Source organism: Calliphora vicina, chromosome 4 (assembly GCF_958450345.1).
Source record: "Calliphora vicina chromosome 4, idCalVici1.1, whole genome shotgun sequence".
Lineage (NCBI taxonomy): Eukaryota > Metazoa > Arthropoda > Insecta > Diptera > Calliphoridae > Calliphora > Calliphora vicina.
In genome coordinates this window covers 22,712,035-22,856,213 of record NC_088783.1, presented here as the reverse complement: position 1 = coordinate 22,856,213, position 144,179 = coordinate 22,712,035, and the positions used below count along the sequence as shown (strand labels likewise).

General features: G+C 30.1%; 1 protein-coding gene across 2 annotated transcripts; it reads right to left on the bottom strand.

Moving 5' to 3' along the window:
- Nucleotides 1-26,679: 26,679 nt before the first annotated feature.
- centrocortin (cerebellar degeneration-related protein 2-like) lies at nucleotides 26,680-139,846 on the bottom strand. 2 transcript variants are annotated; one of them, XM_065508118.1, is made up of 7 exons: nucleotides 139,690-139,846; nucleotides 33,404-33,516; nucleotides 32,526-32,674; nucleotides 31,975-32,438; nucleotides 31,799-31,898; nucleotides 31,515-31,710; nucleotides 26,680-29,302 (listed from the first exon to the last, which is right to left on the bottom strand). In XM_065508118.1, the coding sequence occupies exons 1-7, from the start codon at nucleotides 139,754-139,756 to the stop codon at nucleotides 27,890-27,892; spliced, it is 2,502 nt and encodes an 833-aa protein (XP_065364190.1). In that variant the 5' UTR covers nucleotides 139,757-139,846; the 3' UTR covers nucleotides 26,680-27,889. The 2 variants fall into 2 exon arrangements, with proteins under 2 accessions (XP_065364190.1, XP_065364189.1); XM_065508117.1 differs by lacking the exon at nucleotides 139,690-139,846 and adding an exon at nucleotides 108,102-108,980.
- Nucleotides 139,847-144,179: the final 4,333 nt, after the last annotated feature.

Below are 144,179 nucleotides of genomic sequence, written 5' to 3'. Positions count from 1 at the left end.
GGATAGCGTTTCAACATTTCAAAAAATTTAATTTTAAGGGACACTCTAATACAGGCCTGTCACAGAATTCCATTCCGATGGAAAGTGGAATTAATTCCTCTTTTTGCTTCTTCAGAAAAGTAAATCGAAAATTTCTTTCGGAATGAAACCAGTTTCAGTTTTCAAAGTGGAATGATATTTCTTTGTATTTATTTTATGTTTTTCTAAAAATTTTAGTCAATTTTTTTACCAAAAACTTCACATTTGTTTAAATATTAAAAACGTTGTCAAATTAAAATTATAAATATAGAATTATTAAATATATTTTGAATTAACAAGTTACACGGAATCTGAAGAACCGAACGAAATCGATCGGTATAAAAACTACGGAACTGAAACCATTCCGAACAAAATGTGTGACAGGCCTGATAGTCATATGAATATTTTATTATGGGAACCCACCACGATATAGAAATTTATTTGAATAAAAATTTTACCACCACAATGGGGATATAAAACGTACATAAAAGGGTGTAAAAACGAGAAAATTAATTTTAATTAAAATTATTAAGCCAATTTTAATAATTTTTTTAAACATTGGTTCCTGTAGCTCGTTTCTGTATTTCTCGCATCGGAAAACTTCTCACATGAAGTGTGAAACAAAAAATTCTATCGTTTCTCGATGTGCGAGAAAAAAGTGTTTCTGTATTTGAATGCGAAAACAGACAACACAGATTCTGTTCTTACTGGAATATTTCCAGTAATTAAGTGTCAAATGCAAGACAAATGCCAACGAAAGTAAGAAATTATAATAAAACCAAAATAGTGAAAGGCTAAACAAATTTAAAATACCAAAATATAACAATTGTGTTTTATTGATTGTCATCATTTAAATATAAAACAAAAAGTAAATTGTGGCGCTTATAACTGCTGAATTTCAAAAATAATTTAGAAACACATTTTTGTGTACTTACATGTGTATATGTAATTATTTTATTCAGACTCTGTGCTACTTACATTTTCGGCTGATTTGGGTTCCATATTTATACATACGAATTAAAAAATAACTATATTTTTTAAAATTTAGTTTTTCTCACACCAATTTCAAATGTGACTTGTTCTGACAGTTCTTGTGAGAAACTTTTCGCAAAATATTGTTACAGAAACACTTTTTCTCACATCCTTCCAATAATTGCTGGAAAATTATTTAAATGAGAGATAATTCTCGCAAACTCAAGATACAAAAACACTTGTGCGAGAAAAAACATATTTTGTTTCGATTCGAGAAATACAGAAACGTGCTACTGGATTCATGCTAAAATTATTTAACAGGGTGCTATTTGCAACATGAGTATATATTGGGAAAAATCCGGGTAAAAAGTTTGGTACTTTTTTCAAACATATTTTTTCTTGGGCACATTAATACAGATTTTAATCGTTTGAAACACATCATGAGGGGTGTTCAAAGAGGAATCGGGAACTTGGTACTTTTCTCCTAAGGGGACTTTTTTAATATTATAAATTATTTCACTTATCGACATTAAAATTAGCGTATATGTATCTGAGTGAAGTTAGAATTAGGAATAGGGGATACTATTTAGGTACCTAAATGAGAGAACTAAACTAAATGCACTTGTTTGTTCTTCAAATGGTACTTTTTGAATTTTCTTTAATAATGGACCTAGAATTATGAAATTAAGCATTTATGGTCCTAAGTGAGTGAAAATTCAATGCAGATACTTTATCGCAGTTTTTCTTTATTAGAATAGTACTTTATTCGTTCTGTTCACTAATGATACTAGAAATAGAAATAAAGCTTATATGGATCCGATTGTGTTGAAATCCACAAGTGGGGATCTAATGGTCCTTTTTCTTTATTCTAATGGTACTTTTTGAATTTTCTATAATAATGGACATAGATACATGAAATTAAGCTTATATGGTCCTAAGTGAGTGAGAATTCTAGAGTGAGGCTTTTTTGTACTTTTTATTTATTCGAATGGTACATTTTATAATTTTAGGAGACAGGTCTAATGTTTGTATATTTATGTATTATGTATTGTGTCGTATAGCTAAAGATTCCTTGTCGCCCTGATTATTCCTTCAAGTTAATGGTGTTTTTGTTTCCTTTTATTATTATTTTTCACCCAGCGTCTATAGACGTCGATTATAATCATATAACGAGATGACAAAAATGACAACAAGAAGAACCTTTTGCGCACATCATTATCATTATTATTTTTTGTTTTTGTTTCCTCATTCAGTTGGCAAACAAACATTTACTATATTAGAAAACTTAAGTTTGGCACATTTGAACCTCAAAAATAATAAAATGTGTAAATGAAGTTGGGAGTAGAAATGAAAACTAAAACAAACTTAATGAAGCCAAATGATATTCGATAATAAGAGCGAATGTTGGCTGCTGTCATTGTCACTGATGATTTAGTGAGTTTAGATAACGCCCCTCATTAAGTGCCAACAAGAATAAGTTCCTAAAAACCCAATAGTGGCAAAATAAAACAAAGACTTGTGATTTAACAAACATTTTCGGGGCGAGAACAAACGCATTAAAACCAACAATCATTGACAATACAGAAAAGTGTTAATCTACTATGTATATACGAATACATAAAGGAGTGTGTTATACTCCTTTTTCTGAGATTTACAACTTTTTAAATAAGTTTTCTGATCCCTTTTTAGTTCATCATTTGTGGGAAAATTAAGTTTGAAGGAAGGAATATTTGTTTAAACTTTAGTTAAAAACTAAGTTAATAAAGCACATAAATTTATGGGTGTAATAAGCTCTTGTTTTAAATTCTACTAAAATTAAAACATGTTTAATAATTAAAATACTATTTAATTCTATTATTTGCTTAAGTTACTGTTGAACATATCTTAGTAAACATAGATATTTGCTGTAATATATTAATCTGTATTAGTTTTCCTTTTACATACTTCAATAATTCTTGATTTATTTTATCTTCTTTCAGTTTGTTCTAATACACAATAAATGTAAATGTTTATTTGCTATTGAGAAGTCAATGAAGTGAGAGATGATTATGTTGAACATAGAAAACCATTTAAATTATACTTCAACGAAGAATTTGAATAGTAAGTACTCATTTTCTAAAACTTTTTAATCAATTACTTACACCTCATTAGGAACGAGTAAATTTATTACACAAATTTTCTATATCTTAAGTATTGTGACCATTACATTATATGAATTAGCTGATAAACGGTTGAGAAATGCACTTGTTAAAAGTAGCTTAAAGACGAGCTTAACAAACTTGGGGATTTGTCCCAAAAGTTGGTGGCTTTTAAAAGTTTTTAGACACATAACATTTCATTAGGCGACACGATAATTTCTTAATCCTATTTTTAAATATTTTGGGAATTTTATATGATGTACAGTGGGAGAGAATCGAAATTATATTTGCTGTTTAACACATCGCATCGACTATGTGGGGAGACTATGTTATGTTAAGTGTAAATTGTAAAAATTCTCCCATAATTCTCAAACAAATTTAAATTGTAACGCCCAAACATATTAGTGTAACACCCTCCATAAAGTATACCGATCTCACAATTAGTTTCTGAGTCGATTTAACGATGTAATATATTTCCATACACATGAATTTTTTGTAAGCACGTTGAAAATGGTTCAAATTGGTCCTTTATTTCACATAGACCCTATACAAATGTCCACTCGAAATATGACATTTTTGCCATAAATATCTGATTTATATACATATTTGGTGAATGACTTCAAAATACTGAATTTGCAATAGATGGCGTATCTTTTGAGAGTTGATTTTGTTTTTAATAACTTATATGTCTTTTAGAAGGGTTTTTTTGCTTCGAAAATGTCGATTTTTTTACTAACAAATCGTCATATGGGAAGTTTGCCTTTACTACCTTAATTCGAAAAAAAGTGCCGCTGAAGCACACCGATTGCTCGCCAAAGCTCATTGTGAATGTGTTCCATCGATTTCAACGTGCGAGAGCTGGTATTTGCGGTTCAGAAGTGGTGATTTTGAAATGTAAGACAAATATCGCCCAGACCAGCCAAAAATGTTCGAAGACCAAAAATTTGAGGCATTACTCCATGAAAATTGTTGTCAAACTCAACAAAAGCTTGCAAAATCATTGAGAGCTACTCAAGCAGCAATTTCAAAACGTTTACTATCAGCATGATTCATCGAAAAGCAGGGAAATTGGTACCATACGAATTGAAGCTGAGAGACCTTGAAAGACAATATTGCATGTCCGAAATGATGCTTGAACGGTGTGAAAAAAAATTACACCGATTACTTGCGATGAAAGATTTATCCATTAAGATAAGCCGAAGTGTAAGAGATCGACCGGCCAAAAAGCCGAATCGACACCAAAGCCAAACATCCATGGCGTTAATGTAATTCTCTTTATTTGGTGGGAGCAAATGGGTCCTATCTATTATCAGCTGCTGAAATCTGACCAGACCATCACAGGAAACCTGCTCCGAATGCAACTGATTTTGTAGTCCAGACCGTGCCTCGTCCGGCTACTATTTTTTTTTTATCGATGCAGACCGCTCTCTCTGGGATACACTGCTCTTTGGAACAGAGTATCCGAAATTGGCTTGATATGTTCTTGACCTAAAAAGATGAGCAGTTCTCTTGGTTTGGAATCCATATGTTGCCAGAAAGATGGGTAGAGGTCATAGCTAACAATGGCCAATAAATAAAAGCAAAATATTTGAAAAAAATCCGAATTTTTAAGTTATACACCCAATAAAATTTTTACAGTTGTGACTACAATATTTTAGATGGGGTAACAAAAGTTTGGTTGTTTCAACCGTAATTCTTCTTTATCAACTAACTTTCTGTTGATATAACCGAAAAATTCTATGCGAGCAACCGAATCATTCCATTGGCAACTAATCTGTTTTCTCTGTGTATTTATGAAAAATCGACTTTTTGAATATTGATACCATTTTAATATAAAAAATATATCGCACTGGTTCCTCTAAAGAGAGTCAAGAAAATTTAAAAATGTTCAGTAAAAACGTATAAAAAATTATGCATGTTTGAGTTGCCCTACTTTAAGACCCACAATGCCACACTTAGAAGGTTTGTAGGGTCAATACTTAAAACTATACTTGAATAGTCCTCTAATAGTCTTAGTGATTTTTATGTTAATCGATACAGCCAGTTAGAAATGGCTGATTTATTTCCAAAATATTTTTATTCTGCCCACTGTATGATTTGTAAACTTTAACAAAAAATCCCAAAAATTTTATGAAATTCATAAGAATTTGTATTAAATAGTTTATTTACAATTTTACCAAAGCAATGCCGATGTTTAGCTTTTACCAGATAATTTATAACTAGCATAACCCGGTGCCCTTCACTACCCCTACCCTAGTAAAATTAAAAAAAAATATGAATGGAAATACGAAAATAACACATACAAAATTTGAGAATCTTCTAATTACAGTTCACTTGATATTCGAAAATAACTAACTAATTTTGTATGGGAGATACCACTCCACTGCTCTGATCGGACCCATTTTTAAACCTTTTATGTAAATATCAAGCTTTACTTTAACTTTCCTTTATAAGGGAGGGGTCATTCCTACTAAGCCGATCATGCTTAGCTAAACTTGGAACAGGGAACAGGAATAAATTCCTTTTTAGCTAACCTCCGTAGAATGGTAATAAAGTGACTGATACCGAGTTTAAATTCTTTTAGTTCTACAGATATTCAAAATTAATTATTTACTTTGTGCCACAACCACTAATGCAATCCCGACCATTTGAAGCCAATCTGTGTAAAATGGTAAGAGAGCTATGTGGGCAAAGTTTGAAGAACCTTGCAATTATTACTTTGTATGGGAGGTGACTCACCTACTTTTCCGACCCTCCCATTTTGGGTTTCTTACTACATCTGTATCTTATATTTAGAAATAACTATTTACTTTGTATGGGAGGCGACTCAACATTTTTTCCGACCCGTCCTATTTTTGATTAAAATTCATGCAATGATAAGTAATTGATTCGTATGAAGTTTGAAAACCGTCAAAATTATAGTTCTGCACATATTATAAAATAACTATTTACTTATGTATAATTACATATTTACCCCCCATATGCATAAACATTTTTTTAAATTTGTCAAAGGTTTATAAAACAAAAGGGGTCTAAAGTAATCGACTTGCCTATTAATATTATTATCATAATTTATTTAATACTTTAATATTTTATAAACTGCATATTTAAATACCCTACGCAATATAATACCAATATCTCAAATATCTTTGAATACTATACAACTTTTTAAATAAAACTTAAAAGTATTTCCAACATGACAAAAATACATATTTATTCTTCCCCAAAGCTCTGATGACCTATTAAACTTTCGAAAGTTGCTCAAAAATACTTTAATGATTGACTGTCAATATGAAAATAAACAATTTTACCCACATCATCATTATTATAATTTTTCAATCAAAAGACATATTTATTATTCTTTTAACTGGGGCTACAGAAAAGTGCAAACAAAATAAACAAAAAGGAAGTACGACAGCAGCTTTTCATGCCAATGTCTGGATTTTATTTTGTTGTCATCAAGGACGGCTGATGGGAGTATTGCGTAACACCCCTACTTTAATGAGTTTGCCGTGAAGGAAAAAAAAAGTTTATTTAACTACAATCTTAACCATCAACATCAACACTCGGTAAACAATTGTTAGACTTACTTAATATCCGAGTAGATACTGTTTTTACTGCAGGGTTTATCAAATACATATGTATGTACATGTGTATGTTTCAGTAAATATCCTGCTTAGCTACTTACATATTTTTCAATTTGAAACAAGTTTGCTTTAGTTTAACAACTATGGCTAAACAAAAGTTAAACTTGCTGGAAATGAAGATGGCGGTGATGGTCATTATGACATGATAATGTTTCCTCTTAATCCACAGAATATTGAAGAAACTTTAACTAATATTTTTTTGTTGTCCATTCATAACTCTGAGAAAGTTTTTTATCTCTTCCTGCATTTTATTAGAAGGAAATGTTTACTTGTGACTTAAAAAATTTAATAATTTTTAAATTAAAAAATATTTCACGTTCCAAAATTTCAAAAATGTTTCGAACATTAACAAATATGTATTTAGTAACCTAAAGCTATATTGGCCATTAAAAGTCAAATTTAAACGCATGAATACACAATGCGGGAATACTCTGAAAATTCATTTAAATATTTTATTGAATAGAATACAAAGTGGGAACATATGTCGTATGCATTTAACCATTTTGCTAGATTAGTTCTGGTGGGTGAAGTAAATACTTTCTAAACAACAGCACAAGTTAAGAGTCTAAAGTAACTTTACCCCAGATTACTTGAAGAAACTAATGTGACGATTGACTTCACGGTAGATTACAAGGGGTGTATAAAATAGTTAAATAACGCTTTTCACTACAAAGAGTACATACTTACCAAATGAACCAAAAATATATTAAAATGGAGTCAGCCAAATAATCAGAGATTATTATGGGGTATTTGAATCTATAAATATTCTACTTAACAGTAACAGACTGACTATAATATCTTTAAATAGCCTTACTTTGAAGGAGCTTTTCATCCTAGCCTACAATACTTTATCTACAGTAATATTCTTCTCTATATCCTTTATACCCAAATGACCGCACTCATTCACATACCCTAATAAGCACCAAATCCCCAAAAATTCAAGCACTTGAACATTTTGTTTGGAATTTGATTTGAATGCAAATGTAATTATGTTTTAAACTTCAAAAATATTTGAAAAAATTAAATATTTTTAAAACATAAAACATATAGCTTGAATTTATGTTTCCTTTTTACTGGAGAATGCTATTGACATAAAGTGTAATACAACTTTTTTTTAAACAAACACTATCCGCGAAGCGCTTTGCTTGTCTGCAGAAACAAACAGAGTCTCTGGCAGAAATCGAACCCGCAACCCTTGGATTGATAGTCAAGCATACTATCGTCTAGTCTATCGGGGCACTGTGATTCAATTGCTTGACTTTAATTCAAGGCTTGAATTGCACTTCCTTTGAATTACAATTGCTTGACTATAATTCAAGGCTTGAATTACACTTGCTTCCAACTTGAATTCCAGCAAAAATGCTTATTGGGACAGTTCTGAAAATCTCTGTACTTATGTACATACATATGTATGTGTGTTTGTAAATTTATTTGTGTCAATATCAATACAGTTGTTGTATTTGCAGAGTTTTAGCAAATAAAAAAGAAAATCAACAAACACAAAAAAGGCAATGAAAATCATATTTTAAATCGGTTAGGGTCAATTTGTGGTAAATAATCTCAATGCCATCCATCCTTGGCATTATTTTCATCAACATCATCACAACAATACTCCTACATTTCTGCTGCATATTGTTGTTGATACTTAAGTTGTTGCTGTCCGTTATTATACATACATACATATTGCTATTGGTTCTACGATGTTGTTGCTCGTTATTAAAATTCCATTGAATGAATTAATTTGCATAAATTTCCTGTTTGTTGAAAAATCTCAGTTTTGAAAGTATTAATGCCTTATTTCTTACTTTCTTTTCCAAACACTTTATGAATATGAAATGAAGTTTGTGGCAAAAGTGAAAGAAAAAATACAAAAATGTATAATTTAACAAAAATGGTCAGTTAAAAACAATTTAATATTAAATTATGAATGAATAGCAAATGCTTAATGTGACAGACAATTCGACAAGGATTTAACTTCATAGAAACTGAATAACATTTGAAATGTGATTTTGATTAAATGTTTGCAAAGAGAGGGTAATTTCTCAAAAAGTTTTTGGCATGATTTTGCGATATAAGAAGGTCAATTGTTAATACAACATATTTCTTTAAAATATATAGCCCAGATTACATACATAGATATGAATCAGCTGGTTCAGTAATATGGCAATAGAAAACAAACAGAAGAAAATGTCGAAATGATTCTGGTTTGGAAAGAGGGAGAAATATATATCAATCTCTTTGCCTATTGAAAATTGTATTTTTTGTCTCGTTCTGCAAACCACAACCATTGAACTCTAAAATGTACCATACGGTATAGAACGTCAAAATAATCATATGGTTCGATAATAGGTACTTTTTTGAGAACTGTCATTTGTTTTTTAAACCATAGATTTTTTCGATACCTTTTGGAATGAGGAAAAAAAGATCCACTACGACATATCAAAAAAATCATTTTCTTAATTCTTATTTTCAAGGATTTTTTTTGTAGGTAATGAAAAAAATCGGCTGATATTTTTTGTTAATATTACATTTCCTAATTGCCAAAAAATAGCTTTCTTGAGGTTTTGGACGAGTTTTTGGCGAATTATTTTTATGCGTATTTGTAAGGTTTTATTAAAAGGTATGTTAAAAAAATTCGCCTTTTTTTCGCTTAAAACTATGGCGATATAATTTTTTTGAAAAAAAATTTGTTTGTGTTACTAGTTGAGTTTTTATCAAAAAACTGTTTTTTTGTATTATTTTTTAATCTTTTTTGTTATTTTTAAGGCTAAAAACCAATTTTTATGTATTATCTCCCGTATCAAAAGCTCATTTCAAAAGAAATTCGCCGTAAAAGGCGAAAAAAAAATTTAACGGTTTTTGGTCGAAATGATACCGTTTTAAGCATACAATTTTACCTTGGATAGGATAAATGTATTTAAAAAAAAGTTAACATAGCTACTAAAAAACCTTAAAAATTAACGAGTATAAAAAATATCGACAAAAACCAAATTGTCCAATTTGAGACGATACCAATCAACATGAGACCAAAGAACATTAGCATTGACTTTGCTCATATTTGAACCCGTGCTTTCAAACACTCATCCAGAGCTATGGTAGTATTAACAAAATGGTTTGTATGTATGACATCGACAACGCTTGATGGAATATCAAACCTTTTTGATTTTTAGCACTCTTGATACCACATTATGATGAGTGTATGCTGATTTCTCATCAAGCACATAATCATTTACAACAAGTTAAAAAGTATGGTCAATTTTTATGTATTTTCTCCCGTATCAAAAGCTCATTTCAAAAGAAATTCGCCGTAAAAGGCGAAAATTAAAAAGAGATTAAAAAATTACTCACTCACACATACGGGTGATACAAAAACAAAATACATGCAATACATTCTTATGAATTAGGTTTTTGACAACAGACTTAGTTTTTTCGCTCTCAGTCACTTATCTAGTTGTTGTCTATGGTCCATGGCATACGGAAAAAGTCATTGTTTGGTGTGAATGTCCGCTGGCTAAATTTTAAGATAGGAAGATCCTTGAAATACCATTTACATATCGTTAAATTACCTTGTTTATATAATTTGTGTTGTGCTCCTAACTTTCCGGAAGTTCTAAGCTCTATTCTTTGTTAAGAAAAGTTATTTTTAAGCTAATTTAAAATTTTGGGTTATAGAAATATATGTATGTCAAAAATGTTTGGTGCACTTTTTTGCTGTTAGACTATTGATTTGTCAGTTGCTTTTTGTAAGTTATTTTAATAAAAATTAGCATTGACTTTGCTCATATTTGAACCATAGTTGGGGGTAGTGCTCTAAATGTTGATTAAAATCAGCATTGCACTATCACTCACTAAAATTGCAAAAAATTTAGTTTGCACTATTTTTTTATCAGCTTTAGTGATAATGCATATTTCTTAACTAGCATTAAAAAAAATACTGATAGTGATAATTTTTTAACTATCACTAAATGAAGATTTAGTGCAAAAATCTGCAAAATTTAACCTGCAATCAAAAAAAGGCTGCATAATATCACTAAATTTTCAAAAATGAGTAGTCATGAAATTGTTGAATCCAAATTCGAAAAATAAAAATTTTAAATATTTTTTGTTATTTTTAATGAAATATTGGTCTTAAGTTTTAAATTAATGTACAGGAATAAACTTAAACCATTTTGAACTTAAAAATTTAGTGCACAATTTGAAGTTGCACTCAAATTAGTGCATACAAAAAAGATGCAATAAACTGATGATTGCATTTTTTTAAATCAACTAATTTAATTTTGAGTGCTAAATTTTTTAACTCACTATCAGTAATGTTTAGTGAGGTTGCTAATTTTCAACTCAGCACTAAATATGAACAAAATGATTGCACTAATTTTGCACTATCACTAAGTATTAGTGCAAACTGCAAAATTAGTGCACTACCCCCATCTATGATTTGAACCCGTTTGATGTACATCAAACTGTATGGTGCATTAATTGTCATATTCAACAAATAGTATTGCAAAGTGTATATCATGTGGGGAATTTCATGATAACATTTCAGCTAAACCTTTATTCGTCTGTCACGATTCATAGTGATGGAATACATATTTGAAACGATTATAAACAAGTTGATAGCATCATGTTGTATGATAAATGTGTGTTACTTAGGTAAATTAATATTAAGTATACGTAAATGCGGACTGGTATTAATATTTCTAAAGAAAATGTGTCAAAAATATAATTTATGTTTACTTTCTTCGATATTTATAGACTTCATCTTCATGACTGGTAATGTATGTAGTTATTGTTCGTTTTTAATTGCATTTTTTATGCGGATAAAACACTTTTTCTAGAGCATATTTGTGGTTGCCTTGAAAACGTATGGAATTTTTGGTTTTGTACTTCAACTGTAATTTAGTAAATTTAATTGGAATATTATTAAATTAGTTAAAGTGTAATAATATTCATAATTACTATTAATAAAATGTATCCGTGCATTTGAATACATTTAAATAAGTGCCTTTGTAATTAATTTATTTGCAAGTACAAATATTACAGACTTAATATAAACTAAATAGACAAATTTACATATTAATTAATGTTTGTTGTAATTATGTATAATTATAATGTTATAAAGGTGTCTTTTATTTGTTATTTAAAACGAAAAACTTCAATTACACGGTGCTACAGCATTTAATTGAATCGAAATATTGAACTGCATATGAGGAAAATCTAAATTTTTGGAGAATTTGACAAAAATAATATTCTCTTTTACCCCAATACTTAAGAATGCAAAAAGTCATATCGCACTGGTTCCTCTAAAGAGCGTCAATCGATGTGCAGTGTTCATATTTACCCACTGTAAAAATCTTCTATCATTTTCTCTACACTTTCTCCAAAAGATACAGTTGTATCCGTACAGTTGTTTCAGTACTGAACATTTTAAAATTTTGAGTTGACGCTCTTTAGAAGAACCAGTGCGATATGTTTTTTTTTAATTTCAGGTAATATTAGACGTAAATATCAATGTTGGCTAAAAAGTTACAATTGTACAAGATTTCCTATTCATTATAATTTTCCATCATTTCACACAGTTTAAGTTTAAGTTATTAAAAAAATAATGTTTTCGCATCAACAAATTGTCCATCAAGAATGTTTCCTTTATCTTTGCTGCACAGTGTTAAATGACATTAAATGAACACTTATCATAAGTTTTATTTATTGTCATATTTAAAGAGCTTTTGTATTACTTATGCAGATTTTATGAAATCTTTTGCATACTATTATTCTAATATGGTTTCCTAAAATACGAGTTTTATAATTAAATTTATTGTAGGAAGTTCTATAAAATCCAATTAACATGAATTAAAAGCAATCAATATCTTTAGTAATTTACAAATAATATTCTACACACAGACACACACACATAAACACTTATACAACTTTATATGAATCCCTACATGCACACAATCTCAATTACACAGAGCTACTAACGGAAATGCAAAGTAAAATTTTATCTCACCTTTGACTGGCTACACACATCCATACGAATAATATAATTACAATACAACTACTTACTACATACATAGTTATATTTTAGGGATGTCATTCGAATAAAATTTGTTCGAATAATCGAGAAAAAAATATATTTTTTATTCGAATGAATAACTTTTTCGCAATTTAGGATGTGCACGAAATTTACACTTTTTCCTGTCAAGAGGGCACCCAGTGGCTTAAACTAATTCGAGTACGCTGAATTCTGTGGTGCTAACCGTTTTTTATACCCTACACCACCATAGTGGGGAGGGTATTATGCGTTTGTGCAGATGTTTGTAACGCCCAAAAATATTAGTCTAACACCCACCTTAAAGTATACCGATCGACTTAGAATCACTTTCTGAGTCGATTAAACGATGTCCGTCAGGTTGGCTGACTGGCTGTCCATGTAAAATTTGTGTGTAGAGTACAGGTCGCAATTTTGAAGTTATTTCGATCAAATTTGGTACATATTATTTTTTCGGCCCAAGGACCAAGCCTATTGAAACTAGCTGAAATCGGTCCATTATTTCACCTAGCCCCCATACAAATGTCCTTCCGAAATTGGACTTTATCGGTCATAAATGTTTAATTTATACATGTATCTCCACAAATTGCGCTCCAAATAATTTTTATATATACAAAATTCATGTCACCAAATTTTGTTACGATCGGTCCATAATTAGTCATAGTTCCCATATAGACCCGCTTCCGAAAATCACTTTAACGTGCATAAATCGCTTAAAAATGTTGGTATACTCACAAAATTCAACATAATCACACGGCCTAATTTCATGGTGATCGGTCCATAATTGGTCATATACCCCATATAAGGCCCACTTCCGAAAATCACTCAAAAATATAAATTATTGAAATTTTAAAAGAAAAATGTTTTTGCTCTTTTACTTAGTGTAGGGTATTATATGGTCTTGTTTATGTTAGCTCATATTTTCGAGATATACCGTTATTTCGAAAATGGGGGAGGTTGCACAACATATATTCGCGTACTTCAAAAACCGTTTAGTTTCTTGAATAAACTGAAAAAACCGAAATTCCGCAATAAAATTACATTTAAGAAAGCCTTAACATGTTTTTAATCTTCGCTTTACAAATATAAATTTTTTTTAGCAAAAAAAATATAATTTTTTAGAAAAATTCCGAAATTTTTGGTTTTTAAAACGGCATTAAAAATTGGAAAATGCATATACGCTCTTAATTTTTTTTACATATATAGAAAACGAAGTTCCAAATAGAACAAGCCTTAAATGATTAAAATCTATTTACAACTTTTAATTTTATTCACAAAAGATAAGATACATAACTCGTAGTAATTAGCTACAACGTGCAGTGTTCTTCTATGTTCAGTACTGCAATAGTACGGCAATGCAGTGCTGTTTTAAAAAAACAGCAAGATTCGGTAAATTTTTTGTTTGTTGTTGACTTTGAATTCATAAATTTGACTAGTGGAAAAGATAAGATAGATATATGTATTATATATCTACGTATAGGAAATTGTGTCTTCTTTTCAAAAATGTATAAAATTTTTAAGAATTAAAAAAATCATAAAAGACTTTTTGGATAAATGTGGGAAAAAATTTTAAAATGTTATTAGGGGATATTTGCTTTATCTTTTGTTTATCAAAAGTTGTGGACAGATTTTAATCATTTAGAGCTTGTTTAGTTTGGAACTATGTTTTCTATATGTTTAGAAAAAATCAACAGTTTAGCTTAATTTTCCAATTTTTTATGCCGTTTTAAAAAAAAAATTCGAAATTTTGAGAAAAAATTATTTTATATTTCTAAAATGACTACGAAGATTAAGAATATGTTAAGCCTTTCATAAAGGTAATTTTATTATGGAATTTCGGTTTTTTAGTTTATTCAATAAACTCGTTCAACCTCCTCCATTTTCGGAAAACGAGATCTAAAAACGGTTAGCACCACTGTATTCAGCATACCCGAATTTGTTTAACCCGCCGAATGCCCCGCATGACAGAAAAAAATTTAAAATTCGAGCACTGTGTTATAACTCAATATTCCCGCATAATAAACATATCTATGACTGCTCTAACAGTATTCAGGTGGTACATTTGTTTCGATTAAAATAAAACTCGAATAATTGACAACCTTAATCTATACACATCTCTTAGCTACACACTCATACAGATGCATACAAAATGTATGCAGTTGACAAGCTGTATATATCTGAACTGTAATGAATAAAACTTTTCAGTTTCTAGAATTAATTTTTAACCCTAAAGGAATTTCACAAAGATCTTAATTAACAAAACAGCAACTATTTTATGTTCTAAATTAAATTTATAATATAATTAAAAACAAAGCAAAAACTACATCGACAACGACAACTTGTATGTGTGTACAAGAATTACGAGCTCAGCAACTTAGAAAACAATTTCAAAAGAATTTTGTTGCACAAATTGAACCAGAATATAATAAATAAATAATAAATTTTAATGAATTTGTGCATTTAAACAACTTTACCTCTTAAATACGAGAGAATGTATGTATGTAAGAGTGTATTGTATCTATGGTTAGTTCAAGTTATTTTGTGCATTTCATTTAACTTTAAGTAACTACCAATAATTTGCATAAAATTGCATTTGCTGCTTTTGTATCTTAATAAACATTATCACTGCAATAAAACATGATTTAGTGTTACATTGGCACAAAAACGACAGACAATTTTAAAAAAATATATTGTATATATAAATGGGGAGGTAAATTGCCATACACTTAAAAGAATAGACACAATTTAACTTATAACTGCTGGCAATAGTCATATTAAATAAGAAAGAAAGTAATTTCTTGAAAAAATAGGAACTGCCAAGAACTTTCGTGAAATTAGAAAACCTGGGATTGAAACGAATTTAGTTTTTGTCTTTACTTGTACACTATTTTGTAATTCAAACCATTTTCTTTATATCTATCGATTTCAATTCCTCTCTATATTACTATTATTCAGAACCTAGCATATGTAGTTCGTAAAATGTTTCCAATTTATATAAATTTAACATTTGTATGCCCTGTGCCAATAATGTCTCTACGTCAGTATATTAAAGTGCTGCAAAATTATATATGGCCGAAAAAAATGTAAAATATAAACCGAAAGTTTTACTAAAATTGCCATTGAAAATGTAATAAATTAAATAAATAAAAACGTCAAAACACGCAATATTTTGATAGAATGCAGCCATTAATTACAACTTTTCTATACTCATTCACTCAGAACTATATATTGTTAGGTTTTAACCTTTTCAAAACGTTGGTTTATTTCCTTTAAATAAACCGGATACTTTTGATTGCAAATAAAAGCCGTTTAGTAGTTTAAAAATTGTAACAACTCTTTATTTATTTAAAACTAGCTAATGTTAGTTCTTCAAGTTTCTTCAACCCACTCACACCAGCCTGTTCTTATTTATTTGCAAATAAAATATCTAAATTTGTACTGCATACTTTAGGGAGCTTTTTTATTACAGTTGACTGGACTCACAAAAAAAGAATATCCGAGTTTTACCCGGAATTTTTAAATTTTTTTTCTTTACAAACCATCTCCTGAAAATTTCGAATCGAATAAAAAAAAATCAGCCAAATCGCTCCAGCCGTTCTCACGTGATGCCATTACATACATGGACCATTTCATTTTTATATATATAGAAGATAGATGGATATATACATAGATGTACAACCACATAATTAAATAGTCACTCAATGTTTTTTGATAAATTCGCAGAAATACAGACACACTTCATAATGTATACGAATTCACTTGAAAATAGAGCACACTTTAAGGCACTCAGTTGATGTTTATTCGAATAGCGTCTCTGATAAACTAACTCATGACTGCAACCTCTGGAACTATTTATAACACTGCCATCTGCACTCCAGATTGTTCTTTAACTGTCCAAGCTCGTATATTCTAGAGCTTTCAAACACACACGCCATCTCTGGTAAACTTTCTACAATGTTCTTTAACTGTCAAAGCTCTTATATTCGAATTCGAATATACGAGTCGCGTTGCCATACCTACGATCAATGATCAACTCAAAGCTTTTATTCAATGTTAATAATGCCAACAGATATGTTACAGTTTGCGAGGCACAGCCGTTAAAATCGTTATATTTGAATTCAAGTAGAATTTCGTAACAATATTCTCTATTTCATGTTATATGTAAGAAATGATAAAAAATTCTAAAGGTACCATTAGAAGAACGAAAAATTTCCATTAGTTCTCCCTATGTTTGCATCTAACTTCACTATAGTGCACATCAGCCAACATTTATGTCGAAAAATTTAATAATTTAAAATATTAAAAAGTACCATTAGGATAAAAAGTAACAATTTCCCTTTTCACTCTTGAACACCCGTCAAGTTTGAATTTTCAAAATACATTTTTTGTGATACAGATATGTATGTCTCAAACCATTCAAATCTGTTTATCAGGATTTGTCTACAATATATTTCAGTTTTTTATATTAAAAAGATATTTAAGTTATTTGAGCTTTTTATAGTAAAACCAGATTATTAGTATGAAATGTGAGTGATCACACTTTGAGCTTGTTTTCTCTAAAATCGCCTTATTTACGAAGTTATTGAGGATTTAAGCCTTAAATTTTAAGGTACATATTTGAATTTTTTATACTAAAAACTGATTTTTAGTATGAAATATAGGTTATCACATATTGAGCTTATTTTCTCAATATTTGCTATATTTACGAAATTAATAATGATTTATGATATTTAAGTTTTTTATATTAAAAATCTATTTATGGTATAAAATATGAGTGATCACAGATTGATTTGGATCGGATTTATCTATACCTTCACACCCGAGTTCCAAACAGCATCCTGTTGACTTGATAATTTTAAATAAAATGTGTTTTCCCGTTTTTAGCCCCTTTTTGTCACCATTAAAATGATAAAAATTTTGTAGAAATGGACTTCAGTTCAATTGAAAAACGTTAATTTATAAAAACGGATCAAAAAAATAAAAAAAATAGTAATTAATAGAGGCAGAGAACATTAATTTGAGAAAAACGTTTTAAATTCATAAAGCCATTCAAATAACTTTATTAATTAGATATGTTATATGTTATTTTGTAATAAGTAAGGAATATGATTTGAAATTCATTTCTTTGTTTATAGGTTTAAAATATATATGGGGTATCAGAAAGGGACTAAAGTACAATTATTGCCATAAAAGTATAAAATACCTATCTGCTAATTTTTAAAGTAGATAAAGATGTATTTTAAATTTTGTTTGTATTACCGTTTTCCCCCTAAACATTTTGGCGTTTGGGATGGGTCAGTGACTCAGTAACTTTACTCTTTAATATACAATATATAGAAATTTTTTTTATAAAATAATAATAACAGCGATAAAAATTTAAATTAACCCATAAATGTTATTGGGGCCAAAATCAACCCACTGTAAAAAATAGCTATTTAATTTTTTTGGTGCACTCTAATGTTTATAAAAATGGATACGTTTTCACTACTTGCTTAAGAATTTAGAAAAAATTGTATACTTTTATGTAAATGTTCATACACATACAAGATGCAAATAAATTTTCCATGTAAATGTCTCTTTACAAACTAAACCTTCATTCTCGAACACTTTTCTGCCGTTGTGTTTTAATACTATTCTGGCCGTTATTGCAAAGTACTCATATGGACGAGTATTAGTAGGTTACCCCAAAACTCAAAGATTGATTTTTATGATTTTTAAGTTTGAATGAACTTTCCGTATAATCAGCCCAATTATGAATAAAAATTCCGCGGGAGTTTTTGCCCTTTTCTCATTTTTCCTATTCAATTTCAATGAGAAAAAACTCCCGGGTAACAAACTCCCGCGGAATTTCTTATTCATAATTGGGCTGAATGTGTTTGATTCACTTACCGGTCGCAAATAAATAAGGTAATCTGAAAGCGAAGGTTTTGTGTAAAAATATCCCTAATATCAGAAATTATATATTTGTAGTATCTATAGATACTCTTCACTCCATGAAAAGGAGGCTATCCTAATGTACAATGCATACAAACATAAATGCTAACATGTATCTATGTAGCAAATGTACGAATATTTACAATGGACACTGATTTTATGTTGCCATGTTCTTAACTGACCATACATTAGCATTTTCGTTGTTGTTTTTATTTGTATCTACGCAAAAGGATGTTAAGGATGCCAAGTTGTTGCTGTTTGTATATGTATCTAACTAATATACATAAGTGTGTCTGTGAGCGAATGTGCTTGAGTATGTAGCTGGAAGTGTAAGTATGTAGTACAAAGCCAAACGTTATGAAAACTTTAAACACCACAATATTGTAACCATTAATACAAAATATCACCTACTACAACTCCTCCCAACACATTCGGTAAGTGTGATGCGGTTTGGTGCGTGCATGTGTTTGCACGTTCTATATTTATTGACATTAACGCAAATTACATGCAGGAGCCATTTGTAAATAAACTGTCTCCTACAAAGTCTGTACGCCAAGTCAAAAGTATTACGCTATAAAAGACAAATTTGTTTAATGGTCAATATGCTACAGTTGATTTATAATATAATTTATCATGTGGTGTCAATATAATCTAAGATAGCAGTAAAATTCATAAATTCTTATTTTGAAAACTGTTTACCAACTACTTAGAATATTATTTATAAAACAACTTTGTTGTGTTATGTACATTACAAACCTAAACCCGCTAACAACAAATATAAAATTTAAATACTACATAATGTAGAATATTATTTTAATTTTCGTAACAAAAATATTTTAAATATTTCCTATGGTACGGAAAAAATAATAGTTTTGTTTTAAAATAATGTAGACAACTAACAAACAACTAATGTATTTAATTTAATAACTGGCTGCAATTTTATTTTACTACTAAATTTGTAGTGCTATCTAGCATACCTTCCCCTAAAGTGTGTATGTAATTTTCATGAACATTAAACTTATTGTTACCATATCAAATTTGTGTATGTACTAAAAACTGGCAATGCTGCCAACAGTTGTTATGATAATATTAAGAGTTGCCATTCGAAACACAATAGACTGTGAATACAGCATTGCCAGAATTAATAATAATTAAAATGAAAGAAAACTCTTAAAAAACGTTATTTTTAAGGCCCTAATTTTGTAAATCACTTCACAAAGTGATATTTATATGGAAAGCAAAAACAAAATTTCAAAATTTTTAAAAATTTGTTTTTGTTTTATATACAAATTCTTAACAGAACAAACGCACCAAAATTCAAACGTTGATTTGCCTTTCATAATTTGAAAATTTTGTATATAAAACAAAAACAATTTTTGAAAATTTTTGAAATTTTGTTTTTGCTTTTCATATAAATATCACTTTGGTGACGTGATTTACAAAATTAGGGCCTAAATAAAAAAAAAAATCGTAGAAAATACTTATTAACATGTCAGAATGAAACAAATTAGATAAAAGACAAGGAAAATAAACACAAAAAAATATAATTTGAATTCTTTAAATGGGATTTATTTCAATCGGATCTACAAACTTACTATACTTATAAACATCTATAGATTTTAAAGTGGTTTTACATAGGTTTAATTGTAATTGTAATAATTTTGTTTTCCAATTTTCAATAATACAATTTTATTTGTTTTTATACTGCTATGCGGAAAATGAAGAACCTTTAAGACATAATGCCCTAATAATGATACTTACCTACATTTAAACACTGCAAAAATACATTATTTGCTTATAATTTATCTCAATAATTAATGCCATCTGCATTACATAGAAGTAGTAGTTTCGTAATGTCAGCCATAAAAAAATTATTAAACACCAGTAAATTATTTGATTTTTTTTAAGATGATGAAAATCAAAAAATCCATTTATTTTAAAGTTTCGCTTTGTTGCAGATTAGGCCGGACATTAGGTTCGGTTTAGATTAGCATTAATGTTATTCGTTATTTTAAACAAGTAAGAAAGTATGGTCGGTCAAGCCCGACCATATAATACCCTACACTAAGTAAAAGAGCAAAAAAATTTTTCTTTTAAAATTTCAATAATTTATATTTTTGAGTGATTTTCGGAAGTGGGGTTATATGGGGGCTATGACCAATTATGGACCGATCACCATGAAATTAGGTCGTGTGATTTATGTCTATATTAAAGTTAACTATGTTGAATTTTGTGTGTTTACCAACATTTTTAAGCGATTTATGCACGTTAAAGTGATTTTCGGAAGCGAGTCTATATGGGAGCTATGACTAATTATGGACCGATCGTAACAAAATTTGGTGACATGAATTTTGTGTATATAAAACTTATTTGGAGTGGAATTTGTGGAGATACATGTATAAATTAAACATTTATGACCGATAAAGTCAAATTTCGGGAGGACATTTGTATGGGGGCTAGGTGAAATAATGGACCGATTTCAGCCAGTTTCAATAGGCTTGGTCCTTGGCCCGAAGAAATAATATGTACCAAATTTCATTGAAATATCTTCAAAATTGCGACCTGTACTCTGCGCACAAGGTTTACATGGACAGCCAGCCAGCCAGCCAGCCAACCAGACGGACGGACGGACGGACGGACGGACATCGCTTAATCGACTCAGAAAGTGATTCTAAGTCGATCGGTATACTTTAAGGTGGGTGTTAGGCTAATATTTTTGGGCGTTACAAACATCTGCACAAACGCATTATACCCTCCCCACTATGGTGGTGTAGGGTATAAAAACAACACAATTCATCGGTGTTTACTCACTTTTGACGTCCATAGTATAATGTAAAATATAAGAACTCTTTTAAGAAACTTATAATTAATTCATTATAAAATTTATTCAACCTTTGAATGACTACATTTTTGTTATCTCAAATCTAATGAAATTGATTTGAAATATTTGGTTTTTCATTTAATTTGTTTGTTTTTAAGGATTGTTCATAATCAATTCATAAAGTTATTGAATGTATTATTAACCTTTTATAAAATTAAAAATTGATTATGAATAAGGACGTTAGGAAATAAATGAAGAATAATTGTATAAAAAAAAATTTTACTTTAATAATAATAACTTATTTAAGTGCCTATTTGTAGTAATCTTATTTAAGTCCGTATTTGTAAACGAACGCAATAATGACTTATTTAATTTCCTATTTGTAAGCGTTTTTAAGGTTCAGCTGATGTCAACTGTTAGTTATTTTCCACCACAGGCAAAGAGTAGAGTTCACATGAATCGGTGCCAATATATTTAAAATCGCTTTAGCCATTCAGAAGTTATATATATGGGGGATTTCATGTCAAGTGAACCAACTTTTGAAATCGATGTCTTCCGATCGGGATGAAATTTGCACCAAGGTTAGCTCTATTGGATAGTAACTCAGACACAATTTTTCAACAACATCGGTCGAGAACTCTCTGAGTTATAGGGGGTAAAATTTTGACAATTTGGTCAAACAGGGGTTTTTTCTTATCCATGTAACTTATTACCTATTGTTCTTAGCAAAATGTGTCCCAAATAGTATAGATAGCTATTTCTTCGATCTTTCGAAAAAAAATATTTAAAAAAAAAAATAAAAAATTTTTAATATTTTTTTTCCGAAATCAAAAACTTTTTTGACTTTTTTTTAAAATACGCCCCTTTTTTTTTTTTTTTTTTTTTCTTAAAATAAAGTTTAGATATTTTCCTTGAACACCTACTTGGTCGCTTAGTGGGATGCGAGTGGGATATCTATCAAAATAAATATTTTGTAACTCAAAACATAAAATTTTTGACTTTTTTTGCAAAATCAAAAACTTTGTTGACTTTTTTTTTCAAAATGGACCCTTTTTTAATCTTTTTTTTTAGGTCAAACAAAAGCTTAGATATTATCCTTGAAGACCCTTTTGGTCGCTTAGTGGGATGCGAGTGGGATATCTATCAAAATAAATATTTTTTAACTCAAGACTTACAATTTTTGACTTTTTTTTTGCAAATACGATTTTTTTTCCAAATGGGCCCTTTTTTTAAAATTTTTTTTGTAGTCAAAAGAAAGCTTAGGTCCATTCCTTTAAGATATTTTTAGTCCCTTAGTGGGATGCGAGTAGGATATCTATCAAAATAAATATTTTGTAACGCAAGACATACAATTTTTTAATTTTTTTTTGCAAAATCAAAATTTTTTTCCAATATGGGCCCTTTTTTATTTTTTTTTTTTGCTCAAAAGAAAGCCTAGGTCCATTCCTTTAAGATATTTTTAGTCCCTTAGTGGGATGCGAGTGGGATATCTATCAAAATAAATATTTTGTAACAATTTTTTAATTTTTTTTTCCAAAATCGAAATTTTTTTCCAATATGGGACTTTTTTTTAAAAATTTTTTTTTGCTCAAAAGAAAGCTTAGGTCTTTTCCTTTAAGACCTATTTTGTCACTTAGGAAGATGTGAGTAGGATATCTATTAAAATAAAAATGTTGTAACTCAAGACATTCAATTATTGACTTTTTTTTTGCAAATTCGAATTTTTTTTCAAAATGGGCCCTTTTTAAAAAATTTTTTTTTAGTCAAAAGAAAGCTTAGGTCCATTCCTTTAAGATATTTTAGGTCCCTTAGTGGGATACGAGTGGGATATCTATCAAAATAAATATTTTGTAACTCAAGATATACAATTTTTGATTTTTTGGCAAAATCAAAAACTTTTTTGACTTTTTTTTAAAATGGGCCCTTATTGTAATTTTTTTTTTTGCTATAAAGAAAGCTTAGGCCTATTCCTTTAAGATGGTTTTGATCGCTTAGTGGGATGCGAGTGGGATATATATCAAAATAAATGTTTTGTAACTCAAGACATACAATTTTTGTGTTAAAACATTTATTTTGATAGATATCCCACTCGCATCCCACTAAGGGACTAAAAATATCTTAAAGGAATGGACCTAGGCTTTCTTTTGAGCAAAAAAAAAAAATTAAAAAAAGGCCCATATTGGAAAAAAATTTTGATTTTGCAAAAAAAAATTAAAAAATTGTATGTCTTGCGTTACAAAATATTTATTTTGATAGATATCCTACTCGCATCCCACTAAGGGACTAAAAATATCTTAAAGGAATGGACCTAAGCTTTCTTTTGACTACAAAAAAAATTTTAAAAAAAGGGCCCATTTGGAAAAAAAATCGTATTTGCAAAAAAAAAAGTCAAAAATTGTAAGTCTTGAGTTAAAAAATATTTATTTTGATAGATATCCCACTCGCATCCCACTAAGCGACCAAAAGGGTCTTCAAGGATAATATCTAAGCTTTTGTTTGACCTAAAAAAAAAGATTAAAAAAGGGTCCATTTTGAAAAAAAAAGTCAACAAAGTTTTTGATTTTGCAAAAAAAGTCAAAAATTTTATGTTTTGAGTTACAAAATATTTATTTTGATAGATATCCCACTCGCATCCCACTAAGCGACCAAGTAGGTGTTCAAGGAAAATATCTAAACTTTATTTTAAGAAAAAAAAAAAAAAAAAAAAAGGGGCGTATTTTAAAAAAAAGTCAAAAAAGTTTTTGATTTCGGAAAAAAAATATTAAAAATTTTTTATTTTTTTTTTTAAATATTTTTTTTCGAAAGATCGAAGAAATAGCTATCTATACTATTTGGGACACATTTTGCTAAGAACAATAGGTAATAAGTTACATGGATAAGAAAAAACCCCTGTTTGACCAAATTGTCAAAATTTTACCCCCTATAACTCAGAGAGTTCTCGACCGATGTTGTTGAAAAATTGTGTCTGAGTTACTATCCAATAGAGCTAACCTTGGTGCAAATTTCATCCCGATCGGAAGACATCGATTTCAAAAGTTGGTTCACTTGACATGAAATCCCCCATATGCACTTCAACATTTTTCTTATTCAATTCAATTATGTTATTTTACCCGAGACAAGCTCCACTATCTATTTTTAAAATCCTTATATTCAATTGGCTTAACTCATGTTTATAATATTGGTAGGGTATGGAAGTCAGATTTCTGCTAAGTAATATTGGTATATATCGTGTAGCTTTACAATTACTGCAAAATTTTCAGTATTCACGATTATGATAACCATATTGATAAATGTTGGAAAATTGTCTACTTTTGCAAAGAGAAAACAGATTCGTAGCCAATGAAATGATGTAGCTTTCATGGATAGCAATATTTGCTTCAGCCATTCTGATGTTTGAAACGTACATAATATCAAGTAATATTTAGCGAAGACAAACACCTACAACCTAACTTTTTCGTGGTGGAACGAAACGTTTGGAATATTGGGTTTAAAACTTGAATTTTTTTCATATAATTTTATTTTACGTTTGTCGTTTCGTTTTATAAAATAAGGGCCTGTAAGGTTAAAATGATCATAACTCATAGTTGGCTTAACGGATTTCCATAATGTGGATAATCATTCGAACCGCAAAGAACTCAGCTATCTGAAGAACTAAGGGCCTCATTTTGTAAAATGAAGCGTTCAGAAACGTAAGCAATTTGTATGAGGAATACAGGGAAATTGGTTTGAAACTTGAATATTTTCTATAGAATTTTATTTTAACGTTTGTCGTTTCTTTTTATAAAATGAGGCCCTAAGTTACATTGGAATAAATCTTATAGTTTTATAATTACGAATATCTTTAAGTGGTAAAAACTCATTATTGGCCTAACGTATGCCCATAATGACAGTCAGCTATCCTCTAAGCTAAGTAATATTGGCATTCATCTTGAAGCTTTGTAATTACAGCTGAGTTTTCAGTATTTCAAGCTAAAGCTGAAATGTAAATGTTGGAACATATTCTACCATTTTAACAAGTAGAGTTCATAAGCTATTCATGGATATCAATATTTTTAATTTTTAGCGGAGACAAAAACCACAATCCTACTATGAGCTTGAAATGACCATAATTAATGTTTGACTTGGCGGATATACATAATTTGGGTTCAACATTCAATTTTGCTTATGTCCTTCTTGAGCATCAACTCGTGGTAAATGCTGGAATTGTTTCAAACATGTGCAAACAGTCGAGTTCTTAAGCTTTTTTTGGATGTCAATATGTTCAAAATCGCTGCAACGGTTAAGGAGTTATGATAGTTTCAAAATTTTTCTGATCTAATTTCAAAGTTCTGTTCGATTCAGTTCTCCTTGTATAATGAAATTTTTCGCTATAAATTTCAAATAATTTTTAGCGGAGACAAGCTCCATCTATTTTTTCTACTTGCTTAAAGGAAAAATGTCTTTCAGTACAAGCTTCCTATATTTAAAGTTATATTAAACAAAGTGTGTGAGAGATATCATCGATTTTGGAAGGCCATTACGTATGACATATAACACGCATCCAAAATGTCCAATTCTCCATGACTCTGGCGCATAAATCAGGCTGAATTTGGCTGATAACATGGGTTAAGTTGGCTGTGTATTGTGGCTTATTCGTATAGACCCGCGACTTAAGAAAACCTTGCAAGAAAAAGTCTAACGTGGTCAAATCTCATGATATCGATTGTCAGTTCACTTCACCTCCACATGAGAAGACCATGCCCTCAAATCACTATAGCAGAATGTCCAATGTGGCATGTCTTGTTGAAAACACATATCGTTAGTGTCCATTTTATCCAATTCAGGCCAAAAGAGGTTGGGAATCATCGACCTATAGCGCTCCTCGTTGACGGTGATTTGCACGTCCATGATGATTGGCAAAACAACTCAATAAATGACAGCCATTTCGGCAGACAAAAACAATATGGCCGCTATCAACTGTCAAAGTTTGGAAGGCGCTTTATGTCTTATAGTATTGTAAGTACATATTTATAATTTTCAAATAATTATGTGTTATTTTGAGAATAGTTTAAATTTAATTTTTAGATACTTACCAAAAGAGATGTTCAATAAAAATTCAATGTGTTTTTTTTTTCAATAATTCAATGTTTTTGTTTTATTTTGAGTACATACTATACTGTTCATTATGTGTATTTGTTTGTTTTGTTGTTTTGTATTATTTTTTAGTTAGTTAATTGTATCTTAATTCAAATCAAGTAAAAATTCTGTGTTTCACAAGATAAAATGTTTGTGAAAACACTTTATCTAACATACGTTTCAGCCAAAGTTGTTTAAATATAATAATTAATAAGTTGGTTAAAATTTAAATAAACATTTTTAAAAGTTATTGGTTGTTTTTATTATTAGATATTTTTTCAAGTCGACTATAAGTATTTTGTTGTTGTTTAAATTACTTTGCAAGATTTTTAGTTAAATTTTGTTTTAAATTAAATGGGAGATAATGAAGAGGGATTATTTACTCATACACAATACAAAAAACAGAATTCGTTGATTTAAGACTTAAAGAAATTTGGTTTTAAACTCATACTATTTACAAAATAAAAAATTATAATTAAAAAAAATTAAAGCAAATACAAATAAAATATACTAAAAAAATTAACTTTTTTTGTTTGTAAACTTTAAAAAAGAAATAATGCGGATTGTGCGCTAAGCCCACAATTATCAAAAATAAAACTCTTTGCGATACATATGCACTTAAAATTAAATGTTTGATTTGTTAAAGTTTTCAAAGTAAAAAGGACATTTTTTTAAAAAATATAATTTTTTGAAAAAAAAAAAACTAAATTTAAACGTAGCTACGCTTTTTTTCTAAAAAAAGAAACAATTTAAAATTGTAAATAAAATTTGATGGAAATCATAATAATAATAATTACATAATCAGGAGGAGGGAGTTAAATGAATAAAAAAAAATTAGGTAAAAGGATAAATAAAGTTTTTAAGAAGAGGGGAAGGGAGAATATGAAACAACTGAGAGATTCAGCTTCAATGGCAGATGAATAATTCTTAATATTATGTACTTGGTTTCTCTTGATCGGGCTGGTTTTTTGTTTTGTTGTTTTGCTTTTTGGGGGCAGTTACATCTAAATTTTAAATTATACAAATTTGAATATTATAAACAATCAAATGAGAGAGTGGGTGTCTTTAGTGATCATTAAGAGTGGGTGGGGGGAGAGCCGTCAAAGACACGTACTTAAATTTATGAAGACTACTTATGTTTTCTTGATTACACTGGGGGGGGTTTTGTTTTAAGATTTCTTTGTTGTTGTTCGTTAATTTAGTGACGATGATTCCTTCGTCTTTGTTGCTGCTGTTGAGAATGATGATGTTGTTTGCAGGCGTCAGCACGTCTTAAGACTTCCGCATATGACAAGTCAAGTTTCTTTAGTTTGTGCAAATCTTGGGATACAGTACTGGGCCGATAGGGTATGTTCGATACATCAACTTCACCCGTGGCGCTACGTCCTCGGGCAGAACGATTATAAATGATCATGGAATTACCATTCCATTCATATTTGGGAGCACCTCGAGAGCCACCACGCGATGAACCGGGCGTGTTGTAGGGATCTGGGGTGGCAGCCATAGGTGACTCTACATAGGGACGCACCTCTTTGCGTTTCTTGCCGCTGGCCACAAAGATGCGCGGTGGTGTTGGCAAAGCCAAAGGAGACTCAGAGCGATCACTGGAGAAGTTGCGATTCTTGCGACGATTCTTCTTCTTAATACCTACACCAACGGCCAAATAGTCCAAAGGTTCCCGCTTTAAGGGTGTCAATATGCGACCATTCTCTACAATTTGCTTGCCACTAGGCGACGACAGTTGAGCAACGGAGGCGGCCATGGGAGGCTTGTTTTCCTGATTCTTCTCAATGATGTGTTTTTTGGCTGTTTTGCGTTCTAATTTGGTAATGCACTCAGACATGGCAAAGGACTGTTCCGAAACGGCCGAGGATATAACACTTTGAGCATCATCGGCAAAATCAACCGGCAATTCTTCATTGGCAGGAGTTACAGGTGGCACTTTTTGAGCTGTTACGCCATTGGGATGAGTATCATCCAGCAAAGGTAACTTGTCGCCCTCTTCTTTGTTTTCGGCAGCCTTCTTGAGTACGGCAAAGATTTCCTTAAACAATTCCCGGTACTCAGGACGGTTGCGGAAGCGTGAATCAATTGGGCTGACATCATCATAAATGCTAATAGTACAGTCTTCACCATCACCAATGGAACATAGGAAATAGCCGGGTCTTTCATCAGTTTGGGTGCCCTTGTTGCTGGTCTCATCCGAGAAGCCTGAAGAGGAGGTTTCCGCTTCAGAGAATTCCGTTGGAGTGCGACCACGATTTTTATCATTTTTGGTATTTGAATTGTTGGAGTCATTGTTCATGCTGCCATTGCAACTGCTGGCAGCATCGCCATTGTTGGAGGCATTACAATTACCGCTATTTTCACCATGTGCCGCCTGGAACATGAGCTTTTGAGTTTGAGCAAACTCACCGGATGACTGGAATTCTTCGGCCAAAGACATGCCAACACCACCACCATTACCACCCATAGCAATGTGATTATTTTTGCGAGCAATCGATGAACGTTGCACCTCCAATAAGGCTTCATATTTTTCCACCAAATCACGATAGGGATTGGGACTACCTGGTATATTCAAATCCAAAGAATCGGGATGTTGTGGCGTAACCTGGAAATTATGGGCATAATTGGTTTTGAGTTTTAGAGATGATTTTTTTTTTGTTTTGTTTTTTTCAAATAAAGAGAGAGAGAGCGGCAAATATGGCATGAGGTGTAATAAAAAAAATTTAAATAATTAAATTAACAATGTTCATTTGCTAACTTTGCTTGATTTGTTTTTGGTGGAGGAGTATTGTATACTTAGAGATTGTTGTATAAATGAGAGAGAGTTCAAAGAGAGTCAGAGATAGTGTGTTGAATAGAGATATATATAATAGAGAGTTAAAGAGCTTTAAAATAATGCATAAATAATAATTTATAACAAAAATTATAATTAAATACAAACTTTAAAATCATGCCTTTTTGTTCAGCGAACAAAAATTAAAATCATTCACTCAAATTCAAAGAAAATTTATTAAACTTATAAACAAAAACTTAAATATCACACAAAAAACCCTCATTATTAATTTTTTTTTTAAACAAGATTTGTTAAACAAATTAAATACAACAATATTAACAAACAAAAAAAAAATTGTAAGAAAAACAATTAAGACTAGAGAGAGAGGACAAGGAATGGGAAAAGGGATTTGGAGGATTTCTATTTAATAGAAAATTTAATGAGATTTTGTTAAAAAATTTGAAATAACAAAATACAAAATGAAATGAGCGGAGCAGTGAGATCAGTTAGAGAACAGTAATGGGAATAATTTCCAGTTTTAGTAAAATGGAGAAAAATACCGATATGGTAAAGGTAAATTAATACTTCTAATATTAAATGATATATCGAAACGATAGTTAGAGTGGGTAGAGTAGTTGGTATGGAATTTAGTAAGGTCAGTTACTTTTAAAAACAGTGTGTGTGGTTAGTAATGAAAATAATGGAAAGAGGATGAGATTTATGATGAAATTGGCAAGATCAAACTGTTTTTTTTTAAGGATTTTGGAAGATTGTCTTAATGTTTTTCCATGATTTTACTTACTTAACTAAGACAATATAAATAATATTTTGTTGTTTTTTTAACACTATTTAATAATATAATAAATTATCCACACAAACACACTGTTATAAAACTATAAAAATTAGTCTAATATTTATGTATAAATATAAAAAAAAAGTCTTGGCACATTTAAAATGTCAAAAAGAAAGATTATTAATTAAAACGTTTAAAACGTTATTTTGTCTTTTTTGTAAGTTCTTTAAGATTTGTGACCCTAAATAAAAGCATTCTTTGACATGGAATGTTAATACAAGTTAAATTCAGCAGATTAAACAAATAACAAACAAACAAAAAAAATCTGGGTAAGTACAACAAAAAGTTAAACTAAAAATGCACTCAAAAAAAATTAACACTTTCGTTTGTTTTATGTTTTAGTTTGTCATGTCAGAATAGTAATGAAAAGTCTTCATCGTCGGGTATGGAACTGATCATACGACTTATAACTATGGCCGGCCATTGCAGCATTTTCGCCACCCATGTCATTAGACTGAAACGTTTAACGGTTTTCTGCCAAAGATCTAACAAAACCGTATCTAGAGTTATGGGTATTTGTTCATGCAGGTACTTTGTGTTGATATTTGAACAAATCGGACAAGTAGCTGTAGCAGTTACTTGCTTTTTAGCCTAATAAAATTATAAATATAAGAAAAAATAAGAAAATAAAAAAGGTAGAGAAAAAAATCATGGTGTTGGGTTGTTGTTTTGAGTTTGATTTGCAAAAGGAAACATTAAAGTAGTGGAAACGGAAACGGTGTGTGGATAAATTAACAGCAACAGTTAGAAGACATTATTAGAGTTAGTTTCTCTTTCCAGACAAAAACACACACAGATTTAACATAAACTACAAACACATTAAAAGTTATCAAGGCTGGAGTTATTTTCCTTACAAATAAAGCCAAATAGACCACCAAAAAATGATTTTTTGTTTGTTTTGTTTTTCATGGAATTAGCCACAATATGAAACTGAAATGCTATTTAATAATACTTAATACTTGTGGTTTTAGATGTAAAGTGAGTGAGTAGACGTTTAAATTACAAATATTTTAGAGAATGTACACATTAAATTCACAGTAAATACAAAAAATTAGGAACTATGAGTGAGTGCTCGATAATGAAATGAGTTTTGGTATGGCAGTAGTTGAATGGAAATGAAACATTATTATTATTCAATCAGCCTCGTAATAAGCCAAACAGCAGTGTTTTAAAATAGAAACAATTTCTCACCTTAATGGACATGCTGCTGCGGTAGGCTGCCTGTGAATGTTCACTGGCATTATCATCACGATTGCCTTCCAAGTCCAGCAAACTGCGCTCTTCATCTTCCTCACATTCCTCGGTGGGTGCCAACGAGGATTGTTCATCATTAATCATGAGGCGATCATCCATAGAGCGCAAACAACGACTGCACATTTGACCTTGCCTAAAGAGAAAGAAGAAAGAGGGAGAGAAAAATTCAATAAATTAGTTTAAATTGTTTTTAATCATGTTAAATATAATTTAAAACTTACCGCACTTCATCTAATATAGATAATTCATCATGCATGGATTTCATTTCCTCGGTGGCACTTGTTTGAGCAATACGACTTTGTAAAGATTGATTTTCTTGAACTAATTTGGAGAAAATTTAAAAAACAAATTAATAAAAATCAGAAATTTAATTAAACTAGGTTTTTAAAACACTTACTTATTGACACCAATTGTTCCTCCAATTCACCACATCTTTGTTGTTCACACATAAAAGCCCTTTTGGTGGTCTCTAGATCACTAACCAATTTTATGATTTCATCATTGCCCTCTTGACCACACACCATGCTCAAGTCAAACGAACTATCACCATCAATTCCACTAATACCCGTCGAGTTGGCATTGTTCTTAGGAGAAGGAGTGGCAAAAGCATAGCTACAGTTTTCTGGGGCGGTAGTATTGGCATCGTAACCCATTTGCTGGGTATCTGAGGGTGAATTGTTCGAATCCGAATTCAAAGTGGGTTTCAATTTAACACCATTGGCATCACAGCCCTGCTTGCTTTTCTCCGCCAAGAGACGTTCATTTTTGCGTCTCTCAAAGGTCAAAGATTGACGGCATTCATCTAATTGTTTAGTCAGTTCTTCACAGCGTGCTTCCAAAGTCTCGATATTATGACCAAGCCTTTAAATGAAAAAAGAAACAAACAAGAAATAAATATAAATAAATTGTTCATTATTCACCTTAAAGAATGAAAAAAAAGAAACTCACGTTTTTATATGCTTTTTATCGGCGGTATTCTCAACGAGCAAGCGATGGTTGGCACGCTCCAAATCTTGTATACCGACTTCCAATTGTTCATAGACCTTTAAACGAGAATCGTTTACTTCCCGCAACGCAGTGGTATGCTTTTTCAAATACTAATTTTAGAAATAAAACAAAATAAAGAAATTAATTAGATTTTGTGTAAAATGTTAAAATAGTTTATGCATGATTGATCACGAGATAAGAAATTGCAGTTGCATACACACTCTTTGATTTTATTTAGATGGGGTCACAAACCAATTAAATGCTGCTAAATGCCAACAGATAAAATTAGAATTTTAAACGTTTAATGAAAACAAATAAATTCGTTTGTTTTATAATAAACTATTTCAATTTGTTAACTGACCCATTTTTTGTCTCTTTCTCATTCTTTGTGTAATTTAAAGGGTTAAAGATTTTATGCTTGATTGCTAGAGTTGCAAAGTGTTGCAACAAGATCTTATTTCTTTGATTATGGAATTTGGATGTTCTGCATATGGTAAAAAGAAGACCAAATTGTGTCTCTCTCTCTCTGTAAAACCAATCAGGTATAACCAAAACAATTTCAAATGGTAAAAGTTAAGCACAAAGTAACACAAAAAAATAGAAGAAAAAACCAATAGTTTTCTTTATATAGACTTTTATGAATTTGTATGGTTTTGTAATAGTGATCTACAAAAGCATTGAACTCTAACGATCATTAATTGATCTTGGCGCCATTTTCTTAACAATTCAAAAGAGTTAATAATGCAAACTGCAGCAAATCACATAATTTTCATATGCAACAAATTACTAAACAGGATCTTTAATCACTTATCATTTTAAAACTAAATAAATATACATACCACAATTTCCTGTTCTTGTTCCTCAATTGTATGTTTGTGATCCTTTAGCAGAGTTTCCAATTCTTTGTTGCGTTCCAGTAAAGTTTTACCCAATTCAGCAGCCAATTGAAGATCTAAAAAGATTTGAAAAATAAAAATATTAGTAAAATCACTTTTTTAAATAAAATATTTTAATTTTCAAATTATCACTTTTCCATAAAACTTACGTTCATCTACCGAACTGAAATTCTCAATGTCTTTTTCAAGTTGTTGGAAATTAACATTAATGTTCACCATTTTCACAAAGTTTTAGGTTTTTCAAATTTGTTTGTATAAGTTTCAAATTAAACAGTTTTACTGTAGATTTTGTTTAGAATTGTTTAGTTAGTACGATCGTAACGAAGCGTTAGACTAGACTGTGTCCTTTCAATGCCCAACCAAAAGGTTTTATACTCAAATTTTTCCTTTTCTCTAACATAAAAATAATGACCTACAGGTAGTTTATTATTTCTATTGCAGCTGGCTGTCCTTTAATCAGGTAATTGGTTTAGCATCATGAAAATTATTCGCGGAAAAGGGCTTTATTTGGCATATGCAAAACACATCTATAAAATTTGCCTAGGATTAAACAGGTAGTCATAAAAATTGTTCTAAAAATAATATTTTGGCATAAACTAATAAAAAAATCCTAGTTTAATGGGAAAGTACTTAATGATGACATATGCAAAAGGTACAGTTTTAAGAAGTTTGAATTTTAATAATGTATTGTTAAATGACTTTAACATAACAATCTTGAAAATAGTTTTCTTGTTTAAATTGTTCTTAAAAACATTATTTGAAATTTGCGTTGAATTTGAAGTTAAACATTTTTAAAATATTTAGATCAGAAAACGAATTAACGCATTCGCGACCAACTAATATTGATCGTAATTTTCTTATATCAGATTATAAGAATTCTAGTACATTTTTTATAATTTCGATAGCGAAATTAAAACCAGATTTTAATTGAATGACTTCTTTTTATCCCCAATCTTCTAAATAAAATTGCAATATCAATGTGTTTCTAGATGTGAAGAAGCGACTTATATGGAGTTACATCTTTCGTAGAGGTGAAAGCGTTGTACTGTGTTCGACAAATCATGACTGATTAGTAGACGAAACCGAATATTCTGTCGAATAAAATAGAATTGGATCACTGTCAATCACTGATATTTACTTATTAAAGAAAATTTCAGTCAAATGATCATCTCGCGAATTACGCGAGTACAGTTTCAAGTCTTAAATCGAATACTGAAACATTTTTAAAACTACAGTCCGAGTCGCAAAAAAGTCAACCAATTGTAGTCGGGAATGTAAAAAAAAAATAAACTGTTTATTTCTGCTGTTTTGTATAAGCTTAGATAGTTTTACAAGTAAAGGTTGAGTGTCTGTAATACTGATACGCTTATCTAAAGATTTTGGGATAAGGTTTCCAGTGAAATGCGCATAGGAACTAGTTTACCCCCCAACCATTACTTTCAGTGAATTTATCAGTATCCTTTCCTTGGAATGGTTCTGTAAGCAATGAATTTTTCATGAATTTGTCACCCTCAGAGCTAGTTTTGCGGAAGCACTAATTAGCCATCTCCCCTTTTTAAGAACGCTTCTAGAAGTTACAACTGTAAACATCTGTAGCTAGTTCCGAAGAACAGATAAGGAATTTTTGTTTAAATTTTATAATACAAATAGTTTTCTGGATTTATATTCCATAGAAAAAAGCTTTGGAATCCATATGTCGTTCATTAAATTTAATTTTAAAAATGCCCACCATAAAATCCTTTTGAAAAATTTTGGCAGAAGATTCCTTGTATTTGTTTAAGGTTAACACAATATTTCAGTTTTTTTTTGACATACCAAATTCATTTGATTAATCAATTACAAATCCGTTGCAAAGGCATCAGATATTCCAAATTTCCAATAAATTTTATTTATTAAACAACAAAAATGTTAAATAGTTTTTTCGGTACTACTTAGTTTGTGTTCTTTATAACTAAATATTCTCGAATCAATGTGTAACTAGTTCCTATAAAACTCCATACAGTTCCACAGAACAGACACTAGTTCTATGGATGTTATCAAAGTATCTGTAATGACTCCGATTATAGCCGTTCTAGAACTAGTGATTTTGTAGCAAATTCTAAAAATGTTCCAGGGAAATTTTGCTACACCAAAAATAATCAGGGGTTCTTATAGTTTGGAACGACTCATAGTTTTTCTCGTACACTGCGTTTAGTACTTTTTTATTATCAAATGTAGTGAAATCATAAATATGTATGTTGGTTTGAAATTGATTTTAAACTTGTTTCTTTTAATGAAAAGATACATAATTTAGTTTCTCAAAAACGCACTTTTTTCCACAAATTTCCATTTTCTTCACGCTCTAAGTTGATCGTGAGGCTATAGAATATTTATTTTCATTTTCCAACCAATTTTTACAAATCTGGTTAAAAGATAAATATTTATTTATGATGTCTTCAATTTTTAACTTTAAGAATACCGTTATTTCACTAAAAGGAAGTGATCGAGAAAAACTAAAAATATTTCCGTACTCTATGGACTCCAACAAAACATGAAAACCCCTGCATATTTTTTTCGATCACTACTAAAAAAAATTAAAAATCTAATGAAAATGGCTACATCTATTGATTTGTTAAAATCAAAATTATTTTACGTTGCAAAATGTTCGTAATCGAATGAGCTAACTTTAAGAAAAAATGTCGAAATAATGAATGGCGAAATAGTGAACTATTATTGCTGAACCCACAGAGTTTGTTCTGGGACTAATATTCTGAGAAAATTTTTCCTGAAATGGTTAATTTAAAATCCACAAATTAAATGTAAAAAATTAATTTGACAAGAAATTTGATAACGAAACTCTATAATCGAGGAAGATTTCGTCTTTAGAATAATAATAAAAATTATCAAGATATTTTTCAAAAAAAAAATAAAACAAGTAAGAAAATATGGTCGGTCAAGCCCGACTATATAATACCCTACACTAAGTAAAAGAGCATAAACATTTTTCTTTTAAAATTTCAATAATTTATATTTTTGATTGATTTTTGGAAGTGGGCCTTATATGGGAGCTATGACCAATTATGGGCCGATCACCATGAAATTAGGTCGTGTGATTTATGTCTATATGAAAGTGTACTATGTTGAATTTTGTGAGTATGCCAACATTTTTAAGCGATTTATGCACGTTAAAGCGATTTTCGGAAGCGGGTCTATATGGGAGCTATGACTAATTATGAACTGATCGTAATAAAATTTGGTGACATGAATTTTGTATATATAAAACTTATTTGGAGCGGAATTTGTGGAGATACATATATAAATAAAACATTTATGACCGATAAAGTCTAATTTCGGAAGGACATTTGTATGGGGGCTAGGTGAAATAATGGAACGATTTCATCCAGTTTCAATAGGCTTGGTCCTTGTGCCGAAAAAATAATATGTACCAAATTTGAACGACATATCTTTAAAATTGCGACCTGTACTCTGCGCACAAGCTTTACATTGCCAGCCAGCCAGACGGACGGACGGACATCGTTTAATCGACTCAGAAAGTGATTCTAAGTCGATCGGTATACTTTAAGGTGGGTGTTACACTAATATTTTTGGTCGTTACAAACATCTGCACAAACGCATTATACCCTCTCCACTATTGTGGTGTAGGGTATAAAAACGTTTGATTATCATAATGCAACAATTTATTAATTTCGTTTGCTTTTATTTTTAGTTCTTAAACACTATTCAATATAAATCTTGATCAATTCTATTCATAGCTTCCGGTTAGCAATTCAACGCATAATATTGACACATCTAAAGCAATGAGCTTAGAAAACTATCAATACTGTGAATATAAAAAAGCAACAAAAGCAATCAATAAAATTTTATTTTGAAAAAAAAAAAATGAATCACTACTATCAAAAATTGCAAATAACATTAATCAAGTATTGTTTAAATTTGGAAAATAATTTTATTTCTTTCACATGTATAAAAACCTGATTTTGTTTGTTGCACAATAAAATTTTGTTTTAAAAATCTTATTAAATTTGAAAATCTTAAATTATTCCTTAAGCAAAGGTTAATAATATTTTAATTTAATGTAAATATTAAGCGATTAAAGTACTTTAATTGGTATTTACGTGAGACGTCAAAATGTATTATTATGGATAAACTACGCAAACAAATAGATATGAGAACATATTGTATATTTAATTATTAAGTAAATTTTCCACTTTAAAGTGAACAAGTTATTAAGAATAACTAGTTACGAGTACAATAATTGTGTAAAATGTGAACATGATTTTTATTATTTACATTTACATTTATTTTATCTAACAATATGTCTGAATTAAGTAAAAAAACTAACAGAATCACATAGTTTATTTTTAAGAAAAAATTTTGGAATTTTAATAAATTAAGTAAAATCATGCAACATACTTGTTTGTAGAATTAAAGAATTTAAAAGACGTGCGTGTTTAAACAATTTTAATTTAGAATTTTTACTTTCGAAATTATTACAAAGAGCATTTGTGTAAGTTAATAAAATTCCATGTAAAAATTTTCATTTAATTATTTTAATAATTTATAAGGTTTTTATTTTACAAAGTTCTTTATATTTGTTGCTTTTTTAATGGATCTCACACTTGCTAAAATTGCTTACATTTGAAATTATAATTGAATTTCTTGTAATTTTTTTCAAAGATTTTGTAAACTTTTGCTACGTGAAAGAATTCACATGATATTTATTTTATTTAGCAAGAAATTTAAAGTAATTAAGTCGTAAGTTATGATGTTGGTAATAAAATGCCGCCAACACATTTCAATGACTACTATATACCTTATGCATTACTTAGAATCAGTCTAATAACGACCCTAAATGAGAAACATCTTTATGCTAAAGCTGTCAACAGTAGCTGTTTGTTGTTGAGAATCTTAGGTAGAGAGAAATCGATCGCTACGAATTAAAGATCAAACTGTAGTAAAACAGGGTGGGCCGAGTTATGGTTTCTTCTACAAATATAGCTTGGTTATGTTAACAATATATGGGAGAATGATACTCGTTCCAAAGCTAAGATCTGCACACAGCCTCAAAAGTGAGTAAACACAAGAGAATTTTATAATTTTTTTATGATCATGAAAATCATTATAGGCAGACTTACATTTTATTCTCAGAACCGAATCTATTATTCAGACCAATTTCCAACAAACCGAATTTATATTATTTCAAATTACTAAAATATACAAATAAAATATTGTTTTTTTCACAATATAGGAAAATCCAAATTGTTTGTCTTTTTCTTGAAATCAAATCAAGCTGCAGCTGCAATGAAAATTTCTTGTTGAGATTACACAAATGGTTGACAGCAGTTAACATTTGTTTATTGCCTGTTTATGCATATAAATTTATAATGACTTGGCAACAACTTTAACTTCTTTACAACTCTTCCATAATGATGTCTTATTTTTAAAATTTACTTGGATATTTTGCTTTAGTTATATAAATTAACCAGCTCTGCATTGCTTTACGCATCCATGATTGCTTGTTACTTTATTTAACTTTTATTTGTTAATTTGCCACATTAATTGTCAATCAAGTTGTCATGTTTTTGTTTTCATTTTCATCTTTTACTAAAATTAATTGTTTATCTTAATGTTTTATTTAATTTTGTTTGCATTAGAAAACTTTGGCCACATGTCGTTGGTTTGTCTGTTTATTTATTTTATCTGCTCATTAAGTCATTTTTCAAATTAAATTACACATTTTTATTTTTCAAATAGAAATTTGTTAAAAATTGTTTTTAATAATTTGCAAACGATTTTGTTAAGAGTGATGATTGCATCATGTTAAATAAAGTATTTTGTTTGCTTGTTATTTTAACTGATTTATGTTTATTTTAATTAGATAATTAATTCAGTTTAAATTCAAACTAATTCTTCAACTTACAAATGTTGTTAGTTGCAATTTATTTAGTTGATTAAGTTGGGTGGCTATTAAGTGATGAAGCAGTTTACTATATGTATTTGAAATAGTTTAAAATTTGTGTCATTTAATGACTTTGAATTAGCATTGACCTATTTAATATTGGGTGTATGACTTAAAAATACAGGATTTGCAAAATTTAATAACTTATTTATCATTTTGAAGGGTACATATCTGTCATTTATTCTCACTTAATTACACAAGGCAACAAAATCGAAAAAAGTTTAGAGGCTTTTTCAACCACTACACAATTTTTATGTATTGTGGTTCCAGTAGTACAAATATGGTCCAAATTTTCAATTCTATGTCAAGTTCTTTTTTTATTTTTTTTTTGTAAAATTGTGAATTTTTTTAGACTTTTCTCAACATAATTTATCATAACTCAAAAAGGGTTAGTCCGATATTATTAAAATAAACTTAGACAAGTTCAGATTTACATAGCCTTTAATCGGTTTAATTTCGTTTTAATCAGCTCAGTAGTTTCGGAGTTATAATAACAAATTGAAGCAAAATATATATTTTTTTACATGAAAATAGAAAATTTTTGTGTTTTAAAAAACTCATGAAAAACGGCAGAAATTGCTCAGGTTTATTGCTTTATCGCCAACCCACATAATAATATGAGATATCGATCATAAAAATCGATTGATTCTTTTCGAATTTATTCACAATTAAGTGAATTCGCCCATTTTCACAAAATTTTAATTTTTTTTGGTTTGATTTACATAATAATGAGAAGTTAATGTTCTTCTTTCGATTGATTGAATTTTGAAAACATTTTCCCCATGTTATTTACAAATTTTCATATATATATTGCGTTTTAATCGGCTCAGTAGTTTCGGAGTTATAATAACAAATTGAAGCAAAATATATATTTTATTATGTGAAAATATCAAATTTTTTTGTTTTAAAAAAATCATGAAAAATCAAAAACGGCAGAAATTGTTTAGATTTATTGCTTTATCGCAAAGCCACATGTAATAGGAACAAAATGAGATATCAACCGTAAAAAAATTTATTCACAATTAAGTGAATTCGCTCGTTTTCAGCAAATTGTATTTGCTTATAAGCGTGTAGTACTTTGAGTGTACATTTTACATGTGTTTTGTTATTGTAGCAAAAACAAAACACACGCACGCAAACCCACTGAAATTTTGAGATACATTCACAAGGGGAAATATGCATTTTTTTCAATTTTTGTAAAAATATAGTTTCAAAACTCCATTTTCAAATTTTTAAAAATTTTGTTAAACAAATTTCAGAATTTTTTGATCAACTCATTTGGGATTTATTGAGAATATAATCTATATATTTAACAAGTAAGAGAGATATATTATATACCCTTCACCAAATTATACTTTAAAATAATTTTTTTTTTAAATATTTTTAGGTAAACAAAATTTATATTTTTTTTTGAAATTGTTTTTTAATTTTTTTTAAAAAAAAGTTTTTTTCAAATTTTTTTATGACAAAAAAAATTTTTTGATGAAAAAAAATTCGAGTCAAAAAATATTTTTTCCCGATTTTGACCCATTGTAGGTCCAACTTATTATAGCCTTATCTACATCGTTGCAATGGACTTTGAAATATCTATCATTAGATATCCATATTGTCTATATTAATGACTTAGTAATCCATATATAGATAAAAAATAGGTCAAAAATCGAGGTTGTCCCGGTTTTTTGCTCAATCTCCGTTATTTATGGACGGATTTTGCAAACTTCTCGAAAGCATGTCTGACAGATTTATTGAAGATTTTGATCCCGAAGATATCTGGGGTTTTCAGAAAATTGATTTCAACTAACAGACGGACAGACAGAAGGACATGGCTTAATCGACTCCGCTATCTATAAGGATTCAGAATATATATACTTTATAAGGTCGGAAATGAAAAATGTAGAAATTACAAACGGAATGACAAACTTATATATACCCTTCTCACGAAGGTGAAGGGTATATAAATGAAATGGTCCATGTATGTAATGTCATCACGTGAGAACGGCTGGAGCGATTTGGCAGATTTTTTTTTATTCGATTCGAAATTTTGAGGAGATGGTTTGTAAAGAAAAAAATTAAAAAAATCCGGGTAAAACTCGGAATTTTATTGAGTCCAGCCAACTGTAATAAAAAAGCTCCCTAAAGTATGCAGTACAAATTGAGATATTTTATTTGCAAATAAATAAGAATAGGCAGGTGTATGTGGGTTGGAGAAACTTGAAGAACTAACATTAGTAAATGCTACCGAACGGGCGGGTCAAATAGTAGGAAATAAAAATAAGAAAAAAATTATGAAAATATCTCTTATAGCTTTTCCGTACCTGCGATTTAAATTTTGCAATTTTCGGGTCAAATAGTAGGAAATAAAAATAAGAAAAAAATTATGAAAATATCTCTTATAGCTTTTCCGTACCTGCGATTTAAATTTTGCAATTTTCGAGAAAAACAAATTAATTTGCCATATTTTGGCGAATGAGCTCAATTTCCTTACTGTTATGAATTTTAAGTAAAAACTATTCAGACTATTATATTGCAGATAATTCTGAATATACTCTGAAAGTTCTACTATAATTGGAAAACGTTAAACCTTAAATCGTGAAGGTCAAAGTTCAAATTTTTCAATATTTGGAATTTCTCATGGAAAGATAGCGAAATGTTATATATTTTTGGGCCGATTTTGATGAAACTTTAGAAAAATATAACATGAAGTCTAGTAGTTATAATCATAGAGAAAACACATAGAGCGGAAACTCTCCTGTCAAAGACCTAACTCAGTTGTCAAAAACCTAAGTGGTGAGAATGTATTAGTAAAAATGTGTAACTTTTTAGAGTAATTTTTTTTTGAGTTTTTTTTTGAGTTTCCGCTCTATGTTCTCTATGGTCATAATAACAGCAGAAAAATTGAAATTAACCCTTAATGGCGATTGGTGTTGCATTTTATCCACTTGTAAATGAATCTCGTCTTAACCCCAACCGTTTTCGCAAAATTTTTTTCAGGATAATTTTTTTACAAATGTTCACCAAACTAGGGGGGAGACTGGCAAAAATCTAACTTTTGTTTATTAAGGGCCACCCTAATATGTCATTTGTTGGTCCTTCGCGGCAGTGTTATTAATGTGTGGCTATATAAATGCTGCAAACGTTATCCTGCCTTTAATATACACTTTAATAACATTATAAAGACATTTTGACATTCAAAAATTTAAAATGTTTTAATGATGCTATTTAAAAAAATAAAAAAATACTTCGACAAAATTGTTTGCAAACGTCTGTTTTTTTTTTTGAAATTCTTAAAAGTATCAACAAAAAACCGCCTTGCAATTGTATTTCAAACATTCACGTACTTTTACTCAGGCATTGTTAAGCTCGCAATAACAACAACAAACAGAAAGACAATCGTGTAGCCAATAATTGCCACAGCATGTTGTAATAGTTAGTGCAGTAGTGCAGCGTACATACTGTTGTTGTTCCGCTGTGTTGTGTTGCCTTTCAATGATAATGACACTTGTTTTAATGTATTAAACCTTCATTTTTGCAAACGACTGTCCAGATGTCTGGCTAATTTAGATGTATGTTTTGGCTTTACGTTCAAGACTTGTTTGTTTGTTGTTCAGCTAATGTGGATGATGTGCCACGCGTGCAAATTTAATGTTCAAACCAAGATTAATTGTACGCCAATCAATTGAATCAATTGTTTTGGCCACAAAAAACTGCTGCCATCCCGGGAGCCTGCACCAGTATTTGTTTAAAATTTGTGCGTAATTTTGTATGAAGCAGAAGTTGCATGTATAAATTTCTGGGAAAGCAGTGCACAAATGCAACATGTTACATGATATCCAATGATACCCAAATATACAAGATGTGTTGTTTTAGTAAAAATGTAGCTAGATGATGACATTAAAAGTAAGATTTACATGAATTTGGGTATGTATTTCTATTATTATTTATGGATGATGCTACACAAATGTTTGCTAAATAAAAGTTATAAAATATTGCACATGTAATGCGCGTAAGCGAGAGTGTGTAATTTTTTCGGGGGGCTTTTTTTCTGTTCATTATTATTATTTTATAAGAGATTGCGTTATTTTCAAAAATTTGTTTTTCTTTTTTTCTGTTTTTTTTTTTGGAAGAAAGTGAAAGTCTTTAACAAACAAAACTTTGCAAATTATAAATAGAAAATATTCATACGAGTATGAATACCATCTTGGTGATGGCATACGATGGTGTTTTTTTTTGTGAAAAGTGCTCTGCCTTGTTGTAAAATGAAAATAATTCAAGGAAACGCATAAAAATGATAACACTTTGTCTTATGGTAATGAAATGAAATGAAAGGAAAAGGATTTTTTCTTTAATGCTTTGTAATGTAATGTAACGTGTTGCAAACAATACTCTATTATTGTTGCTGTTTGTTGCTTGTTATTTGTTGTTGTTGTTGTGAAGATACCAACTAACAACGAACGCATATTGTCATAAAATATAATTTGAAAGTGTTTTATTGTTTTGGAAAGTCAGGAAATTTGCCGTTTATATAAAAAATATGTGTGTGTTTTCTTTAATATTATGGCTGGGATGTTTACAATTCACACATCTACTCATATTTTTTTAAAGATGTGATTTTATAAAATTAATGATAATTTTAAAGAGCAGTTACTATGTTAAAGCAAACCAAATTGTAGGTGGCCAGTCAAGTTGAGGATTTGGGTTCAAAATTTGAAGAAAAAAAAAACATGTAAGAGAGCTGCTATATTCGGCCGAATCTTATTTACTTTTCACAGAATTATACTTTAAAATACAACTTTAAAATATTTGGTCAATTCACAAGGTATTTTATCAACCATATTGTCATAATGTCCTAATATATCACGACTCGGCAGCTCGGCTTAACCGACTCTTAAGCATTCGGCGCAGGTCTCTGCTTATTGGTTACGATAACACAAAAAACATAGCATACATAGTAGTATTATTTTAGGACATTTTTTGCTAAAAAATCAATAAAAACCATTGCGAAATATTAGGATATTATGACAATATGACATGATAAGAGACCTTGTGAATTGACCAATTGTTTTGTTCAAAATAAATTTTTTTTTTCGAAAATTAAATTTTTTTTTTTTTAAATTTTACTTTATAATACAAATTTTAAATATTGTTTTGTTCAAAATTAAATTTTGTTTCCAATTTTTTTTTCGAAATTTTTTTTTTTAATTTAGTGAAAAAATTGTGTTGTTAAAAAAAATCGGATTAAAAAATATGTTGACCCATTGTAGGTCCATTGTAGCCTTATATATATCGTTGCAATGGAGTTTGAAATATATATCATTAGATATCCATATTATCAATATTAATCACTTAGTAATCCAGATATAGATAAAAAATAGGCCAAAAATCGAGATTGTCTCGGGTTTTTCTTAAAACTTAGGCTATAGATTTTAAATAGCAATCGAGCCTGGAGAATTCCCGATATATTGATGATGATATATATTAGTTTGTCATTCCATCTGACCGTCTGTATGTTGAAATCAACTTTCCGCAGCCCCCACTCATTATGAAGGGTATAAAAAAAATTCTATTTTCGATTTTTTAATAGTCGAATTTTGCAAATTTATGAAAAGTCGACTTTTTATCCTAGTTTAATGTAAAAATCTACCTTTATCTACTTTTAACGACAATCGAGTCGTTTGATTTTTTTCCAATCAAAAAATCAATTTTGACTTTTCGATTTTTTCCAACAAAAAGTAAATTTTTCGAACAATCGACTTATACATTATCCGATTTTCATTTTCAGTATTTGATATTTAGATGACCGAGAAAAGCAATAAGAGCCACCCTATTGTTTTTCCCACGTGGATACGCTATGGAACGAATTCGTTCTTGTGTTGAATCAGAATTTGGCCGATTTTGAGGTAATTTACCAAGACTTAGACAGTCCAAATGGTTCATTAATCTGCCTAAACCTAGATCTCAATTGTTGATATCGCTCGGAAAGGGTGAATTGAGAATACTAACTGGTTTATTCACCGGACACTGTGGTGTTAGGTATCACCAATTTATTTTAGATAATGTTGAGAATGAACACTGTAGGTTTTGTTAACTTCATGCTGAAACCTGTGACCATATTCTATGCGACTACTCAAAGCGCAGAAAAAATGGACCGTGGGTGTAATTGATCACACATCAAACAGAATAATTGGCTTCACACTCAGCCTAAATCTATTATGTTTAAAATTTCATAATCTTTGATAGTTGGTTTCGATATTCGGCCAAATATTGCTGCCCAAATTAATCAATTTGCCATTTAATTTATTCAAATATCTGAAGTGCACCCTAGCGTTTCACGATCAACAAATTTCCCGAGCTTTTGCTGCTAACTATTGGGTGTATGACTTAAAAAGACGAGATTTAAATGTACAATGGAAATTTATTCAAATTATTGACCATTCTTGCTATCTTTCTGGCAACATATGGATTCCTCATCTTTTGAGGCCAATATCGGATACTCAGTTCCAAAGTGAAGCGTATCTCAGAGAGCGTAATGCATCGATCAATTAGTAGTCTGAGAGGGCACGGCTTGGACTATAAAGCGGGTGAAGCAAAACTTCCCAACCGCATGTTCTGGCCATTTTTCAAGTAATGCTAGCTTCAAACGAATCAGTTGCGTTCAGTACACGTTCCCTGTGATGGTCTTGCCAGATTTCAGCAGCTCATAATAGATAGGTCCCACCAAATACAGTGCTGCTCGCATACGTTTTGAAATTCCTACTTGAGTAACTCCCAATGATTTTGCAACAATTTTCATGGAGTAATGCCTCCATTCTTGGTCTTCAAACTTTTTTGGTTGGCTTTAGCGATCTTTGTCTTCCGTTTACCACTTGTGAACCGCAAAAAATATATCTCGTACGTTGAAACCAACGCAACACATCCACCAAAAGCTACGGTGAGCAATGGGTGTGCTTCAGTGGTACTTTTTTTTAGATTAATTAAGTAAAGCAAAACTTCCTGCATATGAAGCTTCGTTGGCACAAAATTCGATATTTTCGAAGAAAAAATAATTTTCGGTTTTGAGCCGGTTTCTGTTAAAATCGAACACGAAACTCTAAGAAAAAGGATAATTAGTAAGATTAAGGTATTTTGAAGAATGATATCTCGAAATGATTGTCCTTATTTTTGTACTTCGTTTTCATATAAATAAATAAAGAAATGAAATGATAAGGATGTCATATGATAATGGTTACTTTTGCAAAATACTAGCAAATTTTCTAATAAAATTTTATTTAAGAAGGATGTTTGATTTTATAATTTTTTTTTATGAAAAATATGATTTTTCATACAATTTATAAAAAATAGTTTTTTTTAAACGTATAACTTATATTTTTAAGATTTAGCATTTGTTTAAAATTCAATTACTGCATTTGACATTTCCTGGTCATGCACTCTCTCGTTTCGGTAACAAAATTGATCCCCTAGATCGTGTGATTTTACATAATGTACTCTAGCAATCTTACACCTACACAACTTGGTGAGTATATTCAATGTTTTTTTTTTCTATTCTGAAGCATAATGTAATGTATAACTAATCTGTATGTTATGAAAATGCTACATTTTCAAACATATTTTAATTAATGTTTCGAAATCTAATTAGCTGATTTGTAGTAGATTTGTAGATTCAATGTACATATCACATTTATTATTTATGAGGGAAACATTTTTTTCCACAAAACAATAAATTTCATAAAAATTACTGCTACCACAAGATATAATGAGTTGTAAAATTTTGGTATTACAATGAGACAATTTGTTTAACAAACCTAAAGATTGTTAAGAAAAAATAACAAAAAAAAAACTAAAGACAACAAAGTAGCAATTACAATTTGCATATTTTCCCGTGTAATCAAAGCCTGTGTATGTAATGTTTGTTCTATTGTTGATTTTATTACATAAACAATTAACGAAATAATAAAAAAATAAAAAAAGCAAATTGAAAAAGTGGCTTAAAGTAACAACCCACGCATTAGCAACTTTATAAATCTAGACAAACTTGTAGAGCTGGCTGGTCTTCAAATGTTGGCCAACTATAGCTGGAAACCAGAAAGAGTAGCAGCAAACAACAAACAATGGGCAGACAAAACACACATTCACAGCCAACAATTAGAAGCAACTACCAAATAAACTCAATTTACCATAAAAACATCTGTTATAAATAAAATCTCTACACATAAATGTTGGTTGGCTGGCTGCTTGTCTATTATGAATAGATCATTTTTTTCTTAATTAAATTTTTCTGTTTCTTTTTTGTTTGTTTCTAAACAACCCAATTATATGCAGTTTTACAGTGATGAGCAAAAATATGAAAAAAAAACTAAACAATTAAAGTAGTAATATAAAAATAAGCTTTGTTTTAGCCTTTACTGTAGCTGTAGCCGGTTAAAAATTCAACTAAAAATGCTTTGTTCAGCCTACGCATTCATTCTTTATTGCATTTGATTTTCATGCGAATGTAACAATTATATTTTTTTCCAAACAGACATTTACATAGTTTTATGAACTACAAAAAAAAAACAATTATTACACAAGTTTTTTGTTTTGTTTCCATTTTAGCAGATTTCTTGTTATTTGTTTGATAATTGAGTATGGAAAAATAAACACATGCATAATAGAAAAATTAACTACTCGTATGTATAATTAGGTGCTTAGTAATTTATGATGTGATAAATACTTAGATTAGTTATTTTGATTTTAATTAATATTTAACGGTAATTAATACAAATTGATGTTTGAGCTGATTTTCCTATACAAAAATGGATCTGTTTAACAGAGATCACAAAATAAAGAACTATAAATACAGAGCTTTTAAGCTAGTCTTTAATATGTTTGAAACTTGTAAACGAGAGCTATAATGGCTCATTGGATCCTCTCACACCAAATAGATCGGCCAAAAAATGCCTTATGTAGTAGTTAGTTCATTTCAGAACGAAGCTTGAGAAAACTTACTGAGTTTCATGAAATTAATTAACATTTAAAACTTGTATTTATCTGAGCGCTATCTAGCGTAATAAAAAAAGATTTCAAATAGGTTTAATTAATGTTTCTACTTAACACCAGAAGCGCTGCTATACCTAAGCAAAGATATCGCAATTAGAGAGTTGTTTTCTATGAAAGAATATCAGTTATAGACGTTCTGAATGAATGTTCCCAGCTGTTCTAGAAGAGTGCTGGTGATGTGGCTTAATTGGTTAGCGCGTTTGACCATTAAGCATGATATGGTATTTGTGACCTGGGTTAGATTCCCAGCCGCTACCAATCAACAAACAACATCAGTTTATAATAATTATTAGTTTACTAATAACTAATATTTATCACAGCGCCCTCCTTCGGTGGTATAACACTAAAACGCCACCGAAGTAAAATAATTAAATAAAGGTTGTTGGCTTGACTAAAATGCGTCATCTCACCACCAGAGGCGCTGTAACCTGCACTAATAACAAATATAACGCGCAATTGCAGAGTTGTATATTAAAAGCTTTTCTCCTCCTTTCACCACCTTTTCTTCTACACTCTATCCCCTTTCAAAAGAAAGTAACACAAATATATATAGGCATATTAATTGCCTGAGTGTTACTTCTCTTTTTTAAAAAAAAAAAAAAAAAAAAAAAAAAAAAGAGTAACCCAAACTAGTCATATTACCTATCATTTGGGGTCACAACTAGCAAAAGAGAGCTATAGTGGTTCGTAGGATTCTATCACACCAAAAATATCTTATAGCTGAAGTATTTAGTTCGTTTCAGGATTAAGATTGCGAAAACAGCCCGAGTTTCATTAAAATTTCATTTAAAATTAACATTTATCGGAGCGCCCACTTGCGAAATAAAAAAGGATTTCAAATAGCTTTATTTAATTCATGTGTCTACTTAACACTAGAGGCGCTGTAATACCTAAGCAATCATAACGCAATTACAGAGTTGTTTTCTAAGAAAGAAGTAGTAGACTATCCCGAACTAGTCATATTACCTATCATGTGGGGTCACTACACAGAGGAAACAGATCCGTGATGGCAACCGAATTTATTGCCAATCGAATGATTCTACCTTAGTGAGCGAATTTTGCAGTTATGGCTACGAAGTTTTAGAGGTGATAACAATAGTTTGGTTGCTTCAACCGAAATTCTTCTTTATCAACTGACTTTCTATTGATAGAACCGAAAAATTCTATGTGTGCAACTGAATCATTCGATAGGCAACAAATTCGGTTGCTAGTACGAATCTGTTTTCTCTGTGTACTAGTAACATAACTAGCTACATTGACCCTTTTGGATTACAATGAGACCATCTGATAGGAGGTAAAATATATTGGATTCACATACCTATTACATAAAGTCAGTAACCTTACTATCTACCAGGATCAACTACATACCCAGTTATTTTTACAAAAGGCATTTCATAAACAATCCAATAGCCGACAACTCTCCAATAGACTACTTCTGTTGGGTAATATAACTATTTTCTAAAATACAGTATAAAATAAACGTTTAAAGTGACTACACTCTAGATTACTTAAGTGACGATTAACTTCAAGCTAGATTACCTAGGATGTATTGGGTGTATGACTTAAAAATGCGATTTTTTTTAAATTTTTAGCTTTTATTTTGAAACATTTGTACAATATAAATTTATTCAAAGTATTGGCCATTATTAGCTATAACCTTTTCAATCTGTCTGGCAACATATGGATTCCGAGTAAAAGCAATTGGTCATCGTTTGATGCCAAGCACGAATCAAAACAATTTCGGATAATCTGTTCCAAAGTGAAGCATATCCCAGAGAGAGCGTTCTGCACTGATCGCAACAAATGGTATTCGGACGGGGCAAGGTCTGGACTATAAGGCGGGTGAAGAAAAACTTCCCATCCACTTCATTCTAAATACTTTTTAAGAGGTATTGTAACATGTGACCGAATGTTGTCATGATGGAATATTACGGTTTCATGTCTGGCCATAAATTCTGGTGTTTTTTTTTTGGCAAATATTCGCTACAAAGAAATCAGTTCCATTTGGCCAGGGACATTTGGTTTTTGTGTCAATTCGGCTGGTTGGTCGGGATTCACATACGATCTCTTACGCTTCGATTTATCGTAATGGATCCATTTTTGATCACAAGTAATGATTCGGTGCAAAAATTACTTTTATAGCTTTTAAGCATAATTTCAGACATGCAAAATTGTAGATATTTCATGGTGTCTCGGCTTCAATTCGTATGGTATCCCAATTTCCCTGCTTTTGGATGAATCCTGCTGCTTTCGATTCGAAGTAGTTGTTAGAGTAGCTCCCAATGATTTTGCAAGCTCTTGTTGAGTTTGACAATAATCTTCATGGAGTAATGCCTCCAATTTTTGATATTCAAACTTTTTTGGATGGCCTGGGCGATCTTTGCCTGAACCTCACAAACCATCTCTCGCACGTTGAAACCGATGGGACACATTCACCATTGGTGAGCAATCAGTGTGCTTCAGCGGCACTTTTTTCAAATTAAAGAAGTAAACCAAAACTTCCCGCACATGACGCTTTGTTAGTATAAAATTCTACAATTTCGCAAAAAAAACCTTTGTTGTTTCCACTTTAATTTTCAGTAAAATTTTCAAATAAATGACGGATATGTACCCTTCAACATGACATATTTTTATACCCTTGACATTCGTGAGAAGGGTATATATAAGTTTGTCATTCCGTTTGTAATTTCAACATTTTTCATTTCCGACCCTATAAAGTATATGTATATATTCTGGATCCTTATAGATAGCGGAGTCGATTAAGCCATGTCCGTCTGTCTGTCTGTTTTCTGAAGACCCCTGATATCTTCGGGATCCAAATCTTTAATAATTCTGTCAGACATGCTTTCGAGAAGTTTGCTATTTAAAATTAGCAAAATCGGTCCATAAATGGCTGAGATATGAGGAAAAAACCAGGACAACCTCGATTTTCTACCTATATCTGGATTACTGAGTCATTAATAGACAATATGGATATCTAATGATAGATATTTCAAAGACCTTTGCAACGACGTATATAAGACCATAGTAAGTTGGACCTACAATGGGTCAAAATCGGAAAAATATTTTTTAACGCAAATTTTTTTTCACCAAAAAATTAAAAAAAATATTTTAAATTTAAAAAATTTAAAAGAAACAATCCGAAATTTTTTTTCCAAAAAATTACAAAAAACTGAAAAAAAATTTGTTCACCTAAAAATATTTAAATTTTTTATTTTGAAGTATAATTTGGTGAAGAGTATATAAGATTCGGCACAGTCGAATATAGCTCTCTTACTTGTTTTTAAACAAAAAGTCTCTGGCGGGAATCGAACCCGCAACCCTCAGATTAATAGTCCAGCATACTATCGTTTTAGTCAATCAGTGATTAAAAACAAAAACCACGTTCAAAAGATATGCCAGCTATTATAAATCCCATTTATTTCAAAATTTTGAAACCTTAAAAAAACAGTATTTTGCAGAAACCTTATGATTGAAATTTTGGCAATTCTAAATAATATTAAGAAACATAAGAAACTTTTATTTTAATTTTTAATTAAATTGAGTGGTCAATTATTCCACAAACTACCCCACTGTGCAGTGCATTTAGGTTAATCTCATTTAGCAAAATTTATCTGGCCATGTAACAGAAATGTCACATACCCAAAAATTGCCTATATATTGCTGTGTTTTATCAATATAATTATTTTAGGTTTTGTAACATAATTAGTACAAACTGTACTCAATAACAAAGAAATAAAATGTAACGGGACAATATTATTATCACATGTTTTTCTGTGCCAAAAGGTTATTGCTGAAAAAAATTTCAAACCATAACAAGTGTTTAAGTTTTCAGTGTGAAAATCAGATTTGTGTTATACATATTATTTTCTTGGTTTATAATAAGTCCGTAAGTATGTAATAAAGTGATTTTCATAAAATACAACTGAAAGCAAACCATATTCTAATTGTATTTGGTTAATTTCAGTTTGTTACATTTATGTCACATTGCACAGTAATGTGTTTTTTTTTCGTAGCCTACATGTAAATATGTCGCTGACGAATGCGAAAATTTTAGAAATTCTTGAGGAAAGTGAGGATGGACTTGACTTTGACGATGATAGTGTGGCTGATCCTGAATATTCGGTAGATGTAGAAGACTCCATTTTTGAAGATGTTGCTCATGATCCTGAATATACTGTAGATGCACAAGACGCCATTATCGAAGATGTTGCTCCAGATATTAACGATATAATAGAATGTGTAGGAAATGAAGCAGCAGAAAGTAGGCAATGCCAAAAGAAGCGTTATGAGAACATTCTTTGGAAAAAGAAAAACCTTGTTCTAAATGAGCAACAACTGATATTCAAAGGGAATACAACATTGCCCGAAGAAATAAAAAGCCTTAGCACTCCAATACAATATTTTTTTTACTTCCTTTCAAAAGAAATGTTGCAATACATTGCTGATGAAACAAATTTGTATATCACGCAAAAGGACATCAGTGATACATTTCGCGTAGCACAAATAGATATTCAACAATTTATTGGCATTGTGTACATGATGTCGTTGGTACAGCTTCCTAATGCATCCAGTCACTGGAGCAACAGCATTGGGACCACAAAAATACGAGAAGTGATGCCTTTAAAAAAATTTGAAAAAATTAGACGGGTAATTCACTTCAATGATAACACCAAAAATCTGGCTGCAACCGACAAAAATTATGATAGAATGTTTAAAGTCCGGCCAGTCATAGACGAATTAAATAAAAATTTTCGTAAAGTTCCTCTTGAACCACATCTTTGTGTCGATGAACAGATGTGTTCTACCAAAGCCAGAAACCATCTAAAGCGTTACATACCTAACAAACCCCATAAATGGGGTTATAAAATATATGTACTATGTGGGTCTTCGGGATTCGCTTATAAAATTGAGCCAGAAACTGGAAAGGAAAATGTTATTGAGAGCAACGAACCTGACCTAGGCGCATCTTCAAATGTAGTCATGAGACTGGCGCGAATCATTCCCAGAAAACAAAATTTTCAACTATATTTCGACAATTATTTTACTTCTTTGCCTCTCCTCGCCTATTTAGCTAAAGAAGGAATTTTTAGCGTAGTAACGATAAGAAGAAACCGTATTCAAAATTGTAAACTTCCACCTGAAAAGGAAATGATTAAGAACAATAGAGGATCTTCTGTAGAGTTTGTTTGTAGCGTTGAAGGAATTGAAATTGCAACAGTCTCATGGAAGGACAACAAAATTGTAAATCTGGCTTCTACTTTCATTGGTGAAATCCCAAAACGTCCAGTAAAGAGATACGACAAAGCTCAAAAAAAGTATATTGAAATAGAACGTCCTTCCATTGTTGGCCAATATAATGCGCACATGGGAGGTGTAGATCTCATTGACGCTATTATGGGAAGATACAAAATTCAGCTTCGCAGTAAAAGGTGGCAAGTTCGATTATTTTACCACTTTTTAGATTTAGTAATGGCGAACTCATGGCTATTGTACAAAAAGAACAGTGCAGCCAATAAAACACACAAGTTGTTATCTTCTGCAGAATTTCGTCTGCAGATTGCTGAAACTCTTTTGAAGCTCGATACCAAATCTAAAATAAAAAGAACGAGATCAATTGAACCTGATTTACAAGCAAAAAAGTCCAAAGGACCGGCTCAACATGCTCCACCACAAGCTGTACGTCTAGACCAGGTTGGTCATTGGCCAGTCTGGGCGGAAAAGAGAATACGGTGCAAAATGCCAAATTGCCAAGGCGTGTCACAAACTTTATGCGAAAAATGTGGTGTTGCATTGTGCTATAACAAAAATAATAACTGCTTCCGTGCATTCCATCTATCATAAAATATTTGCAACTTTTCAGGCAATGTAACATTTCTGTAACACACCAGTTTTTTTTAAATTAACAAGAAAAAAATATTTTTTTAAAATTTCTGAATAAATATGTGTTTTTATTTTAGTATTAGTAATAGAAAAATAACTTTTTGCACTTAAAATAACATGTTGCCAGATAAAGGGTTAAGTTGTTCAATTATTAAGTTTATGTGCATGAGGATCAAATGCCAAATAGATTTGGGAACGTTTGGGCACTCAGCTAAGTAATTGCCAAACCTGATATAGTTAAATATCAAACAATAATTTGTGTTTTATCATAAAAATTACAAATTTTCATTTCAATTCCGAATTCAAAACGCCGGAGGCATGTTAACAAAATAAAAGATACGATTTTGTAGTAAATGGGAACAAAAAAACAAATAAAAACTATGAAATTGTGTTAATACAAAACAATAACAAAAACCAACAAAAAACAGGCATTTATTTAGATAAAAAAGTTATAAAATAAATAATTTGCCCTAATAATTGAGCTTGTGCTTATTTACTAATGAGACACTACCAATAATAAAGCTTTTATAGCAGAAAGCGTGTGAACTCGGTTAAATTGCTATTACCAAAAAAACAAAAAACAACAATATAAATCAAACAGTTAAAATTTGCATTAATTAAATGTTTAACATTAATTAGATACGGACCTTAAAATCAAGTTGATTAAAGTGGAATTTCTGGACATATCTTTAACCCCTCTTACACTAACTCAAGCCTAACAACATCTTTAGCTTAGATTTGATGGATAGATAAATGACTCATTGCCACAAATCAATTGAATAATCATTATTGTTTTTGGCAAAAGAAAGTGAAATCCATGGGATTTCTGTTATGTTACATTTGGCAATTGAGTAGGTCGAATGGTCAAAGCAAAAAAAAGCTCAAACATTAATAAATACAAATGATCGAAAAGCTTTCTATCATCCCCACCTAAAGCGTATTAATTAATAGTGGATGTCTTACAAATAAAATGAGTTTTTTTTTTGCGTTATGTAGTAAAAAAACAATACTGGCAAATTATTACTTAACATTTTTGAATAAATATTATTTGAATTTTTGATTTTTTTTTGATTTCTTGGGATTGTTGTTTGTTACACACTATATAAAACCATTGAGATTTCATGGCTGGAGTTTAGTCAATTTTACAACGCGAACTTATCAAAATGATATTTAAGAAATTTTTAATTTTTGCCATGGTTTTTTGCCTAACGCAGGCTTTAAAGGTCCAGGGAGAAGATTTAAGTGGACAGATTGAAAATTCAAGTGATATGAAAGATATAAAAGAAAGTGATAGTGTCAAAGAAACAAGTGAACTTATAGAATTGGAAAATAAAACTGAAAGCTCAGAAAAAGCTAGTGATTCCGAAGTTACTGTTAAACCAGCAGAAATGGAAATTAAAGCAGAAATTACAGAAAAACCTAGTGAACCTGAAGTTACTGTTAAACCAGCTGAAATGGAAATTTCAGAAAAACCGAGTATGCAAAACGAAAACGAAACTACAGATGCTTCTAAGGACACACCAAATGTTTTAAATGTCATGGAAATGTCATTAAATGATGAGGACAAAGTAATGCTGCAAAATCTAAATGGCATTATAGAAAAAGTACCCCAAATGAACAATACTCAGGACAAGCGTGAGGGAAAATCTTTCAAAGATGAAAACCTGAAAAGAGCAGCCGAAGCTTTGACGGATGATGAAATTACCGAAATTATCAAATCCATTTCATTTCCCAATGATGATGAAATAAGCGAAGACAGTGAATCTCTAAAGCCGGCTTCTGAAACCGAAGCAGAGCCACGTACATCACGCATGGGCAAAGCTTTAAAAAGTCATGGTTACTATGTTATAGCTTTCACCCCCATCGAAGAGGACAACGACAACGGTCTACACGATACCCTGCCCTATACACGTCTTCAAATTCTACCCGCCGAACGTTCAATGAATGGCGATGCTAGTAATAATCCTCGCATGATTAGCAAGAAAACCTGGAATCGTTATATCAGACGTATAATGCGTCAAATACGCAAGGGCACCCGAAAAGTTCAACGCAAAACCAAAGTCAAAACACTCAAAGAACAACCCACTGTGGAAAATTTCCTCAAACGCATGTACAAAATTAGCCAAGAAAAGAGATTGAAACAGCAGCAAACGAAAAAGAAATCATCCTGGTTTATATGGTGATTAAATATTAACTAAACCCTAGTGTTGAAGTGTAATTATCTAAATTAGATTTTTATTATTTATTTAAGAAAACTAAAAAATTATGTTAAGAAGATATTTTGCTGTGTGAAAAAAAAGACTTTTTTTTGTAATAGTATTTAATAAATTATTTTAATTAACTTTCTCTTCCGACTTAGTGCATAAAAAGATCTTTTATTTATTAAAGAAAAAAAATAAAATCTACAAAAACAAAAAAACAACATAAAAATTCTTCTTGCTTTAAGCCTGTCTTGGCTGGGGAACCAGTTGACAAAACATATTACATGTTTTAGCCAAATTTGCCTTAGCTTGACAGCTCTAACGATAAGCAGCAGGAAGGTGAGAGGAGAGTCAAAGTCTATAGAGAAGTAGTGGTCTAAACACAGGTGTTTTTCCCTAAGAGACATGCACTCTGCTGGTGGTGATGGAGCTGATGTGTTGAATCAAGTTGCCTGAGGAGGCAACTTTCTCGCTACGCATGTTTAGTTTTGGCAAATTTTTCAACACTTGAGTTTGCTTTCGTATGTGTTAAGGAAACTGACTGAATGTTTTTTTCTACTTCTTGGCAGATTAACCATTAAAATGCAACACACACCTACAGTTTTTTTTTTATTTTTTGTTAACAACCATTGAAACTATTTGCCATTGCCAGTTTTTTTTAAAAAGCTAGAAAACTTTCCTCTTCATTATTACCTGGCAAAATAATAATAATGATAATAGACAAATGAACACAGCCTAGAAAAATGTGGAAAAATTCTTTTTAGCAGGTTGGAAAGTAAATGAGGGCTTGTTGCCGTACATGCAACATGTTGTTTAGTTGTATTCTTGTACCATAAATGTTGGTTGGATGGTTACATTAATTTTCTTGTTTGATTAGATAGTTAGAGTTTCTATTAAAATATGTAGATTTATGGTGGCGACAAACAAAAGGTATTATTTAAATTAAATTTAATTGAAAGTTTTTGCATAGAGAAGGAATTTGGTGTGAAGCATAGAAAAAGCTGTTTTAAAAAGCGCAAATTACATAGAAATAATCTTAATAGAAAAGAGATCAAGGAAAATAGTAGACCTTATCAAGCTAACAAAAAAAAATCCGCCAAAGAAGCGGAAAAAATAAAATTTGCGACATGGAATTATTTAAAAAGAACATCAATCCATTACATTTCATAGAATCATTGACAACTATTTTAAAATTTATTGTTTTATTTTTATGACCTTATGTAGTTAGTAATACCCTCGAGGTCTTAAGTAATGGGTTCTATAAGTTGTTTCTTAAATTATCGAACAATCGATTACGTTATATCAAAAAAGTTGTGAAAATTAAAAAAAAAAAAAAATAAGAGAGCTATATTCGGCTGTGCCGAATCTTATATACCCTTCACCAAATTATACTTTAAAATAAAAATTTCAAATATTTTAAGGTAAACTAAAATTTTTTTTTTAATTTTTTAGTGAAAAATATTTTATGTCAAAATTTTTTTTAAAATTTATTATTGGAAATTTTATGACAAAATTTTTTTTTGGTTGAAAAAAAATTTATGGCAAAATTTTTTTTAGATTGAAAAAAAATCGGACTAAAAAATATTTTTACCGATTTTAACCCCTTGCAGATTCGACTTTACAACGGTCTTTGAAATATTTATCTTAGATATCCACATTGTCTATATTAATGACATAGGCAGGGTAACTTATTAAATTTTAAACATAGTTTAGGCTTAATCAAAGATAAAATTTAATTAATTTATATGAAAAAATTATATTTAAACATTAATTATGAAAATTTTGATTAGTTACCCGGCCCTGGTATTCCAGATATATATCAAATATATGTATGTAGGTGAAAAATCAATGTTGTCCTGGTTGTTTCCTTATATCTCAGCCATTGTGGGCCGATTTTCTCGATTTTAAATAGCGGATATATTGATGAATGAATCATGTATGTAAGTTTTTTGTGGGATACGGAAAAATGATTTCAACATACAGGCGGACAAACGGTCATGGCTATATCGACTTCTCTATCTATAACGATCGCAAATGAAAAAGTGGAAATTACAAACGGAATGAGAAAGTTGTCACCCATGCACACTGGTCGATCCCATAGGCCAAAAATAAAAAAACAATGTGAAAAGTTTGTCACCAAATGTGTCATCACTATTTCTTATAAAAACAAGGTTTTAATATTTATAGTTGTTTTTGTTTTATTCCAACTATATTCTTCAAGAATAGCTTCAAAAGTGAGAGCATGTTGACAGTTGGTTTTTGCAGAGTGAAAAAGTGGAAAATTAAGCGCAACTTTAAATTAATTAAAACCATATAAAAAAATGTTTTTTTTGAAAAAAATCAAAATGAATATTGAATTGGAAGGTATTAACTTAATTTTAATATAATTACAATGTGTTTAGCTTCTTGTGTATTTTTTATAAAATTAATATTTGGCCAGTGTCATTTTTAGTGTTTGTTCGTCCATATATTTCAATTTCAACTAGATTTTTAGTTGTGTTTCCCCCCGAAGTCTCCAATGGGATTTTTTCTGGTTTATTAGTTAATATTTCAAGATTCTAAAATTGGAAATTTCAGCTGCATCCTTTTGCATCTCTTTGATTTATCTCCCATACACCAATGCGGCCTTTGAATTTTTGCGAGGTGTTTTGTTAGATTATGTTCGCGTTGCTTTGTTGTTATGCATGTAAAGAATTGTGTTTTTTTTTTCTTTTTCACGGACTTTTAATATTTTTACTTTATGAATTTGGTCCTTATTATAAATTGTTTTTGCTATTTGGTGCTTAGAATGCTGAAAAAGCTCGAAAAGTGAAGGATGTCGTGAAAAACTATATTAAAAATGAGGGCTACACATTTAAAGAAAGTCATTTAGAAACACGCTTAAATTATAATTGCAAAAAAATTTCAAAATTTTGGAAAAAATGCAATCGTATAAAACAAAAGTTCAAAATACATATTCTGATCGGCTTGCCTAAAAGGAGTCGATTTTATTAAACGCACATGAGCGAGCGGACCACGCCCAGATTTAGTTTGCAATTTTTTTAGTAAGAATTCTTATTGATTTTTAATTTTTTATCAATTTTAAAAAGTTTATATTTTCACTTATATGGGGAGTGGGTGTGGCAGTTGTCCAGTTACTATTATTTATTACCGAGTTATGGAATTTTGATTAACTAGAATGTCATAACCTCGCACTGCGCGTTGGGGTGAATTTGGATGCTAAGGTATGGTAGGGGGAGGGTATGAGCCATCAACCACTCCCATTTTATCATTAAATAGTTCTGACATATTTATAAAGCCGTGAGCGAAATTACAAGTTGATACCTACACTGGAAATATTTTTGGCCGGCGACTCCATACAGCACCGACCACTGTGCCATGGTGAATCAAGCTTGACCGACTATACTTTCTTGCTTGTTTTTACATAGAAACCTTCCACAAATAGCTAAAGCTAAAAAGTCGAAAGTTTGAAAACTCGGCTTTTAAAAAAACTTTTTAAAAGTATATTATTTACCAATAAATACTTCTATTAAGAGCAGGTCATGGATTTATATTGATTTTGTTGAAAGTTTTTATAACAAACATCCAACTCATAACAAAATATGTCGTGATAACTACTTTTGAAGAAAATGTTATTCGTTGAAACTGTTTAGATTCCGAGATTTTCAAAAGTCGTTTGTTTTTCGAGAAATTACATTACTCGAAAAATACATTAGAAATATACATATTTACCTTTCTTGTTCAGTTTAATAATTTTTAATTAATTTAACGTAATCAGACGTTCTTCATTATGTAACTTACCTGAAATTAAAAAAAATATATATGAAGTTAATCAAAAATTGTGAAAGTACTTAAATATAATATGGTAAACAAGTTTTCAAAATTAAATTAAGGTTGACAAAGGCATGTGTAAACATGTTTTATCAGAATTTTTAATAAGAAAATAAATCGGGTTTTCAGGCCGAAACAGAACCGATTCCGAGTCGATCTATAAAATCTTAACATTTAATAAGTTAGCCAAAGCTAAATAAAACTGATGGATATTGGTTTTGATATTATAGAAACAAATTAAGACATAAGAAAAACAAAATCATTTGATAATATTGGTTATAGGATTAAAAAATGCGGGATTACAAAAGATGTCCTATCTTTTGAACGCTATTTTTGTATTTAATAACTTATCTGTAATTTATTATCACTTAGTTATTGAATTTTATAGTGTAAACAGCAAAGTTTTTCGTTTGCATTGAAAATGAAGAATTCTGTAACACCAAAGCGTCATATGCGGGAAGTTTTGCTTTACTTCTTTAATTTGAAAAAAAAGTGCCGCTAAAGTACACAGATTGCTCACCAAAGCTTATGGTTGTGAGAGATGGTTTGTTCGGTTCAGAAGTGGTGATTTTGACACGGAAGACAAATATCGCCCAGACTAGCCAAAAAAATGTTGAAGACCAAGAAATGGAGGCATTACTCAATGATGATTGTTACCAAACTCAACAAGAGCTTGCAAAATCATTGGGAGCTACTCAAGCAGCAATTTCGAAATTAGGTATCATACGAATTGAAGACGAGAGACCTTGAAAGACGATTTTGCATGTATGCTTCACCATTATAAAAGAAAATCATTTTTGTACCGAATCCTTAATTGCACTGAGAAATGGATCCATTAAAATAACCCGGAGCGTAACAGATCTTATCGGAAGCCAACCAGCCGATTTGACACCAAATATCCTTGACGTCAATGCTCTGCTCAACCCCTCTTGGGAGCATTTGGCTTCCACAAAGCATCTCCATCTTATACGATTTGTTGCAGCTGTTTTTCGCGTATTTTCTATTTGAGATTGTAGTGGAGTATCGTGTGTCTTCATGTTCGATGTTGCCATTGGATCTAGTCTATTGTAATTTTGTATCAGATTCCGTTAAACGGTTGTTGTTCTAGCTAAGTAGATGATTGGTCTGCTGTAGCTGGTCTAGAATAATGGGGCTGTTATCTGTCATCTATCGTTGCCTAGAAACAACGCCCTCTGTGTATTTAGTGTAATGGCGGGGAACCGTGTCAATCTTTGATTCCTACCTTTTTCCCAGGGTGGTAGGAATCTGACCCTTGCTATGATGTTATCCTCTTTTCCAGGGGAGAGGTGGTCAGAGGGCTTCTTGGATGGATTGTTTAGAGGGGGATTAATTTTTTAAAAACTCGAAAACCATGATAAACATTTGTCGTCCTCTGCCAGGGATCTAACCTGGGGTGCTTGGTTTTATAAGCAAGCATTTTAGCATCACCATGCCGCCACTTCTATATTTTATAAGCTGCTGAAATCTTGTCAGACCATCACAGGAAACCTTAATTTCTTTCTTTCCACTCATTAAATTAAAAATACACAAACTTTACATCATGCTGTAAAATAGCCTATCAGTGTTTTCCTATTTAAAAATTTGGCAACAATTGCACTGAGCTTTTAAATGTTTCAAATATTATAACAGCAATTTCAATAAATTTGTATGTTTTATCCCATTTATCCCACATCCAAATGACGCTCAAAAAAATCTAACATTATATTACAATGTTTTTAAATGATTTACAAAAAAAAACTTGGCAACAATAAAATATAAACCTTTAAAACAACTGTAATAGCTTTAAATAAAAATTGTCTTTTGTTGAAATGTGACTATTGAAAGTCATAAATTTTCAAAGTCAGTTTTTTTTTCTTGTTTCATATTTAGTTTTCCCTTAACAAGGCGCCTAGAGACTTTAACCCATACCTCGAAACCCTTAATAAAACAAAAATGCATGGCAAATTAACAAAACTTTAAGTAACCAAAATACAAGTACTTACATACTTGTAGTATTCAGTATTGGAATGACTATTTTGTGTATTTGTTTGGGTTTAGTTAAGACAAAATGCACTTTGTGACTTCCTTGTTTGCAACCTATAACCGACGAGCTAACCCACAAAACAAAGAAACGAAACAAAAAAGAAATATTTTTTAATATGCATTTTTGTGCAGCTCTTGTTTTTGTCTAATAAAACTCCACTTTCAAAATGATTATTACAAATAACAATCATTGTAAGTATGTAAGTAATAAGGTCTTTCAGGTGGTGTTATTTTCTGCTTGTTTTCCTTGTGCATTTTTCCACGTCTTGCCAATATATAAATATGCAGTTTGTTGCCTGAATGTTAAACACTGCTGCCCTGGTCGCTCATACTTCGACAATCGTTTAAACATATTTTTATGTTTTTAATCAAGTTTTTTTCTTTCGTTTCTTCACTTCTTAAATAAAAACAGATTTAAACACTGCTGGCGCTTATTGAATTCACATAAAGTTGGGGAAAATTTTTTTTAAAAAATTAACCAACTTAACAAATTTGCTCTAGAAATCTAAAAAAAAGTAAACATAAAATAAAATGATTGGTCACTAACACCGCAGAGCAGAGCACTGACATAAAAAAAAATACAAGTAAGAAAGTATAGTCGACCATATAATACCCTACACTGAGTAAAAGAGCAAAAACGTTATTCTTTTAAAATTTCAATAATTTATTTTCGTGATTGATTTTCGGAACAATTATGGACTGATCACCATCAAATTAGGTAGCGTAATTTGTTTATATATGAAACTTCATATTGAATTGTTTTTGGATACTAAATCAACTGTTCATTGCGATCGGTCCATAATTAACGCGTCAGCCATCTTCCGGAAAGCTTTCTCATACCCAAGTGATCATTCAAAATTGAAACCACTGAGACATGTGAGCTGCCTATGGCCTCCACAATCTCTCGTTCTTTCAGTCTCAGATTGAGCATCCATATCGTGATTTTTTTCAATTGTTTTGGGTATAGAGACCTCAACTGGGCTTCCACAACGTTCGGTATCTTTCGTGCTTGTATGGCCGCAAAGAAATTCCGTATAACACTTTTTTTACCATTGAAATTGATGGTACAGAGTTCCCATAGTCTTTATCAAGCTTAACCTTTATTTGAATGATGAGCAGACGAAATTCACTTTCATCCTTCTCCTCCAGTCATGACGTAGTCTGCTATCAATGGCTGTCAAACACAAACTAAATGTCGCAGGTTGTTCAAATTTTTACAAGAGTTAAACCTTCCACTTTTTTACCATTTAAATTGATGGTGCAGTGTTCCCATAATCTTTATCAAGCTGAATCTTTATTTGAATATTGGTTTTTTCCGCAAAAAATAAAGCAATGATCAGACGAAATTCACTTTTTTCTAAATTCTCCTCCAGTCACGAGGTAGTCTGCTATCAATGGTTGTCAAACACAAACTAAATGTCGCAGGTTGTTCAAATTTTTACAAGAGTTAACTGACAAACGCCTGTCAGTATTGTCCTTTAAGTTAAGAGCCGGGAAATTAAAAAAGTCTCCGATCGACCATCACCATATCGTGTTTTTTTTCAATTGTTTCGGGTATAGAGACCTCAACTGGGAGTCCACTTTTTTACCATTGAAATTGATGGTGCAGAGTTCCCATAGCCTTTATAAAGCTTTAGCTTTATTTGCATGACGGTTTTTTCCGCAAAAAATAATGCAATGAGCAGACTAAATTCTCGTTTTTCCAATTTCTCCTCCAGCCTCCAAACTAAATGATGCAGGTTATTCAAATTTTGACAGGAGTTAACTGGCAGATGCCTGTTGTTGTTGTAGCAGCAGTGATTGCTGAGTTGACAGCCCTTGGCCGAGGGAACTCGGTTCATTCCGGTGCGTAGAACCGGCTGTCGTGGGAAAGATGCCTGTTGACAGCAGCAGTGTTGCCCTTTCAGTTAAGAGTAGGGAAATTCAAAAAGTTGCGGACTTTTTGACCCACCCTTGTCAACTTATTTGTGAAAACATTTGTGTGGATATCTTTATGAATGAATCATTTTAGACCGATAAGTCCTATTTCGGGATGACATTTGTATGGGGGCTAGGTGAAATAATGAACCATGATTTTTACCAGTTTCAATAGGCTTCGTCCTTAGGCCGAAAATAATATACATATGTGCCAAATTTTATCGAAAATTCCGACCTGTTTTTTGGTCACAAGGTTTACATGGACAACCAGTCGGACTCAGAAGGTGATTCTGAGTCGATCGTTATAGTTAGACTTGTATCTTTGGGTGTTACAAACCTCAGCTTAAACGCACAATACTCTCCCCACCATGGTGCTGTAGGGTATAAAACCTGGCAAACACATAAAATGTCTCTCACACAAATGGTGGCACTTTTTTATTTCTAGTTGAAGCAATATCAACATTTGTTGTTTCAGCTTTTGTGAACTCAATTCCTTTTTGACTGTTAACAGGAATTTCTATCATTTCTATTGACTTAATAATTTTTCGTTTTTATTAAATCTGCACAAGCAAATTGCAGCTTTAAGAGTTTGTTGTTTTTTCACTAAATTTTCTTTATAAAAATAAAAAAAAAAATCATTAAATCAGTTCAATGCTGTTGGATGGATGATGGTGCAGTTTTATGTTTGTTCCGCATGCAGTTTGTGGCAGAGTTTGATGGCAAGTAAGTATTATGGCATTTGTACACGTGGGTTGTTCAACATTTGCCACATTTGTACGAGTATTGTATTTTATTTTATTTAATTTATTTGTCTGTTGACATTAATGAACAAAAACATAAGAGTGCGTGTCATGTTGCTTTAAGCTTTCTTTAAGTGCACAGACAGTTACAGTCATTTTTCGATTTTATGCCATTGGCCTTAAAGTATTTGTTATTTGTTTTCTGGCTTATTCGCTTTTTGGTTTATTGTTAATTTAGGTTTTTAACACACAAAGCCCTCGTCCATTTAATTTGCTTTTATGGGTGTTGCTGCAGTTTCAGTGCATTTATACATTTATTCGCTCAATTTTAAGTGAGGTCTTCAGAGGTTAGTTATTCTCTGGCCCAGCATTATGTTTTGTTTTTTGTTTTTTTATATTTTATTTTTTTTATTTGGTTGTTTTTGCTGCTTTGTGTGGGAAATTATAAATTAACGTGTTGGGTTGTTGGCTACGTGTTTTCAATTGAGAAATTTAGGTTAACTATTTACTAAAATTAACCGCAAAAAGTTTTCTTTTATCTTTTAGAGATTCTTTTGAGCTCTGAAGAAGCAGGGTTTTTTTTCAACTAAATGCTGCAAACAGCTTTAGATTTTGTAAGTCTACGTGGAGGTTTTAACAAAGTTATCATGCATTGTTAAGTGACCTGTTACATGCTCACCACAAAGGTGCTTTTCGTTGTCAGGTACGTTAAAGGGCTTTAAATGTTATAGGATGCAAAGTATTTTAAGAGTTACTTAATATCCATTATGCAAAACTGCTAAATGTAAAAATGATCTAAATCAGGGGTTTTGTTTTAGCTTTCAATACAACTTCTTTGCAGGAAAAATATTGCATATTAGTGTTTTATACTTGTCAGAGAGAGCGTTCTCCATCGTTCGAAACAAATAGTATTCGGACGGGACAAGGTCTAGACTATAACCCGGGTGAGGCAAAACTTCCAAACCACTTCTTTCTAAATAGTTTTTAACAGGTATTGCAACATGTGGCCTAGCGTTGTCATGATGGCCGCATATTCTGGGCATTATTCGGCCAATACTCGCTTCACACGAATCAGTTGCGTTCGGTAAAGTTTGCCTGTGATGATCTGGTCAGACTACAGCAGCACATAATAGATAGGACACGTTTGCTCCCACCAATTACAGAGAATTACCTTAGTGCCAAGGATATTTGACTTTGGGGTCGATTCGGTTGCTTGGCCGGGCTTCAATACGATCTAGTGCGCTTCGGGTTATCGTGATGGATCCATTTTTCATAGCACGTAATGATTCGGTGCAAAAATTATTTTCTGTTTTTGCGTTCAAGCAGCATTTCAGACATGTAAAATCGTTTTTCAAGATCTCTCGGCTTCTATTCGTTGGTAAACAATTTTCCTGCTTTTGGATGAATCCATTTCGCAATTGCTGATTGAGTAGTTCCCAATGATTTTGCAAGCTCTTGTTGAGTTTTACAACAATCTTCATGGCGTAATGCCTCAAATTCTTGGTCTTCAGACTTTTTTGGCTGGCCTGGGCGATCTTTGTCTTCCGTGTCAAAATCACCACTTCTGAAACGAACAAAACATCTTTCGCACGTTTAAACCGATGGAACACATTCACCATAAGCCTCGCTAAGCAATCGATATGCTTTAGCGGTACTTTTTTCAAATTAAAAAAAGTAAAGCAAAACTTCTCGCATATGACGCTTCGTTGGTACAAAATTCAACATTTTCGATGCAAAAAAAGCTGTTTAGACTCTAATGTTCAATAACTAAGTGAGAATAAATGACAGATATTTAGCCTTTAAAATGACATATACGGTATTAAAAACTAAAACCAAGTTAAAAAGATAGGTCATCTAATGTAAATCCTACTTTTTTAAGTCATACAGCCAATATTTTGATTTTGCCACATTTGAAATGACACATTTTTTTTAATTTCAAGGCGCGCCATGAAATACTTTAGAGCATAATGGGGTTAAGAACTACTTCCTCTACAAATTTGTACATTTATACATATAAATCTACATAAGTGGAATTTGCATTTATAAGAAATACTTATTTAAATATGAATATCAACACAGCAGGAAATAAATTTCAAGTTTTTTTTTTCAATTTCCAATTCATCATAATTCTTTTTTCTATATACATATATTTTTTTTCCATATAATAAAAGAATAATTTTTCATCAGAGTAACAAATATTTTAATTGGTACACTTCAAAAACAGAAACAAAGAAAAAAAAATCGCTGGAAAAAAGTGAAATTCTCCATAACAACATTTTTCTCCTTTTAAGTCTAAAAAATAACTACAAGATGAAAAGATGAAAAAAAAACATAATTTCTGCAACGTTTTTTTGGAGCCTTCGCATGATCAAGTTGTAATTGCATGCAGCAGCGGTATTGGATTGTATGATATCACTCATTCATTCACTCACTCACTTGCTGGTATGTAACTTAAAAAAAAGGTTGCTTTTATGTACGTATTTGTTTTTGCTTTGACATGCATGATTCACTTAAAATTCAACTTAAAAAATCATTTTGAGATTTGTTTTTTTGTACCTTATTTTTTTAACCACAAAAAAATATGAAAATGAAATATTTATTAAAAAAATATTCGCATGCATTACAAATGCTTTAAGACAGGAAAGTGGAATTATAATGATGATATTATGATAAAGTAATCATATCCACTTTTCTGCATAATTTATCTTGCAACATGTTTGATATTAATGATTAGGTCGAAGCAGAAGGTACCCTACAAGACTAACTGATTATTCACAATTAGAAATTTCTCAGTAAAGAGGATACAAGCACGAGCGATACAATTTAATCAGTTATCAATATTTTTAATAACTTCTAAAGCTATGGAAAGCATGATTAGTGATATACATATGGGCAATTCCATGTCATCGTACGTGACATTTGAACGCCTATAGAGTGGAATAGATTTTGCAAAAATAAGAGTATCTGAAAAATAATTTGGTCACAGGGTACTATATATTAAAAAATAATAAATTCTTTCGAAACACTATTGTCCAAAATATCGAGAGAAGAAGACATAAAACGGAAGTAATTTTATGTTACATGTAGAAATATGCGAAAATTTGCGAATCGTGAGAGGAGTTAAACAACTTTTGTAAAAACAACCTTTGGATGATTTTATAATAAATAATATTTAATAACGTACGTGACAGATTTTTCTCTTCTAGTAAAACAATATACATACACAGAGAAAACAGATTCGTGATAGCAACCGAATGATTCTATTTTAGGGACCGAATTTTACAGCTGTGGCTACAATATTTTGGAACGGGTAACTAAAGTTTGGTTGCCTCAACTGAAATTCTTCTTTATCAACTGACTTTCTGTTTTTGGAACTGAAAAATGCTATGTGTGCAACCGAATCATTCGATTGGCAACAAATTCGGTTGCTATCACGAATCTGTTTTTTCTGTGTACATTCTGTAAATATATGTATACACAAACTATACAAATAAAAAGAAAATATATATTCGGTTTCAATAAACAATTTGATAATAGAAAAAAATCAGAGTCAAATTCATTTCATACTACATGCTAATTGGAAGCTTGGTTTTCGCCGAAAAACTATTATTTTTGCCCGTAAAATGTTGTAATAAGCTCTAATTACTTTCACAGTAACATATTAGTGTTTTCTCCTATTCAAATCATTTTGAAAAAAAGTTTCAAGGGTTTTTTTCAGTAGTGGTTGTCATTCTCGTCATTTATAAATACAGAAGTTCTGTCTTTGGTGACTGTAGGAAAATTTTGTGTATAACAGTTCTCTCTATTGATAATTTTGTATTTTCTATAGAAAATTGTGTGTATAACAGTTTTTGCTATAGAAAATTGAAGGAATAACAGTTACATCTGTGTGTATTTTCTACAAACAAGTTTGTGTATAACAGTTTTTTTCTAAATAAAATTTTGTGTCTAACAATATTTTCTAATGAAAATTTTGTGTATAAGAAGTTTTTCCATGGTTTTTTCTATAGACAATTTCAAGTATTACAGTTTTTTTCTATTGAAAATTTTGTGTTTAACGGTTTTTTTCAAAAGAAAATTTTGTGTAGAACAGTTTTTTTCTGTAGAACATTTTAAGTATAACAGTTTTTTCTGTAGGAAATTGTGTGTAAAACAGTTTTATTAAAAGAAAATTCTAAGTACATATTACAGTTTTTTCTATAGAAAATTTTAAGTATAACAGTTTTCTGTAGAAAATTGTGTGTATAACAGTTTTATCAAAATAAATTTTTAAGTAAACAGTTTTTTCTATAGAAAATTTTAAGTATAACAGTTTTTTATGCAGAAACTTTTGTGTATAACAAGTTTATCAAAATAAAATTTTAAGTATAACAGTTGTTCTGTAGAAAATTGTATGTATAACAGTTTTATTAAAAGAAAATTTTAAGTATAACAGTCTTTTCTGTAGAAAATTGTATGTATAACAGTTTTTTCTACAGAAAATTTTATGTATAAAAGTATTTCTTTATAAAATTTTAAGTATAACAGTTTTTTATGCAGAAAATTTTGTGTATAACAGTTTTTCTATAGAAAATTTTAAGTATAACAGTTCTTCTGTAGAAAATTTTGTGTATAACAGTTTTACTAAAAGAAAATTTTAAGTATAACAGTCTTTCTGTAGAAAATTGCGTGTATAACAGTTTTCTTAAAAGAAAATTTTAAGTATAACAGTCTTTCTGTAGAAAATTGTGTGTATAACAGTTTTTTGTTACAAAATTTTATGTGTTTTATGTAACAGTTTTGTCTTGTGTATAACAGTGTTTTCTAAAGAAAATTGTGTGTATAGTATTTGTTTCTGTAGAAAATTGTGTGTATAAAAGTTTTATCAAAAGAAAATTTTGTGTACAACAGTATTTTCCATAGGAAATTTTAAGTATACAGTTTTTTTCTATACAGAATTTGAAATATTACAGTTTTTGCTGTTGTGTGTATAACAGTATTTTCTACAGACAAGTTTTAGAATAACAGTTTTTTTCTATAGAGAATTATGTGTATAACAGTATTTTTCATATAAAGCAGTATTGAATAGGCTCTGTTTATAACAGTATTAAAATGAAAATAACATAAAATTTTATCACTCTGAGGGTGGAAAAGTACTATTTGAACAAAAATCTGTACCAAATTAAATGATAACTTTAACATACCTACCACACACATGTAGGACGTCAGAAAAATATATTAAATTAATGGCGTGGTTATTTGAACATGCAAATCATTTATATATTTCGTTTTTTTTTATTTTTTAAACATTTGCTTAAGACAGGTTTTATTTTTTTGATACAATATTTAGATTTTTTTTTTGCTAAAATTGTTGTTGTTTTTTGGCAATTTAAATTTGAATATCATTATCAACAGTCAGACTAAATATTTGACCGCACCTCTAGATTAGGTCAAGTTAAATGTTTTTATTTTGTTGCTTGTTTTTTTTCTGCTTCTATTTTGCAGTTTTCAAAGATTTGTCAACATTTTAAGTATATTTTTATTATACTAATAAATTTTATAATAAAATGCAAATTTTAATATTAATATTTTGTTTAATAAAAAACATACATATACGACCGACATTTACTTTAAAAAAAAATGTCATAATTTTAGCACGATTTTTATATGCAATATGTCAGGTTTTAACAACCATATTTAAAAAAAGACTTGGATAAATATTAGCCATTAATTAGGTTATTTATGGGTTAAATATTTTATATTTATTTTAAACATAACTATGAGAAAAATATTTATTTGTATTTATTCTATAGCACTTTTCACATGAAAATGGCCAGAGAAACTGACATTTGGAAAGGTTGTTAAACGAGTTCTAGTTGGATAGTTATAGTTCAAATTTGTTTTTTACATCTCCCATCACAGTTAGTGATACCAAATTCTTTCAATATATTAACTGTATCAAATTCTGTGAGGATCATTCCATAATTTACCAATATAAGACGTACTCCTCAAAATTATTAGATGATATCATTTACCATTGGGTTGACAGAATTTGTTATATGACTATTTATTTAAACATGTTAATTATAAAGACTAAACTTCGGATTACAAAAGGGCATTTAGTGACTATTCACTGACCAATTGATTTCTTCTGGTGGGTAAAATAACTAGTTTCTAAGATGAAGTACAAAAATTTGCTTAAATTGGTTATACTCTAGATTACATAGAGTCACTAAAGTGGAAATTGACTTGACGTTAGTTTACCTGGGTTCTATAAAGTAACCAATTAAGTTCTATTTGAATTTTATTGATGACGTATAGAACCTCCGATAGGGATAACTGTAAAACTAGCTGTCATACTGCGCTCACTTTTTTTCATTTATGATCAGTATAATCTGGCAAATCATCATGAATAGATTGAGGCTTGAAAAACGCTACCAAATTATCCAAATTTTCTTTAAAAATCAGTCATCGATTCGCGCAACTTATAGACGATTGTTTTATCTCAAAATTGTGTTCAGCGATGAGGCTAATTTCTGATAAGCAGAATTGTCATTTTTGGAGATCTCTGGTCTATGCTGGCAATCCAGGTAAAGTGGTGCTAAATTGGACTGACAAAATAAATGCCATGAAATTTGTGGAGCTAATAAAGCCAAAATTTTGGTTTTTTATTAAATTTGTTATTTTTTTGCTTTTAAAAAAGTTCCATGTCTCTAAAAAATAATACTGGGATGTAAATATAAATCTTTGTACCAAATTTTGTAACGAACAGTTCATAAATGGATTTAGATCTCAAAATTTAAACCATATTTTTTGGTTGCTGTTCTGGTGTTACAACAGTCCTTACATTACAAATAACAATACAAAAGTAGGGTAAGCTACCTTTTAGCATTCATAAGCAGATGGAGCTGAAAAAATCATTTTTTCACAGATCAGCAAAAGTGGTGTAAGTTGAATATACCACTAAATAAATAGTTTGGGGTTACACCACTTTTGCACTGATAGCCTCATATATTAAACACTTTTTTAAATATACTCCATTTAAGTGTCACAACTATCACCGATATTGTCTAATATTTTCATATTCGAATATTTATCATAATGATAATCATCACATTAAATTAAATGCTACTAAATACAGACATTTAAACACAGGGAATGAAAGAAAGAAATATGAATGTACAAGTATTTCATTTCAGTTCAATTCATTTTATGGCCGGCCTCTACAGACTTACCGCTTAATGTTACAGATAAAGTTACAATTTTGTATGTTTTCGTTATTGTTAAGGTGTTTTCTGTTAAACATTATTCATTTCACTTTCTAGGTGTCGTGTTTTATTTTCTTCGTTTTTGTTGTTAGTTTGTTTTATAAAATTTTTTTTATTATTTTTTCTGTAGTAACAATAAGATAAAAAATATGTTTCACAAATATAAAAGTAAAGATATATTTGATTTAATTTCATTTCGTACTGCCTCTTTTTCTGTTGGTGGTGGCATGCAACATGTTCATATGTGTGTATTTATATGATTCGAACATCTAGCGACATAAAAATCCATACATGAACGTATTGTAGCATTTATACTTTGTTGAACATGCAGTATTTATTATTTTAGTTACTTGTGCTAAAATAAATATTAAATGAAATGAAATTTTAAGCAAATGCTACTAAATAAATATTGTTTTAAGGAAAGCGAAAAGATAGCCACGACTTTGTAAGACACTACTTTCATTTAAAAGATTTGATTTATGAAAAAAATGATCAATGAAAATAAAATGTCTGCACTACAACCATTTTAATATAACCGTTTATTTTTCGCTGCTTCAAAATTGCAAATTCTAATACTTAATCGCTTTTTTGGAAGTTGAAAAATTTATTTTAAATATAAATAAAATATTTTTCGCTACTTCCAAATTGAAAATTCTAATACTTAATCGCTTCTTGGGAAGTTGTTTTTTGCCGGGTGATTACAGCATGTGTAGCAAACGCGATGACAAATTTAATTTAAATAAAACTAGATTGTGTTTCCAAATCGCATAATATTCTACATTGAAGATGCTGTACAGTGGGGCCGAACAAAAATCATGGAAATTGCGTTATAAAAATTCAACATTTTCAATTAATATTAACTCATTTTTATGTCCATTAGCAATCAGTAGTTTATTTCAAGGTTGGCTACCGATTTGAAACGATTAAAAGGTAGCGATAACGCTAATTTGGATTAATTCGATAACGGTATTTTGGCTCATTCTGTAACGGTATTTGTTGTCGCCATATTTGTATGACGAGTTGCCATTTGTAAGCAAGTTTTGTGTTTTTTTGTTCTGTTTAAATCATTGCTCTTGTTTTCTCGCTTACAATTGATCGTATATTATCTTACAGATCTACATCTAAGAAGCGCTTTTTTTGAAGTGCTCAAAATAAAATTATTTTTTCTTAAGTGCTTAGAAAAGAGTCAAATTTTCTTTACTGCGACAAAAATAATTTAGTAATTTTAATATCAAAAAAGTATTTTATTGTTTAATAAACAGTAACATTTTATAATATCTGTTTTCCACACCTGCTGTAGCACTGTGTGATGCTGTCTGTCTGTATGTTTATAGAAATCACGAAAACAAACAATTGTGAATTTAATTTTAACAACAAATAAAAACAATAAACATTTACAATTTAATTAAAAATGCATTTGTTACATATATGTATGTAGTTTCATTTACACAACACCATAAAAAGTTTTTGCTTTTCTGGTAAATATTTTTCTTTCATGCAAAATCATGATAAATATTTATTTTCATATTTTCCACTACAAAAAAAAGTGGGTGTAGTAAATTTAATAAGAATCATGTAACTTAATGTTTAACAAATAGATAATCATTAACATTGAATCTCTAAACACAGATTGAGAAAAATTCAAAATTAATTGAGAATTTCAATTTGAAATTGTGAAGCACGCTGAAGCACACCGATTGCTCAGCAAAGCTTATGGTGATTGTGTTCAATCGATTTTAATATTCGAGAAATGTTTTGTGGAGTTTAGAAGTGGTGATTTTGACACGAAAGACAAAGATTGCCCAGTATAGCCAAAACCGTTTGAAGACCAAGAATCTCAACAAGAGCTTGCAAAATCATTAGGAGCTACTCAATTTAAAAACGTTTGCGAGCAGCAGGATTCATCCAAAAGCAAGGAATTTAGGTACCATACGAATTGAAGCAGAAAGACCTTAAAAGACGATTTCGCATGCCCGAAATGATGTTTGAGCGCTATAAAAGAAAGTAATTTTTGCACAGAATCAGTACTTGCGATGAAAAATTTATCCGTTACGATAACCCGAAGTGTAAGAGATCGTATGTGAAGCTCAGCAAACCAGCCGAATCGACACCAAAGCCAAATATCCATAACGCTGAGGTAATGCTCTGTATTTGATGGGAGCAAAGGGGTCATATATATTATGAACTGATGAAATCTGACCAGACCATCATACGAAACCTGAACCAAACGCAACTGATTCGTTCGAAGCGAGTATTGGCTGAAAAACGCCCAGACTATGTGGCCAGACATGAAACCGTAATATTACATCAAGAAAACGTTCAGCCACAAATTACAGTACTTGTTAAAAAGTATTTAGAATGAACTGGTTATGAAATTTTGCCTCACCCGCTTTATAGTCGAGACCGTAGCCCGTTCGACTAATATTTGTTTCGATCGATGCAGAACGCTTTATCTGGGATGCGCTTCACTTTATATTGCCAGATAGATGGGAAAATGTTATGGATAATAATGTGCAATACTTTGAATAAATTGAAAATTGTACGAATGTTTCAAAATAAAAATTAAAACTTTGAAAAATTCCGGCTTTTTTAAGTCATACAGCCAATTAAAAGCTGAAGATATTTCATTTGTTTACGTTTCTCTGAACTCACACGATACCCATATATGTGAGAGAATAATTTAAAAAAAAAATTGGGAGTCGAACTATTTGTTATTCTTTTATTGGTTCTAGGTATACCTAATATACCTAACTCAGTTGTAGACGTTTATCTATGATTAGGACATTAGAGAAATATATTTATAAAAAACTCAAACTCGGTGTTGTTTTTATTTTCACAGTGTTTTTTTTACTAATACATTTCACCGCTTAGATTTGTGACAACTGAGTTAGGTCTTTGACACAAGAGAATTTCCGTGAATAAGAATAATGTCAAGGTTAAATAGAAATGCTCAATTTTATTTGAAATTTTCTCGATTCTAATGAAAAATGGTGTAGAAAAGTTAGACAACATTTTGTTAACAAATGGTGTAGACCACACAAAATTCGCTTTATACTGAACACATTATTAAAGTATTTTTTTTATTAAAACTTGCCTTTAAGTTCCAAACAAACTTAAAATAAATCGAGAGGTGTTTTTCTTTCATTTAACAATATGATAAACTGTAGGCGTTTCATTGAAAAAAGCTAAATATTGAAAATGCAATAAAAAAAACGATACAAATGAAAAGTGAAGATCTTCCCAGTGTCAGTAACAGAAACACAGGATAATTAACGTTTTTCTTTTGTATAAACAACTATAAAGCAAAATTAACAAAAAAAAACTGCTTAATAATTTGTCTAAAAAGAAAATGATGAAAGAAATAAATATTAATGTAAGTTATGTTTTTTGCAAATGTTGCCGGTACTGTTGCAAGGTAATGTTGCACTTGTAGTCTTATTGTGTTTTTAAGATGAATGATGATGGTTGAATGACTAGTGTAAGTGGGACCTTGACATATGTTGCAAATGTAAGATCATAATATGGTAACAAAAAAAGGAAAAACGGAAAAAAAAACTTATTAAAGTACTTGTTGTAAAAGTGAAAACTTACATTGTTTCTCATGTATCTCTTATAGAGGATTGTCTCAGTTTTTTTTATGAAATAAATCATATGTAAAATAAAAAAATAAACTGAAATGTGAAATATTTTATTGTCATTTTGAATGAAATGTTTTTGTGCTGTTTTATATGTGTCTCTTAAATTGTTGAAATACTTTGAAAATTGCCTGTGAATTTGTTAGAAAAATTAATTGTTGCCAGTGATATTTGTGTTGGCTTTAGCAATTAAAACTGCGCATATTAAATAGATTTCTAAATAGAAATATTTGCATGTAGATTATGGTGGAATAAAAATATTTAATATAAAAAAATACTTAATGAAAATGAAGATTTTGTAGAAAACGAGAAAAATGTAAAAAAAAAATTAAAAATAATGACTAATAGACTTTTGTCTAGGCGCTGTAAACAAAATCTTAAAGTCAACTAAATTCAAGTATCATTTAAATTGGTATTCTGCGCTTAATTCACTAGAAGATCAGTACAATTGTAATCTTTACAGTACTTTTTGACATATGGGAGAATCCATATCAAAACGGACAGAAAACTGTTATTTTCGGATTTGTCATCTTCGATTTTAATGAAATTTACCAGACATATTACGGTTCCAAAGGGTTTCTCAAATCAATGACTTTTTCATCGGAAACCCATTCCATTTCAAAAATATCGCGATTTGAAAATTGAACAATTTGTTAAAATTGTCTAAAATTATATAAATAAAAACATTGTTAAAAGCAAGGCAAATTTATTTACAGGTATACCCAATTCTACAACAAATACAACTTTACCAAAAACAACATGTACTTTGTTTTTGTAAAATTATTTGCTAGCTGTCAAACAGCTAAACAACAGAAGACGGCAAAAATCAAAAACAGGGGTAAAAATAAATAAATACGTGAAATTTACTTTCAATAAGTACTCCATTCACTTTTATATTGTCAATTATTCACTTTTCTACTATTTTATATTTTTTATTAAAAGAAACAAAAACGTTAATTTAAATTAATAAAGAAATGTAAACAAACTTTGACAGCTAGAAGTGAAAAAACAAATCGAGCAAAAAATAGTCAGCTGGCTTTTCGACTTCACCTTATTAGATACACCTTGGTTAAAAGTACGTTTTTTCATATAAATTCATATAAAAATTTAAACAAATAGAAAACAGAACACATTCAAATCAATTTAAATTTTTATAGTAAAACACAGGTGCTTAAATTTTTATACTTTTAATAACGTTTTTCTTTATAACTCCTAAACTAATCGAGTCTCCATCGAAATTATTTTGCACGAATATGTGTCGTCATACCATGATCTTTTTGAATTTTTAACACCGAGATCTTTAATATTTTTTACATTGAAATAACCTTTTGGAAGTAAATAATTTTATTCACACTATTTTAAGGACAATATCTTTGCCTTTAAAATGGAATAAACAAATAGGCTGGTCTTTTTTTTAAGCACTTTTTTTAAATAATTATAAATTATTGTTGCACTTTACTTCGGGTTGATATTGTTGGGGTGAAAGCGATCGCTACTCTTTTTAACTTTGTTCTTCACACTTATGATAGATGTTGGTTTTTTCATCAATTCCTTTTTTCAACTAAGATCTTAGTTAAAGTTAGCTGCAGTTGTCAGTGTGCTGTGATAATGTTGGGGGCGTCAATGCAGCCAGTGTTGGTAAATTTTGGTACCTTTTTGTTCACCGTGTGAACAGAGTAGTTTCAAAGTTATGGACAATTATGTGTGTACTTTAGACAATTTAAAAAAAAATTTCAATTTTCAAATTGCGATATTTTTAAATCGGAATGAGTTTCCATTGAATAAGTCACTGATATGAGGAACATATTGGATATATTATGTATGTGGTAAATTTCATTACAATCGGAAATGATAAATCCGACTGCTGTCCGCTTTCACATGGATCCTCCCATCTGTTGCATTCAAGACATCACTACTTTCAGCTGAGATCTGACACATAACAGGCTGCGAACTAATATATTTTAACACTACTGTTAGCTTTCAACATTTTCATGTTGACAGCTAAAATATTTCATGTCAACACATTTTAATATTTCCAAATCTATAGCAAATCTATTTAAAAACTTAATAAAGCTACTTATTTAGCATAAAATATTTTAAGATAAAAATACATTTCCTAAAATATCAGTATTATTGTGAATCCACAGTAACAATTCAGTAACAGTCAATAAACCTTTTTTAACAAAAATCAAACAACACCAAACCAAACAAATAAATATTGCGGACAAACTACTACTACTGCTGCTGCTGTGACTGATTATTTAACTTCCCCTATATATTTTTTTTTATTTTTTTTGACAAAACAATAAACTAGACTGAATAAATTTTAAACTTTTTGTACTAAAAATATAAACCGTAGTAAATATGTATTTAATTTATGCAGTTCAATGCTCTACAAATAAAAAACCAGAAAAATATACAAAAAGTAATAGTAATCTATCTGGGTTTTATATACATATTTTATATTTTTAGTTGATTTGTGGATCTTAATTTTATGCAGCCCCAAAAACGCTCAAATAACTAAATAGAAATGTCATTCACAAACAATCCGAAGTAATATTATACAATATTTAGTGGAAAATTAAACAAAAAAAAAATATATAATAATAATAATGACAATTTCCTCAGCCGCTGCAATTAATTCTCACAGAGACAATAATAATGAAAGAAACAAAAAGAAAAATATTTATAAAACAGCCAATGATTTGAAAAACAAACAAAAATATATTCAAGTTTATTTCCCTTTTTTCAGATACAAATAAATTTTTGATTGACTGAAGAAGCTGCGACTCTTATTTTTTTGTTTTGTTTTAAAAATGCAAAGCAACATTGCAACGATCATCATGTGTCATTCATTGTTTTCATCAGCTGCACAACAATAACAACAACAGCAATAAGTAAGAGTGTTTTATTCGGTTATAACGAATCTTATATACCCACCACCAATATAATATGGCCAACTATTGTTGGGCGTTTTGTATAAAAACATTTATCTGGTTACCCGATTTGGATTAGCAAATATCTGTGGTAAATTTCTCATTGCTAGAGAACAGGCGCGGATCCAGAGGGAGTGAAATAAGAATCTCCTCCCCAAAACCGAAAAGTTTTCATATAAAAAAGGAAAAATAAGAAAAATGTAAAACTTATTTTAATATTTTCCCCCGAAATGGTTGACCTCCGCGCCTGTTAGAGGATAGCAGCAAAACATTTCTGTAAAATATCAACTATTTTGAAAGTTGTCCAACATTTTGGTCCATAACACTGGTTCTACTTGACCGATTTTTCTCATTTTCAATACTAAACATTTCTGATCAACAGAGAATATTTGGAAAAAATTGTATCTCTAAGGTCCTTCCGTCGTGCCTTTAACAGACGGACGGACATAGCAGATCGTCTCGAATTTCAAAAGAACCAAGAATATATAGTTACGAAATTGCACTATCATTATAAATTTAATGGTTTTATCGTCGGGTTTCCACATCAACCATATTTTCTTTATATTGTCATAAGTGGATACTTCATCAGCACAGTTCTATCAACATTAACTGTTAATGCTGTTGACAGCTCCAAGTTTTGTACGTTAGATAATTCATGAAATTTCTAGAAGACGGCATTGCGTATATAAATAGTAACAGCAAGTTGCAGTCAGTATTTAATTTTATCATATGTTAGAGCTGTTAGAATTAACATCAACTGTTTTACTACGATATTCCTGGACATTATAAAGTATGTAATACTGTGTGTAAATGAGAGTGACTATTTAAATTGTCGTGTAAATTTAAATAACTAAAGAGTTGTTACAAATTTTAAACTACTGATCGCTTTTATATGCAATTAAAGAAATACGGTTTATTTAAAATAAATAAACCACCGTTTTTAAAAGGTAAAAATGCACGCAGAGAAAAAATATAATTGGGCATGGTTACTGTAACCATATAGTGTTACAAGATTTTTAACAATATTATAGTCACAGTAACCATTTACATGATTGTGGTAACCATAATATGGTTAATTTACGATTCACATGATTGTATCAACCATATATATGGTTACAGTAAACAAATATATGTTTGTGGCAACCATATTTATGATGAATAATTTTATCATAATATGTTGTTCTCAGATTATGATAAGCCTTAAGCTGAGAGCACCATAATATGATAAGTCCTTCATCATATGAATGGTTGTCACAAACATATATTTGTTTACTGTAACCATATATATGGTTGATACAATCATCTGAATCGTAAATTAACCATATTATGGTTACCACAATCATGTAAATGGTTACTGTGACTATAATATAGTTAAAAAACTTGTAACAATATTGAAATGGTTACAGTAACCATGCCCAACTATATTTTTTCTCTGCGTGTGGATCTACGATGAATATTTCTATGTGTTACAAACGGAAAGACAAAATCAATATACCCCCCATCTTTTTGATAGTGGTGAGTATAAAACTGCTGCTTGAAGTGGGGAATACTCGGTCACACAGTATGTATGAATGAATGAATAAATGAGTGAATGAATGACATTTTAACATTCATTAGGTTTAGTACTTACTCGTATCTAACAATGAGTTAGTTTACTAAATATGTGCATATGCAATATATACAATGTAGCTCTGGTATTTAAAAGATTACCCGCCATGAATACGTTGTATATCTATAGAGCATGTGCTGCTGCTGTCGAGATAAACTAAATATATATACATATTTATAAGATTTTAACATATTTCATCTTCATTTCCAGATATTGTGTAACTTTTTTTTCCCCGATTCACTTAAATTTTCTCTTTAGTTTGTTATATGTGTGACACAACAACATGCATTTAAAATAATAAAAATTAACAAAAACAAAATATATATGGATATATTAATGAGCCATATAAGCGGAGACCATCTTTTGAAGCTGACATCCTCAATATGAAATAACATGTGTGTGTCGATTTTAATAAGGAAACCGATTGGTTAAATAGTGTTAATTGCTGGAGTAAAAATTGACTGCAATTAAGAAATTATTTACACAAGTTTTACGTATTTTATTTTCCATTTCTATTTCCAATATCATTTTGTTTATTAGTTAGTTGAATGGATGGATAAATGCGTAAAAAGTGAAATGTTCAAGGAAATAGTTAATAAAAAATTTTAATTTTTTTATATTAAGCTCAATTAATAAAGGAAAAATTATATGTTATGTGTGAAATTTAACTTTCAAAATTATTTATGATGATGATTTAGCTGGCTTAATAATTTTGTAGGGAGATAATTTGAAGCTACGCAACACAACTCTGCCAATAACAAAAAAAATTATTAAAATGTTTGATCCTAACTCACCCATTTATAGATTAGATTTCTTGATATTCTTTCTCACTATCAACACTCTTCATTGGAAATTTATTGATCCTCACTTATGAGTAGTATAATATTTGTGATCATGGCATTATTATAAATACAACACTATTTTTTCAAAGTTATCATAATTTAGATGCAGTTAGAATTTTGACAGACATAACATCAATTAAAACTATTGGTTTCATAGCGTAAATCATGAAATCATAAAATATGAAACAAAACATTGCTATAGAAAACAAGTTATTATTGAAATAAAATATATTTAATAAGGATGTGCGATTAATCTAAAATCCTGATTAATTGACTAATCAGTATATTGATTAATCATTTTATGTATAAATCTTTTATCTAAATTTAAAAAAAAAATATTTATTGAAAAACTGCATTTTATTGACACTTAAAATGAGGGATTTCCAACAGATGGCGTATCTTCTGAACACGGTTTTGTTTTTAATAACTTATTTGTCATTTTGAAGGGTGCATAATTCTCACTTAGTTATTGAACATTATAGTGTAAACCACGTTTTTCTGCTTCTTAAATTTCGAATTTTGTTCCAACAAAGCGTCACATGCGGGAAGTTTTGCTTTACTTCTTTAATTTGAATAAAGTGTCGCTGAAGCACACCGATTGCTTACCAAATGAATGTGTTCCTTCGGTTTCAATGTGCGGGATATGGTTTGTGCGGTTCAGATGTGGAAGACAAAGATCGCCCAGGCCAACCAAGGTTGAAAAGCAAGAATTGGAGGCATTACTCCATGAATATTGTTGTAAAACTCAACTAGAGCTTGCCAAATCATTAGGAGTTACTCAAGCAGCAATTTCAAAACGTTTAAGAACAGCAGGTTTCATCCAAAGGTAGGAAAATTGGTTACCATACAAATTGAAGCCGAGAAACCTTGAAAGATGATTTTGCATGTCCGAAATGATACTTGAACGCAATAAAGGAAAATAATGTTTGCTTCGAATCATTACTTCCGATGAAAAATTTATTCACTACGATGACCATAAGAGATAGTACGTGAAGTCCGGCCGAATCGACACCAAAACCAAATATTCATGGCATTAAGGTAATTCTCAGTATTTTGTGGGATCAAAAGGGTCCTATCTATTATGAGCTGCTGAAATATGCCAGACCATCACATTTTTTTGCAAAAATTATAAGGAGTGGTCGTAGAGCGCTGAAATTTGGCACCGTTAATTATATGGACCAAACTAAGCAAAAAATTAAATTTTATCAAAATCGACCACGCCCAACGCCCAACGCCCACAATCCAAATAGATTTTTTCGCATAAAATTTTTTCTATCCAAGTAAAAGTCTAGAAATTTGGTACATATATTTTCTGAAACAAAGAAGAACGTATGCTAAGTTTTATTAAAATCGGCCATGCCCACCGCATGCCCCATGCAATCTAAACGCAATACATTTTTGTGCAAAAATTATAAGCAGTGGTCGTAGAGCATTGAAATTTGGCACCGAGAATTATATGGACTAAATTAAGAAAAAAATTAAATTTTATCAAAATCGACCACGCCCAACTCCCACTACCCATACAATCCAAATTGATAGAAATTTGGTACATACATTTATTGATACAAAAAAGGAACGCATGCCGAGTTTCTATTAAATCGGTCACGCCCACCGCCCACGAAACCCATACATAGATAAGAATTTTTTTGATAATTCGTTTATTATTCGACAAAAAATTTTAAGTTTTCATCCTGTTCCGAAAACTTCCGAAAACTATTTTTTCATATAATCGAAACGAGACAATCCCACCTTTCATTTTATTATAAAACAGCTTGGGGGAAAGTGGGGCAACATTTTTTTCTCCATGGAAAATCAAAAATAAAATAATTTTTAGAGGCTTATAAATATGGAAATATCTTCATAACGGTTTATGATATCCCCATAATTTTTTTTTTGTATTTATGGAGAAATGCTATATTTTTCGAATATGTTAAAGTTAAATGGTATTATTAGGAAAATTATACATAAATAAACCACTGAATTGCTTGAAAATATAAGTAAATTTTTGCTTAACACCCTTGCATGGACTTTACTTCAATTTTTTTTTTAAAAAAAAATAAATTTCTTAAAACTATCAGTGTACATTTCATCTTTAAACATTTATCTACAAAACTGCATCATTTGATTTTTGAAATTAAGTGTTTGAAAAATTGACTTTTTGACACCAAAATGCCTCTGTGCATCACAGGAAAAATGTACCGAACGCAACTTATTCGTTTGAAGCGAGCAGTGTCCGAAAATATACGGCCAGACATGAAACCTTAATATTCCATCATGACAACGATCGGCCACATGTTAAAAACTATTTAGAAAAAAGAGGATGGGAATTTTTGCTTCCCCCGCCTTATAGTCCACCGATCGTCTTGCTTCGATCGATATAGAACGGACTCTCTGGGATACACTTCACTTTGAAAGTTCTTGGCATCAAAAGATGAGCAGTTATTTTGCTCGGAATACATATGTTGCCAGTAATATGGGAAAAGACAATGGTCAATACTTCGAATAAATTTATATTGCACAAATGTATCAAAATAAAAGTCAAGCATTTAAAAAAATAACCGACAGTTTTAAGTTATGCACCCAATATTTAGGTAAATGGGCTTTCATTTGGGGTTACAGCGAATATAACTACCGATTCAATAAAACACGCAATTTGTAATTTTGTTCAATATTCGTAAATGGACTTTAATTTTATTTAAGCTATTTTCGCGTTTAATGCTGGATGTGTTCTTTTGTCTTTAGCATGTTTAAGTTACCTGTTGTTTTTGAAAAGTTGATCAAATTTGTGACTTACCTAAAAAGAGAAAGAAATATATAAAAATTAATTAAATTAAATATTAAAAATCATTGTGAAAATATATTAAAAAATGTTTGATATTATTGCCTTGAACTTTCATTTATAATTTTAATAATACATTTTGTCCAAAAAAAAATTTCGAGTTATTTGTTTTCAAATAAGTATCAAAAATATTATTTTCTATACAAATTATTCATAGCCAACATGTTACTAGCATTATTTCCACTATCAGTATATTACTGGCCAAGATGTATTTATTTACAGGTGAAGTCAATAAGCCAGCTGATTATTTTTTGTTCGATTTGTTTTATATTTTCTAACTGTCAAAGTTTATTTACTTGTATTTTCCGTTTCCTAATTGTCAGTGTTAATTTATTTAAATTTAAAATTGTTTTCAGTTAGAAAAAGTAAAATTATAAGAAATTTTACCAATATTTTAAATTCAAAATGCGATCCTGCACTATTTGCAAAAAAAAATATGAAAAGGGTGGTGGAATTTTACAGGAGAGACAAAAAGCATTCAAATTTTGTTTTGCTAAAAAATAAAAGTAATGCCTACAGAAACTTATCTTTCTTTAATAAATAATGGACTTGTCGCGTTTGCGAACTAAGCTAACAGCTCTTCAGAGCTGACAATATTTTAATTGATGTTCCAATTGTGCACGTTTGGATAGATCACCTATGGAGCAAATACTATCTGCTGACGGTTGGAACATTGAATAACTTCCCAAAGCTTTTTACACAGTTTGTTTTAATTAAATCATAGTTCCTGGCTTAGTGTTAGACTCATGTTCCTTGTATTTTTATGATGCTATCTGTGTACCCCAAAATCTTGAAGAGTTTCGTCACTTTGTATCACCAATTTCATTTAAGAATTCTCTTTTTAAAATTTTGTTAAGAAAGAAATCATTTGGTTTTTATTTTGTTTTTTAATTTTTTTAATCAGCTGTTGACTTATTGTTTGACTTTTAGAAAATATTTTTACAAAAACAAAATCCATGTTGTTTTTGTATAGTTGTATTTGTTGTAGAATTGGGACTACCTGTAAATCATTATGCCATGATTACTGGCAACAAATTTGATAGCGACATGTTGCTGGTAACATATTTACTATGGCCCATAATCATAGTCAAAAATAAAGTATATTTTAAGAGAATTAAACTTGACTTTACTTAAGAGTGGACTTTACGTCTATCATAGACAAGTTAAAGTATACTTCTGACGCTGAAGTCGACTCTAAATATAAAACTAGCTGAAGTTGTTTTTAACTCGTTTAACAACAGCATCAGCTGTAAAAAGTTCTTCACAAAGTAAAAAATGTTTAAGTTATTAGATATTTGTAGAGATTTTGCAATTATTGAACAGTTATCAATAAAATTAGTACCAAAATATCGTAATTATGATATTAATCTTATCTTTTCCATTTTTCCACAACAAACAACTTTCTTTCTTTAGATGTCCCGGTTACTTTTATTGTTTACGTTTTTTGGATTTTTTTTTAATTTTGTATGTCAGCTGTTCAGCGTTGCCACTTGTCTGTTTTTTGTTGCATATTGTATGAAAACATTTTCTACATTTGCGGTGGCACCCAGTTAAAGTCGGTTCAATTTAAAACATACTGTAATTTTGACTATGGTTGTAAATTAATAAAAAGCAGGTTTTTATTTTAAATTTGTTTTTAAAAAGAACCGACTTTAGTGTTTGAACATGATTATGGGCCTATATATAAACAAGTTTTTTAAAGATTTTTGTTGTACTTTGATATATTTAAAGCATGTACTGCTTGAAATTTCTCCACCTAATTAATAAAATCTGAATTTAACTTCAAGTATTACTCTAGAGAAAAAAGAAGCTGAGTTCTGAACTGATTTCGTGTAAATCCTGTTCCCAAATTAGTAATATTATTTAATATTCTCATCAGATTATAACAAAAAAATTTAGATTATAACCTTAAGAAAAATATGATAATTTTATTAAGAAGATTTCTATAAAACACAATCTAAGAACATCTGCTTACCATAGAAACTGTCAAAAATTTACTCCATAATTTAACTAAAATTTTGCAACATTTACATTTGACTACCAAAAGGTTACGACGCCAAAAACAAATTATTCTTTAAAAAAAATGATTATAAATAAAAAATAAAAAAGAAAAGAAAAACCATTCACAAAAATTTAAATCATAAAAAGCAACTAACTAACTGGTCATTTATCATTCAGTTAAATTAAACTTATGTAAGTTAAGAAACATACAACACAACACATTTGCAGATACATTTTTGTTGGTTGCGTTTAAACGAGCTACAGATTAATGGGAAAATGTAGAAGAGTTAATAGAAGTTGTTTGGTCGATGACCTTACCACAGGCCCCTTTGAATAAAATATATTGTACAAAAGATAAAACGAAGAAAAGAAAAAAAAAACATATGACTGACGATCGGTAGTTCACAAAAAATAAAAAAATTTAACTAAAACATGAAAATTTTTACATGGCTAGTTTAAACGTTGTATATGCTCAACATCAGTTTTAGCTAAACGTTAATATTTTGTTTAACTTATGAATACGAATATGAGTTGGTTTCTTTAAGAGGAAATGTACCGAAAATGTACATGTGTTTTTTAAGCCTGTGGCACGCGTGAGCTTAAAGCAATTTAATTATAGTAAATGGAAAAATTAAGAAAAAAAACACAAAAATAATATTAAAACGAATACAATTTTGAACTAAAAACCAGCGAAGCTTTAAAATTCATTTTAACATGTTAGACCAGCGTTTTAAAATAGCTACGTACGTACATATAACTATGACAAACTTCAAAAACTACATTGGTTGGTAAAAAAAAATTTAAAAGGCGGTCTCAACACGCTATCTATAATTGAGGCGACTTTGCGACCGAGCTTCAGTTTACGGGTCATGAGATTTTGTGAAAATATAATTATAAAAACATTAGAGCCCACCTTGTTTACCAAATAATTTACAACGCAATGTTGTTGAAACATCAAAGATTTTCAAATGTTTATTCAAAATTTCATACAAACGAATTTGACTTTCAAAAAGTTATCGCTAGCTCAAGCAAAAAAACGATTAGATCTGCTGAGTTCTAAAGCAGTATAAATTTAAATACTTAGTTTGTTAGTCTAGGGTCGGATCCAATGAGTGATCTACGGTTTTCACGTAGATAAGGTAATGATGTTGTTACGTTTGTACCTTTTAAAAACGGTGGTTTATTTAATTTAAATAAACAGAATACTTTTGATTGCAAATAAAAGCAGTTTATTAGTATACGACTGCAACCGCAGTCACTATTTATACACAGCGTCATCTTCCTTCCGGTAGCTTCATGAAAGTTCTATCTCTGTATGTTATATGTTCCACAACTATGTTAATAATGTCCACAGTTATGTTAACTGCTGTTAATCGACCGGTAAACAACATTGCCCACAATTAGAAGTCTCCAGAAATAGAAAGGTTGAGAAACATGATGCAACTTTAGGACATCCGTTTAAAACCATTGTATTTAAATTCAAATACAATTTCGTAACAATATATAGAGACTAAACTAATATAAATTGCATCGCCTAACGCTTAAATTCTGTTTCAGCTGCATGTAACCATCCATAGCCATTATATTAATGACTACTTGTTGTAATAATACTTTTTTTCATTAACACTACAACAGCTAAAACAACATATACTTGTAAAAAATAGTGTTTAAATGAAAAACGTACAACAAAAATTAAGTGTCACTTTAGTTTTGTTTTCAACTAAAGTTGTTTTCCCGATTACCTGTCAAAATACATACATACATGTAGTACATACAGCTGATCACGCTGATGATAATAATGATCGAGTTGATGATGTTTTGATAACCCATCATAATAATAAAATAAACAGCAACCTATAAATTTTGTCAGTTAAACAAATACACTTGTTATTTGATCTTGGTCAGACAGACAATCAGTCATTTTGGTCATTGAGTCATTAATTTATCATTGTTTGCAATCCACATTCGGAAACTAAGCAACTAAAATGGAAATAAAAGCTAAATTGCTTAAGGGGATTAATATCATCATCATCATCACTATCATTGATGAGCTTCTTGTGTTTTTTGGGTTTTTCATAAATTTTATGAATTTATGAAATGAAATTTTATGAAACATGTTATATTGAGCATGAAATAATTAAAATTTTAGAGTTGTTGGGTTGTAATAAACAAACACATTTAACAAATTCAAGGTCAGTTTGTGTTATTAAATAAATATGGAAAAGTATTTAACAAACCAAATTGTATTGAACACTATTTTTAATAAATTCATTCAACCAATTTAACAAATAATTTTAATTACTACAAGCAGTAACAAACAAAATAAATACACTTGCTTTAAATATTTGTTTATCATTATTCTTTTTTATCAAATGTTACAGTGTATGGATTTAATAAATATTTGACATTAAATATTAATCATAATATTGCCAAATTTGTTTAAACTTGTTACTCGTAAGTATTTCCGACAATTTCAGTACATCTATCAATATGTCAAAATCTGTATGAATGAATGGTCTACAAAACTGCCAGCTTAATTAAAATTTAATATTTGCTGATCATTAAATAAATAGTTTCCCCCACTTTATTTAATATCATTATTTATAAGCTTCTGTCAAGGTCTAACCTAAAGGCAATGATCACTAAATGCTGGGTCAAATTACACTTTGGTGAAAATACTATATCGATGATCGGGGATCAGGTTGGTATAACTTTTTGGTTATCTCATACACCTACCACAATTAAAGCAGTGATCACATGTTTTTTTGTAATTTCTAACACCTAAAAAAGCTGTTATACTAACCGAATATTATATCTGATCAGTTTCAGAGCATTTGTTAAAGATCTGTTAACGAACATTAGAATAGATTACATTCATTTTGATACTAACAGTGGTAGTTCCGAAAGATCTAATTTTTATCAATAATTTGTTTTAATAAAATCTAATTACACTCTTTTCAAATCGAAATCAATTAGAGTTTATGTTTAAAACTGTGATCGGCACTTACATATATAGAGAAGCACCTAGGTGGGAAGTTAATCGATTACACAGATCAACAAAATCGAAAACATTTTAGAGGCTTTTTAAACCACTACACAAGTTTGATGTATTGTGATTCCAGTAGTACAAATATGTTACAAATTTTAAATTCTATGAAGAAGTTTATTTTTTAATTTTTTTTTTTTAAATTGTGAATTTTTTTACATGTTTCCCCACATAATTTATGATAACTCAAAAAAGGTTAGTCCGATATTATTGAAGTAAACTTAGAAAAATTTCAAATTTACATAACCTTTAATCTGTTTATATATTGCGTTTTAATCGGCTCAGTAGTTTCGGAGTTATAATAACAAATTGTAGAAAAACATATTTTTTACGTGAAAATAGCAAATTTTTTTGTTTTAGAAAACTCATGAAAAATCGAAAACTGCAGAAATTGTTCAGATTTATTGCTTTATCGCAAACCCAAATATAATAGCAACTAATTCGCTCATTTTCACAAAATTTTACTTTTTTGTTTGATATACATAAAATCGAGTAGTTAATATTCATCTTTCGATTGATTGAATTTTGAAAACATTTTCCCCATGCTATTTACAAATTTTCACATATATATTGCGTTTCAATCGGCTCAGTAGTTTCGGAGTTATAATAACAAATTGAAGCAAAAAATATATTTTTTACGTGAAAATAGCTAATTTTTTTGTTTTAAAAAAATCATTAAAAATCAAAATCGACAGATATTGTTCAGATTTATTGCTTTATCGCAAAGCCACATGTAATAGGAACAAAATGAAATATTGATCATAAATATCGATGGATTCTTTTCGAATTTATTCACAATTAAGTGAATTCGCTCATTTTCATAGAACTTGTGCTTACAAGCGTGTACTTTGATTTTAAATTTTACATGTGTTTTGTTTTTGTTACAATTTTTTTACATTTACATCCATTCATCTATCAAAATCGACTCGGTCTTCAAAGGAGTGTGAATATCCCTTTGCGCAAGAGTTACATCCAAGGATGACCCTTTTGGTTGCGCATTCAGTAGATACTTCATTTTCCAACCCATATCAACTCGTGATGTTGTTTATAATTGAGAAGACATTTAGACCTAATTACGTTGCAGTTAAGAGCCTTGATTGATGCAGGACTGTCCAAGTAGATATGTATATAGAATTTTCGATATTCAGTTCCCCAATTTTTCTCACGGCTAGCCGCGGCTGTATCGATGGCATAGTTCTCTGCCTTTAAAACCGTGCAGGTATCGGGCTATCGAACAGATATCAAAAAGTCCAGATCTTCGGAGAAAATTCCCGAGCTCGTGCCCGATTATGTCTTTGAGCCATCTGTGTAGATTGATCACGTCGTCTCGAAGGCAGAATTCGTGGCCCAATCATCCCTTGTCGGTGTAGGTATATCAAAGGGGGTTTTATTTAACATCTTATCAAATCTGGCCTGATGTGTGGAATTCATAGAGCCATCAATTGCATGACAGGTTAGTCTTAGTAGCTTGTTTAGAATAGAAAGGTGAGTTTTAAGTTTTTTCAACTGCGATGAATTTTGATAGTTGCACCGAGGGTACATTGTATGTATGTAATGGATCAATGTTGAAGGAAATTGAGAAAAAAATTTCCAGCTTTAAATTTTTATTTTAGGACATAATTTATGTTTTTTTTAATTATTTTTAGAAAATCTGATCTGATTAATTTTTTTTTTAAGAAATAAACCACCGTTTTTAAAAGGTAAAAACGTAACAATACGTTTCTCTCATATTATGGTTACCTAAAACTCCAGAAAAATCTTGGTAATGTCGGGGAATTACTGAATAACTACTTTTCAATGACTACTTCATACCATCTACATTATTTAGAAGTAGTCTGGTAATGTCTGATATTTAATCTGATATAAATAAGTACTTTTATAATAAAATTAATTCAAGCTTTGACTGATTAGATTTTGTTAAAACAACCTTCAATAGATTTAATATTGCCTGTGATCATATCACAATAATGGTTTTTCTTCGTGATCAGAGCAGCAGTTTTATTTTTTTTTTGTACCGCAATCTCATTTAAGTTTCTTCTACTGTAAACGTCTTTATTATATGTATATGTAAAATACTTTGGGCGTTTTAAAAAAAATTATTTTTCTAATAACAATAAAAAATCAAACATCAATAAACTTCTGTTTTAATATACAATATGTATGGAGGTAGATAGAAAGATATTTATGTTTGTATAATAAAAATTATTTACAACTTGTTTTTGATGTTATAAAAACAAATAAAATCATCACCTGTGTTGGAAATTAAAAAAAAAAAAAACATTTTTCTATTGTTTAACTTCAATAAAAGTTTCTCAGCTAAACTTTAAATCAATACAAAACTAACATTTCTTTATTAAATATGCAAAAGTACAAAAAAAAACTAAATTTAGCAGCACACTCTCTTATTTACAAATAAATACAAACAGTATTAAAGTAATTTTTTACTAATACTACATAGTATGAATATATTTAGCTTATCATCATCTACGCTGATGTACTCATTGTCAATCAATCATGATAGTTTTGATAGCTTTAAACAACTCACGAATATTGATTTTTCTACACTCAACAAAAAAAAAATAGCAGCTAAAATATGGAAACAAAAATATTCAAAAGAATCTTCAAAATATTTAGCAATGTAAACAACTCTTGGCTTACCAAAATAAAATTTTTTGTAGAAAAAGAATATTCACATAAAAGAAACAGCACACAGCGGTATTTTAACCTAAATATTTAAAATGACAACAATAGCAACAACAACAACAACTACGACAACAGTCAGCACTATGTTGTCAGCCAAGTTAATATGTTTTAACATAAATACATAAATACTTTAAGCAAGTAGATGTACAGATAGATATACTTATGTATGGATGTGTTTACCAACATATTAATGAAAAACCAATAACTTAACGTCTCACACTGTAAAATCAATCCACCAAATAGTTACTCACACACTGAAAATTACCATTAACAAGTCTTAACACTGTTCTTTAAGTGACTAAACAAGAAATAAACCAAAAATACCAAACTATGTTGACTTTTAGTTGTAGTGGTTATGGATTCAAACTTTCCGAAAAAAATATTATTTATTTTTAATAATTTCACCTGTGTTTGTGTTCTAGCTAAAAAATAATAAACATGGTTAAATATTTAACAAAGTAAATTAAGCAGAAAGACTCAGACTTTATTTTTGCTGAGCCAGCTTCAAGAGTTTATTTTTTTAGTATTTTCAATTTGTGAATCATACAAAGGTTAATTGCATTAAGGGAATGTCTAGGTAGGTAAGAAATTTTTAGCAAGTTCGTAGAAAAATTTGATATTCTTTTACTGGAAGTTTCAGATATTTCATATCAATTCACTATAGGAAATTTTGCCACTTTACTAATATATTGAGAAATATTTGTGAATCTGTCTGTTAAATAAAATAAATCGGGAAAATTGAAGTGACCTTAAGAGGAATTAACAAAATTATGAATTCGAATTTTATGTAGACTCACAAAAAATATACGATTTGCTATACATAATAACATAATTCTCTAGACCAATCTATTATCATTGGAAACTATTTTATTGTATTTTAGCTGCATATATTTGCAGTTTTCAAAAAAACTTAACAAGTATGTATATGTTTGTAGCAATAATTTGTATGATAAATAATTACAATATACATATATCTCTCATAGAATTGAAATTACAGAATAACTTACTTTTCAATGACTACTTCATACCAGCTGCATTACTTAGAAGTAGTTTGGTAATGGCTGACGTATAATCTGATATATAAGTACTTGTTTACGAAATTCTGCATTAATTCATAATAAAATTCATTTATCCTTATCTTATCCAAATTAAATAAATCGGGAAAATTAAAGTGACTTGAAGAAGAATTAATGAAATTAAGAATTGAAATTTTATGTAGACTTAGAAAAAAAATTATAGCATTTGCTATACATAATACCATAACAGTTCTCTATACCAATCTATTATCTTCCGTAACTATGTTACTCCAGACAAAAAAAAAACTTTTTTTAAACCTACCAAATTCAGATATTTTTTTCTATATGGCGAGAGAAAAATAGCAAAGCTGACAAAGGAGCCACTATTGGGAGTCGTTATTCCGAAAACATTAAATAATATTTAGAGTAGCAGTCACGAATATTTTCATCTAATATGAAGCTGAAATTACATTCGAGTTGTAGGTGTTTGAAGGCTTTTGAAATGTGGCCACTTGTTTGGTTAATTGCCACCGTCCAGGTTGCAATTAATTATGGCCACTAAAATAGGTTAAATTTCCTATAGTGCTATGCATAAATTTTCAACTGCGCTCAAAGAAAATATCTTTTGACAACTGATGAAGTTTTATGAAATTCCAAAAAAATTATTTATGGGACTTATGAAAATTTTTTTGGGATTCTCAATAATAAATCTAATTTTTTTATCTAAAATTTACTGTTAAATGTCGTTCAAATTTATTTATTTGCAAACATTTAATTGCATTATAAAAATTTTAGTTTTCAAAAAAAAATTTGCTCAAAAAATTTAATTTTTTATTATTGAAAAAAATGTTCCATGTTTTTTTATATTGTTAAAAATTTTAGTACATTTTTGTAAAGAAGATATATAATATGTATGTCTTATTATTGCCAGTGGTCTCCAGTCAACTAGCTTCCTCTTGTAATTTTCTCTCATGTTTGGTAATGCCGTTGTCGGTAAGGCAGTGACAAAAAACATACTACAAAAGGGCAAGATTAAGGCTTTTTGAAACTAATAAATAAATAAATAATAAAATTGCTTAAAGTATTCTCGTTTAAAATGTTTACTTAATTAATAGACATGAAATTGCTTCATCAATTTGAATATTTTTTGAAAATCTGATCTCCAAAAGTAAGCAGTGATAAAAAGATTCAAAATTATAGAAATTTCTGAATGCATTTTTTACAAATTAAAAATACTAACTAGAAAATTATTTTAAGAATTCACTACTTTCAATCTATGCTGAAAGTAGGGTGTATGCCCCAATCTAGATTATATTTATATTATTTTGAAATACACCAAATATAATTTTATCAATAAAATCTAAAAAAATAAGTTTTTTTTCAAACATTCATTTAACAAGTAAGAGAGCTACATACATATATTTAATCTGATGTGCCATTTTTTCTTTTGGTGAATAAAAATTGTTGGTAGGAAAAAAATTGTGAGAAAATAGGTGAACAAATCGAAGTAGTCGCGGGTTTTTGCTTATATATAAGTAGGTATAAGATATTTTCAATCTCATGTTATTTTTTAATAATTTTTCTTTTCACTAGCGGAATAGTTATTTGTCAAAAACGTAATAAAGTCAAGGGCAAAAATGATAAATTTCATTGTAATATCACATCATATCATTGTATATCTAAGTTCAAATTCAGCTTAATTGGTCCACATTTAAAGCTTAGATCCTGTTCCATAATTTCAAATTTATATTTCCGCATTATGCTGTACGAAGTGAAAATCGTGTACCAAGAATTGCTTAAAACATATTCAAATATATATTGACATTCATGAAGACTATCTTAAAGTGATTTTCAACGACAGATATTTATTTCTTTTAAAATATACATATATGTATGTAAGTAAATATTTAGTTATTTGATGAGACTAAAAATTAGTATTAAAAAAACTTGAATGGAATGTGTACTTTGTAATTCAATTTCAAGGAAAAACAAGTAAGAAGGTATGGTCGGTCAAGCCCGACCATATAATACCCTACACTAAGTAAAAGAGCAAAATATATATTTTTGAGTGATTTTCGGAAGTGGGCCTTATATGGGAGCTATGACCAATTATGGACCGATCACCATGAAATTAGGTCGTGTGATATATGTCTATATTAAAGTTAACTATGTTGAATTTTGTGTGTATACCGACATTTTTAAGCGATTTATGCACCTTAAAGTGATTTTCGGATGCGGGTCTATATGGGAGCTATGACTAATTATGGACCGATCGTAACAAAATTTGGTGACATGAATTTTGTATATATAAAACTTATTTGGAGCGGAATTTGTGGAGATACATATATAAATTAAATATTTATGACCGATAAAGTCCAATTTCGGAAGGACATTTGTATGGGGTCTAGGTGAAATAATGGACCGATAGGTGAAATAATGGACCGCCAGTTTCAATAAGCTTCGTCCTTGGGCAGAAAAAATAATATGTACCAAATTTGATCGAAATATCTTCAAAATTGCGACCTGTACTCTGCGCACAAGGTTTACATGGACAGCCAGCCAACCAGCAAGACGGACGGACGGACGGAAGGACGAACATCGTTTAATCGACTCAGAAAGTGATTCTAAGTCGATCGGTATACTTCAAGATGGGTGTTAGACCAATATTTTTGGGCGTTACAAACGCAAAACGCATTCTACCCTCCATACTATGGTGGTGTAGGGTATAATTACATAACACAATAAATATGTAATTATTGGACTACTTCTACGTAATACAGGCACTATGTTGTTGTTATTAAAAAGTATGTTATTCAGTAATTGCAATTCATTACCAAGAGTTTGCTAGCAACAGTTTTAATCAGTGTAAAGGAGAAATATTACATTGCGGCCTATCTCTCCCTCTCTGATTGGTTTTACATCAATAGAATACGTCAATACAACTTTTTCAATGGTATTGTCATATTAAATAAATAAATAACTTTTGCAATATCAATAAACAAAAGGAAATATGAACCCATCAATCATTTAAAATATAGATTTTCTAACGCAAGCTAAAAATAATTAAAAACAATGGCCTAAGGTCACAGGATATTAAATATGAACATGAACATAACTGCAAATACTTGATAATAATTTCCTGTTTCACAATATTAACAAACAGTACTTTTGATTTGTGGTTTGATATAAAAATGGTTTCATAATTTAAATTATTTATCTTTACTTCAAGATCAAATAATTTCAAAGAAATGAAAACAATAAAAATCGATTTTATGACCATTGCACTACAAGTACAAGTATTTTTTTACTATCAATAGCAAAAGTATTGATTGATTTGTACAAGTATTTCTTTTTTTTTATATATTTTTGCAAATAAATCTAATCTTTATTATTTTGTGTTTTTTTTTGGTTACAAAAAGTATAAGCAATTGGCCTTTTGATTATGGTTTTTTTTTTATTAAACTAATTTTATAATCAATAATTTGTTGTTTTTTTTTTTGTGGCCAGTTTTGCTGGCGGGTGGTATAAAACAATGCACTTCACGTTTCAAATATATGGCAATGAATATTTAGTTATTTAAAGCAAAACCAAGCAAAATATTTTGCCAAATCAGCGAAACAAATTCACTAAAATTTATTTATTATAAAAAAAAGCTGTAAAAAAGCCATGAAAGTTTTAATTCTTTAATTAATTTTATGTCATCTCATCATCAAATGTATATAAGTATTTACTTTCTAGATTTGTGGGAAAATTTCAATAACCAAGATTTTGAAATGTGTGTTCCCATTATTAAAACAACAAATCATTAAATTTAACCTCATTTATTTTTTAATATTTTTGCTAATTCATAATTTCTTCAAGATTCTGTTTTTTTATTTTTTATTGATATCAGTAATCAATCTTTTTTTTGTTTTTAAGCAATACCCATTTTTTTTCTTCTCGATTTAAGTTTAACTGTTTATCTTGTAGCCATTGATTCTGCCATTCATTGAGACTGTTCGTTTCAGCCATTCATGATGCAAATATTAACTATAAAAAAAAACCTGAAACAAAACCTGTTCATTTTAAACGTTATTTTAAGATGTTTAAGATTCGTTGGTGTGTTTAAAACATACAAAAAAAAGCCCCTTCGTTGAAATAAAAGTTCTTAATGATCGTTTATATGAACTTTGCACTTGAACTCTGTCCGTTTTTCTGTTGTTTTCACTTGTGTTTCACATGTTTTCAGACTAATTGCCACTTTGTGTTGTAATTAGCATTCAATTTTTATACCATCATCATTATTATTTCTAGCTATAAAGTTTTTAGTTTTAAGTAGTAAATAAAACTTAATTTACATATTATTTACTACTACTAGCAGTTATTTAATATTTATTTTAACCCACTTAAGATAAAGATTATTGGAAAAAAATAAAACTATAAAATTAAATTATTTAATAAATTATTAAAATGGTTTGAAAAATGTATTTCTATTTAATTTACTAAACACTTATACTAATATAGTATATAAATTTGCACTTAAGACCTCTACAGCGTTATATTCCTTTAGTTATCGAAGTGCCAATTGCTTTTTAAACCCACCATCAAAAAATATTGAGGATATATTGATTTTGTCATTCCGTTTGTAGCACATTAACACATTTTTATATATATTCTGGGTCCTCGTAAGATTCTAAGACGATCTAGATATGTCCATCCGTCTGTCTGTCAGCTGAAAACACGATAGGGCCCAAACGAAACGAAAGATTGAAATTTTCCACAAATACTTTCTGTTGATATACACAAAAAAACTATTTCTTACACAGAAAAAACTATTTCCTAAACCGTTTCAATTCAAATATTTGTCACATATTGAACTGGTTTCAAAAACAAAATTTCTTGATATTTTCTATTGAATTTTAAGTTTTGAATTTGATTATTTTGACAATTGAATATACAATTTTCGTTATTGGTTGAATTTCAAATACAAAAATTATTGAATAAATAATTTTAGTAATTGAAAACACAGTTTTGTTATTTTTTGTGTTTCAATTACGAAAATTATCTATTCAATAATTTTTGTATTTGAAATTCAACCAATAACGAAAATTGTATATTCAATTGTCAAAATAATCAAATTCAAAATATAAAATTCAATAGAAAATATCAAAAAATTTTGTTATATAATTTTTTCTGTGTAGACAATATGGATATCTAATGATAGATGCATGTTTCAAATTCCATTGCAACGATGTACATATATAAGGTTATAATAAGTTGGACCTACAATGGGTCAAAATCGGGAAAAATATTTTTTAACAGGAATTTTTTTTCACCAAAAAAAATTTTTTCAATAATTAATGAAAAAAAAACGGAAAAAAATATTTAGACAAAATTAAAAAAATAATTTCGAAAAAAAAAGTTTTAAAAAAAAAAAATTATTTTGTTTACCTAAAAATATTTAAAATTTGTATTTTAAAGTATAATTTGGTGAAGGGCACAACCGAATATAGCTCTCTTACTTGTTTTTTATTAAAACTTGCAGAATTAGCTATATGACTAGTTATTTAAAACATGTTAATTATAAAATTACAAAATCACAACTAGTGAGAACTGACGTCCAATTGATTACTTCTGGTGGGTAAAATAACTAGTTTCTAAAGTGCAGTACAAAAAAAGCTTAAAGATTACATAGAGACACTAAAGTGGAAATTGACTTCACATTAGATTACCTGGGTTGTATAAAGTAACCAATTAAGTTCTATTTGAATTTTATTGACTACTTATGCAGTCAATAATGTAAATGTATGGATAACTGTAAAACTAGTTGTCATACTGCGCTCGCTATTTGACATTTATGATCCGCATACTCTGACGCTTTCATGGGAAATAAAATATTTTTTAAAATTTTTGACTTTTTTTATTTCTAAAATTATTCCAGAAAAGATTTAATTTTTTATCTTTATATATATAATTCTTCTGTACGTGTGTTAGTAACTGAACTCCTCCTTAACGGCTGGGCCGATTTCGGTGAAATTTGTTGTGTGTGTTTGAGTGGATATCTGGATGGTTTAGATTCACAATTGACCTATATAGGAACAATGGGCATGACACCTCCCATACATGACACCTCCCATAGTGAGAGTCTTCAAATTTTGTGTGAGCTATGGCAGAACAACGTTTGCCGGGACAGCTAGCTTTTCTATAAAATATTCCAGAATTTTTTTTTTTTGCTCAAAATCATGGTTTCATGTCATAAATTGCCCAAAAATTCATGCAAAATATTTTTGGAAGCAGGTCTTTTTCAAAATATTACCTCTAGCAAAAAGTGGGACAAGGACGGGCAGCTGGACATGTTTTTATTAGGTAAAGGAATAATCAAAGAACTTATTTTGAAAATATGTCAAATAAAGAAATTTATGGTTTTTATAAATTTTCCATCAAAGTTGAGTAATCATAATATGAACTAATTAAAATCACTTTTGCAAGATTGTTCATATTTGCGAATGGCATCTAATTCCCATCTACAGCTATTGAAGTCAAAAAATTATTAAGCAGTTGAATAAGAATTTAGCCACTACCCTGTTGATTTAGATTTCAACACTGTGTAGAAAGATAAAATACTTTAAAAAAAAACGAAAATAAGCTATTCATATTTTAAAAAGCTTAGTTCACTAAGTTCATATTTCAGAGTACCCAATGGAAGTAAAAAATGTTCATATTTTTGGTTATTCATATTATCGCGAGTGCATTTTATATTGAAAAAATGGATAGTTGATAAATATCGATTTACCTGGACAAACACAAAGCAAGTAGTACAATTTTTTTTGAGATACTTCAGATACAGTATACAGCGGATCAAATTACCTATAATGATATGTTTTTTAACACTGAAAATCATTCAACTATGATGGGCTATATCTTCTGAACCAAAAAACTAATTGTAATAAGAGTAGAATATTTGAAATCGTTGGACAGTTTTCTGTAAAATTGATTTATTAAATTTTTTTTTATTTTTGATTTTTGCAACTTCACTTGTTCTACAGAAGCCACTGTGCAACATAAGGCTCAATCGCGAAGGCCTTATGCCAGAAATTATTTCTAAACATTAAATTCCATGAATTTTGTGAACTAATAAAGACAAAATTTTGGTCATTCCTTTGAATTTGTTGGGTTTTATTTATAAAAAAAAGTATTTAAACATTGATTATGCCTTAACTATGTTTAAAATTTTGATAAGTTACCCGGCCTTTGTTTCTAAAAAAAAACACCCCGTACATTTAATTCAATTTAACAATACTTTTAATAGAAATATATTTCTAAACATAATTTTTGATCTCAATAGCTTTAAATTTAGAAAAATAAATAACTTAAAAATTCCTATTATTTTTTTCTTTTAATTTTTTTCTTGATTTTATTTTCATTTCTTTTAGATTATTTTTAAACAATTACAACCATACCTAATACTTGCTTATCTATTTATGGCAAGTAAATTACAACCACACATTTAGTGGATTAATTGTAATAAAAAAAAGTACTATTTATTTTATTAATGAAATGAATCTGAGTTTAACTTTCTTTTCTAATAGCCTATAATCTATTAGTTTAAACGATTATAAAAAAACAACAATAAAACAAATTTATTTTTTACACGCGTCATCATGTACTGCTGCAGTACAATACAACTGAAGTATAAAATTAATTAATTGTAACCAAATTGAATTGAAGTTTTCAGCACTCTCTATTTTCATTGAAATATTTTATGCTTTAACTTGGATTGAAGTAACAAATTAAAAACATTATGTTTATTTATTTGTTTATATTTAATTTAACAAATAGCAACAACAATAACAACCTTTAAATGAAAACAAAAACAAATTGAAACTATTTGTCTTTGTAAGAAATGAAAGGCGATAAGAGCAACAGATATGTATGTACTCGTATGTAGCAACAACATACAAAGAGTCTAAAGTGTAAAAATCGACAGACAAATAATTACACTTTTTTTACAGTGAAATGTAAATATCAGTCTACATACATACAAATGTAATTATACATGAATGTGTAAAGATGTAATTTAAGACCACATCATTTCTTATATGGGTAAATAAATGAAAATAGTTTAATAGACAAATATAGTACCTTAACTGGGTCAAAATTTTTAGTCAGTTATCTGCCACTATTGCAACTATCGAAGTCTGTATTTATTTGTGTATATATGTATTTGTTTGTGCCACATTATACGTACTCGTATAAGGTGTTTTTGTGGCCATATCATTCATTCATTCATTATTTGTAGAAACCGCAAAAGGCAAATGAACCATTATACGCAGTAGTTAGTTAGTACATGGGCGGTAAAACTATACCCTCTACATTTACATACATGCCGAATATTGATAGTGCTAATCAGGGATGTAAATATGGGTACAAAAGTACTATTTCATCATATAATATAAACTCAGAAAAGTACTTGACTTATAAGGTACTCTATTTTCAACAAATTTGTCAATTACTTTCTACTATATTTTTAAATTATTTTGTCAATTATTTGAACAATGCAAAAGTTCCTTAACATTACCTTTGTGAACGAAAACAGGATTTCAGCCTGAAACCGAACTTAATCTAATGTTCTGCTTATTCCAAAACATAAAACAATATGGCAGAAATTTTGCACAAACACGACTGTGCCGAATCTTGAAATATTGAAAATATTTTTTTGATCAAAATGTTTTTAATGTTTTATTCCCTTCACCAAAGTATACTTTATTTCTAAAAAGGATTGAAAATATTTTTTTTTTTAAAACATTTTTTTCCAAAAAAAAATTCAAAAATTATCCTTTTTAGAAATTTTTGAAAGATTCAAATATAGAGCTCTTACTGGTTTTAAAAAAAAAATATTTTAAAAAAATGTTTGTGCTGAAAAAAATTTTTTGGTAAAAAAAAACTCGTGTTAAAAATTATGTTTCCCAATTTTTACTCATTGTAGATCCAAATTATTATGGCGTTATATACGTCGTTGGAAAGTTCTTTCAAATATCTATCATGAGGTATCCATATTGTCTTTATTACTGACATAGTAATTCAGATATATGTACATCAAAAATAGTTCAAAAATCGACGTTGTGATTTTTGCTTATATCTCAGCCATTTGTGGGCCGATTTTCTCGACTTTAAATAGTAACTGAACCGGCACTATAGCGCATATATTCATGTTAGAATCATGTATGTAACTTATTTGATGGCTACGGAAAGTTGATAAATATACTTTAAGGGTTCGCAAATGAAAAATGTAGAAATTACAAGTCCCCAAAAATTCAAGCACTTTTGTTGGAATTTGTCTTGAATGCAAATATAATTATGTTTTAACTATTTTTCAAACAAAAAACATATGGCCTTTTTACTAAAGAACTCTATTGATATAAAGTGTAATATAATTTTAATTCAATTGCTTGACTGTAATTAAAGGCTTGAATTACACTTGAATTCCATTAAAATGCTTATTGGCTACCTCTAATGGTGAAGGCTATAAAAATTTGACTAAAAAAGTACCATTTTTCTCATTTATGGGTACAATTTGTAAATGTTATTTAACAACTCTGTTACAACTTTATACTACATACATTCATTCATTCTTACAATAAGTGCTCAATAATATTGTGTGGTGCACAGTGCCACTATTTATTTCTAAAAAGGATTGAAAATATTTTTTTTTTTAAAACATTTTTTTCCAAAAAAAAATTCAAAAATTATCCTTTTTAGAAATTTTTGAAAGATTCAAATATAGAGCTCTTACTGGTTTTAAAAAAAAAATATTTTAAAAAAATGTTTGTGCTGAAAAAAATTTTTTGGTAAAAAAAAACTCGTGTTAAAAATTATGTTTCCCAATTTTTACTCATTGTAGATCCAAATTATTATGGCGTTATATACGTCGTTGGAAAGTTCTTTCAAATATCTATCATGAGGTATCCATATTGTCTTTATTACTGACATAGTAATTCAGATATATGTACATCAAAAATAGTTCAAAAATCGACGTTGTGATTTTTGCTTATATCTCAGCCATTTGTGGGCCGATTTTCTCGACTTTAAATAGTAACTGAACCGGCACTATAGCGCATATATTCATGTTAGAATCATGTATGTAACTTATTTGATGGCTACGGAAAGTTGATAAATATACTTTAAGGGTTCGCAAATGAAAAATGTAGAAATTACAAGTCCCCAAAAATTCAAGCACTTTTGTTGGAATTTGTCTTGAATGCAAATATAATTATGTTTTAACTATTTTTCAAACAAAAAACATATGGCCTTTTTACTAAAGAACTCTATTGATATAAAGTGTAATATAATTTTAATTCAATTGCTTGACTGTAATTAAAGGCTTGAATTACACTTGAATTCCATTAAAATGCTTATTGGCTACCTCTAATGGTGAAGGCTATAAAAATTTGACTAAAAAAGTACCATTTTTCTCATTTATGGGTACAATTTGTAAATGTTATTTAACAACTCTGTTACAACTTTATACTACATACATTCATTCATTCTTACAATAAGTGCTCAATAATATTGTGTGGTGCACAGTGCCACTAGACGACGACACACTAGAATTTCGAGGTGTAAAATTACATGCAGTCAGATAACGGGATAACCATCTACTAGACAATTACATATTGAATACAATACTTGTTTTATTATTTATTATTTGTATGTATGTTTTGTTGTAATGATATAAGAAATTATTTAATTAAATTATGTAAAAAATTTACCAAGTTTCTGTGGTTTTTCTGTAAGTTTCCTTAAAGTGAAAATTCCATGCTGAGAAATTCGCTGTGGTTCCACTGATAATGTGAACTAATTTTAGTGTCTGGCTGTTAATGTTTAAAACCAACAGGAAATTTTATACTTTTACAAGGTAATAATTCTTAAATGTCATTAGCTTAGTGTGCAAAGAAGCTAATTCCATTTTTATAAACTTTACAGGAAAGACAAAAATACATTACAAAATATTTTGTAATCGGGTTTAACTCTAAATGTAAATTTAAATCGAATAAAAGATTATAATTAGTTTTCTAATCGAGTGATCGATTAATTTACACAATTTTTTAATCGAATAATTTGTATCACTAGTAAAAAATTACACAGTGATAGAAAAGTTAACTAAAAATATGCAATTATGTTTTAATGGAGTTCATAAAGTATGGAAATACTTAAAATTTTTCAACTCTAAGATAACGATATATAAATTGAATTCTCCAAAATTTTAAATTTATTTTTTTATTTTAAATTTATTACAGAATTTCTGTCTTCCTTAAACATAAAAATAATTAAAATTCATAAAAGTGTTTTCTGATATCCAAACCCACTAACCCTAGTTTTTTGATCTGCTCAGTAGTCTGCATCTACAGATAAATAGATCCAAAACACAGGCATATGTATATTGAATATATTTGGTAGTACTCTGTTTAATTGAGTAGAAGTGTTTAATAAATAAATGAGGGCATAACAATTTTCAACACCCATAATTATTGGAGGAATATAAATAAACACTTTTCATTATTATAAATAGCACGCCCTTGAAATGTTTCTTAAATAAATAAAATCTGTCATCACTTTAATGATATATAAATACTTAAGATTTGAAATTGTAGGATTTTTTCCATAATTTAAATCAGGAAATCATAAAAACGAATCAACAGTTTTAAGAAATTTTAAAAAATTAAACTTGTTAATCTAAATAGCAAACCATTATAATAATTTGTTTAAAAAAATAATTAAATTTGAGTATAATTTTCTAACCATTGGTTTAAGGATCTGTCACAGCCCTGTTAAAGTTACAGAAACTTTCATATAAATTGTTAGAACTAGAAACGAACCCTAACTCTGGGAAAATAATTACGACACTATTTCTTTCTAGTATAATTTCAACTGATTAAATCACAACTAATAAAAAATTTAAACAAACAAAGAGAAATCAGAATCGTAGTAGCAAACGAATTTGTTGCCAATCGAATGATTCGGTTGCACACACATAATTTTTCGGCTCTATCAAGAGAAAGTCAGTCGATAAAGAAGAATTTCGGTTTAAGGAACCAAACTTTTATTACGCCTTCTAAAATTTTGTAGCCACAACTGTAAAATTGGGTCACTGAGGTAGAATCATTTGATTGACAATAAATTCGGTTGCTACTACGATTTTAATATCATTTTCTACTTTTAAAAAGTACCAAACAATATTTTACTCATTTAATTGCTGTATTCATAGAATAAATACATAGAACGGAAGGAGAGAGTAATATATATGGAAAAATTGCTCTCTTTTCACACATACGGGTGATACAATAACAAAATTCATTCAATACATTCTCATGAATTAGGTTTTTGACAACAGACTTAGGTTTTTGGCTCTCAGTTACCTATCTAGTTGTTGTCTATGGCTGTATTTTCGAAATTTTAAAAGTTTTAATGGCTTTTGAGAAGGCTTTTCTCTTTTTTCTACAATTTTGTAACAATTTCTATAACTGAATTGTAAATAGATAAAGAGTATTGTTTTATGAAATATCTTTGACTTCGATTTATTCACCATTTGATTATCGTATGTATTTCTATATGTTTCAGTAACTGAATCAAACCGGTTCTTTAAATGTTGTAAACATACACAGAGAAAACAAATTCGTGATAGCAACCGAATTTGTTGACAATCGAATGATTCGGTTGCACATATAGAATTTTTCAGTTCTAACAACAGAAAGTCAGTTGACAATGAAGAATTTCAGTTGAGGTAACCAAACTTTAGTTACCCCTTACAAAATATTGTAGTCACAACTGTAAAATTCGGTCACAAAGATAGAATCATTCGATTGGCAACAAATTCGGTTGCTATCACGAATTTGTTTTCTCTGTGTAATAAGATATAAACGGATGAATTTTAAATATTACCCTTTTCTTCAGATTTTAAAGTATTCAGTCTCAAATTTTAGTCCAAAATAAAAATGAATTAAAATTGCAACAAACTCTAAAACGCGATATTTCTCCTAACGTTAAATCAGTACATTGCTTTAGTACATTGTATTAATTGAATTTTTTAATTAAAAATAATATACATTCTATCTTCTAAAAATTATTTTTTCTTTTGCTAGCGTTAAAAGTTATGAACCAGACCTTCGAATTTATTAATTCAAAAAAAGGTCTGCAATTCATTCCATAAAGCAATTTTAACTTCATTTAAATGATTTTATTTGAATAGAATTTATTCATTGTTGAATTAATTCAAAATGGAGTTAATTAATAATAAAATTCAACCTTTGAATGGATTTTTATACCCTCCATCAAAAAAGATGTCATTCTGTTTGTAACACATCGAAATATTCATTGAAGACCCACCAAATTATATATATTCTGGTTCCTTATGCAATTCTAAGACGATCTAGCTATGTCCGTCCGTATGTCTCCCTGTTTGTCTGCTGAAAACACGATAGAACCCAAACGAAAGGAGCTAGCTGACTGACTATCTCTGTTGATATAATTTGTTTGCTGTAGTCCCCATACAAATGTTTGAGCCGTCATAAATATGTTGATTATGCGACAATCCTAATAAAATTTTGCACAAATTTGTTCTAAGTACTCTGAGATTATACTGTAAAGTATGACGAAATCGGGTAACATTTGTCCCTAGTCCCCACAAAAGGTCCCCCACAGAAAATGTCTTGAACATTCATAATAGTCTTATAATAATTACAATTAAATCCTGATGAAATTGGACATAAACAAGTTTTATATGAACGTAAATTTTTCTGCCAACTTTTGTGAAGATCTGCCACATATAACTCCTATATCAGAAAAATATTTTATTGTCACGTATTGATTACTTGTTTTAATTCAAATCTATTCCAAATAAAATTAAAATATTTTGTCTTCATTTAATTAGTTTATTCCCTAATTCAAGCACATTGTTGGAATTTGATTTGAATACAAATGTATTGAATTTCTTTTCAAAACAATTAAATATTTTTCAAACAAAAATCATTTGCCTTGAATTTATGTTTCCTTTTTACTGAATAATGCTATTGAAATAAAGTGTAATTCAATTACTTGACTATAATTCAAGGCTTGAATTACACTTACTTTCAACTTGAATTCCAGTAAAAATGCTTATTGGGCTTTTTTACTTTTAATCATTTACAAAACAATTCCAAAATTCAAGCACTTGAAAATTTTGTTGGAATTTGACTTGAATGCCAATGAATGGCTTGAATTTATGTTTCCTTTTTACTGGAGAATGCTATTGAAATAAAGTGTAATAAAACTGTAATTCAATTGCTTAAATATAATTTAAGGCTTGAATTACACTTGCTTTCAACTTGAAATCCAGTAAAAATGCTTATTGGGAATGATTTAAAAAAAATGCCTAAAGAATATTTGTACTAGATTTGAATTAAAGATAATTTGATTTTGAAAATTTGAATTAAGAATTACTTCTATCGAATTTTTATTTTTCATTCAGGAATACAATAACTCAGGAACGCAACACTTCAAAAAGAGTTTAAATATTTTCCAAAATTATTGCAAATAAACAATTATTTAAAAGGACTTTTAAAGAAATTGACAATAAACTGTTAAATAACAAAAAAAATACCAATACCAAATTTTTGGTAAAATTTCTTACAAATTTCTTACAAATTTCCATTAAACTTTATTAAATTTTTACTTCCTATGTAGTTTTTTATTAAAAAAAACCAAATTTATTTGCTTTATTAATTTCAATTAATACTCCTGCTGATCTTTCGTAAATTTCTGAAGCATTAAGGTGCTTAATTAATATTTTTATTAGCTTTTAGCACATCACAAATTAATTTATAAAATTGGCATATAATTAGTTATAATTATTACTCATCATCTTTATAGTTTTGTTTTTTATGTTTGAGTTATTACCTTAGAAAAAATATTTGTTAACAAAAACATTAGAAACGTAACAAAAAAAAAAAACTATTTAAAGAGGAAGTTCAGATTGCCAAAAAAAAACTTGGCTACACAAGAATTGTTGTTTATTGGTTAACAAACATAAAAACCAAAAATTGAAAATATGCTGAACATTAACTTTAAAAATGTGAAAGTTTTGGTTGTTTTTTTTAAGTACATAATATGTGCTTAGAATTAATAATATTTATTTAGTTTTAGTTACCTTGTGGCCCTTGCAGACATTCTAGCTCGATCGTGTAATCCCAACAATCTAGACTGTTAAGTTTGGAAAGTGAGGGCAGACCATTTATGTGGCCGCCATTTGTGGTCATTAATGAGGGCGGCACACGTTTAACATATGAACCATTTGTCAGCTCCCAAGGACGTCTCAAGTCATTTGACATTTCGCCATCCACTTGATCGCAACAATTTTCCATGTCCTCCTCATTGATGATGCCAAAGACATCGGACACACTAGATCTACCATTCGAGTTGTGTTTGTAGTCGGGGCAGGTGTTGTGGATGTTGTTATTATTTTTATTCGAGTTGCTGGTCGTGGATGTCTGATAGTTATTACCGTTCTGTGTGTGATGACCATTAACTGTGGTGCTGGCACCTGTTGGCAATGATGGTGATCCACGTTCATTCACTTTCGCTGTAGCTGCCACATTTGGCGTTGATGGCTGACAATTATTGCCATTATTCAAGTTGGTGTGGCTTTGGCTGTTGTTTTTGCTTGCAGTGCTGCTGCAGCTGCCATGACCATTTATAGTTCTGATGTCGTTGGTACCATTTATGGCAATTGTACTTTTGGCCAGATACGCCAGCGAACAAAATGGTTTACTGGTTTTGTTGCTATTACCTCTGCTGGCTGCATTTAAGGCATTTTTATTCGATTCTCCAATTTTTATATCACTCATTTTTATGTGTTTTTTTTGTATTTAAGTTGTGTTGTAATTAAAATTATTATTTGTTTTAGAACAATTTTCTTAACATGTTCTGTAAAGAACTTTTGTTTGTAATTCCCAAATGGTTTGAGAATTTGTTTGTTATTTTGTGTAAAACTTATTGAGTTTTAATTAAAGCTGTTTGGTAATAGTTTTAAGTTGTGTCTTTTTTAAAAATTTCGAAATTTATTTTCACTTTTTTTTAAAAAATTTTAATTTTGTTTTCAAAACACTTTTTTGTAATTAATAATTGTTAAACGTTTTTAATAAAACTTTTCTTTAAATGCAATATTCTGTTTGAGATTTTTTAAAAAATTCCAAAATTTTATTTTCAAATTATTTTTTTTAGTTGTTTCAGCACTAGAATTTGCTTTTATACACTTTTGAAATGTTATTTGCTTCTTTTGTTCTTGGAATCCTTCTCCTGTTTGGCCATTAACTTTGCTTTAGTTTCCAAATAGTTTATTTCCTTATTATAATGTCTGTAAAATTCTTTTGTATTCTGCACTATTTTCTTCCTTTTTTTTCATATATAATTAAGAAAATTACACCCAATAACACTAGTTAGTCCAGGCACGAATAATGTTTGATAACTAGAAGCTGCATACCACAGCATTCACATTCTCATACACCGAGTAAGTAAGTGCAGTGCAGTGCTGCAATCTTGTATAATTTACAATACAAGTTGCTTTGCAACCTGGCCAAGTAGCAGGCAGGCAGGCAGCCAGCTACAACTGCAATAGTTGCTGGCAACAAACAGCAAGTAAGAACCAGAATTTTACAATAATTTCTGCTGCTGTTCTTCTAAAAGTCAATGCACTGAATTTGCCTTGAAAATCAACAGAATCACGACCGGCGGTGGCAGCTTTTGCAATAGAGATAGATAGACAAGACAAGACGAAAAGCCAAGAATCGATAGCATTTACCACTGACTGTTTTTTTTCAATTTTTTCTTTGCTTTTTTTTTGTTTCTACTTTTTCACTTTAACTATAAGTTGGGATTATCATCATCAATAATAAACCATACAAAAAATTTACACCACACTTTTTTATTATAAAATTCATTAAAAAAAACTCAAATACATTCACAAGTCATCTGTTAAAATGTTGTTCTTTTTTTGAAAAAAAAAAAATTCTTTTCAAATGTCGCGCAGGCGCTGAGGAATGTTTCAAGACATTTTATTGTGGGCTGAGTCACACACAATACCAGAGCAAAAGAAGAACACTTTAAGATACATTTACTACTTCACTCGCTCTTTGCGTTTTGTTTCTTTTCTATTTCATTTATCAAAAAATTCTGGTTTTTTATTATTTCTTCTTCCTTGTTTTTTTTTTATATCTCAAAACTCATTTCTTTTTTTCAGTTTTCTTTTAAGATTTAGTCATTTAATGTATGTGCAGCATCATTGCGTTTTTAACTCCAAACAAATATTTCGAAACCCCCAGTTTAGTTTAAACAAAACAACAAAAAAAAAATCCAAAGATCATTTACAACAAAACGACACGAAACCGCAAACGAAAAACTATCTAAGCCCCAAGCAACCATCAACACGTTTGTGTAGCGTTCAGTTACACATCCAAAAAACGACTGAATCCAAGAGTACAAAAACTTCACTGTCTTGATTAGATAGATCCACAACGGGCACACACAACGTGTTGGTTTTGTTGTTTTGTTTTCAAATTCAACCGTCAGTTGTGTGCTGTGGTGTAGTGTGTCTTTAACGAATGCCACGTTAATCAGCGAGTACGAGTTCGATTAGTCAGTCCCCACTGCTCTACACTGTACTCTATAATAATTGCGTTGTCTGCCTAAGTACACTCGCATCAACGAGCAAAGTAATCAAGCATTTTATAAATAGCGAGCGTGGCAATGTGATCCACAATTTCAATATAAACAAAATAAATTTAAGAAAACCAAAATTGCAGGTAATAATGCAACTACAATGAGAACGTTGGGCGACAAATGTGACTAATTTAGAATTTTTATTTAAAATTTATTCAAATGTTTTTTTTTTTGCAAAAACAAGTAAGAGTTTTTTACATATTTGTATAATAATTTTTGCATCTATAACTTAGGCATTTATGGACCTAGAAAGTCTATAAGATGTCTTTTAATTGGCAATTTTTCCATTAGTAGGGCAATTCGAATAATCGAAGAAAATATACATTTTTGTTCGAATTAATAAACTTGTTCAGTTTAGAATAATAAATTTATTTTCAAGCAAACATTTTTAAAAATCACTATAACCTTATATACATCATATTGTCTATATTAGTGACTTAGTAATCCAGATATATATCAAAAATAGGCCAAAAACGAGGTTGTCCTGGATTTTTCCTTATATCTCAGCCTTTTGTGGGCCGATTTTCTCGATTTTAAATAGTAACGGAGCCGCAAGAATTCACGATACATTGATGTATCAATCATATTTGTAAGTTATTTGGGAACTACGAAACTTGATTTCAACATACAGACGGACTTGGCTATATCGACTTCTCAGTCTATAACGATCCAGAATATATATACTTTGTGGGGTCGCAAATGAAAAATGTAGAAATTACAAACGGAATGACAAACTTATCATTGTGAACTCATAGTACTCATCACCAATATATTGGGTGCATGACTTAAAAATGCGGGATTTTTTTAAATTTTTAGTTTTTATTTTGAAACATTCGTACAATATAAATTTATTCAAATTATTGTCCGTTGTTAGCTATGACCTTTTCCCATCTTTCTGGCATCATATGGATTCCGAGCCAAAAGAACTGTTCATCTTTTGAGGCAAAGAACTAATCAAGCCAATAGGGTACTCTATTTCAAAGTGAGAGCGTTCTTCATCGATCGAAACAAATAGTAATCGGACGAAGCATGGTCTGGACTATAAGGAGGGTGAGGCAAAATATCACAAATATTTCATTCTAAATACTTTTTAACAGGTAATGCTACATGTGGCCTAGCGTTGTCATGATAGAATATCACGGTTTCATGTTTGTCCGCATATTCTGTTCGTTATTCGGCCTATACTCGCTTCAAACGAATCAGTTGCTTCAGATTTCAGCAGCTCATAATAGATAGAACCCTTTTTGCTCCCACCAAAAACCGAAAATTAACATAGCGCCATGGATATTTGGCTTTGGTGTCGATTCGGCTGGTTGGCCGGGCTTCATGTGCGATCTATAATGCTTCGGGTTGTTGTAATGTTTCAATTTTTCATCGGAAGTAATGATTCGTCGCAAACATAATTTTCTTTTACAGCGCCCAAGCATAATTCCGTACATGCAAAATCGTCTTTCAAGTTCCAATTTCCCTTCTTTTGCATGAAAACTGCTGCTGAGTTTTACCAATTGTTGATGGAGTAATACCTCCAATTCTTGGTTTTCAAACTTTTTTTGGCTGGCCTGGGTTATCTTTGAACCCCACCAACCATCTCTCGCACGTTGAAACCGTTGGAACACATTCACCATAACCATTGGTGAAATTTCGGAAATGACGCGTCATTTATGATCAATTTCACACACTTATAAGAACGTGGAAGGCGCCTTAAAATGAATTAATGAAAGTGATCAATTATTTTTTCAAATCATATTGAAGAAATAAGGAATACCAAGCGGCAAACACTAGTCATTCTCCAAAAGGACAATACGAACTCTCTTAGGTTGACTCAAGACCTGTCTCGTTGGATTCCCATTTCCGTTCACAACGAATTGTACATAAACGAACGAGAAATGCTGATATTAATGGATTAGTTATAGCAATAGATGGAATACCAACCACTAAAGGCAGACCAATCTCCACTCAGGTTGGCTCAACCAAGTAAAAGCTCATTCATGTTGTGGTATCAAGTGGTTACCACACAACTACAATCTTATAGATTGACCCAAACAAATGACTCACACGAATTGATGGAAAGTCTTATTTGGCACCAAAAGAATTTATTTTTATAAGATCGTGAGTGGAGATGAATACGTTTAAAATGTCCCAGGAGAAATCATGAATAGCAATCACTATTCAACAACACGAGCTCGAACATTATGGTGCAAACTAGTCAATGTTGGACTACTCAAAATATCGAATTTATGATCAGCATATAACCCGGATTTGGATCAATGACTGTAAATTCTGCACAACGACATAATACAGGCTCGCATAGGTTGGGACAAAGCAGTGACTTTTTAAGCACTCGAAACATGAAATTTAAACATAAACAGCAAGTTCATGAAGAAGAAATTGTTTTCGTTCGCTATAGGAAGCCGAAGAACTTTATTTGAAAGAGAAATAGCAAGAAATAGTTATGTAAAAGTTTTTCCAAGCTAAGATATGTAATAAATAAATTTAAAGTCCATTTTTGGGGTAACTTCATTCGTAATAGATATGTGGCTTTAAAAATTAGTTCAAGCATTTTCCCCAAATTTTCCTAATGTGTTATAATCAGTAGCTTTGCCGAAAGTTCAAAGGCCGATCAGTGAATATTTTTTGTTCTGAAAAATTTAAACTCAATTCAAAAATGCATTCCGAGTTGGCTACAACCAATTACTTCATTCTGTACGCCTAATCGCTTTAATTGTAACTCAATCCCCATTTAAAGGAGAATTTCACACAACCAGAACAACATTTTTATTCGTTGCTACAAGTTTTTAAACTCGTACTCCCCATTGAACATGCTACAACTAATTGCTCTCTTTTCAACAGACCCCAATATTTTTAGGCTCTCTTTTTCTTAACAAAAACTCGCTAAAATCTATGTTATCGGTATGTTGTTTTGTGTGTATCTTTACACCTGTGTGTTACTTTATTGGGTGGCATATTCGTTGGATCGTTTGTGCTCTTAGGATCCAAACTCACTCTTCATTTCTTTACTCGCTGCTGTTGCACACAGCCTATAACACTGAGGCACTCGAAAAAAAACATAATTTATTCTTTAGAGATTTTTCTCACACTTTATTTGTTTGTGGGTCTTTGTTTTTTTATTTCTTAATAGTTGCGTTTATATGGAATTTTTTTTTTGTTGTTTCTTCTAATGTTGATGTTGTTCAGAGTGAAGTGGTTTGCTATCATTATTATTATTGTTATTATTGTTTTTTTTTATTTTATTTGATATGTTTTTTTTCTTTCATTTAGGGAGAGGTAGCAGCGCCTGTATAAAATATTTACTTTATTTTCTTTGGTATATTAGAGAAGAATAGATTGTTTATATTACGGTATATTGAAATTGTACTCATAGATACCGGCAATGTAAATATTTATACTTTTAATGAAAGGTTTTTTTTGCAATTCTGTTAAACAAACATGAACGTTTTTGTTATATTTCTGTGAGATAGTTGCAAGATTTTTCTAACTGCTTAGGAACTATAGTATAGTACACTATAATTATTTTGTGCAGAATTAAAATGTTAAATATGATGGTTTCATTCATAAGACTAAGATGATTTGTCTAGATAACGGTTGTACTAGTATGATATCTACATGATGATCTTTATTTGAGTACGATATAATCTATAGTTAATCATCAGTGTAATTAAATATTACAGCAAACTAAAATCGGTTGGAAACTATAGCAGAAAAAATATATTTATACAACTGTTATACATAAATTTTTCTATAAGAAAAAACTGTTATGCACAAGATTTCTATAGAAAATACTGTTATACAAAATATTTTCAATAGAAAAGCTGTTACACGCAAATTTGTCTATAGAAAAACTTTTATACACAAAATTATCTATAGAAAAACCTGTTATACACATATGTTTCTATAGAAAAAACTGTTATACACATATACTTCTATAGAAATAACTGTTATGCACAAATTTTTCTATAAAAAAACTGTATATACACAAATTTGTCTGAAAAAACTGTTACACACAACATTTTCTATTGAAAAACTGTTATACAAATACGATTCTATAGATAAAAGCTGTTATACACAGTATTTTCTATAGAAAAAACTGTTAGGCACGAATTTGTCTATAGAAAAAACTGTTATACATATGTTTCTATAGAAAAAACTGTTAAACACAAATTTGTCTATAAAAAAAACTGTTATACTCAAATTTGTCTATAGAAAAACCTGTTATACTCAAATTTGTCTATAGAAAATTGTGTAGCACACATATTTTTCTATAGAAAACACTGTTAAACACAAATTTGTCTATAAAAAAAACTGTTATACACAAATTTGTCTATAGAAAATCTGTTATACCCATGTTTCTATAGAAAAAACTGTTATACACAAAATTGTCTATAAAAAGAACTGTTATACTCAAATTTGTATATAGAAAAAACTGTTATACAAAAATGTTTCTATGAGAAAACTGTTATGCTCAAATTTGTCTATAGAAAAAACTGTTATACACATATGCTTCTATAGAAAAAAACTGTTATACACAGCATTTTCTATAGAAAAACTGTTATACTCAAATTTGTCTATAGAAAGATCTGTTATACACAAAATTGTCTATGCTCAAATTTGCCTATAGAAAAAACTGTTATACTCAAATTTGTTTGTAGAAAAAACTTTTACACACAACATTTAATTATTCTGTATCATTTTGCTAGTATGGTTATAATTGAATCATTCGATTGTCAACAAATCACAACGAATCCGTTTTACCTGTGCAAAAATAATAATGTAACTTTTAGAAGAAAACCGAAAAAGAAATTCCAGAGAATTCCCGGGAAATTTTCTTTGAGCTCTATACATTTCTCGAACGTTTCTCCAATTATGATCGAGATAATCAAAATAGGCATTTGATGAACGATTCACCCAGATTTTGAGTGCTGTTTTGTGTCTGAAACGGTTCTAAAACTCGTCCGTATTGCAGTTGAACAACGCCAAAGTTGTCACACGATTGCGCAAACGCAATCGTTTGCTCACAATAGATTGCGTTCGTCTTGCGAAAAGCTTTCTCCGCAAAAATAATGCCTAATGAACACATGAAATTCACTTTTTTCCATTTTCTCCACAATCCACGAAGTTGTCTGCAATCAATGGCTGTCAAACACAAACTAAATGAAGCAGCTTGACAGGAGTCAACTGACAGATGCATATTGACAGGAGCAGAATTATCCTTTCAGTTAAGAGGCGTGGCTAACAAATCACTAAGTGCATTACCATTATTTTCACCGGCACCCAGACAGTCTACTTGTATGTAATTAGAAGAGCTATAGAATTGGAGATCTGTCGATCTAAAATAATGAACTATTTCAAATTAAATGAAGTAAATAAGTTTCTTTAAGTATTTCTGCACGTTCCAAATTAATTTTTTTTATTTATCTTTGTTGGCATAATTAAAATTATTAATGTTTTATGGATGCTAGTTTAGCGGTATAATTTATTTAATTTATCGTTACAGCTGGAAATATAATCGAATTCATTCTACGCTCATTTTTGTCCCTAAACTACTACATATTTTACAAAATGCTTATAAAAAGCTGTACGAACACCTGCTTTGGAATTCCTGCAAGTCTGCATATTAATTTGCATATAACATTATCTTTATTTACAACATGTAATAAAACCAAGTTGATTGAATGTGTCGTTTACATTCCTCTTAGCAGCCCCACCTTCAAGAAAGCCGTAAGAAATAGCAGTAGTAAACAATTAAATGGACTTTAATCGTACAAATTTACAAGTTTAAAACTTTCCCAGAACTTTGAGCTGTTAAGTAAGGGCATGCAGTCATATGCACTTACAAATTTGTATTTCCTTGAACACATAAACCTATGTATTTGACTGTCAATCAAACAAAAACTCGTACTAAGGCTTCACAGATATCCAGGCATTAAAACACTTAGGCCAATACACAAACCTAAGTATACATACTTACATTGTCTTAAAGCCTTTTACGAAAACTTCCTAATTAAATTAAGCAGCCAATAAAATGCACATAAATCCAGCGTTTACAAAACTTCACTTCAAAACAAAATACAAACTTACTTACTGCAACAAAGAAAGATACAAACATACAAAATACAAACTTACGAAAAAACATACCAGCGCATAACTTTCAATTACAATGAATTCTAAAGAAATAAAAAGTAAACAGTTTTAATTGAAAAGACAACAAAGAGACAAACTATGATTGCACTTAAAACAGCAATGCAATGCCACCAACAACTACTTACAGCAACAACAAATTATGTACAGGTAACATAACATTGCGTATAATTGTAGAGTTAGTTTGCAAATGCAATTGCAACTGCAACTACTTACTACGAGTTTACAACACATGGAAAAATTCCTTTTGAAAACTAAGGTGCGAGTCAAAATCAACAACCAACCAACAGCAGCAGCAGCAAAAGCTGTATTAACGACAGCAAACAAAAATATGCAGGCATGTCCGGAATGTTTGTAAAGTTAGGTAAACCCAGGTCCCAGACATTCATATGAGTAACTTTTGTAAGTTTTGCTAATAAAATAGACAATACCTACAACACTTTATACCCAGTTGTGTATTTTGTACATTTCTAGATACATATTTACTTGCCTATACAAGTATAGACAAGTACAGATACACAGCAAACCTTTTTGCATTTGGTGGCGGCGAAAAAAGGTGTCTGAATCTAAGTTCGAATACAGACGAGAGTATGAAGAGAGCACTACTAATTTTTATGCTATGGATCAACAAGGTGAATAAATACAAGGTTTAACTATAAATTTAAATATACTGGAAAAGATTTTATGCCTCAGAGTTAATACAATTTCCGTTTCAAGTGTTGAAACATGAGCTTGCGGATTTTAATACGGAAAAAGGCAAATTTAAGGGCACTGCTACACGTTCAATATATACTGACTGCGGTCCAGCGATATTTATTGAACGTGTAGCATGCAGTATTGATGGATCCAAATCGCAGAATAGCCTAAGGGTACTGCTACACGTTCAATATATATTGTGATCTTTGGATCGCGATCTATTGTAATGGATCACGCAAAATTAGTTTATTCTGCGATTTGAATCGCGTTCCATCAATACGGCATGCTACACGTTCAATAAATATTACGATACTGCATCGCGGTCAGTATATTTAGAATTACTACTCTAACTGAGATAGAGAGAGTGAAAAGATGAGAGCTTTTGATAAATCACAATGAATATAAAGTTTTAATTATGTGCGGATTTCGTCTGCGATTTAAGTTGTCAAAACTTCATATAAATACAAACAACTGCATACCGGTACGCAGGCTTGTGTTCCTACACTAAGTTATTTGTATAAATGAGAGTGATGCATAGTGTATTCATTCGACTAATGATCGTTCGATTAATCGAATAATTTCTTACGAATAATTATTCGAACAATTTAAAAATGGCCAATTTCATGTAGTATAATCGAATAAAACGAATAAATGTTCATAGATATTTAAATTTATTAAATTGCTTAAAATTTTTCATAATTTTAAATTTAAATAAGTAATAATGACTCACAAAAATTGTATTGATTCTGAAATTCGACCAATAACTACAGACAAAGGGACTTTCGATCACTGTAGATGAGTGTTCCGATAGCTCCTTCTATAAATATATAAATATTACTTCAAGAAGTTACAATTCTAAACACAAATCTTATAAATAATTTAGAAATAGTGAATAATTAATTTACTAAAGAATTAGTTACTCAATTTAAAACCCGAATTAATGAACGACATAAAAAAGTTCTTAATACGTTTATATTGTATTTGAATTCAGGATCATGTGCAACTAGCTCAATTTTTATTAAAGCATATCTCCAAAAACGGAAACTAAAGGGTTTGCTAGTCAATTGTTTTGTAGATTGTTCGGGAGTTAATCTGATCAGAATATTTCTGTTGAAAATTGAATGATGGACTTTGTTTTCGAATGTTTTTCAACATTATCAATACTTGAATTGTTAACTTTAACGTTCTTTTTTGTTTTCCTTTAACAATAAAATATTAAAAAACCGACATCAAAACTTCATTCTTTACTTTTTAAAAAAAAAATAAATTATTCGAATAATTCGATTAATTTTAAACGTGTGATAGAATTATTCGAATAAGTTAAAATCTCTTATTCGAATTATTCGTTTTATTCGAACAAGAGAAAAATCGAATAATTGGAATACCCTACTGATGCGGCAAGTCAATAATATTATCTAAATAAACATTTCTTTAAAGTCGAACTAAAATCGAGATTTTAAATATCTGTATATAAACGTGCTTTTATAAAAATGTTAATTTACAAAGAGGTGATTTTATAAAATTTTTAAAATTTCATGCACTTTTATTAAAGTACTTTTATAAAATAGGACTTTCTTTTAAAAGTACTTTTATGAAATGGTACTTTCTTTTTTAAAATAACCTTATGAAATGGTACTTTATTTTAAAAGTTTTTTTATAAAATGGTACTTTCTTTTGAAAGTACTTTTATAAAATGGAAATTTAATTTAAAAGTACTTTAAAAAATGGTACTTTGTTTTAAAAGTAGTTTTAAGAATTTGCACTTTCTTTTAAATGTACTTTTATAAAAAATGGTACTTTCATTTAAAAGTTCTTTTTATAAAATAGTACTTTCTTTTAAAATTACTTTTATAAAATGGTACTATTTTTAAAGTGCTTTTATAAAATAGTACTTTCTTTTAAAAGTACTTTTATAAAATGGTACTTTCAGCTCATTCGGATCATAAATGGATTTTTGTTGATTTTTTTAAAAAATTTAAGACCCGAGGTGACCATTACCCCTAGGAAGCTGAACAACTGTTGAACAACTCGAAAACACCTCAGCTCCAACCATATGAAATTTCTTAATAATATCTCTAATAGTTCCCTAGATACCGAATTATTTAAAAAAAAAAAAACGTTTCTAAACCACTGTGCGTCGTAATCAGGCTTGCGAATTGAAGTAAAGTATACTACTCTACTACAAATACTGTCTCGCTTTAGTTACTTTGGTACATGACATACAGTGATGTCTTCCAACACAGCCCAGCAGTTAAGCAAGTAGTCAATGTATCCCTTATAGATAGTAATTGTCACTAATGTCTTATCACTTGGCTGGCTCAATTTATATATTTTGGAGCATTTGACACGTATGTGCTAGGGATGCCAAACGGGACTGGGTTTTACAAATCCCGGGATTCGGGATTTTAGAAATGTAAATCCCGGGATCCCGGGATTTATCGGGACCCCGGGATTTTTCGGGATCCCGGGATTTTTCGGGACTTCAGGATTTTAGTTAAACGTCAAAAACATCAAATTCAACAATAAAAACTATTATTTCATTAATATATTTAAGTAAAAACATAACAAATCAAAAACTAATGCGTTAAATTAAAATAAAATGGTCCATGATTTCCCCTAGCTCCATACAATTGTCCCCCGGAGTACTGTTTGAGCAGTCATAAATATCTTGATTATGCGGCAATCCTTATAAAATTTTGCACAAAATAAGTTGTAAGTACTCTGAAGTTATACTGTAAAGTACTGCGGAAATCGGGCTACATTTGCCCCTAGTCCCCTTTAGAAAATAACTTGAACATAAATTTCGTAAAAGTGTAAATTGTGTAAAAGCCTGTTAATGCAAGGAGACGTGCTGCTCTCCGATTCAAATGAAAAAATCTGGCTGCGTTTGGATTTGAAGCGAGATTAGTATTATAAAAATATGCTGAATTTAGTATTTTGGGTGCTTCAAAAATCTTCCTAAAATATCAAAAATCTCATAATATTTCGGGATTTGTTAATCCCGAAAAATCCCGAGATTTTTTTTCACAAATCCCGGGATTCGGGAAATCCCGATCCCGAAAAATCCCGGGATTTTCGGGATCGGGATTTCGGGATTGGCGTCCCTAGTATGTGCTCTTTGTAGTGCAGAGAGAAGATAATTGGTAACTTTATATATCCCAGGTAATCTAGCGTAAAGACAATTGCCACTTAACTGTCTCTAAGTAATCTAGAGTGTAGTCACTTTAAACGTTTTGTGAGTAATTCGTACAAACTGGTTTTATAAAAATTGTGTTAATATAATTCTCATACGTTTATTACTATTATTTTTGCTTAAGTATACTGATATTCCATGTAACATAGCGTGAAGTCAATACTTTAATGTCTCTTAGTAATCTATAGTGAAGTCACTTTAAATGTTTATTTTGTACTACACTTTAGAAAGTAGTTATTTTGAAGAGTTGTTGGATGAAGGATTGTTTACAAGCAATAGTTTATTGGACTGTCTGTGATATGTCTCTTTTGATGACTATTTAAGGTCAATTAGCACCCGTAGATGTTAAAATAACTAATTATGTAGCTGATCAAGTAACCAGTTAGGTAGCTAGTAAAGTAACTTACGATATGTAACCAGTATGTGCATCTAATGTCTTGACTACTTTGGACCAGCTATAGGATAGTCTCATTGTAATCAAAAAGGGTAAATTGACCCACTGCTTAGGACATGCACGTGATCAAATAACTAGTCACGTAGCTATTGAAGTAACTAGTTCCCACCCTGGTAACTTCTCCTACAACTGCTGGGAGATTAATATAACGAATACACCTCGATTTCCACGACAGCCGGTTATACGCACCGAAATGACCCGAGTTCTGTAAACTCAGCAACTAGTGTCTTGTTTAGTCTCTCATGTCATACCAAAAGCTGGTAGCATGTCTAAACAAAAATGTCATAGTTTTACAGACCAATTAGCCTCAGTTCATCTTTCCTCAAGTTAATAAAGAATCTTTGTAGGGAATTCTATTTTTCAGAATAATCAAATTTTTAGTAGCCAAACAGTAACAAAACTTGAAGAAGTTTTTAGATGACATATCTTCGGAATATATTTTTAAAAGTCTTACGCTATTCTAAAATATATTTAACACTAGTTTTTCCACCCCAACTGTCCTCATAATTTACAGGAGGTGTTTAGTATGCCATAAATGTTTAAATCGAAAAACAGGGTTAACTTTATGACATCTTATGAAATTTCATGTATCTTTATCTATTTATGAGGTCATAGGGAATAAATCATATGTATAAATGCTGATACCATCAACGATTTGAAATAAATGTTGAGATTTTTTATTATTATTATTTTCAGCGTTTTGTTAGCAAAACTTTTTCCTAGGAAAAAGTTAAAACTTGACAACCTTTTATGAGCATTTGAGCATCAGCAATATTTAGCTGCGAATAAACTAATAAATAGTTTTTTTTTGTCTTATTAAAAAAAAAAAAAGAAGAAACTACTTCGACTACTAAAAATTTAATGATGGCATTACGTGATAAGTCAAATGAAAGTAACGTCAGTTTTTTACTTGGTTATTTCGTTTAGATGGACACAATCTTATGCGTTTTTTTAAGTGATTTTTTTTTGCGATTTTTTTTTTGGCGATTTTCTAGTAAAAGTTTTTAAAGCTGGACCACAATCTAAACAAGTGAATTACAGCACCAGCTTAAAACGCCTTCTACACCCTTTGCTAAATTTTACAAGAAACAATAATGAAAATAAGTTATTAAGCAACAATATATATTTTTCTGCTTCTCATATTTAATACGGATGCAGTTGCCTCAGAGTGTTTTCAAGCTAAAACATTTCAGAAAATTAACTTAAAAGGAAGGTATGCTGCAAAACAAAAGTGGTGAAGATTATTTTTTCAAATTTTTTACATAGAAATTATATACAGAGAAAACAGATTCGTACTAGCAACCGAATTTTTTACCAATCGAATGATTTTGTCCTAGTGACCGAATTTTACAGTTGTCGGTACAGCATTTTAGAAGGGGTAACAAAAGTTACGTTGCTTCAACCGAAATTCTTCTTTTGTTCGGTTGCTACTACGAATCTACTTTCTCTACACAGAGAAAACAGATTCGTGATAGCAACCGAATTTGTTGCCAATCGAATGATTCTACCTTAGTAACCGAATTTCACAGTTATGGCTACAAAATTTTAAAAGAGTTAACAATAGTTTGGTTGCTTTAACCGAAATTCTTCTCTATCAACTGACTTTCTGTTGATAGAACCGAAAAAATATATTTGTGCAACCGAATCATTCGATTGGCAACAAATACGGTTGCTATAACAAATCTGTTTTCTCTGTGTATGTATATTTCTTAAGATTAAAGGGATTTGAACAACTCTATTAACCTTTTATTGTAATTTTCAATTTAGGATACCTTCCTTGCTAGCAACTCTTGGCTAAAAATGAAATCATATGAAGCGAGTGCAGACTATTAAACTAATACAGAAAGCTAAAAAAAAAATAATAATAAACTCCAAGTTTGGCACGAATTTGCATAAATCCAAAATTAAAAATCTGTCAAAACAACAAGTTATTGGTATGAATACCTTGAAACTGCTAAACATAGTATCCATTAGCTGACAAACCGGCAAAATCGTATAGAAAGACCGACAGACAGGCAGACAAACCGAGATACATTCACACAACAGTGTATAGAGTCAGTCAGCCTAAAATAAAGTGAGAGAGAAATAGAAACAAAAGCAATCGACAAAGAAATAGTAGGTACTACCCGCAATTTAATACCTTTTATACGAGTAATCGTACCAGATTGAAATATACCACCACTTTAACGCCTTCACAGTTGAACAGAAATTTAACAGCAAACATATAAAAACAAAACAAAAAAATATGGTATTATAACAACCTTACAGTCAAGTCAGTCCTCTTAGACAAATAGAGCGACAGAAAGACAGACGGACAAATAGATAAACAATTTACCTTTCTAAAATAAAAACACCAAGACTGAGAAAAAAACACAAAATCAGAAGAAAAAAACACACACACAGATTTTCATACATAAAATGCTAAAATTCATTCATTCATTCAGTGTTGGCTGCCAGCCAGTCAGCCATCCAACCAGCCACCTTCATATTAATTAAATTCCCTACCAAATGCACAACTAAAGCTCTGACAACCACTTTTAAGATTCATAATATTCCAACGCCATCAACCTCAACTCAACAAGTGCTGATTACCGCCAGCCTTACTTTACTCCTGAGCAGATTAGGGCGGCCTGACTGACTGACTGGACCAACTAGAATAAGTTTTGTTAAATTTCAACATCCACAACCACCACCACCTCTGCCACTGCCACCTTTAATTATCTGTTGTATGATTATGGAATACAACCGCAAAAGATTTGCATATTTTAATCTCTTGAATTTAAGAAAAATAAATAAAGAAATTTTTTATTAAATGGCCGGAAGTTTAATTAAAATTTAAACAAAAATTAGTTATAAAAACTGAAAGTCTAACAAGCCATAAATGTGGAAAAGAAAAAGAAATGACCTTAAAATTGATTATTACCAACATAAATAAACAAAGATTTAAAAGCCATTTAAAAGATTTGTTAAGTTTAGTTTACATCGTAGGCATTATTAGCAAACATCTAGTTAATTTGATGTATTTTTAATTAGATGGAATATTATAGGATTCATATGCAAAATCATGGAGCATTTAGAGCAAAACAAACTAATTAAAACAAATGTATTATTAATGTGCAGTTAAAGCGTCTCTAGTTTACTAATCATTTTTTGAACTCCTGTCAAACTCCATGAGTAGCTTGTTACTTCTGTAACTTCAATCTTCCCATAGATTATGACCTCGTTAACAAGTTAACTGTATCATGATTCTGCAACAGGTCTGAGATCCAAATTGTCAAAGGGCTTTCCTAATGGGAAAACACTAGAATATTTGGTTTCAAATACGGACAATAATTAAACAAGTAAAAGATAGCTCTCGTATGTGCCGAATCTTATATACCCTTCACCTAATTATACTTTAAAATAAAAATCTAAAAATTTTTAGGTAAACAAAATTTAAAAATATTGTTTTTTTAATTTTTAAAAAACATTCTTTTTCATAATTATTTTAAAATTTTTGTTTTTTACATATTTTTTAAATATTATTTTTATTTTTAAAAAAATATTTTTTTTAAATTTTAAAATTTTTTTATGAAAAAAAAATTTTGTTAAAATAAAATTCGAGTTAAAAACTATTTTTTCCGATTTTGACCGATTGTATGTCCAACCTACTATAGCCTTATATACGTCGTTGGAAAGGACTTTGAAATATCTATCATTAGTAGGGTTTTTATCCCGGGAAGTCCCGGTACAAATTTCCCGGGAATTTTGCCAATTTTTCACTACCCGATTCCCGGGATTTTCAGTCGGGAATCCCGGGAATTAAAAACTGACGAAAATACATAGAAAACAAGTTAGAACTCTATTTTTTTCACCAAAAAACACTGAAAAGTTTTTTACAGTTTTTTGGTTATATCGCGGTAATAATATACCGCTTATTATTATTTATTTGGGGTTTTTGGTATGAAAATATAAAAAGGGAATTAATTATATATAAAATTTATTTCTTATTGAATCATTCTACACCATTTCCAATTATATTTCAGAATTTTCCATTTATATTTCAGAAATTTCTAATTTATTTCAGAAATTTCCAATTGTATTTCAGAATTTTCCAATTGTATTTCAGAAATTTATATAAATGGAAATATCTGAAATTGAATTGGAATTTTCTGAAATATAATTAGAAATTTCTGAAATTCAATTGGAAATTTCTGAAATACAATTAGAAACTTCTGAAATACAATTGGAAATGGTGTAGTTTCTTTAAATTTCTTATTCAAATCCATAACAAAATAGCTTCAAAAATTTATTAAGTGATTAAATTCTACTTCAATTCAAATCTAGTACAAAAAGGCTTAAGACAATTTTTTCAAGTAATTTTGTAAATGATTTGATTAGCAAAAATTTAATCATTAAAATTTTGAATAAATTCTATTATTAATTAACTTTAAAATTAATTCAGTTTAAACAAAGGCTTTGGAATGAATCTAAAAAATTAAATATTAGGAATGGATTTATGGAATGAAAGGCTGGCATTCTTTAATTATGGATTAAGATTTTAGTGAATTAAGCACAAATTATATTAATTAATTCGAAGCTCTGATATTTAATAATTATGAAACTAAGCTTTTATATGAAATTTGGCTATAATATTCCTAATTTACAGTATCATTATATATTTCGGGAATAGCCGGGAATGTAGAAAAAAATTTCCCGATTCCCGGGAATCAAAAAAGGTCGGGAAATTAAAAACCCTAATCATTAGATATCCATATTGTCTTATTAATGACTTAGTAATCCAGATATAGACCAAAAATAGACCAAAAATCGAGATTGCCCTGGTTCCTTATATCTCAGTCATTTGTAGACCAATTTTCTCGATTTTTAAGAGCAACCGAACCGTTTCTATAGCGGATATATTGATGTATGAATCAAGTATGTTAGTTATTTGGAGGCTACGGAAAGCTAATTTCAACATACAGACGGACATGGCTCCCAACAACTGTTCAAAATGAAGATGCAAGGTGGAATTGAGCAAAATAAAACGCCAAGTAAATGTGGTGTGACTTAAAAAATTGGGTGAAATATGGATTTAGGGTGTTAGTTTGAGGATTTTGGTAATGTAGGTTAGGCAGACTTCTCCTCTTATGAGTTAAGATCGGGGGTTGTCGTTGACTAATTTACACCTCTGCATGAAATAAGTTTTCCAAAGTATTCAACTACGCTGGTCATGAGAGGGTTCACGGCGCTTTTTCGAAAGACATTAACTCATCTCTAGAATTAATATATTAGGAATATAATTGACTCTTTTCTTGAAGTAATTGGGGTAATGGAACCGTGAAGTTCGAGAAGTTACTATCACTCGCTATCAAGAGTGACCTAATGATGTTTATGGGACTATTCCCTGGATATTACTGCCTTGACAACTAGAAATATGTTTTGGGTGCTTTTAAAACAGCATTATTTGCTGCATACGAGGCATGTTGTGAATGTAAAGGCTGCCCAAATGATGCTATAAGTCGCGGAACATAGAGCACGAGGGAACTCTTAGATCTGCTTTGGCATCTTATAGCTCAAAAGGCTTTCATAGCTATAGATAATACCATACAGGATTTCTACGAGACCTGAGATTGTTGTGATGAATGTAAGGACTGCCCAAAACATCCTATGAGTCGCGGTACATAGAGTTTTCTAATAATAATGTTGTGGTATTCTTCTTAAGGCAAATATTTACTCACTTTAGTTGAAAGTATGGCCATACCCAAGGAGATATTCATAGTGTTTCGTTGAAAGTTATGAAATGCCACATATAAAACTATTCCCAGTGAAAACTGACTTTCTGAATTTTCCGGCTATTAACTGAAAGTGCAACACTACTGCTGTCATCTGGCATCTGACAGTTGACTCCCGTCAAAATTAGAACATACTGCGTCATTGTTTTGTGTTTGACAGCCATTGATAGCAGACTACCTCATGCCTTCAGGAGAAATTGGAAAAAAGTGAATTTTGTGTGCTCAGCATTATTTTGCGGAAAAAACACTCAAATAAAGGCTAAGCTTGAATACTATGGGAACTCGACACCACAAACTTTTAGGGGTAAAAAAGTGATTTTGAATTTCGAAGATGCCGAACATTCTGGACGCCCAGTTGACTCTAACGATGTAATGATCTCACAAAAAATAAATATTTTAATGACCTCGACAAATCTTATTTTTTGGAAGCGATAAAAAAACGGTGGACAAAGTGAGTAGAACTCAAACTGAAAAATAAAATAATTTGTTATCAAAAACCTGTGTTTCACTAAAAAAAAATCACGGACTTTTTGACCCACCCTCTTAAGTTATTTGGGGTTGTGACCGGTTCTAGTTCTAACACTTTATATGAAAGGGACCTGTCACTTTAATATAGCGATGTCCTAGTAGAAGGTAATTTGACGCCTTTTAAGTACTGTGCAGCAGGTCGTGGAAAGTCTTAAAATTAATTGTCAACTTTTTGCCAGGTTCCCTTTTCACATGTCATGTGGCTAGTGCGTTTAAAAACAATTAGTGCGTTTAAAAACAATCAAAATTACCCCCAGGGATAGATTTATCCTAAAGGAAACATTTGTAGATCACTGTAGATCGATGTGGTTTGGTACAAACATATAAGGAGTCATTTGTAATTTTATACAATTGAAATTTTAGTAATCAATTAAATAAAGACAATACTTACTTTAGATTATAGATATTTAATGTAAAAAAGCGATCACTTACCTGAAAAATACAATAAAAAAATTCATTAATAACAACAATTACACACAGTTCAAATAATAATTTGATGAAATATAAAAAAATCCTTTCCTCTACACAAAAAAACATAGCAAAAACTCCTTTTTTTAAAAACTGCAAATAAAGAAGAATCAACTACTAATATTTACCAAACCGCACAATGTATAACTCAAACAAAAACATTAAAGCATATACAAAAAAACGATCATTGGTTTTTTTAACAAAAAAAAAAAGATCATTTTACTGCAAATGAAGACTTCAAAAACTGAACCAAACGCACTTTGCTCTCAAAGTGGAGTTGGTTTTCAAAAGCATCAACATCAAAAAACACCAGCATCATGAAATCTAAGTAAAACTAAACAAATTCAGCCAAGCTTAAATATAATAAAAAAAATGCGAATATTAAACAAATAAAACAACAGCATCACCGACCGACCGACCTGACTATAAGAAAAATAACCTGAGATCAGTTTTCATGAGTTTTTGTGCAGATTAAATGATTTCAAGTGATCGCTATTGTTAAACATAAAAACGTAGACATTTTTGTAGCTCGATGGCCACAAAAGCAAAAAAATATGAAGATGAAAATGAAGAAAAAACAAGCACTTGGCCCACAAGATGCACACAACAAAAAAAAAGAAATTTTAGACTATGACGACGACGAAGACGTTGATCATGAATGGTCAAAGTAAATTGATTTTTTTCAGCTTTAGTTTCATACGTTTTTTTCTTACTTTCTTGTGTTTCTTTTTTCTTTTTTTGTAAACAAATTGTTAAAGGATTTTAAAACAAACAAAAAATAATATACTACAATACAATAAAAACACCTTTCACCATTTGTAAATCTATCTTTACAAGATGGGCTAAAGTTAAGTTAAAGTCACTCTTAAAGGCCCACTTTATGTTGGTTTTTCTAATATTTCATTTACTTTTTTTTTTGTTGGTTTGTTTTTCTTTTATGATTGTTAAGGCTTTATGAAAAATATTAGTTTTCAGCTGAACCTGTGACATTTTTAATGTAACGACAACCAACGTTAAACAAATGTGTTAAACATTTAACAGATCGCCAGACAGTCTTTGGATTAAGCAGCCAGTGAGACAGACAGACTCACTGACAACCTAATAATAATGAGACAACATAAAACTGTAACACAAACATTAACAACAAATTGCCATTTTATTATAAACAATTTAGGTATAATTCAGTCATGTCGTCAATTTATGTTTTTAACTGAAAAACGTTTTAGCCAGAGCTATGGCAGCTGTATGGGTATTTGTAACTCTGGCTTGTAGAAATCCCAGTTGGAAATTTGTTATTCCCCTAAAGCCATGCATATTCAATGATAACTATTTCTATGCTTCTCATAAGTTAAATCAAATGTCAGTCATTAGTATTCATAATAATATTACCAACAGATTTTCATATGTTTTTAACTAATCACCTTAAATCAATGGTCGGCATAAAGAGAATATTTAAGATGCATTATATTATTGTATTTATGACTAAAAAATGCGGGATGTTTTTAAAGTTTTAGCTTTCCTTTTGAAACATTTGTACAATATAAATTTATTCAAAGTGTTGGCCATTGTTAGCTATAACCTTTTCCCATCCTTCTCCTGACCTTTTCCGATCCACTCCTCTTCTTTTGTGGACAAGAACGAATCAAAGCCAATTTCGGATACTCTGTTCTGAAATGAACTGTAGTCCAAAGAGAGCGTTCTGCATCGATCGAAACAAATAGTAGTCGAACGGGACAAGGTCTTGAATATAAGGCGGGTGAGACAAAGCTTCCCAAACACTTTTTTCTAAATAGTTTTTAACAATTACTGCAACATGTTTCCTAGCGTTTTCATCATGGAATATTATGGTTTCATGTCTGGCCGCATATTCTGGGCATTTTTCGGCAAGTATTCGCTTCAATCAAATCAGTTGCGATCGGTACAGGTTCCCTGTGATGGTTTGGCCAGACTTGAGCAGCTCATAATAGATATGACCCTTTTGCTCCCACCAAATACAAAGCATTACCTTAGCGATATGGATATTTGGCTTTGGTGTCGATTCGGCTGGTTGACCGAGCTTCACATACGATCTATTACGCTTCGGATTATCGTAATGGATCTACTACTTTCCATCGCAAGTAATGATTCGGTGCAAAATTTATTTTCTTTTATAGCGTTCAAGCATCATTTCGGACATGCTAAATCAACTTTCAAGGTTTCTCGGCTTCAATTCGCTTTTGGATAAATCCTGCTATATTTTGAAATTGCTGACTGAGTAGCTCCCAATGATTTTGCAAACTCTTGTTGAGTTTTACAACAATCTTCATGGAGAAATGCCTCCAATTCTTGGTTCTCAAACATTTTTGGCTGGCATGGGCGATCTTTGTCTTCCGTGAAACCGATGGAAAACATTCACCATAAGCTTCAGGTAGTAATCGGTGTTCTTTTCTTCATCGTTACTTTTTTCAAATTAAAGAAGTAAAGCTAAACTTCCCGCATGTTATGCTTTGTTGGAACAAAATTCGAAATTTTCGAAACAGAAAAACGTTGTTGTTTACACTATAATGTTCAATAACTAAGTGGGAATAAATAAATAAAAATGTACCCTTCACAATGACATATGAGTTATTAAAAAAAAACGCTTTCAAAAGATACTAAATCATACACCCAATAATTTGTTTTAATCCAATCAGCTTTTGATTGTGATTGTTCATGTTCGTTCCTTGGTGGCTATGAGTGTCGACCACTGCTTTAAATTAGAAACTTTCTGTTAAATGCTGATTTTCTTGTGTAATTATGAGACCTCCACAAGAGTTCAACTGGTTCCAATTGAACATTTCATCTCCCTATTGACTTGTACACCTACATCCGTAAAAAAAAATCCGGATATATAATAAATGTCAACAAGATACCATCAATAATACTAAACATCCTACCATTCCACCTTCTAATTGTTTATAAACAACCTAAAATGTCATGTCTGTCATTGCCATGATTTAATTCTTACATTGTCTTTTGCTCACAATTTCCATTAGGGTAAATAGTGCAAAGAGTACAACAGACAGACTGTTACACTACACTAATGCTGTAAACAGAGTAGACAGAGCTCATGTCATGTTGTCTTGTGTTTATGTTAAATGCGTGGGCCTCTAAATATTGCAATTATTCTCACGCCTCGTATTCCCACAAAGAATTTTGGTAGTTAATGTTTATTTCGTGTTGTTCAATTTAAGCACCAAACAACAAAAGCCACCATATTCCAAAAAAAACATAAATACGTCTTTTCAAATTGAAATGTAACTAATACTTTTTAAATATAAAGGGTGTTTGGTAGAGAGGCGGAGAACTTGAAATAAGAAAAACGTTTTTAATATCCATACAACTGGCTTTATTAATTAGATAATAAAGCCAATTGGGTGGACCTAGAGGTCCAATTTGCACAAACCCTTCTATGTAAATAAGACAGTCTTTTGGCAATAACGCGTCGAATTTTCGCTTCCATGTGTCCGATCGTTTCTGGTTTATCTGCATAGTTCTGGGACTTTATATATCTATAGATAAAATAAACACATGAACCAGGTGGCTAGTTAACAGGTCCATTTCTTGAAATCATTCGTTCGCCAAATGATTCTATCAATAAATTGATTGTTTCGCTCGCAGCGGGACGTGTGACTCTATCCTGCTGAAACCACATATATGCAATACTAATGCCATCCAATTGAGGCACAAACAAGTTAAGAAGCATTTTTCTATATTGCTCACCGTTAATTGCAACGTTCTGACCATCGTTATTTGTGATGACATATGGACCAATGATTCCACCAAACATAAGTTTTCTGGATGGTATTTAAACAATGGCTTGAGGATTATCATCGATCACCAAATTCGGCAATTCTGTTTATTGACATAGCCATTTCAGCAAAAGTGTGATGAAGCACACTGAACAAAATTTTCAAATGAAGAGTGTGTGGAAATTGAACCTCAATATTACGCCACATTCCCGAAATAATATTTAAACATTGATGTCATTTATTGATGAAAATTTTCTAATTAACAATGCCAATTAGATCAATATTTTGTATACTTTATTTATTTATCGAATCTGCCTTTTATAGGCCTAAGTATTTAAATCTTATAACTAAATTTAAAACTAGTTGCTCTCTAACAAGATAGCCTTCATGGAGAAATGTCACTCATCTTAACGGAGTGATAGATCTACTCTACGGATCATTGATCGGGTTTGGCTATGCACAAGTAGTCTTGCAAGCGGGTTGGAATGGTATCGCAGTATTACAATATATTTTTCAAGGACTTTCTTGAACACTTCCTTTACCAATGACACTTCCAAGTCCCTGAGGATGTTTTCATTTCTTACATACCTTCGAGCTACCGTCATGGCCCTAAGAATTTTAGATTGGGACATCTGTATAAAATCAATACTGGTGTTGCTAACCATTCCCCATAATTGAATACGTCCAAATTGGTTTAAAAACGGTCTTATACAAGATGACTTTATATTCAAGGTATAATTTTGATTGATCACTGATTAACCAATGAAAGCTATAGGCTTTTAGCTTCATGTGAAGTCTCTTGGTTTCTATGTGGCGGCGTCTCTCTAAGGGTAATATCATATCCTTAGAGAGAACTTAACGCTTTTCTCTATTTTATTTTATTTTATTTCAATAAAAGTTCTTCCCCCTCTATAAAAAACACCCTTTTTGAACAGAATTAGAGCGTTAGGCGATTAATGAATATAATCGTTAATCGAGATGTTAAAACTTTGACAACTTTTAATTGACTTGAGCAATTCTTATGCTTATGTTTGATATTTCAATATGTTGAATCCGTGCCGAATCTTTGAATTTTCAATAATAGCGTCTATCTCGTTTACCCGATGTGGTTAATTTTATATTTTCTCTTACTATAGCAATAATTCCGCGACTTTGTTTTTAATTTCCCGACTTTGAAAGGGCAACAGTGCTCGTGTCAACAGGCATCTGTCAGTTGACTCCCATCAAAATTTGAACAAGCTGCCACAGCCATTGATAGCAGACTACCTCGTGACTTGATGAGAAATTGGAAAAAGTGAATTTCGTCTGCTCTGTTTTTTGCGAAAAAACAAAGGCTGAGCTAGATAAATACAATTTCATACAATTTCAATGGTAAAAAAAAGTGGTTTACTTTTTATTAAGCACGACAGACGTCCTGGACGCCCAGTTGAGGTGTCTGCACCCGATACAATTGAAAAAAAATCACGATATGGTGTTGGCCGATCGGAGATTGAAAGTGCGAGATTGTGGATGCCATAGGTAACTCACATTTTGAATTTTGAATGATCACACGTGTGCAGTTTCCATGGTATTAGGCTACAAATTTACTCATTCGACCTATTCTCGGGATTTAGACCCGAGTGACTATTTCTTGTTTGCAAACCTGAAGAAATGTCTCGGCGGTAAGAGATTTGACTCCAACGATGAAATCATCTCACAAAGAATACCCCTTTTGATGACCTCAATTGCCATAGAATTTTATTAGGACACAGAATATTTCGATGTCTTTCAAAACGGTGAATATAAAAATTAATCCTGAATAATCGGTTATTATTCGATTGAGCACGAATTCTAATGTCACTATGTTACAGATTTATCTGTGTATTTTTGAATTGTGCCAGACAATGTTAAACAATTGTAGAATTATGTTGAATGCATAACCTTTGAATAACAAATCAACAAATTATACAATACAATGTTACAAAACACTGCAACAATGTATGAAAAACAAACAAGAATATCTGCGAAGAATCTAGAATACCCTTCACAATGACACAAATTTGTATATAAATCTCGTTTATTTCGCTTGTATATTTTGTTTTAGACAGAGCGATGATGTTAAATCAACTTAGAATTTCATAAGGACCATATTTTTGTAATCAAGATGAACCTCATTAGTTTTTCTATAGACAAGTTGGAATTAATAGTAATGAATTCCTGTCCCAAAATAACTATTACAAAACATTCATTAGCTCCTCTTAATTACTATGTATGATTTATAAATCTGTTACAATGTAGCAACCTTAAAACAAACATACATATTTAACATACAAAACATTCATCCAACAAAAAAAACAATACAATCACACTCAAATTTTACTGGAAAATTAGAAAATTATATAAGTTGCCAAAAATAGTTAACAAAAAAAAACAATAATATGAGAAACAAAAAAACCAAACAAACAATAAAACCTTATTTGATATTAACAATCTATCATTAAAGATCCCACAAAGAGACTCACGCGATTTAAGTTTTGTTTTATTTTATTTTTTCCATTTAAGCTCTTCCTTTAAACAAAGTATTAACAATGGATGATGGAAGCAAGTTAAAAGCCGCCAAATGTTTAAAGGAATACCACTCGCTCCTACATTGAAATGAACAAAAAAAAAAACCCTAAATGATCAACTACTAACAAACACCACTATTACTTCTACTACTACCACTACTTATACAAACTACTTTCAGCTTCATTCATCACATAAATAATCGCAGTGATGCGGTATGTAGGAAGCTCCAAATGGCAGCCTTCAACTTCCACGACAAGTGACAGTAACAGCAACTGTGGCTGTGGCTGGCTGCAGCATCACAAAATAATATTGTATATACGAGTGAGTACAACTTGCGACTACTAACGATAATCATGATGTGATGATGATCATCAATATCATCGTCAACACTATTACGACTATTTCATACTACCAGACTTATTACTGAAGTTGTAAAATGTGAATAAAAAAAGTAAAATAGCAAAAATATACTCCATACGTACGTACATACGACGAACTAGAGTCAAGATCAAAAGTCATGGGAATCTCACTCACATAACTACAACAACAACGACAACTACAACACAATCATATTGCACTTTTACACTCTCACACACATACAATCACTTAATGTATTGTATTTATAAGATACAAAATTACAAACATCCACAAACATACATACATAGATCCATTCAAACATAAATATTTAGTTGCTACGTTTTAATACGTTCAATTGTTGTTGTTTTTGCTGTTGTTTGTATATTTTTCGGTTAGTTGGTGTTTTTATTGTTGTAGTTTGTCTTAAACTACAACACGAACAATTTAAACATGAAAAACGTAACAATTTAACAATAATAATAATACAAGTACAATTTTTTTTCTCTTATTTTTTGTTTGATTTTTTTTTTCTTTTATAAAAATTCATTTCTATTCAAAAACGATTACACTGTAGTAAAATGGATATAAATTGTTTAAAATTTATTTTGTTTCTTATTTTTTGTTGTTGTTTTGTTTTGGTGTCGTTGTAGGTGCCGGTTGTGGAGGTAAATTCAATGAATTTTAGTTTTATGCCATATTTGGTTAATGCTATTACAGTGTGAAGAAAATGTTTAAAAATCAAAGGCTCTTCAAAGTATCCACTGACTTTTTCAACATACGAGAGATGGCTTGGTGAAGTGGAGATTTTGACGCGGAAGACAAGGATGGCCCAGACCAGGCAAATAAGAAGAATTGTAGGCATTACTCCATGTATATTGTTATCAAACTCAATAAGAGCTTTCAAAATCATTGGGAGCTACTCAAGCAGCGATTTCAAAACGTTTACGAGCAGCAGGATTCATGAAAAAGCAGAGAAAATGAGTACCTTACGAATTGAAGCCGAGATACCTTGAAAAAGAACTCAGTATGTCCGAAATAATGTTTGAACGCTATAAAAGAAAATCAGTTTTGCATCGAATCACTACTTGCTATTAAAAATGGATCCACTACGATAACCCGAAGCATAACAGATCGTATGTGAAGCCCGGCTAACTAGCCGAATCGACACCAAAGCCAAATATCCATGTCGCTAAAGTAATGCTTTGTATTTGATGGGACCAAAAGTATGGTATCAGTTATGACCTGCTGAAATCTGGCCATACCATCGCAGGGAACCTATACCGAACGCAACTGATTATTTTTATGCGAGCATTGGTCGAAAAACGCCTAGAATGAAACCATAATATTCCATCATGACAACGCTCGGCCAAAATCATGTTAAAAACTATTTATAATGAAGTGGTTGGGAAGTTTTGTCTCACCCGCATCATATTTAAGACCTGACTAATGGCCAATTATTTGAATAAATTAATATTGTACAAATGTTTCAAAATAAAAGCTACAAATTAGAAAAATCCAGCATTTTTAATTCATACACTCAATAATTCTGAAATAAATTTCCCAAATCAAATTAGTTTGAATTTCTTAATCATTCCCTTAAAGTATTCATTTCGAATTAATTCATAGGCTTAATTCCTTAGTACTTCAAACGTATTGAATTCAATTCTTTGAGAATTTATTCATTATAGAATTAATTCCTTTTTGTATCATTCAAGTTTACATTACAAAATAGCTTAATAAAATGTACTGAATGATTAAATTTTTCTTTAATTCACATTAGAAATAGACTTTAGAACATTTAATTCAATTCATTTTGTATATGATTAAAAGCAAAGCAAAAACAAATTGAATGTATATAAAATGTTTCTATTCATTTTGAATTAGCATTGAATTAACAACCATTCTTTCATGTTGAATTCTAAGATGATCTGCCCGTCTGTTGAAGACACTATAGGAAGGGTGCTGTGGCTTAATTGGTTAGCGCGTTTGATCATTAAGCATGATATGGTATTTGTGGCCTGGGTTCGATTCCCAGCCGCTGCCAATCAAAAACATCAGTTTATAATAATTATTAGTTTACTAATAACTAATATTTATCACAGCGCCCTCCTTCGGTGGTATAACACTAAAACGCCACCGAAGTAAAATAATTAAATAAAGGTTGTTGGCTTGACTAATGCGCCATCTCACCACCACAGGCGCTGCAATCTGCACTAATAACAAACATAACGCGCAATTGCAGAGTTGTCAATTAAAAAGCTTTTCTTCTCCTTTCACCACCTTTTCTTCTACTCTCTATCCCCTTTCCAAAGAAAGTAACACAATTATATATAGGCATATTAATTGCCTGAGTGTTACTTCTCTTTAAAAAAAAAAAAAAAAAAAAATCGGTCAAATAGAACCAGAGTTATGGAACCAACTGTGAGATAACCTCCAAAAAAGTTCATAATTTTCCAAATTATTGCAGATAATACATTGACATTTTGCACACGTTATTCCTATTATAAAAGAACAATTTGTATTTAAAATAGTAAGAATCAGCCCATGATTTCTTTAAGCACCTACATAAATATCTTCCCGGAATAGAACAGTGGACTCTAGAAATTTAAACAAATCCAGGAGTCTCACTCGAAACATGTCAGGAAATATTGTGGAGGTATGAGAGATATATGCTGGATATATGTATGTATATCGCTGCTCGTATATGGTAGCTTTGTGCGATATTCAAAGAGATGCCAACATTTCCACATAGACCGAACACCATCGACCTTTTCCAACTTCACACCCTGATAAATATGACGTGGATATTTTTGTACATTTCGTTAATATGGAACACTGTACCATTGCCGTCTCCTTTGCGCTCCCCGAAGTTTTTAACGTTTCATGATCAGCTACGAAACGTTAATCTTTTATGTAAGAAACGACTCAATATTTCAATTCGAAAATCTGGTTTTTAAACAATAAAATCTATGACATGGAGAAAATGTTCAAGATCATAGCTATACTGGAAACCAGATGAATACCTTCATTACATCAAGGAAAATTGCGATTAATGCTAATGGAAAATCTTGATTTAATCAGACAAAGTGCAGAATTGCAATCAGAAACCATTCAGCGAAACAAATTCGCTAAATAAAGAGTGAGATCTTAGTTTTTCAAAGGTTGAGTCGTGAAAATCACTTTGAAAGCAGAGTTTACGTGTTGATCTTCTTAATGCTCGCCGGGCAGTAAAAACTAAAAACAAAAAAGTTAAACTTTTGGCTTTGAATTATTTTCAAGTAATTCGAAGTTTCAGAAAAGCAATAACCACATTCCGTGCTCGAAAGAATATACGTTATGAAGTGTATGTGTAAATGGTATCTAGGGAATCTCAACAGAAATAAGTCTCCTGGTACTTAGGTACACCAGACCGATCTTGAAGAAACAAGTCTCCTGATACGGTTGCTACACCATCACCGATCTTGACGCAATGTTCCTTGGTGCTAGCTCGTCTATTAGCTAACCTTTTTAAGAACTTTATAACGACTAAGTGAATTTGCTCTGTGGGAGGTTGTTCATGCAACATCAATTCCTAAAAAGGCACAGACTAACACCGCTGAAAATGATCGCCCAATAGCTATTTGTTTCGCACTTTCATCTTGGAAAAAAAATTTAATTAGCGATCGCCAGTATTGCTTTTGTAGGGGACGCTCTACGGGAGACTTCTTATCGGAAAGATGGTGTTGTTATTGCTGTTATGTTCCGGTCCACACTGTGAAACATTTGCTGCAAAACATTTTTAAATTCTCTTTTGAAACTGCATTCGTGTCCACACAGTGAAGTTTTTGCTTTTCAGTTTTTGACATTTCTGTACAGTACGAATACGAACGAATAAATGTGGATGACATACTCAACAAAAACTTCATGTACATGAAACAAAGTTCCCTTTTTCATTCCTCTTTCCCCTTTCATCAACAAACTCAAATGTTTTGCAGCAAATGTTTTACAGTGTGGACCGGAACATAACAGCAATAACAACACCATCTTTCCGATAAGAAGTCTCCCGTAGAGCGTCCCCTACAAAAGCACTACTGGCGATCGCTAATTAAATTGTTTTTCCAAGATGAAAGTGCGAAACAAATAGCTATTGGGCGATCATTTTCAGCGGTGTTAGTCTGTTCCTTTTTAGGAATTGACTAATTGTAACAGTTTCATGTTGTCCTACTTTATCTCAAACTTGCAACAATGGTCGAATCAATTATCGGTAATAGTAGGCTATCCAATTCCATTGATACACTGGAACTTTCGTTTCACTGTTCTATTGATACTACAATGGAATGGGTTCTGCTGAAATTAGGAAACGTCTTTCCGATACCCGATGTTTTTGAAGTAATACACATTCTACACATAAGTTTCATATTTCATTTTTTTCTGTTCAATATACAAGAACCCAGTCATGTAATTAATTTTGTGTACCTTTCCTTTTTTTTACAGTATTGATATGGTCAGTTATTTGTCGCCTACTTAAACTCATTACCCAAAGCTATTCAATCTAAAGAACAAACTAAAAGGTTTATTCTAAAACCTACAGACATTGAGACGTCCGCAGACAATTATTTCGAATTTAAACTCGAAAGCAAACCTAAGAAAATAAAATCATAAGAAGTGGCACAATTCTTAGAAAAACCTTAGCACACAAAGAAAGAAACAAAAAAAAGCCACATAAAATACAATTTTCTTAACACTTGACATTCTTACAGAGCACAGAAACTTTAACCCTGAACACGTCCCATAGTGCAATGACACAAAAGGGTAATAAAATTGTAATTGTTTGTAAGTATAACAAGATAATTACGAGTAGACACTCATAAAACATCAGCTAATTCGTGTTTAAATATAATAAAATATAAAACAAACTAAAATCATACACATGTTTGTTAAAAGTTTGTTATTTTGTTTCCCACTGTACAACCTACTGCAAGTACTTTAGTGTTTCTTTGATTTTCCAAGTGGGATAGATGGCACTCTTGCACTTGGACGAGTATTTTGGTTTGTTTGTTTGTTGTTTATGTTTTATGTATTTTTAATTTAACACTTACCATCCAACATGTATTTGGAAAGATCCTCTTCGCCCTTTTGTTGTGATTCCTCAGCAAAGACTTCCATGTTTACAATTATTATTTATTATTATCGTTGAATTTTTTTTTTTGGCAGTTTTTTTTATTTAACTTTTTTTTGTTAAATTTTGTGATTTAAAGGAAACAAAAAGATGATTGGATTTTTTGTTTTGTTAAATATTTGTTTACAAGAGTTTTTTTCTTCGTCTAATGCAAACTGCTTTAAGTGCAACCAACACAATTTGAGTTTTTTTTTTAATTTTTTTATTATTATAGTTATTTTAAAGGCTGACGTTTGTGGAACACACGTGTCTCTGGCATTAACACTTTTTTCAATAAGTACTTTCAATTTGTTCACATAGAGTATTTAGACGACGACACAATGTTAAAATTAAATTTGAAAAGTACACAAAAATAATACTCTTGCAGTACTTGTACTTTTGGCAATGATCACGTAATTACACAGTCATTCATTCATTCATTCATTGATGGATTGATTCACTAAAAACAAAAATTAAGAAACATGTTTATGATTGAAATTTGAATTTGTAATAGATTTTCAAATTCAAATTTTTACAGTTTTTTTTTTTTTTGTTGCAAAAATGTTGCAAATTTTGAGTATCAGCACTTGTTTATGTACAATAAACCCTCCATTCATACGTTTGAGAAGTATGTCAAGTAACATGAGTTGTTAATTTTAAGGTTTTATTTAAAATTTAGTAAATGTTAAAAAGTTTTTACTGTCTGTAGGTTATTAGTCCTTTTCAATATGCATGTATGTCCTTTTAAAGTTCCTGCTAATGATTTCTGGTTTCCTGAAATGTAAATGGATCTTGCTAAACTTTCTTACCCTATGAAAAGAAATGTCCTACAAGAGGAAAGGAATCATGACCTTGAAAAACAAGGCACATCAGGCAAAAAAAGGATTTTTCAATAGGGATCAATCAATCAATGTTGACAGTCTGTGCCGGCATCTGTTTTTCATATTTATCATCATTTATATCTTTATCAACTTTAGTGGCGATGCCCATTTTTGTCGGTAATAACTTCTCTTGGTTAACATCGAGCTTTCGCAGAGATCGCACTACATGAGTTGTTGTAGATGGGATTTAATCTCATCAAACGAGTTGAAGATTAATTCAGGGATAACGTTCAGGGTCCATTCTTTCTCCAAACTTATTTCTACTCAAGTATCAATCAATTTCAAAACGTTTGCGAGAAGGAAGATTCATCCAAAAGCACGAAAATTGGGTACCATACGAATTGAAGCTGAGAGCCCTTGAAATACAATTTTGCATGTCCGAAATGATGCTTGAACGCTACAAAAGAAAATAATTTTTGCATCAAATCATTACTTGCGATGAAAAATGGATCCATTAACCCGAAGCGTAAGAGATCGTAAGTGAAACCCGGCAAACCAGCCGGCGATAAGGTAATGATTTGTATTTGGTGAGACCAAAAGGATCCTATCTATTATGAGCTACTAGAATCTGGCGAAACTATCACAGGTAACATGTGATAGTCACCGAATCCAACTGATTCGTTTGACATTCAGGACATTCGTTTTATGAAACATTACTAATTTACTAATTTGGCAAGTTTTATTTGTGCCGACCACTAACTCTGAGTAATCAACCACAAGACCAGTTCTGTGTCGGTAACTATCTCTCTAGGTAATTGTCAGAACTAGAAATGGTCGCTACCCCCTAAGTAACCAGTCACGTGTATAGTTTTGTGTCACTTTCCTTCCCACACAGTTTATCGAATGTCAATAAGATTTGAAAGTTAAATACATATCAATTTCATGAATGGAAGGTATTTGTACAAATAAAATCGACCAAGCCGAATAATAATACATTTTTTTACTGCTATTTTAAAAATTTGTATTGTTAATTTTATTATGGTTTATAATTTTCTATTAATTTTTTTTTATATTATTCAATATTCATAAACCATTATTTAGTTATGTCTTAGTAATCTATATTTCAATTAAACACTTATTTTGTCTGTCTTTCAAATAGATTGCTTTTTTCATTTAATAATTTTATGGTTGTTTAATTGTTGTTTTGTTATTTAATATTGTTTTATTATTAATTACTTTAAATTGTTTTAATGGCCACAACATACATATCAAACAATTATGCCCAATCATCAGCAGCTTAAAACTTAATTTTTTTTAAATATTGAAATTTCCATGTGAATTTGAATATTTGATACACACTTTTTATAAAAACACTTTTTGCTATTTTTTTTGATTTATTTTTGTGCTGAAAATCACCTTGAAAAAATAAGAATAATGACAAAAATCATTGTTAACGAAATTTTGTTGTTAGTTTTTTGTTTTCGATGTTTAAAGCATGAAAGCAAAAATAAATTTAAAAACGTTTAGAGTAATAAATTGGCAAAATGAAATAAAAAAAACAAATGTTAACATAAAAATCAAAACAAAAATAAACCTAAGAGGAAATTGAAGAATTTTGTTATACACAAGATTTTGTATAGTAAAAAGTGTTATACAGATTTTTTATAGAAAATACAGTTATACACAAGATTTTATATAGAAAATATAGTTATACACAAGATTTTCTAATGAAAATTGTGTTATACACAAGATTTTCTAATGAAAATACTGTTATACACAAGATTTTCTAATGAAAATACTGTTATACACAAGATTTTCTAATGAAAATACTGTTATACACAAGATTTTCTAATGAAAATACTGTTATACACATGATTTTCTAATGAAAATACTGTTATACACAAGATTTTCTAATGAAAATACTGTTATACACAAGATTTTCTATAGAAAATACAGTTATACACAAGATTTTCTAATGAAAATACTGTTATACACAAGATTTTCTATAGAAAATACTGTTATACACAAGATTTTCTAATGAAAATACTGTTATACACAAGATTTTCTAATGAAAATACTGTTATACACAAGATTTTCTATAGAAAATACTGTTATACACAAGATTTTCTATAGAAAATACTGTTATACACAAGATTTTCTAATGAAAATACTGTTATACACAAGATTTTCTAATGAAAATACTGTTATACACAAGATTTTCTAGTGAAAATACTGTTATACACAAGATTTTCTATAGAAAATACTGTTATACACAAGATTTTCTAATGAAAATACTGTTATACACAAGATTTTCTAATGAAAATACTGTTATACACAAGATTTTCTAATGAAAATACTGTTATACACAAGATTTTCTATAGAAAATACAGTTATACACAAGATTTTCTAATGAAAATACTGTTATACACAAGATTTTCTATAGAAAATACTGTTATACACAAGATTTTCTAATGAAAATACTGTTATACACAAGATTTTCTAATGAAAATACTGTTATACACAAGATTTTCTATAGAAAATACTGTTATACACAAGATTTTCTATAGAAAATACTGTTATACACAAGATTTTCTAATGAAAATACTGTTATACACAAGATTTTCTAATGAAAATACTGTTATACACAAGATTTTCTAGTGAAAATACTGTTATACACAAGATTTTCTATAGAAAATACTGTTATACACAAGATTTTCTAATGAAAATACTGTTATACACAAGATTTTCTAATGAAAATACTGTTATACACAAGATTTTCTAATGAAAATACTGTTATACACAAGATTTTCTAATGAAAATACTGTTATACACAAGATTTTCTAATGAAAATACTGTTATACACAAGATTTTCTAATGAAAATACTGTTATACACAAGATTTTCTAATGAAAATACTGTTATACACAAGATTTTATATAGAAAATACTGTTATACACAAGATTTTATATAGAAAATACTGTTATACACAAGATTTTATATAGAAAATACTGTTATATACAAGATTTTCTATAGAAAATACTGTTATATACAAGATTTTCTATAGAAAATACTGTTATATACAAGATTTTCTATAGAAAATACTGTTATACACAAGATTTTCTAATGAAAATACTGTTATACACAAGATTTTCTAATGAAAATACTGTTATACACAAGATTTTCTAATGAAAATACTGTTATACACAAGATTTTCTAATGAAAATACTGTTATACACATGATTTTCTAATGAAAATACTGTTATACACAAGATTTTCTAATGAAAATACTGTTATACACAAGATTTTCTATAGAAAATACAGTTATACACAAGATTTTCTAATGAAAATACTGTTATACACAAGATTTTCTATAGAAAATACTGTTATACACAAGATTTTCTAATGAAAATACTGTTATACACAAGATTTTCTAATGAAAATACTGTTATACACAAGATTTTCTATAGAAAATACTGTTATACACAAGATTTTCTATAGAAAATACTGTTATACACAAGATTTTCTAATGAAAATACTGTTATACACAAGATTTTCTATAGAAAATACTGTTATACACAAGATTTTCTAATGAAAATACTGTTATACACAAG

Excerpts from the sequence above, each read along its gene's own strand:
- centrocortin (XM_065508117.1), bottom strand. The coding sequence starts at position 108,798 with ATGAGTGATATAAAAATTGGAGAATCGAATAAAAATGCCTTAAATGCA. Across the intron at positions 33,517-108,101 it reads ATGTCTGCAAGGGCCACAAG|ATCTTCAATTGGCTGCTGAA; the intron begins GTAACTAAAACT and ends AAATCTTTTTAG. Across the intron at positions 29,303-31,514 it reads GCAGCAGCATGTCCATTAAG|GTTACGCCACAACATCCCGA; the intron begins GTGAGAAATTGT and ends CATAATTTCCAG.